We start from the raw sequence: 123,988 nt of genomic DNA, 5'->3' as shown, positions 1-123,988 counted from the left end.
ATACGTAGCAAACCTGCCATACTACAGCAGCACAAGCTCCCAAGACTCCAGAAGCAACAATGCTACCTGTTCTGCCTTCACAGTATATTTAAATTATATACATACTCACACATATATATTTTTTCCTTGTTTTGCTGCCACCCTGTGTCATCTTATCGATATTGCACAGCTTGGGTTCTGTACATCAGGATGAGCGAACATTTTGAGCTGCAGCCCCCCCTGCCATTCAAGCCATTGATTGCCCTCCCCATTCCCCACAGACACACACATACATGAAGGGTATTCATCAGGCAGCCATACTACCAACCAGTGACTCAAAGCCCCCATTTGGTTTATCTTCAAGTTACTGAATGGAGTAAACTCACACAGACACACACAGGGACACAGAGAGGCAGACACTCTATTCCCAGACACACAGAAAAACAGATCCCTCACCCTCCAGACTCTCAGCGAAACAGACACCCACACACAGACACAGTTATCCAACACCAAGACACACACAGACAGGCACAGAGACACAGACATACCATAGAAAAACAGACAGACCACATCCCACACAGACACACACCACACCCCCTTAACCACTGATCAGAATTCAAAACGGCAAAAAATCACAAAACACAAAATAAAAGTTCATGATACAGACAGTGGAGGGCTGGCAGTCCCTGATCTGTGTTTATGTTAATTCTCAGCACAACTAGGGATAAAAGAGTGGTTTAATTATGTTGGTGCTCCTAGTTGGATTTCCTTAGAATGATCACAATCTGATGGTACAGAATTAATTCCTTTACTTATTATGCCTCTAACATTACTCACTTATGCCAGAATAGGGAGAAACAGTCCAATTATGTCACACACCTTAAAAATTTGGCATACTGTGAATAAGTTACTGGGATTTTCCTCCATGTCATCTCTGAAAGGTAATCCTTCCTGATCCGAGGCTACTCTATCAATATATATGGAGGATTGGTTTCTTAAGGGTTTAAGATTGTTGGATCAAATCTGGCAAGGAAGCCAATTCAAAACTTTTGAGGCAATTTAAATCACAATTTGGCACATCTGTTCACACTCAGTATGCTTACCTACAATTAGGCAAAGATGTTCTTCGATCTGGCGGGAACATCGTGGCCTTCAGATCACGCACAGGGTTGGAATCTCTATTGACTCAGACAAAATATAAATCTAAAAGCCTTCCCCACTTCCTGAACATTCAGAGCATAGCGTATGTGAGACTGAGGTGAGGTATTTCTGCTAGCTTATAGATTCTGTGCAGGATCCGTAGCAGTCCAGCTTTTCCTGGTTACCCACTAGAAAGTGTTTTGGTGTTTTAGGGCCATGTGGAATATTTGCAGTGTTGAATTGTCATACGTTACCCCCCTCTTCAGGTGACTCCTGGAAAGCAGGGGCACACAACATGCCCAAGGCCACTGTCTCTCCTCTCTCTCTCTGACACAGTCCACAGTAGGTTCTTCTGGCAGGGAGGACAAGCCTCCAGAGCCCAAGGCTTATGGGGGTGGGAGCCCTGGAGCCGTCTCTCACACTTCACAATCACTTTCTCAGAGGTACTCGCTCCTTGCAGTTGTTGTGTTTGGGGCATTGTGGACCCTTGGTCGCTGTGGAGATGACTCCTCCCATGGGGAGGGGCCCCGTGGGGAACCACAGCGATAGGCTGATCTCAGAGAGCAGATACTGGAGATGGAAAGTTTTATTGTACTGCTGTAGATAGATGGTATGATGCAGAAAGGTAAGGCACTGATCCGCAAGGTGCCTATACGTTCAACAGTCTCTGATGATGTAGTCGCACCCAGATGTCCTAGATAGCTAGCAACCTGCGGTGTGGCCAATGCCAAGCCTAGGGAGTTGGAGCACTGGATCATAGAGGTACTCACGGGAGCGTAGTGCGGCATCTTCCTGGTAATGAAGATGGTGGGACCAAAGGTCCGAGGTGCAGGATAACAGACCTGTAGGCCCTCGAGGAGCGAGTCCCTGATAGTCCAGTCCTGAAAGTAGAAAAAAAGAGAAAGACCCCCGAGGAGCGGTTGTCTTAGTTAGAGGAAACCCCGAAGGGTAGTTAGAAGCGATAGACCCCCGAGGAGCGGGTGCCTAGAGCTTTGTGAGGAGCAAGATCCCTGGCGGGTAGCGAGGCATCTAAGTGAGCAGCTTAGAGCAGTCAGAGAAGCTTGAACCGAAGTCCTTACTAACTCAAAGGTGGTAGTGTAGTGGAGGCTATAAATACCTGGAGGTATTGACGTCATGCGGTGGGGATGCCCCCGAAATTCCCGCCGTGACATGTATTTGAGCGTAGGCACCATGTGCGCGCTCACGCCCTAAGAGGCCACGGGAAGGAGCACGGCGGACGGGAACACCCATGCTGAGTTGGAGACGCCGAGGGTTTTGGCACTCAGCACTGGAGGCAGCCATCTTGCCCAAGGAGGAGGAAAAGGGTAGAAAAGAGATAAGGCAGAGCGGTCACAGCCATCTGCGACCAACGGACACAACAGCAGTCGCCGCTGGCACGTCCTTGAACTTGGAAATAGCAGATAGGACACTTGAACTGGTGTTTAACTCAAACTTTATGAAAAAATACTTAGATGCCAGCCAAAATTTTTTTAGAAACTAAGAAAAACTCCATCCCACCCTGCTCAATTTTTTTTTTTTTGCTATTTTATTTTTACTAATTTTTCTTAATGTTCTGTTTCTCTTAGTTTGCTTATATTTATTTTCTTATGTTTTCATTTTAACTTATTTTTGTATTTTTTTTTTTTCCCTTTTTACTTTTGACGTTATCTTTCAAAACGATGCTTGGGCGCACATTTGCGTGCATGCATCAGCTTATGCTCAGGGATGTGGTTATAACTTGTGCACGTATATGCATGCATAAAACAGCCTGGCTGCGCACACGTGCACCAAACTTGGGCATGCGTTTTTACCGCATAAGTCAGAGGATTTTAAAAGGAGCGCTCACCCATGCCATTCCCAGTTTATTAGTTTGACCACCAGCTCACGCAGGTCCTTTGATAGTCTATACTCCCTCTCTTTAAACCCCTCAGAAATGGCTTGATTCTTTTATTTTATGACTTACATGTCAATCATAGCAGAAGTAAAGTTATGGGGCAGGGCACCTCGGCACGCTGATCTCTTGGCCAGGCCTCGAAATTCCTCTCCCCCTTTTGGAAACTTTTGAGATGCGCACACCATGGCATTTATGTGCGTATGTGGGCACTTTTTAAAAGGCGGTCAAGCGCATGCGAACCAGACTTCTTCGCACATCCCCTAATTTCGGCATGCAATGACCACCTTTTAAAATTAACCTTTTTATTCTCCATTCCCCACTCTTCTTTATTCTCTCTGAGCCCCTTTGCCCAGTCGCCTCCCCTTAACCTCACCACCACCTCTTTTCCCCCCAGCAGGCAACAGCTGAGATCTCTCGACCTAAGAACAGATCCAGCAGCAGCAAGAACTCCTCCTGTGCCGAGGCCTGCTGGTGGCAGCTATTTTGCAGGCTATGGAGCACCACAGTGGCTGTTCCCATGTTCAGTTCTGCCGCAGAGTAAGATGCCTGCCACAGCAAACGCAGCTCCTCTCCCTGGCCCATTGAAAGATTCATGGCTAAGCTGTAGCATACTTACAATGATGTCATTATGTTCTGGCAGCTTCTTCCATACTGAGCTTGAGGTGCCTCCATGGCACTGAGATTTGATTGTGTAGCCCTTATTTCTTTCCTGATTGGGCAGGCAATGTGCACCCCTTCAGGACTGTTCAAAGCCCTTGATTATCTTTTGAAGGTTTCTAAGTTCTGTATTGGATCTTTCCTGTTTTCCTCATCTCTCTATGCCTTTCTCTTCTTCCTATCGGTCCCTCGCCAGTAGGAATGCCTGAGACAGTTTATGTCCTGTAATTTCCTTCAGTTGGAATTGGGCTCTCTGCAGACTAGCAACTCCTCCTGAACCCTGCCTCAAGCTCTACATAAGTATTGCTTTTCACTATTCATATTCTACAGCTTCCTTCTCAGTTCCAGTTGTTTCCTTCAGACCCCTGAGTTTCCAGACAGATCTCACAGAGATGATAGTCTCTCCTGTCTGTACAGCTACTCTTGATGCCTTCTTAGGCTGTGAGCATTCTACTATTCATCATTCTAATACATTTTATATGGTATTCAATGATATTCAAAGACTGAGTTTTCCCTGGTATTTAAAGTTGGGAATAAGGTTTAACTGACTATCTAAGTGCTCAAGCTAAAAAGATTGAGAGCTGAAGGCAGTACTACCTATGATTAGGCAGCACTGCCACTATTACACTGGGCTCTAAAACACCAATACACCTCCTGTTGGGCAAACACAATGAATAAGACTGCTAAAGATCCCTACACAGAAATACCCCACCTTAATCACACATGCAATATGACCCTCAATATCAAAAAATATATGATAAATTAAAAACAGAAGTATGCTGACAAATTAGAATGGCAACCACAAGAAGCAAGACTCTGCATGCAATGCAACACTGGAGCACTAAAAACAGATATGCATTTCTTCCTAGACTAAGCCTGACCCCAATTGTTATTGTTGTGGGAAGTAAGGGATACCACCAGTAACAACTGCTAGACTTACTACAACTAGAGAAAGAGCAGCTTCAATAGCCGGACCTCGACTGTGGAACTCACTACCTGAAAACCTAAGACTACAAAACGACCTGAAAATATTCAGAAAACATCTCAAAACATTCCTATTTAAACAAACCTACAAAGACAGCATCAGCTAACAAAATCCCAACCAAATACTTACATCAAGAAAAAAAACCCCTATCACTGAAAAACCCAGACATTTAAACGTTACATTACAAGTCCACCAATAACCACCATTTACCAAAGCCGCCTGTAAAGTAAAATGTACCTAATATCTACCCTTCTACTATCAAAGTTAAATGTAACCAATTCGACCTGTAAAGTAAAATATACCCAAGCTCCACCCTTCTACTAGCAAAGCTAAATGCAACCAAACTACCTACTGCACATCGGAATTTCTCCAAGTTATTTATAGCAAAATTAAATCTTATAATAACTCTTCAGAGTAAAGTTAAGTTTTACATTAAGCTACTTATAGTAAAGTTATTTCTCAATTTATATTCCGATTAACGAGAAGTTTAATTTATATATATATTTGTTTTATATATATTTCTGTTTTATATATGCTTTAACATTCACTGTTTTTATGTTATGAATATATTAGTATATGTTTCATATGTTATGAAATTCGCTGTAACAAGTTGTTGTCCTGTAAACCAGAGTGAAGGCATGTACCAAACTTCGGTATATAAAAACACACAAATAAGTAAATAAATAAAATGTAAAACACCACCCCTTACAAGAAAAACCACAAAGGCTTGGTGGCTCCCACATAATATGGTATTATGTTTGGGCCATTGAGCCTTTACCATTCTTCTTGTGGGAGGTGGGGAGGGGTGAGGGCAGGAGGGAGAGCAAGAAGAGAGGGTAGGGGTAGGAAGAAGATAGGCCGAAAGGAGAGGAGAGGTTATAAGAGAATGCAATGAGAGCAGGAGGGAGTGGCGATGGTGGAGGGATATGGGGTGCTGAAAAGGGAGTTTGCAGAGATATGATGGGTGCTGAAGAGTGGAGAAGAGAAAGATGGGGAGAGAGCAAGGAGTGGGGGATAAGGGTAGAAGTGGGATGAAGATACAAGTGGCATGCTGAGGAGAAAGAGGAGGCGGCTCAAGGGGAGACAGGAGAGAAAGAGGATAGGTCTGAAGCCAGGAAAAGAGGTGGTCTTCCCCCTAGAAAAAAAAAGACGAAGGCTCTGCAGCCACAACATGATACTATTTTGGGGCTGCTGAGCCTTGGTTATTTTTCTTATGGGAATAGAGGTATGGGTGAGGGTAGGGATAAGGGTGATGACAGGAGGGAGAAAAAAAAAAAAGCAAGCTCCTCACTCATCTTCTTCATTCCCACCCCTGAAATCCCTTCACTCTTTCATTCTGACCTCCCCAACTCAACTCCTTCACTCCCAACCCTGCAGAGTACCCTCACTCTTTCACTTCCAAAATCCCCTCTCACTTCCTACTTCTCACAATCTTGATAATTCACTCCCACACCCTGTGATCTCCTCACTCCTTCCCTCACCCCACTCACTCCCAGAATCCTCATTGGTGATAGGTGGGACGGTGTTTTATTTATTTCCTTTCCGTGCCCTCCCCCTACCAAATTATAGCGATTCCCTCATTCACCCTCCGTGTTCTAAAAGAGGAGGCTTGCGGCCTTGCAGCACCTTGGGCCGCTTCCTTCTCCTTGGCTACTAATACCTGCACGACATCCTTCATGAACCAGTAGCCAAGGAGGAGGACGTGGCAAGGACGTGATTCTCCCTTTTTCAGAGGATGGAGAGTGACTGAGGGGGATCAGAGCAGAGGCAGCAGCGGCAAACACCAGACGGAGAGGTATGAGTAGGAAATAATCTGCTCTCCCACCTGCTGCCAATGAGGCTTCCCTTCTCAGCAGGAAAGGGGTGGGAGAGCAGCGAGATTTGCAGCCTGAGCCCGATGAAGGCTTTTTGGCTTGCTGCTGCCATTGAAGACTTTGGTGGGTCCATGGCTCCTGCACTCCCTTCCCCCCATTCCAATGTCTTATGTATCTTATTCCACATTATTATAGCATTTTTCAATATTAATTTCACTCTCCTATGGCACTCTTTATTGATCTTTTCATTCAATAATTTTTGCACCTTCCTCTGCTCTTAAATATTTATACAAAAGCTGAAAATCCAAAAGTGGCTGGGAACTTAAATATCAAAGTGTAATAAATCCAGCTCGAGAGAAAGAGGGTAAATGTTTTTTAAACTCTGGGATATCCTCATATAGTGCCGCTAGGGGCTACAAGCTTGTGAATGAAGCTCTAGAAGGCGCTAGGGCTTTTTAAATCATTGGTTACCCAGAGTAGATGATTCTTCATAAGAAGCCATCGTGTTTAGGTAAAAGGTCCACCTTGAAGTTGAAAAGATAATAAATCTGTGTTACCAGTCTGTAGATCACAATAAGGTCGTGCCGGGCTTCATTCATAGAATATCTTATGCTGTCCGACACTGCAATGTTTTGGAAGACACTCCTTCTTCAGGGAAACAGGGGATGCTTGATACCGGCAAATTGTGACTGGTGGGTAACTTGTAACCTAAAACAATGTGCAACAGAAAACCCTTTAAATGATGTGTAACATCTAACTTTGGAGGCAAAACAAGATTTGTTCAGACACCTACTTGGTCTATATAGGACGGTCAATGTATCATTGAGACCGAGACTTCATAAATGCTGAAACAAACAAGCCAACTAATCAAAGTTTACATTTCTTGCATAGTTCTATATATGTGGAGGACTTCAGTGAAAAACTTACGTGCGTGGTGAAAACCTGCTGCATCCAATGAGTCTGTCATTGACAGTCACCCGCTGTAGAAAGCTGGCATTTAAATGAAAAAATCCTGCCAATTTGGAAGATTGACAGGTGGATGTGACGTGAGTGTATCCAAAAAAAGTCATATACGTCATATGGCAGCCATTTTGGAAAAACTGAAGAAGCCTAGTTTTTCTTAAATGGGTATGTACGTCATCAGGAAGCCATATTGGAAAACAGAGGAAGAAAAAGATGGACTTTATAATGTTGTTAAATCAGAGAATACCATTCAACGTTTTCATTCAGGCCCGACGGTTCAATGCACTGTAGACCAAAAATCCATTGAACTGTCAGGCCTGAATGAAAAAGTTGAATGGTATTCTCTGATTTAACAACATTATAAAGTCCATCTTTTTCTTCCTCTGTTTTCCAATATGGCTTCCTGATGACGTACATACCCATTTAAGAAAAACTAGGCTTCCCCAGTTTTTCCAAAATGGCTGCCATATGACGTATATATCCTTTTTTGGATACACTCACGTCACACATCTGCCTGTCAATCTTCCAAATCGGTGGGATTTTTTCCCTTAAATGTCAGCGTTCTACAGCGGGAGCCTGTCAATGTCAGACTCATTGAATGCAGCAGGTTTTCACCACGCACGTAAGTTTTTACACTGAAGTCCTCCACATATATAGAAGTATGCAAGAAGTGTAAACTTTGATCGGTTGGCTTGTTTCTTTCAGCATTTATGAAGTCTTGGTCTCAACGATACATTGACCATCCTATATAGACCAAGTAGGTGTCTTAACAAATCTTGTTTCGCCTCCAAAGTTAGATGTTACACATCATTTAAAGGGTTTTCTGTTGCACATTGTTTTAGGTTACAAGTTACCCACCAGTCACAATTTGCTGGTATCAAGCATCCCCTGTTTCCCTGAAGAAGGAGCATCTTCCGAAATATTGCAGTGTCGGATAGCACACGGACAGTATAAGATATTCTATGAATGAAGCCCGGCACGACCTTATTGTGATCTACAACTGGTAACACAAAGATTTATTATCTTTTCAAATTCAAGGTGGATCTTTTACCTAAACACACGATAGCTTCTTATGAAGAATCATCTACTCTGGGTAACCAATGATTAAAAAAGCCCTAGCGCCTTCTAGAGCTTCATTCACAAGCTTGTAGCCCCTAGTGGCACTATATGAGGCTTTCCTAAATATTTATATACATCTTCCTGCTTCAGTCGTCATTTAGGGAGAGGTTTTCAGTTTTACTTAATTTTCCTGTAAGGATAGCCACCTTTCAATCCTGTGTTGCTTCTCTAGTGGCTCCTGAGTTTTATCTTCTCATGATGAGTTTTCCACATTCAGTATATGCAAATGGTTTCACTGGAGGCAGGTAATGTCTCCAAAGTTTGCACATATCTTGATAGGAGTGAATAACACTGGTAAGGTAAAGTATGTAGAGTGTGAACTCACGATCTCAAATTCACTTCTAATTACCTTTTTTTTAATAATACGTGTATTATGCCAGAGAGAGTTTCTTTTTGGCATTTATAAGATGTTAAATGCACAGGAAACATAACTAGATGTATCTGGAAGTTCTTTTAAATCAGGGTAGTGACATCCAATAAAACTGGGACTTTTTCTCCATCTTTCTGCCACATTTTCATGGTTTCTAATTGCAGCATTTGATAACTGAGGATCTTCTCTCACCATATGAAACACAGAATAGTTGCCTGGTACTGACATTTCTATCAGCAATGCCATTTTCTCTATCACAATATCCAGTTTTCTTGCATTGTTATTTATTTGTTGGGATGGTGATCACAACTTCATTATCTACAAATCTCTCAAGGTTTTGTTCCAGATGCTTTTCTGGTACAATTATGGTACAATGTTTACACAATTTCCAGTGGATTAGGCATGCCACATTATGCCTTCCTGTTTACAAGCCTAACATCAACACTTGACTCCAGCAATGAAATGAGTAACTGTTTCTAGTTCTGTTTTACAGAATCTGCATTTATCTGTTGTCAGTTTTTTCTATGCTGGTTGTAAACCATTTTGTCTGTAATCTGCTATTCTGTACTGTAATTTATCAGTCTCCCATCTTCAGGTGTAAGATCATCATGAATCTGATCTTGATCCATATAGGATTTCTGAAGCAACTCTATTTCCTACTATAATGTACCTCACTAATGTAATGTGCCTTACGCTAATCTACCTCTCTGAATTGTAATGTGCCTCACTCTAATCTATCTCCTTCCCAAAATGTGTTGGTAAATTCTCTCTCATTCCTTCCCTTTGCTGAAAGGGTCATCCATGTTTAAGGATGTAGGCAGATTCTGGCCAGTTATTTTTGTACTTCAGCCCTTTTGACTGGGATATGTTGATGATGGTAGATATGTTTGAAGGGCTATAGGGGCAGTCCTATATGTATAATCTATTTCTATAAGACCCATGTTGCCTTCAACTCTTGTAATGTACAATCTCAGCATATGCTGAATTTTACAGGATTACATTGTTTGTATAAAGACATTTTATTGTTCTTACAACCAACTCTTTAAGAACTTTTATCAGGCCAATCTATTCCAAAACTATTGAAGAGCACAAGAATTGCAAGTTGATTGATAGCTTTTATCTTATTTTGTGTTGTTACAGCACTTTTCAATATCAAATGCAAATCTCCTATAGCAGGAGTAGACAACTCTAGCCCTCAAAAGTAAAAAAATAGGCCTGGTTTTCAGTATACCCATAACGAATATGCATGAAAGATTTTCATTCACTGCCTGTTGTAAGCAAATGTATTGCATGCATATTCATTATAGATATCATGAAATCCAGCCCTATTTGTGGTTCTTAGGAACTTGGGAAGGCTACTTCAGTCCTATAAAACTGTTTCCTGATCTTTTCTCTCAGTAACGTCTGCAAAACTTTGTGCACCTTCATCTACCCCAAGATATTTGTATACACCATTTATGCTACAGTCAGAAATTTTTTTCAGTTTTGCCTAATATTCCTTTATGGAAAGTCAACTTTCATTCCTATGGAGAGAATCTGTGGAGATTCTTGCTTTTTCTATTCTCAATTAAGTTTTTACTCCAGTGTGGTTTCTCTGATGGAATGCGAGAGATGACCTTTCACTGAACTTTTTACCGGATTCAGCAACATGAATGGTTTCACTCCAGTATGGATTCTATGGTGGATTTTTAGCGATTTTTTATGACTAAAGCTTTTGCCACACTCAGTACATGTAAATCTTTCAATTCCAGTGTGAATCCTCTGGTGAATTTTGAGAGACCCTGTGTGTCTGAAGCTTTTACCACACTCAGTACATGTAAATGGTTTCACTTTACTGTGGACTCTCTGATGATCTGTGAGGGTTGCCTTCCGACTGAAGCTTTTTCCACACTCAGGACATGTGAATGGTTTCAATCCCGTGTGGATTCTCTGGTGGACTGTGAGGTTTGTCTTCCAATTGAAGCTCTTTCCACATTCAGTACATGAAAATGGTTTTACTCCAGCATGGATTTTCTGATGCCTTATGAATTCTGTCTTTCGGAAAAATCTTTCACCACACCTAGTACACATAAATAGTTTCACTCTAGTGTGGATTCTCTGATGGACTGTGAGGTTTCCTTTCTGACTAAAGCTTTTACCACACTCAGGACACGTAAATGGTTTTACTCCAGTATGAATTCTCTGATGGATTATGAAGTAGGTCTTCAGACTAAAGCTTTTACCACACTCAGCACATACAAATGGTTTTACTCTAGTGTGTATTTTCTGGTGACGTGTGACATATGTCTTCTGACTAAAGCTTTTCCCACACTCAGTACATTTAAATGGTTTTGCTTCAGTGTGGATTCTTTGGTGGGTTGTAAAAGATCGCATGTGACTGAAGCATTTACCACACTCAGTACATGTAAATGGCTTTAATCCAGTATGGATTTTCTGGTGGCTTCTAAGAGATGCCTTCTGAGTAAATATTTTACCACATTCATTACATGTTAAAAGTTGCACTCCACTATGGATTCTCTGGTGGATTTTCAGAGATTTTGTGTGACTAAAGCTTTTTCCACACTCAGTACATGTATATCGTTCCATTCCGGTGTGAATTCTCTGGTGAATTTTGAGCGACCCTCTGTGTCTGAAGCTTTTACCACATTTAGGACATATAAATGGTTTCACTTTACTGTGGATTCTCTGGTGGACTGTGAGGTTTTCCTTTCGACTGAAGCTTTTTCCACACTCAGTACATGTAAATGGTTTCGTTTCAGTGTGAATTTTCAAGTGATTTGTGAGATATCTCTTCTGATTGAAGCCTTTACCACACTCAGTACATGAAAATGGTTTCCTTCCATTGTGGATTCTCTGGTGATTTGCGAGATATCTCTTCTGACTGAAGCCTTTACCACACTCAGTACATACAAATCGTTTCAATCCAGTTTTTATTCTCTGGTGATTTGAGAATTTTGTCTTCTGACTGAAGCTTTTACTACAATCAGTAGATATAATTTTTTTCTCTCCTTTGTGGATTGTCTGTTTTGGGACATCTTCCTTCCTATTGAAGCATTTTTTAGACTTTATACAGGAGAATGGTTTCTCATCAGTATGGGACTTTTTTCCTTTTGGAAAGACTTTCCTCTGATAGACGCTTTTATTGCATTCATTACGTGAATTTTTTCTCTCTCCTTGGTAGAATTTTGAATGTTTTGTAATGTTTTCTTTCTGATTGAAGATTTTGTCACCATCAGTAGAAGAAACTGTTCCTTGTCCTGTGCAGCTTTTCTTGTATTTTGTAAGACTTGTTTTATTAAAGCTTTTTGAATCCTCTGCTCTAGTACAAGGTCTCTCTCCTTTGTTGATTTTCTGATGTTGCATTAGTTCTCTCTTCTTACTGAAACCTCTTCCACACTCAGAACATGTAAAAGGTGTCTTTCCTGTGCATATTTTCTGTTGTACCTGTAGTTCTTCCTTCTGAGTGAAGGTTTTCCCATAGTCTGCAGATGTAGATGGCCTCTCTTCAGTGTGAGATCTCTGCTGTGATTTCAAAGTCACAGAATCCCTGAGGAGTATCCCACATACATCACATACACATCTTTCTTCTGTGGTCTTCTGCTCTTCTGATGTATATGTGATATGCCTGGCACTTTGCTCACTCAAAGCAAATTTTGCTGTTGAATTTCTTTGCTTTTCTTTGATAGATTGATTCCTGCACTTTTTTCCCCACTCAGAACAGGAAGAATTATCCTCTGCATCTCTTTCTGATAACATCTTGTTCTCTTCTGGATTCTCACTGAGCTCCCAGGGATATGTGTCTGTATTATATCTGGGATCATCATTTTCTAGATAAAAAAAAAAGTAAACATTTGGCATTAAGGTAGGAGAAGAACAGTTTAATGAGTTCAATACTACAATAACATTTGCTTTTTCTTGTTATTCTCCTGAAGAGGACAGTGTGAATGTTTTATAAGCTTTGTGTCCTAACATTGGTTTCTAATGTTGCATCTTGTCTTCTTGCATGTGAAAGAAAGGGATAGGATGCAGAAATATTTTCTGTCTCCGTGTTCATGGGGGACGATTTTCAAAGCCATTTACCCAGTTAAGACACAAATTAGACAAACTGGTTTTCTGTAAATTGCCCTCCCTCCGTGTGTCTAAATATATGTGCGGATATCTAACCACACTGAGCGGAAGCATTGCTAGAGGTGAGTTTAGATTGGGGAAAGGCATTTTAAAATCTTTGTACACTCTTTTCCATGTCAAAAGTGCCCGCAGCCGCGGACTTTGTTCCCAGTGTGAACAGAGTGAAATTTCCCCATGTTCTGCAGTGAGAAAGTTGAGATGAAGGATTGAGTCTGGGACACACAAGAGGTAACACAAAAATTGGAGTGGTACATAACCAGTATTAAAAAGGATAAATTCAATGTATAAGGAGGATTCCAAGAGCTAATGAACAACATAATCAAACAATAAAAATGGAGTATAAATTTAAAAAAGATAATAAAATAATAAAAACTAACAAATTAAACTAATACACAAAACATTCCTAGGCACCTAATATGGCTATGTTTTGACATACAAGTCTGCACCAGGGGTGAAAATATATATTTTTTTAAAAACCCTTCTCTAATGCCTATAATCATACAAATAAAACCTTTATTAAATTATATATCATACAGGTTGCTCAACATATGAAAATAAATAAAACAAATAGAAAAAAGTGTTCTGTTCTGTGAAGCTTTTTCATCATAAGTTAATGGCACACTATGTTGGTTTCATAATGATTTTATGAATTTTACTTGTTTTTGATCATTGTTTATTATGTTTATTTTGTTGTACTTCATCTAGCATGGATTGTGTCATTATAGGTGAAACAATTTAAATAAAAAAAATAAATATGAAAGGATAAAAGATTACATAATTGAACAAATTAACTATGAAGCAGAGACTAGAAGTGAAGACCATCCATTAAGATATTATCAGTGTTAAAACCATAGGAACAAATTGCTAAAAAATAAAAATGTTATCAAGATTGAAAGATAAAAGTGATGGTGCAACTTACAATTTCTCTGGGGCTAGCCTCTTATACCCTTTCCTCGGGGACTGTCCTCAGATGAATTTTCTGCTTTTGCCTTCTATAGTTTTTATATATTCTCTCTAGACCAGGTCCTTATAAATAAGAATCTTACCACATCCTGGGGACTTCATCCAGCTCCACCTGGATCACAAATTCCTTAAGTCCCCCATGAGGAATATCTACCAAGTTACAACTTTCAAGCTTTGTAAAAGTGCATGCCCATTCATGCTCCCATTCCTCATCCTCTAGACAGTGGCAGTCTTTGATGACATGCTCTTTTCATTCACAGTGAGAACACATCTCCAGGTCCTGCTCTGTTTTAATCTCAGCACTCACCACCAAGGTTTTATCAGTCCTTTCTCCCCTATAAGTGCAAAGCTCCTCTTCATGTCCATTCTCTAAACAAAAAAAACAAAAGGAGAAAGTATTTGTACCCTTGCTACTGAGTTGTTCTGGTATCTTAGAGATTCCCTTTCTCCTTTGACTTGAGGGTCATCCCTGTTTTGGAGGTTTTCCTCTATCAGAGTAGACTTTAATCTCTAGCATTGGCTGTGTCACCAAGTTAATGTCCATAACTTCACCTCCTTTATATTGACAGTCTATGGTCAAAAGATCTCTCTTTCCACAGTTGAAACAAGCTGGCGAGGCTGGGGTCTGAGATCTAGGTATGACACTAGCGTTGTCCATCTCAAAGGACTACAGCTGGGGTCCTACAATCTCAGTGCTGCACCAGGGAGCCTGTGCAGGATGCATTTCCAGACTCCATACCAGGTTGAGCCTAGTGGAAGGCATCTGCCACTTCCGACGCTTTCTCCAAAGTGAGCTCTGGGTGTCGACGCACCCAATTCCGCCCAGGCCGGTCCAGCCCATCCAAGAACTGTTCCAGAAGAACTCGACAGGCCACTTTAAGGCAGGTCTTAGCCTTTGCAGCTACATCCACCCGGTATCCTTTAGTCAATGGAAAAGGCTTAGAGGACTTTCCCTAGGCTGTAGGGTTCCATGCCAGAATTGTCGTCTGTATGTTTCTGTAGCATAACCTGCCCTTTCCAGGATGGTGCTCTTGATTTCCAAATAGGTGGTTCTTCCAACCACATTTGCAGCTTGTAAAAATATAAGAACATAAGATATGCCATACTGGGTCAGACCAAGGATCCATCAAGCCCAGAATCCTGTTTTCAACAGTGGCCAATCCAGGCCATAAGAACCTGGCAAGTAACAAAACACTAAAAAGATCCCGTGCTACTAATGCCGGCAACAAGCAGTAGCTATTCCCTATTGATTAATAGTAGTTTATGGACTTGTCCTCCAGGAATTTATCCACATCTTTTTTTAAACCTAGCTATACTAACTACCTTAACCACATCCTTTGGCAATGAATTCCACAGCTTAATTGTGTGTTGAGTGTGTTGTATTATCCAAAAGAGTAAATAACCAATTCACATTTACCCGTTCAAGTCCTTTTATGATTTTGTAGACCTCTATCATATTCCCCCTTCAGCTGTCTCTTCTCAAAGCTGAATAGCCCCAATCTCTCCAGCCTTTCCATGCTTTTTGTCATTTTGGTCGCACTTCTCTGTACTTTCTCCAGGGCAACTATATCTTTTTTGAGATACGGCGACTAGAATTACACACAGTATTCAAGGTGTGGTCTCATTATGGAGTGATACAGAGGCATTAGGACATCCTCAGTTTTATTTGCCATTACCTTCCTAATAATTGCTAACTTTCTGTTTGCTTTTTTTGACCGCCATAGCACACTGAGCTGACAATTTCAATGTAATAACTGTGAAGCCCAGATCTTTTTCCTGGGTCATAATTCCTACTATGGAACCCAACATCGTGCAACAACCGTATGGGTTCTTTTTCCCCTATATGCATCACCTTGCACTTGTCCACATTAAATTTCATCCGCTATTTGGATGCCCAATCTTCCAGTCTCACAAGGTCCTCCTGCAATTTATCACAATCTGCTCGCGATTTAACTACTCTGAACAATTTTGTGTAATCTGCAAATTTGATCACCTCACTCATCGTACCACTTTACAGATCATTTATAAATAAATTAAAAAGCACCGGTCCAAGTATAAATCCCTGAGGCATTCCACTATGAATTCCTGTCTGCTACCTGCCCCCTCGAAAGTGTAAATAATTCAACCTTACCGCTTCCTGCAAAAATTGTAAATACTACAACCCTGTTTGAATTATATTTAATGCTGTTACCTATCTTAATCTTCCTGCCCTTATGTTAATGCCGCTGGTTCTATGTATCTCTTCTATTTGTTAAACCGTTCCGTGTAAACCGATATGATGTGAAAACGAATACCGGTATATATAAAAAAAAATAAATTGAAATAAATGAATACAGACCATTTAATCCTGTCTTTTAACCAGTTTGCAATCCATAAAAGGACATTGCCTCCTATCCCGTGGCATTTTAGTTTTCTTAGAAGCCTCTCATGAGAGCCTTTGTCAAACGCCTTCTGAAAATCTAAATACACCACATTTACTGGTTCACTTTTATCCACATGCTTACTCACCCTTTCAAAAAAAATGTAGATTTGTGAGGCAGGACTTCCCATAGATAAATCCAAGTGTCCCATTAAATCATGTCTATCTATATGTTCTGTGATTTTATTTTTTATAATAGTTTCCACAATTTTTCCCAGCACTGAAATTAGGCCACTGATCTACAGTTTCCTGGATTACCTCTGGAGCCCTTTTTAAATATCGGGGTTACATTGACCACCTTCCAGTTTCAGGTACAATGGATGATTTTAATGATAAGTTACAAATTACTTTTAATAGGTCTGAAATGTCATACTTGAGTTCTTTCAGAACCCTGGGGTGTATACTATCCGGTCCAGGTGATTTACTTCTCTTTAGTTTGTCAATCTGGCCAACTACATCTTCCAGGTTCACTGTGATTTGGGTCAGTTCATCTACATAGTCACCTTTAAAAACAGTCTCTGGAATGGGTTTCTTTCAGACATCTTCATCAATCACAGGCTTCCTGCTTTGAATATAGTTGAAAATTTTATGATGATGTTTTGCCTCTATGGACATCTTCTTTTCAAATTCTCTCTTAGCCTGTTTTATATTTAACTTGCCAATACTTATGCTTTTTCCTATTTTCTTCAGATGGGTCCTTCTTCCAATTTTTGAAGGATGAACTTTTGGCTAAAATAGCCTCTTTCACCTCACCTTTTAACCACACCAGCAATCATTTGGCCCTCCTTCCACATTTCTTAATGCGTGGAATACATCTGGACTGTGCTTCTAAGATAGAACTTTTTAACAATGTCCATGCCTGTTGTATACTCTTAATCTTTGTATCTGCACCCTTCAGTTTTTTCTAACTATTTTTCTCATTTATCAAAGTTTCCCTTTTGAAAGTTTAGTGATAAAGCCATGGATTTATTTATTGTCCCCCTTCCAATTATTAGTTCAAATTTGAAAGGCTTCTTGGTTTATGCCTGTGAGCAAATTTATCAGGTATGTGTTCCAGTTGGCTTCCGGCCAGCTAATCATGTGAGCAATCCTTTCAAATACTTTTAGGGAAAAACCTCCAGGTCCTTCCCTGGCTTCATTTTAAACAAGATGGGAGGTAGTGGGCTTGTCCGGGTCATGGCAGCTTGCATGCCTGAGCTATCTGCACCAGAATCCCCTGTTGCTGGGTGATGGGTCATATACGGTTTGCATGGCCTTCTAGAAGGACTTGTATCACTCACTCCATGTCAGTTTATTGGGTCTGGTATCACAGTGAGTTCATGAAAAGCCCTGTGCTGCTTCGGAGCTTCTCCACAAGAGAACTTCTCTTTTCTCTTTATAGGGAAAGAGAAAAAAAAAAGCCTGCCTGTTCAGTTCTAACTTATTGTTAAGTCCTTCTCTCCAGGTGGAGCTACTCTCTTTAATCTGTTATAGTCACTGTCCTGGGCCACTACTATCTCTAGGCCCCAGGAACATTTTTTTTTAATTCACCCTCTTTTCTCTCCTCTGGTTGGTGTAGGTTTTTAGCTGTGCAATGCTTAGTGCAGAGATCTCACTTCTTATACCATATGTGGTACCGCGCATGGTAGGAATAACCAGAGAATAGAATAAGGAGAGACTATGGTGGAGTTTTCATAAATTTTTATTATTACACAACAGAAAAATAGCCCGCTCACCTTCGCAGTTCTTAAACAATGAAACAATACTGCAACTTACAAGTTCTCGATCTGGGCCTTTCTTAGGTTCTTTCTCTCCCCGGGCCTCCTCCTCCATCTCTGGGCCTAGCCTCTTATCTCCCTTCATGAGGGCACGCCCTGATAGCAACTTCTTTCCTGTCTTAGCCTTAAGGTGGACCAGTCTAAATGCCTGGTCCTGGGCTTTTAAGGAGGATCTATCACACTCTGCTTCACACACTCCACCACCTCTCTCAATATAACAAAATATAAATCATGCACAGATCATATAATAACTTAACACTAAAAATTCCATTTGAATTATGAGCTTCTTGGCAGAATCTGAAACCTTTAATTGAATCAGCACACAAATTATCTAAAAATATTGTGCATAATCTTTTAAAACTACAGAGGTCTCTTCTTTAGATGTCACTTCAGAGACATTATTCACATCTGAATAATGAGATTTGGTAACATAGTAATGACAGCAGAAAAAGACCAAATGGCCCATCTAGTTCAATAAACTCTTAGAGTCAGCAACTGTGGAGAAAAATCCTTTTTTATTAAATGCTATGAATAATATAAGGTATACCTAATGGAGAGAGAGAGAGTGACAGTGTGCTACACAAGGCACCAGTATGGAGTTCTCTCTCAGATGATTTTACTGATAATGGGGCATTATAAACATTACTGATAATGGGGCATTATTCACATCTCCAACCCATAAACCAATAACTGGGTTACACAACTGTCAAAATATTTCTGTGACTGGCTATTTAATATAAACAATTAATCCAAGTGGCTATATGTAAATGTGCTCTTGTTGAGTATACAAATGCTATCTATGGGTTTGCAGCTAAGCTGAAGTGACAGCGTGGTCTTGGTGTTTTCTAATCATAACTAACACTGTGGCCTGGAATCCTTTTAGCTTAACCAGTATTTTTATGTAACATCTTCTCTTCTGTGGCGTCTTGTCTGTCTAGCAAAAGAAAGGCACAAAACTTGAGCATAAATGCTATAGAATACTTATGAGTTATTATAAAGCTACTTATGATACAAAACAAAACAAAAAAAACCCCAACTTAGAACAAGAATAACGACTCCTTGTATAACGTGCCAAAAAGTGTTTCATTGCCTTTTCACTGCTTTCCATCACACGCTATGACTGCAATAGGGCCCTTAGCACCTACATCAATAGCTCATGTATTTTTGGATAATAATTACATTGATCTAATAAAAACCAGCACAGCATACAGAAAGCCCAGTTTATTCCAGAAGCCACACAGCTACATTATTATTCCAAAGATTAAATAGAAAATAAAACGCTTTTCTCTACCTTTGTTTTCTGGGTGGGTTTTCTTTTGAATTTTCTTGATCTTTTTCCTGATTTTCTCTTCTTCTCCTAACTCCATTCCAACCTCTCCTTTCCATTTTACTTTTTTTTTCTTTCATCACTGTCTCTCCTTTCCTGATATCTGTCACTCCCTTTCTTCTAAATGTTCATTTCTCTCTTCTCTGCTTCTAAATCTCTCCCTTTCATCACAATCACTTATGAACTGGTCGATCAAGAGCGACCCTCAGGCTGAAGGCCAGCAATGAATGCAGATTGCCATCCGAATGGTAGAATCAAATATTTCTGAGTAGGTATGTCAAATTCCATGCAGCAAGCGTAATAGGACACCACCCAAAGCCTGCTTTCCTGATTCAAGAAACCAAAATGATATGAGATTCACAGAGAAGATGATTCAGTCAGTGGACACCAGCCAAGTGCTTGTTGAAGATATAAAACCTAATGGCAACCATGTTTCACATAAGCCCAGAGGCATGACTCCACCTGGACTTTTAAGATTTCAATTACTTTTGGCTAATTAAGACCTTCAGGATAATATCCAGGTCATGAATCTGACCTTTTCTGTACTTGGCCATTTTGAAATGCCTTTCCTCAGCTCCATAAAATCTCGAATTATAAATTTCTTCAGAAAAAGTTAAAAGCTCACTTATTTCACCTGGCATTTTCTCAGTTTTGCTCAGCCTCCTACTGCTTTTAATATGTACGAATGTTTATTTCTTTTGGTATGTTTTAGTGCTTTCTTATTGTTTATTCATTTCTATGTTTATGATGTAAGCCACTTAGCATGGGTTTGTCCAATATAAGTGAAATATAAAAGCATGTAAATAAACAAAATGACATCACTCTCTCTCCTCATTCTTAGATCTCATCCTTCCCTCTGCCTCACTCCTCTTCTATCCTTCACCATCTCTCCCTATCCAAACACTTCACTTCCACAACTCTCCCCTCTATTGCTCCTCTCATCCTCTTCTTTGTTCAGATGCTCACTCCAACCTCCCTCAGTCTCCCCACAGGAACTGCTTCTGAGTAACCTTTCAAATGCAAGGCCGCAAGACAAAAAAGTGATCTACCTGATCCGGGAAGATTGGCTCTTGATGCAATAACCCCTGCAGATGACCTAACCTTAGGGGTCCATCCATTGCAAGATTTACAAGATTTGCAAACCACGGCCGATGTGGCCACTCTAATCACTCTTCATGGGTGCAACACTCTGCTTATGAGAGATCACAGAGGGGAAAAACGTATAATAGGATTTCTGTCAGCCAAGAAAGGACTAGAGCATTGAGTCCTTCAGATCTGACCTCTCGCCTGCGAATAAAGAACCGGCTTGCCTTGGCATGACGTGTGAAGCCATCAGGTCCAGCTGGGGACACCCCCACCTGGCCTTAGTGAGATCCATGGCTTCCGAGGACAGCTCCCAATCTCCCAGATCTATCTCCTGCTGGCTGAGATAGTGCACCTGCACACTGTCCATTCCAGCTGTATGAGACGCCCCCAGCCCTGCCAGCTGCTGCTCCACCCAGAAACAGCTCCTGGGCATCCTGAGCCACTGTGCCTCCCTTTGTCCCGCCTTGGCAATTGATATACAACACTGTTGTTACATTGTCTGAGAAAACTTGCACTGTCCGATCTTGTACTTGTGGGAGAAAAAGAGAGCAATGCCATGAGAACCGCCCTAGTTTCTAACTGATTGATCGGCAATGGAAGTGTCAGTCTACCACCAACCTTGGGATGTCTACCCTTGACAAATAGAGCCACGACCCTTGAGGCTGGCATCTGTGGTCACAAACACCCAGTTCAGAATATCTAATCCTATTCCTCTCTCCAAACTGGGACGAGAAAGCCACCACAAGAGACTGGACTTGGAGCCCTAAAGTGGTAACGAAAGCTGAAAGTCCTCTGACATCGGACTCCACCAAGACAAAAGCACTATCTGGAGGGGCTGCACGTGAGCAAATACCCATGGAACTAATTCCAGCGTAGATGCCACAAAACCCAGGACCTGCAAATAATCCCAGGCCCCGAGTACCAAAAGCCATACCAGTCGATGAACCTGAGCCTGCAACTTAGTCACCCTGTCTGAAGTAAGGAACACCTTTCCCGTATGGGTCTTGAACCGCTCCCCCAGGTACTCCAGCGATTGGGATGGAACTAGATTTCTCTTTGATTGGTTCACCACCCAGCCCATAGATTGCAACATCCACATGACCCACTGAACTGACTGATGACACTCCAATTCCGACTTTGCTAGAGTGAGCCATTCGTCCAAGTAAGGGTGAACTAGCACTCCTTCCTTTCTCAGTGCTGTGGCTACCACCATCGTCACCTTGATGGTAGTCACCAATCTGAATGGAAGAGCCCGAAATTGCAAATGATCTAGCAGCATGTAAGGACTGGCAGAACAAAATTCTCTTGACTGGAGCACTAAACTCAGACTCCAGCCTTTTCTTCTTACAATTTTACTTTATTATTAACTTCACACAGCAAATAAACTTCACAATACGGCCATCCCTTCACAGTCTTCCATACACACAGGAGCTCCTACTCCTCGAGCATCAGGGCCCCCCATACCAGCTAGGCTTACACTCTTATTTCCCTCTAGCTGCTCACACCCTCTGATCTCCTCCTGCCCCGCAGGGTCCCGCTCATACAACACACTCCCTTTTGGGGATTTAAGGTGGACCAAGCTTCTAGCCTGGTCCTGCACAGGTTTATAGAGGAAAACTAGGGGCACTCCCTCACATAGTACCATAAACTGCAGAAACCTTTTATGTTCTGGCGAGATGGGAATGTGTAGATAGGCTTCTGTTAAATCCAATGACGACAGGACCTCCCCTGTTATGTACCGCAGCTATCATGGCCCGCAACCTTTCCATTAGAAAATGCGACCTGAAGTGCCACATTGACCTTCTTCAGATTCCAAATAGTATGGAAAGTGCCTTCCTTTTTTGGGAGTACAAAAGGCACAAGATGATAGTGGAAAGGGGCTTAAGGATATGATGCAAGCATTTGATTTGATTTGGAGGATATTTGGAGAGAGAGAAACCCAAGTGGTAGAGATTACACATATTTCTCTCCGAGGTTTCAAACATAGTTGAATCAATTTTTTCTTTTTTTGTGTAGTAGGGGAATAGTGACGATGGATTTTAAACCTGACATTTTGGGGTGTACTATAACTGCTCATCATGCAATCTCCCTGTCCTTTCCGTTCCATGGGGTTAGAAGTCATAGACTGTGGGGACTTAATATATCTTTGTTAGGTAAACAAGACTTCAGAGATAAAATCAAGAAGGTTATGGAGGACTTTTTGGTGCACAACCCTCCAGACAACTTTAACCCTACTCTTAGATGGGAATCCTTAAAGGCAGTGATCTGTGGGCATATGATATCCTTCGCTAGTTATCATAATAAACAGAGAAAAGTTAAACAGGAGTAGTTGGAAACTCAAATTAAGTTGCCGGAAAGCAAGCACAAATTAGATTGAGCCAGAAAGTCATATAAAAAGTTATGTATGTTATGGGCTAAATTTAAAGACTTGCAGGTTGATGACATTGAAAAATCAATGAGGTTTTCACAACAAAAGGTATTATGAGAATGTTTGTAAAGCTGGTTCTCTTCTAACTAGAGCAATACTGTCTCTTATCGAGGAACTCCTTAATTTATGGCATTGGAGGTGGCCAAGGGAATATCAAACAAATGCCAAAAGATGTTAAAAACTTTTAAAATGGGAGGTGAACAAAGCATCATCAGGCACGGCCTGAACCGGAGGAGTAGGATGATCTTTTTTTGGCTCTTTTGGGTTTGCCTCAGGTGGAAGTGGAGGATGTAGAAAAGTCACCGGGGTGCTGAAAGCGTTGGCAGGAAGGAAAGTCCCAGTCCTGATGAATACCTGTTAGAATTTTACAAAATCTTTTAAGGGAAGTTGATTCCTATTTTGGGCAAACTATTTAACTATCTTCATTCCCCAGGTGCCAGGGTGGGTTCTCTTACAGAGGTCTTAATAGTGTCGATCTACAAAGCTACTAGGAATCCACTGGAATGCTCATCTTACCTGCCGATTTCTCTTATAAATGCTGATATAAAGATATTAGCCACAATCTGCCAGACCCACCTAGAAGAGGTTACTACCTACTTTGTTCCATTTGGATCAAACAAGATTTATCAAGGGGAGAATCTCGACAAATAATACAAGGAGATTTAATATAATTCACTGGGCCAAACAAAAGAAGATGACGGGGACAGTGATATCTATGGATGCGAACAAGGCATTCAACAGGGTCTCCAGGTCTTGTGTGTTTGTGGTGCTGAAACATTATGGGATACCCAGGGAATTTCTTTCTTGGATACATGCTTTGTATATGAATCCCACAGCGAGGGAGGTAGCTAATGGTTCGGTGTCAGCTCCTTTCACTATTGAGAGAGGAACATAAGTTTGCCCCCATCCCCATTATTATTCGACCTGGTAGTAGAGAAATTGGCTCAAGCATTCAGGAAGTTCGAGCAGATAGAGGGGGGTTGTGTGTAATAATGAGTCTCACAAAATTTTGCTATATGCGGATGACGCATTGTTGTATGCATCTAATCTACCCCACTCTTTGCCTGCATTGATGGTGCTTATTGAGAAATTTGGGGAAATCTCAGGTTATCTGATTAATTTCAATAAATCTAAATTGCAGTATAAGTTATTAAATACCTCTACTAACATTACAGGACCCTGCACTGTCTTACAAACACTAATATTTTCAAACTTAGACTACTGCAACTCCCTATCACTAGGCCTACCTTTCAAGCTTTCTAAAACCACTACAATTACTCCAAAATGCCTCTGCTAGACTATTACTAGGGTCAAGGAAGTTTGACCACATCACCCCCTCGCTGATGATACTGCACTGGCTTCCTGTGCAAGCCAGAATTCATTATAAAGTATTAACCCTAATCTTCAGTATCATCAACAATACTGACCCATGCTTATTAGGAGTGACACTTCAACACTACTCACCACAGAGAACCCTAAGATCACAAAACAAAGGACTTGTAACTGTGCTTTCTACCTGAAACATACATCTAACGCAAATAATGGACCGAATGTTTTCCATAACAGGCCACAAGTTGTGGAACTCCCTCCCAGATTCACTACGCCAGTTAAAAGATTGAAAGAATTTCAAACGTGAACTGAAAACATGGCTCTTTAGAAAAGCCTACGATTTAACATAAAATACCAAATATACCGATAACCTCAACATCAGTACATGGCATGGAAGTGGACAATAAGTAATGAATAATGTAAAGCATATAGGTAGCAGAATTAGAATCTGCATTTGCTGTAATGCTGACTTTTAAAGTGAACAAATATGAAGTCTATAAATCTGCTGTCATGTTGACCAAGAATATGTACAAGAACATAAAACTGCTATGATGTAGAACCCAAATTATGAATGCTGGCACAGAATGTGATTGTTATCCAAGAATATGAACGCTGATTTTGTAAACCGTTGTGATCTTATTCTGGAACAACAGTATACAAAACACACAAATAAATAGACTGTACCATACTCCTGGTTTGTTTGGTTTTTTTTATTTGCAAAGTTTAGTAGTGCCAGCTCAAACTGTTGGGAGAGAATGTGGGCAGTCTGGAAGATAACTTTTACATTTAGTGGGAGTGTCAGGACATCCAAGTGTTCTGGGCTAAAGTGTCCCATTGTATTTATGATATTTACGGGCAATGATTGGTGGCCAGTCCTACTCTCTTTGTATTGGGGAATTGGTCTACCAGATGAGAATGAGAGGTTATAGGAAATTAGTGGGTCACATGTTACATGCTGCGCATTCGACAGTGGCTCATCAGAGGAAACGATCTTCTACTATTTCATATTGGGAATCTAAAGTGTCGGACATTGCTTTAATGGAAAAATTAACATTTGCCTTAAAATACCAGGTAGACAAATATTACGCAATTTGAAGGCCATATTGGACCTGGTGGGAATAGGGTTTTGTTTTATTTCCTGTAATGTGAACATTGTGGTATATTGGATATGCCTTTGTTAAGCTACTGTGTCATCCAGGTATTGTTGTATGTTTTTGGAAGATACAAATAGAGTATTCAAAAAAAAAAAAATTGCCACCCTAAGCAGGGCCAGTGCAAAGGTATTAGGTGCCCTAGGCGAACCTTCTGCCTTGCATCCCCTCTCAGCCCAAACACACAAGTAAAAATTGTACATTTATAACAGATTTTATATGAAAAAGGACGTTCAAAGTAGACTAGACTCTTGATGTAGTGCAAACGGAAAACAAACACACTGGAGAAATTACTTACCTGATAATTTCGTTTTCTTCCTTAGTGTAGACAGATGGACTCAGGGCCAATGGGTATAGTGTGCTCCTGATAGCAGTTGGAGACAGAGTCAGATTTCAATCTGACGTCAGCACTACATATACCCATGCACGAGGCTCTGATCCTCAGTTTTCTCCTTGAAAAGCAATTATGGATATATGTGTGTTTGGATAATTTTGATTAACTTGATACTTGATTACTCGGATTGGTTGACGTGGTTTCTAGCTGGAGACCACCAGGGCACTCAACCGAGAAGCGCTGAAACTTGGTAATATGGGTGTCTGAACTAAAGATAAGGGTTGGCTTACCCGTGCTTGTGTTGCTCTCGGGGGGAGGTTCCCCCAAGGATTCTTGATTACAAGGCAGCCATGGGCGGGGTGCTGAGTCCATCTGTCTACACTAAGGAAAATGAAATTATCAGGCAAGTAATTTCTCCATTTCCTAGCGTGTAGCAGATGGACTCAAGACCAATGGGATGTACAAAAGCTACTCCTGAACCGGGTGGGAGGCTGCCCGTGGCCCATTTAGTACTGCCCTTGCGAATGCTGTGTCCTCCTGGGCCTGAACATCCAGACGGTAGAATCTCGAGAAAGTGTGGATGGAGGACCACGTTGCTGCCCGACAGATCTCTGCGGGTGACAGCATCTTGGTTTCTGCCCAGGACACTGCCTGGTCCCTTGTGGAATGGGCCTTGACTATTAGAGGTGGAGGCTTGCCTGCCTCTACGAAGGCCGCCTTGATTACTTCTTTGATCCAGCAGGCTATGGTTGCCCGCGAGGCGGCTTCCCCTTGCTTCTTCCCACTGTGAAGAACGAATAGATGGTCAGTCTTTCGTACAGGTTCCGATCTTTTCAGGTATCGGACTAGGAGTCTGCCGACATTCAGGTGGCGAAGAAGGCGTGAGTCTTCAGAGTCCTTGTGCTCGTCTGGGGATGGCAGCGAGATAGTTTGGTTAGATGGAAGGGAGAAGCCACCTTTGGCAGGAAGGAGGGTACAGTGCACAGCTGTATGAATCCCGGCATGAATCTGAGGAACGGCTCCCAGCATGATAGTGCTTGAAGTTCGGAGATTCAACCGGCTGAGCAGATTGCCATGAGGAACGCCATCTTCAAGGTCAGGAACCTTAGGGACAGGCCGCAAGTTGGTCTGAACGAAGCTCCCGCTAGGAAGTCTGACACTAGATTGAGATTCCATAGGGGTATCGGCCATTTTAGAGGTGGCCGAATGTGCTTGACCCCTTTTAAGATGCGGGAGACATCTGGGTGGGCCACTAGGCTGGTGCCGTCCACCCCGGGTCTGAAGCTGCCCAGGGCGGCCAGTTGCACCTTGATGGAGTTGAGGGACAACCCTTTGTTCACACTGTCCTGCAGAAATTCCAGGATCATGGGGATTTTGACTGTCCGTGGAAGGATGTTGCGGTCCTCACACCAGGCTTCGAATATTCTCCATACTCGTATTTTCTGTTAAGAAAGTGGAGAACGTGCATGCTTGGAGCAGTATGTCAATCACTGGTCCTGAGTATCCCCTCTTTTTCAGGCAAGACCTCTCAATGGCCAGACCTTAAGTGAGAATCTCGTTGGGTCTTCGCGGAGGATCGGTCCTTGTTGGAGTAGATCCCTGTGTGGAGGTAGGCGTAGAGGGTTTCCTGCCAGAAGTCTTTGCATGTCTGTGTACCACGGTCTTCTTGGCCAGTCCGGGGCCACTAGAATTGCCAGCCCTCTGTGGTGTTCTATCTTGCGGATGATTCTGCCCAGTAGTGGCCATGGAGGGAAGGCGTACAGTTGGTCCTCCTGTGGCCAGGCCTGGACGAGGGCGTCAATTCCCTGGGTCAGCAGTTCTAGTCTTTGGCTGAAGAACTTGGGGACCAGGGTGTTGGACCCGTTTGCCAGAAGATCCATGGCTGGGGTTCCCCAGTGGTTTACTATCCGCTGGAATGCTGCTGTAGACAGTGTCCATTCCCCTGGATCCAGACTCTCTGTGCTGAGGTAGTCCGCAGTGACGTTGTCTTTTCCCACGATGTGGGCGGCTGATATCCCTTGTAGGTTTGATTCTGCCAACGTCATTAGGGGCTCTATTTCTAGAGACACATGCTGGCTTCTGATTCCCCCCTGGCAGTTGATGTAGACCACTGTTGTGGCGTTGTCCAAAATGACTCTGACTGATTTGCCCCAGAGACTGTAACTGAACCTTAGGCAGGCTAGTCTGACTGCTCGGGCTTCCAGTCGGTTTATGTTCCATGCCGACTCTTCTTTGTCCCATGGCCCTTGAGCTGTTAGCTCCTGACAGTGGGCTCCCCTTCCTCGCAGGCTCGCATCCGTGATGAGCAAGGTCCATTCCGGTGGGGATAGGCTTGTTCCCTCGCTCAGATGGTCCTTCTGATATCTCAGATCGAATGTCGGTATATTAAAAAAAAATAAAAAAATAAATCTTGTAGCCACCATTGTAGCTGGTTCCGAACTGTCGCCGGTAGCCAGAGGGGGGGGGGGGGGGGGGCGGAGTAGTTTTGAGACATCGGGTTCCACCGTGACAGTAGGGAATGTTGTAGGGGCCGCTTGTGGGCCCTTGCCCACGGGACTTCTATGGTTGATGCCATGAGTCCGAGGACTTGGAGATAGTCCCATGCTGTGGGGAGAGTGGAGTTCAACAATGCTCGTAGTTGTTCCATCAGTCTCCTTCTCCTTGTGGGGGGGGGGGGGGGGGGGGGGGGGGAAGGGTGACCTTGTTCCATTTGGTGTCGAACTGGGCTACCAGGTACTCTAGGGATTGGGAGGGCTGCAGGGGGCTCTTGGGTGTGTTGACGACCCACCCGAGGCTCTGCAGTAGTTCCTTGACTCTGGTGGTTGCTTGATGTCTTTCCTCCGGTGATTTCGCTCTGATCAGTCAATCGTCCACGTATGGGTGCACGAGGATTCCTTCTTTCCTCAGTGTCGCCGCTACTACCACCATGATCTTGGTGAACGTTCGGGGAGCCGTAGCTAGCCCGAACGGTAGAGCCTGGAACTGGTAGTGGTGGCCCAATATCGTGAAGCGTAGGAAATGCTGATAGATGCGATGGATTGATATGTGGAGATAGGCTTCTGACAGATCCAGGGAGTCAGAAATTCTCCCAGTTGTACCGCCTTTATGACCGAACGCAGGGTTTCCATGCAGAAGCGGGGTACTTTCAGGTAACGAGGTCCAGTATAGGCCGGAATGTTCCCTCTTTCTTGGGCATGATGAAGTAGATGGAATAGTGCCCAGAATTTTGTTGGTGTGTGCCTTTAGGGCGAGGAGTTTTGATAGTGTGGTTTCCACTGCCTTCCTTTTGGAGGGGTCGTGGCACAGAGAAATCATAAACTTGTCCGGGGGGGTGCTGTGGAAGTCCAGGTAGTATCTCTCTCTCAGATGATGGATAGGACCCAATTGTCAGACGCTACTTTGACGCTACTTCGACCCATCTTGCCCCCTATGGTCTCTTCCTGTAGATGGGTCTGCTAATTCTCATTGCATGTTGCGACTGGGGCCTGGTCCCGAGCCTGCTCCTCTTTTGTTTTGTCTGTTCCGAAAGGACTGCCCCCTGCCGGAGGGGCGAGGGGCTTGGTAAGTGTTTTTGTATGCTCTAAAACGCTGGGATCCTCTGTCCTTGGGTGCCCGGAGAGAGGGGCGTTGGTTCCTCTTGTTTCTGTCCTCCGGTAGACGGGGTACTCGCCCCATTTGTCTGCTAATTTCTCCAGTTTGCTTCTATACAAGGTGCGTACCAGGTCTGAGGATGCAACCTCAGACCTGGTATGCACCTCATCCAGGACGCAACCTCAGACCTGGTATGCACCTCATCCAGGACGAGAGGCTCCTGGATGAGGTGCGTACCAGGTCTGAGGTTACATCCATGAGGAATGATACTGCTGGGTCCTAATGCCTCGATTGGCTTAGATGCATCCCTGGCCATAGCCAGGCAGGCGAGTGATACCACAGCGCAGCAGGCAGCGATCTGTAAGGTCATAGCTGATACATCATAAGACTGCTTGAGGATGGATTCCTGCCATCTGTCATTGGCATCCTTGCGTGAAGCTCCTCCCTCGACTGGTATGGTAGTGCGCTTTGTGGTGGCACAGACCAGGGCATTGACTTTGGGAAACCTCAGGAGTTCCTTTGTTGTGGGGTCCAAGGGGTAGAGAGCTTCTAGGGGTAGAGAGCTTCTAGGTCGATCAGTTGTTGTACGGCCTGTAGTGTAGGAAAATGGTGTGAGGCCTGGCGGAGTCCAGCCAGGAAGGGGCTCGCCTTGGACTCTGCTGTGTTGCATATGTACTCCCTGGAGGAAAGGAGGAGCAGGGGTGATATGATTCAGACTTTCAGATACTTGAAAAACTTTAATGATCCAAAGACAATGACAAACCTTTTCCGTCAGAAAAAAATCAGCAGAACCAGAGGTCACGAGTTGAGGCTCCAGGGAGGAAGACTAAGAACCAATGTCAGGAAGTATTTCTTCACGGAAAGAGTGGTGGATGCCTGGAATGCCCTTCCGGAGGAAGTGGTGAAGTCTAAAACTGTGAACGACTTCAAAGAGGCGTGGGATAAACAGTGTGGATCCATCAAGTCTAGAGGGCGTGAATAAAGAGGAGGCAGCAAAACACTGCACGGAGCGGCAGTAGCTACAGAGGCATTCATGGAGCGGGATATGCCAGTGGCCAGTAGTTGGTGTTCCACCTTCACGGAGCGGAAGGATGGAGGGCTGCTATCTCCAAAAACAAAAAAAAAACAAAAAAACAAACAAAAAAATAAAAACAGGGGTGGGTAAGAGTATGGGGTAAGGGTGTGGCCTGCTTGTTACAGCGATTGCTACCCCTAATTGAGCTGGACGTTCACTTGGATGCAGATACGGCGCTGCTCTCTAAATTGGTGGTGGGCTGGAGGGGAACTAGGGCTGGAGGGTACTGGAAGCCAATAGTAACAGGTGGGAGAGAATAAAAGGGGAAAAAAATGGATAAAGTGCGTAGCTTGCTGGGCAGACTGGATGGGCCGTTTGGTCTTCTTCTGCCGTCATTTCTATGTTTCTATGTGTCCGGGATAGCCAATGCCTTCAGACTCGTGGCTACGAGATCTGATAATTCGTCTTTTGGAAAGAAGCGCATCATGGTTTGATACGGTTCCGTTCCTGGAGGGATTTCCTCCTCTTCCAGGGGTTCTGATTCCTCCTCAGAGTCATCTGTGTCCCCTAAGGGGAGGTATTTGTCCGAGGGAGGCTCTTCTGATGGAGGCTGGGAGGGGCCTGGGAGGTTCTGGATCACTGGCAGGGGTTGTGGTTGTGCCGCTGGTGGCCCTGTCTGTGCGTGGATGTAAGATTGCAGCTCAGTGAAGAATCCCGCCCAGGTGAAGTTGCCTGGGACCGCATTGGGTCCGACGGCGCTCCCCGAGGGCCCGAGTCGGGAATAGAGAGGTCCGGGGTAGTCTCGCTGGTAGATCCAGAGTCCTCCACAGGCTGAGGGGGACCTTGTCTCTGTTCCCTCCAAGCTTCTTCGCATAGCAGGCACAGGGCAGAGGACAACTCGGGTTGCGCCGCTCTCAGATGGCATGCCGGACACAGGGCTTGACTCTTAGCTGTCTTAGACGGCGATGCCATGATTTGCGCGTGTATCCTGTACAGGTGCACATGCCGGGAGGCCTGGTTATGCGCTCCGGTGCGCCTATGTTGTGTGCGTAGGAGCAGAAGATGCACGCGTAGCTGAGCACATGGACCTAGTTGTGCGCCCGGCACCCTTGAGCATGCCGCTGTGTGCATGGCGCAGATGCGCGCGCAGCTATGCACACAAGCACTTTGTGTGCCCGGCTGGCTGCTGAGCGCATGGCTCAGTTATGCGGACAATGCGGCAACCAAGGGGGGGAAGGCGCCAGCGACCCACGCGATAAGATGGCGGCCCCCTCAGGGGGTCTCCACGTGGGAGGACCCTCTTGCCGGATTGGGGTCTAGCCCGGACGGGGCTGCTCAACCCAATTGTACAGACGCCAGAGGGACGAACTGTGCAGCTGTCCAAGCCTCGGAGACTTAAAGAAAGTTTTCTATCTTACCTTGTCTTGGCGCTTCCCGGTCCTCTGCCGGGTGGTCTCCGGCTGCGGGGGGGAGGGGGGAGAGGGAATTACCTTCACCGCCGCGCTCGGTTTTGCACCTGCTGCGTCTCAGCCGCTCCCTTTTCAGGGGGCTAAGTCCAAGCTGGGTCGGCTACCGGACCAAGGCTGCCTCTCAGCCGCTCCTTTTCCCGGGGACTAAGTCCACACCGGGACCGAGGCTTACCTCTGAGGGATCTCAGAAATCACCTCAGGAAATCTCAACTGGGGGAGGGACCCTTAGGTATCACCGCAGGAGAACGGGGCTCGTTTTGAGGTAAGAACATAAGAACATGCCATACTGGATCAGACAAAGGGTCCATCAAGCCCAGCATCCTGTTTCCAACAGTGGCCAATCCAGGCCATAAGAACCTGGCAAGTACCCAAACACTAAGTCTATTCCATGTTACCATTGCTAGTAATAGCAGCGGCTGTCAACTTAATAGCAGGTAATGGACTTCTCCTCCAAGAACTTATCCTTTGTTTCTCCTTTAAATTTGGAGTTTGGTTTTCTAACGCTGTGCAAGTGTGTATGAAGTCCCGAACTGAAGAGCAGAGCCTCGTGCACGGGTATATGTAGTGCTGATATCAGATTGAAATCTGACTCCGTCTCCAACTGCTATCAGGAGCACACTATACCCATTGGTCCTGAGTCCATCTGCTACACTCTAGGAAATACCATTCTTCATAAAATATATAATAAAACCATACAGGTAAAAAGAATATTTCAAAATAGTAGACAAATAGAATGACATCCAATAATTAAAAACTCATAAAAATAAATTGTTCCAACTCCAAAACAAAAATTGAAAACAGTGCATATGATGATTAAAACTAACAAGAATATAAATTGAATCACTCACCATGCCTGGGAACTTTTGATTTCCAGATACCTGAGATTATCATGGATTAACAAATGGGGTGGGGAGTGGGGTTTGTTGTGCACAAACATTCTCCTTTCTCTCTCATATACACACACAATTATACATGTTCGTTCTCTCCTTACACACTAACATACACAGGCTCTCCCACACATGCATACTCTACCAGACACACATGCTTTCTCACTCTCACATCTTCATTCACTCAGTCAGGCCCTCTCTCACACAAACACCTAGGTTCCTTGTCTCATTCACATATGCACCCTCACACAGGCATTCCCCTTTCTCTCACCAACACCAATGCTCTCTGGTACACATATAATCCCTCTCACTCAGAGCCTCATACAAGCTCCTTCTTTCTCACTCACATAGGCATTCCCCTCAGAGGCTCTGTCTCACACACACACACCTTCCCTCTGACTCTCTCTTACAAACCCCCCTCATACACACTCTTCTCTTGCACATACACACCCTTCACACAGGCTCCCTCTCTGGCACACACACCCTCACACAGACTCCCTTTGTTTCACACATACACACATGTACACTCACTCCCTCACACAGGCTCCCCTCTATCTCACACACAGAGAAACAGAGGCACCCTCACATACACACATATCCTTCCAAGCTCACTCTGGCTCACAGGTTCTCTTGGTCTCTCCTCCTTCCTTCTGCAGGCATATGTGCTCTGCCTCCAGTTCTCCCTGGCCTATCTCTTCTGTCTTCAGCCATTTCTAGGCTCCTCTCTCTTCTGCCGCAGATGGGATGGGCTCTGCCCATGGTGATAATGGGCAGGGAATCCCTATCTTCCCCGAAACCTCTTGCTGCTTGCCACATGGAGGCAAAATGGCTGCTGCTCTGGTGCCGCTACAAGCAGTTTCCTTGCAGAGCCTCATCGGTTATCACGCCTGCTCTACATTGCCTCCGTGTAGCTTCCTTCTACCCTGGAGGCACACACAGCACATAGCGCTGCTGCACTGAGCTGCAACTGTTTCTCCTCACAAGCCCAACAGCTTTCCCCGTGCTCCATATTCCAGTCTCCCACTGCATTCACTGTCAAACTGCTGCAAATTTCCACCCCGTTTAGCTGCCTCAGACCCCCAGGCTGCAACTGTGCCTTCCCCACTCCTCTTGTCCTTCCCATGGCTCTAAACATGCCGCACTGACTCCCAAACTTCTATTTATTTTTTTTAAGAGGCAAATCCCCTGCTCTACCAAAAACAAATAAAAGAATGCTTTCCTGCATTCAGTCAGAGTTCAGCAGTAGGGAACGGAAGACAGGATCTCAGAGGGACAAAAGGAGTCAGAACCTCTGGCTTTCAATCCCCCTGGATGCTTCGGGCTGAGCCAGACCAGGGACACCAACACCCTGCTCCACCCAAAGAATGGCCCACTAATGAACCTAATATCTCAGGGAGCAAATCTTCCTTCTTCTGACTTCTATCTTTATTTTCTCTCCTTTTTTCCCCCCAAAGCTCCAGACTGCAGGATTTACACTTCTACTATCTGCTGGAGACAGAGAAATATCGAGAGGAACTACAGGTGGCACTCTTGTTTCGTAGCAGTGACTGAAAAGTTTTTATTCTCTGCCTCCATCTGTTGGTAAGGATGCAAAACCCACTCATCTGGACTAATCTGGGGTATGAATAGGAACAGAGCTTGCAGACCAGGCTACTCTGGAAGAGTTAGCAAGGCCTCCAGAGGGGTTGTTACCTCTATTCTGGGAGCATTTCCAGGCTCCGGTGCCTGGTGATGTTCCTGGGGCCAGCAAATAAAGGCGATACAAACACCTGTTGAACCCATCTCTCCAGCGAAGCCATGACTGAATGTCCCTCCTGTCCACCTGCCCTGAAACCAGTCAACATAAATATTCAGTAGTCAGAACCACAGTCATTGGCACCGGCTATGAATTCCTTCCTAACCTCAAAAACTAAGGGGCAAAGGAGAGTCATGGATTAGTAACCACCTTCTTGGATGATCAGTAAGCTGGGGGACATGGTCAGGGGAGTGAAGTGGTAGAATTAATAGAAAAAGGATAGGAGAGGAAATATTGGAGGCCAGGCATAGGGTTAAAGACTAGGACCCTGGCTACTGAATATTTCATGTGCTGGCCAATTGGGGGAAGGGGGACATGGCCACCAGAAGCCTTCAAGAACCTGGGGGGGGGGGGGGGTACAACAGCAGCTTGAGGGCATGGCTGTGATTGAGTGTTGTGCATTTTCTTTGTGAGCCACAGCAATGCAGGATTTAAAACACATAGAACTCAGATTCTGTAGTTTAGTAAAATCCACAGGAATGGGCTGTTTTATTTACCACAGCTTAAAATGGCCCCAGAGTAATCACTGCAGCACTCACCCACTTCTTTTTTTTTTTTTTTTTTAACAAATATCACCAGGAAAACCTCACATTCAGAACTGTCTTTTTTGGATGTCCCAAGGCTGCTAATACACATTTATTTGGATTTATTTCCCACCTATTTGAATAAAAAATTCACCCAAAGCAGGGTACAATATGTTAGAATGGCAACACACAGTCAGAGATTAAATTTGAAAATAAACATCTCAGCAAAAGAATAGGTTGTAGCAGCAAGCTCGAAGCACTCATATGTAAAATTGTTCCTTACTCAGTGAGCTGAGCATTTGATAATTCTCCTTCATCACCTCCTTGTAAAGCTCTTTCTGCCATTCTTCTAAATCCTCCCACTCTTCCTGAGAAAAATAGACAGCGATGTCCTGAAAGGTTATTGGGACCTGAAACACAAACCAGAAACACACTCAGCAAATTCATCATGCCCATCAGGAGAATCCCAGTGAAGGGGCTCAACAAAGTATTGGGAGAGTTTTCTGGGTGTAAATAATTCACGGTCACACAACACTGTCTCACAGCAGGGTTACAGCAACAGGAAACCAATTACATACAGAGCCCGAGACACAAAAATCTCACATTGTTTGACTCCTAATCTCTCTCCTTACATCCAGGAGGGTCCCAAAGTGGTTTTTTTTTCAGCACCCTAGGTCTGCTCGGGCTCCTATTAAAATTAGGGCTGAACCTGCAGTGTTCAAGGTTAGAAAACTGCAGCAGGACTTGTGCAGAGACGACAGGAAGTTGGGGAAAATCTCCTACCTGAACAGAAGCTCCTGCAGGCATTTTCCTCTTTGCTCTTGCTGCGTTCAGGATTGGAAATTAATTGGGGGCGCTTTCTCAGATTGGGGAAGAGCTGAATGATTGCCTCTTGCAGTGCAGCTCGGAGACTGTTACAAGGGGAAGAGAATGGTTTCTATTTTCCAGCTGTTAATCTGCAAATGAAATGATTTCAGAAGAAAATATTATTGATGCCTCTCCCTGTCTCCAGCACAGAGAGGAAAGTTCCTCTTCCTGCTGTGCGCAGCCTGATGACATCATACTGGAGGGGGCGGAGCTTTACACGGATCACCATTACCGCAGGGTGGAGCCTTTTCTGGTTCTTTATGAATATTCATCGGCTCGTGCTTTTATCTGCGCCTTTAGATAACGTTCCCAAATTACAATATGCCCTCTCCCTTAGTATTGACCCTTTCCTTACCGGCAAGAATCATCATCATCGTCAAATTTTTGCCTCAAGCGTTTCCAGCAGAAGAGCTCAAAGCATGTTACAGCCTAGTATGAGGTCTACAATGGGCACTGTCTATATCAATCATACCACACTGAGGAGCCGATACAGTACAGTGCGCTCCGTTAGCCCGGGTTTGGACGTGCGTTTTCGACACGCTAGCTTTACCCCTTATTCAGTAAGGGGTAATAGTGCGTCGAAAACGCGCGGCCAACCCCCCCGAACCTAATAGCGCCCGCAACATTCAAATGCATGTTGATGGTCCTATTAGTTATTCCCGCGCGATACAGAAAGTAAAATTTGCAGCCAAGCCGCACATTTTACTTTCAGAAATTAACGCCTGCCAAGGCTGGCGTTAATTTCGGCCGGCATCGGGAAAGTGTACAGAAAAGCAGTAAAAACTGCTTTTCTGTACACCCTCCGACTTAATATCATGGCGATATTAAGTCAGAGGCCGCAAAAGTAAAAAAAATAAATCTGCCCGCGGGTCGGAAGACGGACGCTCAATTTTGCCGGCGTCCGTTTTCCGAACCCGTGGCTGTCAGCGGGCTTGAGAACCGACGCCGGAAAAATTGAGTGTCAGCTGTCAAACCTGCTGACAGCCGCAGCTCCTGTCAAAAAGGAGGTGCTAGGGACGCGCTAGTGTCCCTAGCGCTTCTTTTTACCGCGGGCCCTCATTTGCATCTTCTTCCCTCCTGAATCGCGTGCACAGGAGAGTGGGCGCTCGCCCGCTTTCCCGCAACTTTTACTGAATCATAGAAACATAGAAATGACAGCAGAAGAAGACCAAATGGCCCATCCAGTCTCCCCAGCAAGCTTCACACATTTTTTCTCTCATACTTATCTGTTTCTCTTAGCTCTTTCTTCTATTTCCCTTCCACCCCCACCTTTAATTTAGAGAGCAGTGATGGAGCTGCATCCAAGTGAAATATCTAGTTTGATTAGTTAGGGGTAGTAGCCGCCGCAATAAGCAAGCTACACCCATGCTTATTTGTTTTACCCAGACTATGTTATACAGCCCTTATCGGTTGTTTTTCTTCTCCCCTGCCGTTGAAGCAGGGAGCTATGCTGGATATGCGTGAAGTATCAGTCTTCTCCCATGCTGATGAAGCAGAGAGCCATGCTGGATATGCATCGAAAGTGAAGTATCAGGCACATTTGGTTTGGGGTAGTAACCGCCGTAACAAGCCAGCTACTCCCCGCTTGTGAGTGCGAACCCTCTTTTCTTCTCCCCTGCCGTTGAAGCAGAGAACTATGCTGTATATGCATTGAAAGTGAAGTATCAGGCTTATTTGATTTGGGGTAGTAACCGCCGTAACAAGCCAGCTACTCCCCTCTTTGTGAGTGTGAATCCTTTTTTACCACATTTCCTCTTGCTGTTGAAGCTTAGAGCGATGTTGGAGTCACAGTAAGCATGTGTATGTTTATTTAATAAGGGTATTGTCTCCAGGCAGTAGGCATCATTCTGGCGAGTCACCCACTCTTCATTGGTGGCCTCTTGACTTTATGGATCCACAGTGTTTATCCCATGCCCCTTTGAAGTCCTTCACAGTTCTGGTCTTCACCACATCCTCCGGAAGGGCATTCCAGGCATCCACCACCCTTTCCGTGAAGAAATACTTCCTGACATTGGTTCTGAATCTTCCTCCCTGGAGCTTCAAATCGTGACCCCTGGTTCTGCTGATTTTTTTCCTACGGAAAAGGTTTGTTGTTGTCTTTGGATCATTAACACCTTTCAAGTATCTGAAAGTCTGTATCATATCACCTCTGCTCCTCCTTTCCTCCAGGGTGTACATATTTAGATTCTTCAATCTCTCCTCGTACGTCATCCGATGAAGATCCTCCACCTTCCTGGTAGCCCTTCTCTGTACCGCCTCCATCTTGTCTTTGTCCTTTTGAAGATACGGTCTCCAGAACTGAACACAGTACTCCAGGTGAGGCCTCACCAAGGACCTGTACAAGGGAATAATCACTTCCCTTTTCTTACTCGATATTCCTCTCTCTATGCAGCCCTATGCAGCCCTATGCAGCTCTATGCAGCATTCTTCTGGCTTTTGCTATCGCCTTGTCGCATTGTTTCGCAGACTTCATATCATTAGACACTATCACCCCAAGGTCCCTCTCCTGCTCCGTGCACATCAGCTTTTCCCCCCCCCATCGAATACAGTTCATTCGGATTTCCACTCCCCATATGCATGACTTTGCACTTCTTGGCATTGAATCTCAGCTGCCATATCTTCGACCACTCTTCCAGTTTCCTTAGATCCCGTCTCATTCTCTCCACTCCTTCCGGCGTGTCCACTCTGTTGCTGATCTTCGTGTCATCCGCAAAAAGACAAACCTTACCTTCTATCCCGTCCGCAATGTCGCTCACAAAGATATTGAACAGGACCGGTCCCAACACCGATCCTTGCGGTACACCACTTAAAACCGCTCTCTCTTCAGAGAAGGTTCCGTTTACCATCACACATTGTCTTCTGTCTGTCAGACAATTTGCAATCCAGGTCACCACCTCGGCCCTCACTCCTAAGCTTCTCGTTTTATTCACCAGTCTCCTGTGCGGAACCGTATCAAAAGCTTTGCTGAAATCCAAGTATATGATATCAAGCGCTCTTCCTCGATCCAATTCCTTGGTTACCCAGTCAAAAAAGTGAATCAGATTTGTCTGACAGGATCTTCCCCTGGTGAATCCATGTTGCCTCTGGTCCATCAATTCTCCGGACTGTAGATAGTTCACTATTCTCTCTTTCAGCAGTGACTCAGTGACTCAGACTCAGTGTCAGTGACTCAGTGAATCAGTGTAAATAGGAAGGGTGTTACATATGTAGTTTCTAACCTGGTCAGCTCTTTGGCACGTGGGCCCCAGCCCTCTAAGGATTCCTGCATGGGGCCTGAGAATGTCTTTTAAAAACATCCTTATGATTTTCTCTTTATGGGTCTTTTCACATAAATAAATCACTCTTCCTTCCAAAGCTGAAGTTCAAAATAAAATCTTTACTGAAACTGCTGGCAAGAAACAAAGTCCAACATACGTTCATTAGAGAATAGTTCACTATAGGAAGCAAAACTAGAAGTACTGCTCTATCTTTTCCACACATTCTTTCCCTCAAAGGTGGCTCTTCAGGACAGGGACCCTTACACCCAGGGCCTTTGCATACTTTTTGGGTCTGTAGATCCTATCAGTTCCTTTCTTTCTTGTCTTAGATGAGTTTCTGGCAGATTTACTCAATCAGCCAAACACGATTCTCCCTTCGGATTCCCTGGTACACTCATAGATGACTACATGTAATGCCCCCATGACCACATACCATGTAGGGCATTCCTAGGTTCAGGACCGACCTGGAGGGAGCTCCCCTTGGGCAGACTCCTTGGCATCTGGTGCTTCCACTTGGAGAACGTTTTAGTGGGTGGGATTTTTCTCCCTTCACCCCAAGAAAACAAATGGAATAGTAAACACGTCTTTACATATTATTGGTCCATTGTGGCAGAGATTGAGGTTGTGTTACCTCTACTGTTGATGCTGTCTCTGCTGAAAGTCTTGTCCTGATGGAGATATATGTTGACTGTTTTGCCTGGTGCAGAATATAATTTCCATATTTAATGGAATAATGGTGTCAGTCTTAAACATGTTCACCTTGCATTCAGGGCCGGTGCAAGGGGATTAGGCGCCCTAGGCGAGCCTTCTCCCTTGTGCCCCCCCCCCCCCCCCCCCCGGTCTCGGCCCAGACTCCTACATCGTTCTCGATCACGCCCACCGACTGTGTGGTTTTCTGGGTCGCGAGCAGGTTGGGCATTGCTCGCGGCCCGCCAAATCTCCACTCCTCTTTGCTGCCACTTGCGGCCCCATATGGTTCGCACCCAGTGGTGCACCAAGGGTCTCCGGTGGGTGCGCGCCCTTGAAGTGCACAAAGGAATGCAACAGAGGAGCTTGCCCCTTTGTGCGCCCCCTTCGTGTGCACCTGAAGTGCTAGCCTGCTGTTCATCCACCATAATAACCTTTCCTATTAACTAAAACCATTCTAATAATGGAGCACATAAACTTTATCAAACCTATACTTGGACAGGGCATCTACGGCGAACTAAGAAGGCAAAATCAAAAACAGAATCAAAAAAGTAAAACAAAACAAATCTTCCCCATGACCAATAACAACTCTCATATAGGGCTAATGCATTTGTGTGCCTCTCCAGCATCCCCCCTTAATCCTTCTTGTACTAATGCTTAAGGTCACAGAAAATCAGTGGCATCTCTAGACAGAAGAATTTTTTTTGGGGGGGGGGGGGGGGAGCCAAAATGACATTTCTTCATCACATCCACCTCTATAGCATGGATCCTGCTTTAAAATTGGTTACAAAAAAAAGTGTTAATAAAAAAGTCCAAAGGGTCTTCTGCGTAATTTAAAAAAGCTGGCCAGTTTCACACTATAAAATTATTTGATAGCCTCATTCAACTAATTCTATATGGCTATGAGAGTGAAGTCTGGAATATATAGGAAGGGACAGAATGTCAATACAAATCCTGCACCTCCAGTTCTCTAACTCTGTGCATCCACTGAAATTCCCCCCAAACAATGGAGCTTGAATGTTTCCCTTACAGCTCATCATACTAAAAGATATTTTCAAATTCTGGTGTCACTTCACAGTAACAGCAGCACAAACACCTTCCACTGCCAGGCATATTGTGAACTAACACAAAACCCAGCAAAAAAGACACTCAAAATCTATACTGCAGTCCCATCATAACATAACAGTAATAACACCAAGGACTCAAACAACAATAACCCTACCTGTGAAAAAGCAAGGGTAAATATTACACTGGGTCCTAGAATACCAATACACCACCTACTGAGGAAACAAAACAAACCCAATTGCTATAGATCCCTATACAGACACTACATGCTAGCAGAATCTCTCATCACGGTCACACACACAGAGCAGAGACAGACCCTCACCAAATACAGAATACAAAATAAAGGAGCACAAATTAGACAAAAACTGAAATGTAAACTCCAAGAAGCCAGACTCTGTGTATTAACAATGGAAAAACAGAACCACATTCCTCACAAAACAAATAAAATCAAGAAACATAAAGCATCAGTTATAATAGTAAAACCATAATAAAAGAATATTTTAAAACTACTGATAAATAGAATTTCTATTAATTCAAATCATATATATTTTTTACAATTTCTCAAACACCAATAAAATATTTCAAAACAGCACTTATATCAAATAACATCCAATAATTAAAACTAATAAGGATTTTAAAAAGCCCCTGCTGTCCCTGTCTGTGGGAGCTCTTGATTTCCAGTCACCCTGATATTGTCGAGGATTAGGAGGTTATCCTCTCTCTCTCACACATACTCACATGTTCATTCTCTCTCACACATACACTGTCACATACATACACATTCATGCTCTTATACCCAACATAACCTCTTGCTCTCAAAGACACTGACACACTCTCAGGCTCTAAGACACTCTCTCCCCCTCCACACACACCCCCACACAAACTCTTACTCCCCTGGATTTTCTCATACACACTCATGCTCTCACACTCACTGGCTCCCTCACATACACACACACACACACCCAGGCAAGCTCCCAGTCATTCTCACAAACACACACACACTGACCCCCAGGCAGGCACCCATGCATTCACCCACATACATCCCCAGGCAGATTCCCATTCATACACATGCACACACTAAAGGCAGACCCCCTCTCTTTCTTTTGCCAGCAACCTCGGAACCTCTCTCATTCCTCTGCTGCCACTGTCACTGCTGCCGCATGGCTATTGGGGAGTAGATTGCTGCTACTGGCACTGAAGCCCATTCTGCTGCCTCCTCTGTGCAGGCCTCCTGGGCTTCCATTTCCTCCATGCTGATCTCGAACATTGTGAGATTCACATAGACAAAGTGCTACTCTTGCACATTCCAAAGATTACATGTGCCAATCACTAAAAAGTAATTTTATTTTTTTTTACCTTTGCTGTCTGATTATAGTTTTCTTATCGGTTGGTCACAGGCTATTTTTTTTCCACCTTCCCTTCCTTATTTTTTTGCCAATTCCTTTTATATTGTCTTTTTTTCTATTTCTTTTCTCTCCATCTTCTTCCCTCAAACCCACAGTCAGGTTCTCATTCACACATTCTTTCTCTCTCTCACACACACACACAGGCTCTCACTGGCACATGCTGTCTCTCATACAATCATTCATACACACAGGCTCTCACTGGCACATGCTGTCTCTCATACAATCATTCATACACACAGGCTCTCACTGGCACATGCTGTCTGACTCTCACACACACAGGCTCTCTCTCACTCCCACATGCTGTCTTGCTCAAGCACAGGCTCTCACTGTCACATGCTCTCTCTCATACAATCATTCATACACACAGTCTCTCACTGGCACATGCTGTCTGAGTCTCACACACAGAGGCTCTCGCTCACTCCCACATGCTGTCTTGCTCAAGCACAGGCTCTCACTTTCACATGCTGTCTCTCTCACACACACAGAGGCTCTCACATGCTGTCTCTGCAAACATTCAGGTCCTCACTCCCACACACAGTCTCTCAACTCACTCTCACACACAATCTCTCAACTCATCTCATACACGCACACACAAACACACTCTACAGACCCTCAGCCTCTCTCTCACCTCTCTCACCTCAGCCTCTCTCACACCTTGTGTGTGTGAGTACATCCTCTTCGCGGGTTACTGCAGGATGTACTCTGCAGCGGCCCAGATCTTCTCGGGCCGCGGAGGCCCTGCTACCGGGCCTCTTCCTCTTCTTGGGTCACTGCGACTTGGGATTCGTGGCAGCCCGAAAGCGCTGCTCCTCTTCTGCATGCGCTGATGCTCCTCCTCCTTCCTGCCCGCGCGACTTCAGCAACGTTTTCTTCCAGGGTCGCGCAGGCAGGAAGGAGGAGGAGTACCCTGCATGTTTAAACGCGACCTTTTTCTTCGGGCCGTGGTGACGTGAGCTCCACCACGGCCCTGCCGATCTGCCTGCTATGTGTCGCTGCTCAGAAGCTGTTGCGTTCGTGCCTCTTCTCGATCCTCGTTCCACCCTCTCTACCTGGGATGCGACTCCCTTCGGCTGTGACGGACAGTGCAGCCGCAGCTTCTCTCCATCTCTTGCCACAATGAAAGAGGTTTCCCCACCGTGGGCCCTACATAACCTGGCACACGCTGCGCGTGTGCCAGGTTATGTAGGGCCTGGCCTGACGCTGGCCTGACGCTACAGATCCGCCATGTTCTCGATGACATAAGGGCGCATGCGCGCTCCTGACTTTGTACCAGCAAGGGTGAAAACCTCGGGGGTGTCCCCCCGTAGTGACATCATCCATTTGCACTTTAAAAGGTCTTTGTTTGCTAACCTCTAACGAGTTAGCAAAGAACTCCAACGGGACTTGCTTCGGCAGTCCACGATACTTGCAACAACGATCCTAGTCAGCCCGGGAACCCGCCCCACTGCTCGGCCTTTTCAAACTTACCAGGAGTACCCTCTCCAGGGGGGTTCCGCTTTCTCTTCTTGATTTCAGATTGCCAGAACACTCGGAAGACTCCTCATTTCCTGGAAGCGATCATGGATGTGAACACAGTGAGTTCTATTACATAGGAATCGGTACTCGTTTCATGAGGGCCTACATTCCTATTGCTCTGAAGACTCCCTTCTGTCCAAGACGTTATCGCAGATACAGAGATCAAGAGTTACATTGGCAAGATTACAGATAGGAACCGGTACTCGCTCCACGAGGGCCCATGTTCCTAGAATCCTTTACAGACTTTCTTCTACTCTAGAAGCCATTTCATATACAGCTATTGTGAGTTCTTATTACAGACTGTTTGTGGAAGCCAGTGCTCGCCTACGGCTCCTGTTCCTGAATATACTGAAGACTCTCTGTGGCATAGAGACCATTGCAGACATCTACTATTGTGAGTGTACCATCTTGTATCCAGTTTACCCTGTCTACTCACTACTTCTAGTCTCTCTCTATAGCTTAGCGACCCAGAGATTATATTCCAGTATCAGAAGGACTTCAGCCCTACCGGACACAACGACTCACTACTGCCACCACTGGTGGTTCAGCTTCCAGTCTAATAAAGAACTATTGAGTTTATTTCATATTCTAGCCTTGCCGGTGGCTCCTCTCAGGATCTCCTCCTGGGGGTGCTGTCATCTGCCATCGGCCCAGGGATTCACCATTTCCTCCAAGTGGTCATTCCTTTCACTATTGTCACCTTATGGCAGCCAACCACTACAGACCACTGACTCCGCTCGCAGAAGTATTGTATAGACAGCTACTCCTCTTTCTCTTGCCAGATTGCTACTCTGTAGCGGGGGCATGATCGATTGCTATCTCAGTAGCGAAATACTATATACCTATTGCCAACTCCTCTTCCTTGGAGAGTTGATCCATAACAGATTGCTACTCCTTAGCAGATTGGTAACAGCTTGCTACTTTCTTTCCTTACAGGAGCATCTAACAGCAGTTCGTTAACAGATCTACAAATAGCTAACTCCTCTCCTCTGGAGGAGCAGGTCATGTCATATCGCTACTCCTTCCCCTTTCAGGAGCATAGCAGAACAGCTTGCCAACTCCGCCCTCCTGGCGGAGTGAGCGACAGCAGATTGCTAACTCCTCCCCTCTGGAGGAGGCGAGCGTAACAGATTGCTAGCTCCTCCCCTCTGGAGAAGGAGAACGTAACAGCTGCCAGTGGGATGAGGTCCACCGGCGGCTGCATGAGCCTCCCTGCGCCCGGGAGCATTGGCTCCCCTCGGGATATCATTGCTCGTGGCACCCCCTAATACTTGGCACCCTAGGCCCAGGCCTAGTTCACCTAGTGCTTCCACCGGCCCTGCTTGCATTTGACCAGAGACCCTAAAGTAGATTCAGAAAGTAGTGCAGCTCTGAATTCGATTTTATTTTTACTAATCATTGAGCATACTCTTTCTATGTCAGTATTGCTATGTGGTAGCATTATATGATGCTTGACGACCTTCTATAACAGTGGGAAAAGATCAGACCCAGTGGATCACATAATATATTATCACCCATATTCTCTGCAACTGTAGGTCTTTCCTTTGCTCTTCAGAGAATGCATATGACTTGAGAGCTGGCAGCTGATCCAAAATTCTCCTGACCAGTGGCGCAAGGTGACTGCAGAGGTTGGTGGTGCACCAGAAAATTTGCTGCTGCCAGGTGCCCTAGAGCACAGTCCCACCCTCATACATTACCTTGTGAGCACTACTTTCTTTGATGCAAAAAGCCTATCAATTTTATGATCACAGCAATCCAGTCCATAGAGGGAAAATTAGCTAAATCCAACCCTTTAAAATAATTGCTTAATCTACTAACAGCTGTTATAATAAAATATGTGAATGAAAAAAATAGTTTCTGCAAGAAACCATTTTCTGCATGCAAATGAAATTAATAAAGAGCAAACTTCTTTTTAAAAAAGAAAACAAGGAAGAGAGTGTTGTGATTGACGTGAGTGTGAGCCCCTCTCATCGTGGTGCAATTGGTGCATCCTCGTGGGCTGGGTCCTAAGGTTTGCGCTGACGGCGGGTGAGCGAGTCTTGACACGGGCCAGGTTATGAAAGAGTCCAGAAAGCTATGCCTGAAACTGAAGTCAATTCTGAAGACTTGGCAGAAGACTGAAGCTAAAGCTGAAGGCTGGAGCAGGGCAAGGCTGAAGGTTGAAGACTGTAGCAGGACAGAAGACTTGGAAGCAAGACCGAAGCAGGATCAAAGCACAACTGGCTGGAGATCCTGCTGAGGCAACGCTGAGTTGCATGGCCGGGGTTTAAATACCTGGCTGTGTGACATCATCGGGAAGCGCCATGAAAGAGGTTTCCCCACCGTGGGCCCTACATAACCTGGCACACGCTGCGCGTGCACACCTAGAAGCAGGACAAGAGCAGCATTTTCCTGCCATGAGGAGTGGCAGCGTTAGATCGGCGGCATCTGGGTGAGTGAAACCACTCGTGGGACCTCCCTACGAGCAGCAAGCATAACAGAGAGGACCATAATGCTGTAAAATCCAGGGATGATAAGTAGCATAATTTTCACAGCAAGAGTTCAAGTTACACAAGAACTGGACCTTTAAAATACAGACAGAGCCTTACCAAATACAAAATAGAAACATGCCAACAAAAAGCATTCTGGAAACCAGAAGCCAGACTGTCTACATACATTGATAGTTTTTCTAACATTGACCTGTTTGCTGACACAATCGGTCTCCCAGGTGTTTTTTTTAGCATCTTTGTGCACTTTTGGTAAGGTGTATATAGTGGGAATACTTGGATGTTGAATGTTCAAAAATTTGTGTTCCTTCTTAGTTAAAAAACCAGATTCCAGGGCTTCATCTGTTACCTTCTTAATCTCTTTTTGAATCAATTTCATAGGATCAGACTTCAAAACTTTATATGTGGTTGTATCTTGTAACTGATGCAATAAATGTGCCAGTCTTGGATAATAATCAATCTGCCTTTAATATGAGATATCACACCAGTTTTACATTCAGGTACTGTAGGTATTTCCCTATCCCCAGAGGGCTTACAATCTAAGTTTTTGTACCTGAGGCAATGGAGGGTAAAGTGACTTGCCCAAGGTCACAAGGAGTGACAGCAGGACTTGAACTTTGGTCTTCTGGTTTATAGCCCACTGCTCTAACCACTAGGCTATTCCTCATCAGATTTTTAATTAATTTTAGATTAAATGCCTTGTTGAGAATGATGTTTCTCATATTCTTCCACATCTTTAAGAACCATTTTTTTTTTTATACGTTTCTAATACCAGATCCAACAGTCCAGAGGGACACCATGAAGATTTATCCATCACTCTCGATGTTTGTACTGTCTCACAAGGTTGTTTAGAAAAGAATATCTTGTTACGAGCGCGCGCGGGCGCGGTCGTCTCGAGCTGGTGGTGAGCCCTTGGGCCACGGCGAAAGCTAGGGAGGAGCCCCAGCCACACCGTGGGAGGTGAGCTGGGCAGGCATGGTGAGCCAGGCGGGTACAGAAGCAGGCACAGAGTCTGACCCTCAGCCGGACCTGCACGCCCATGGTAGCCAACACTGGGAAGTTGACTGATGAACGGTCCTCCGACTGTTCCCGGCCCTTTCGGACCTGCCGCTGGGAACGGCAATGGGCAGCAGGCCGGACAGAGGCGAGGGCAGACAGAGTCCTTTACACAGAAGACGTCAGACGGGGGCTGAAGCAGACATCCAAGACAGGCTGAAGCAAGACGTTGAAGAGGAGGGCTGGAAGGAGACATGGCACTGTCCAACAGGGCGCCCTACTCAGCCCATCCACGGGACTGAGTCGCGGACCACCCCGTCCCATACGCGCCCTACACAGCCCAGGAAGGCTGGTCACGGACCATGCTGGGAACAGGAGAGCACAGGAAAGGTCCAGTCGAGAAGGAACTCCGATGCCGGGACCAATGACATCCGAAGCCCCATCGGCTGGCAGGAACAGAAGCTCAAGAGCCCGGGGGACGAATCCCTCCTGTTGGCCACTCCAGGGCCCAACAGGACAGAAGGCTCAGGAACCAGACGAGGACATAGGGCAGAACAACCGGAACTGGAACTGAAACGGAATCAGGCAGCTTCAGGAACAGACATCAAAGCAAGGTCAGGAACAGACATCAAGGCAAGGTCAGGAACGGAGAGCCATCAACGCAAGGCAGACCACGGTAGACCTGGATCGGCAAGGTTACAGGCAACTGTAGAGCCCGATCTGGAGGCCAGTTGCAAATGACAAGGAAGTCCTTATATACTGGAGGTAGAAGGCAACTCCCTAGGAGGAGCTTGCCAGGACCGCCCACCGCTGGCCCTATAAGTGGTGTAGAGAGCTGCGGGCCGGCCCCTAGGAGAAGGGCGCCGCCAAACAGGAAGTCCAAACACAGAGGCATGCAAGCCACAGGCAGGCCACAGGAACAGCTAGGCCTCTCAGGCCCTGGAGCAAGTCCCGGATGGTGCACAGGAGAGGCCCTGGCTTCGAAGCGGCCTCCGGGAGGAAGGTAAGAGACCACCTGTAGCGCAGCAACAGGGGGGATCGCAACATATCTTAAGGGCTAGAGATTGAATGCATTTCTCTAAATCAACCCTAAATTGAAACATATCATGTCTACACTGCGGAACAAAAGAAAGACCCTTGTTTAAAACTGCATCTTGAACAGTTGTGAGTGTATGATTGGACAAATTAATTACGGCTGATTCCATGTGTACTGGCGGGTTGTTGATCTCGTAGCTATCCTTTGGTCCTAATGGACATTGTAATCTCCCCGTTGATATCTCCAGTTCGATCGGCCTCTGCCTCTCCTTTTCTGTTTGTACCCGTGGTCTAAAAAACGAGCATTCTCATTTGAAGATCTGTTCTCAACTTCTTCACCATCTGACGAGGAGTCAGAAGAGGACATATTGAAAGTGACATGTTTATTATCTTTCACTTGACCTTTTGTCCAGGGGTATATGCTTCCATTGGTGTAATCTTTTTCATCCCGGTTCAGTTTGTTTAATTTATACTTCCTTAGATCATTTTTAAAATGTTCAACTGACTTTTCCAATTCCTCATTATTGGAATCAAATAATTCTATATTGGTGTTCCGCTTTAATTCGTTAAGTTGTGTGTCAACTTCTATTTTTAATTCTTGAACCAATTTTTTTAGATGATTCTATGATCAGGAGCATTAAATCCAGGGAACAGTTGTTGAGGATAGAGTTCCATTTCAAAATGAAATCGCTATCCTCAACAAATAATTTTGGAGCTTTTAACACCCTCAGACCTCTGGGAATCCTCTCATTCTTACAATATTCTCCCAAGGTACTACTGTGTAATTCAGCCCGGATTAATCTTTTGTGTAGAGATAATATATCCAACCATTGTTGAGAAGTATTTTTATAGGTATCTCCATGTAGCAATGAGACATCTTGTAGTATAGAATTGACAGATTCAGGGCTATAGCTAAAGGCACTGTGCCAAGCATTAGACATACCTTCATAGATCAGAATAATCCACAACACAAGGTATAAAGTGAAGTAATGAAAAATTCCAATTATCAAAGAACTTCACTTGATTAATTTGATAACAAACTTTAAGTGTTCTACCACCCAGAAGTATAGAAAAGGATGAATAAAGAACTCAGAAACCTCATGTTTGTTCTATGTAGAACATTCAACATGTAAGAGGTAAATGTAATTGCCGGTCTTTAAAAAATCTCCAACCACCCAAACTTAATTTTATTTTAAATCTTAAAAAAAGTTTTGTATTTTTTGTTATATTTTTGTTTCCATAAAATTGGTAAATTGTATTTCAATTATACTCCAATTGCAATATGTAATCTTCATCAAACATATTGCTCAAAATAAGAAATGACTCTTTCACCAATCAATTCCACATATCTTCTGAATATGGTAATGATTTAACTTATCTGTATGATGTATGAAACCATGCTATCAGAGTCCATTCAGAGTCCATTCAGAGTCCTTTAAGCCAAGCTGTCATCAGCCGATGTTTTGCCCTAAGGCTGTTTAAAGGCGATTAGTGTATGGATCCAAAAATAAAATGAGCCCTGATATAAGGAAGTCCCTGCTTAGATTTTCTTGCCTTGGCGCAAGTGGTGCAGTGCCTACGGTGAAAAGACCTTGATCTGAAGGTCATGGGTTCAAGTCCCACTCTTGGCATTTCCTAGAATTGATTCCTTGCTTGTGGATCCCAGCCCATGAATCCAAGAACACTTGTTTCCAAGCTTGTGGGTTCAAGCTCCCACTTCAAGAATTCCAAGAATATCCATGGTGATTGGAACCAGAACATCTACCTAGACTGGTACAGGAACATGTCTGCCTTGTTCAGCTGCTCACCCCAGACTTTGCTGCTGTGAATTTGTTCTGTCAGGTCTTCTGTGTTCCTGCTGATGGCTGAAGACGTGGCCCAGCAAGATGGAGCACTGCTTTGGGTTAGTGTCTTGCTAGATTGTCACTGTGCCTGAACCTTATTCCAAGTCTTGTTCCTGCATCCTAGTTCTCCTGTTATGTCTACCCAGGTGGTACCCTCAGCCTGTTCCTAGACTCTGCTGCCTGCTTTCTGACCTCTACTTTACTGACCCCTGGATTCTGACCTCTGCCTGCTTGACCATGTCTCAAGATTCTGGCTCTGTTCCTAGCCTTGTCATCACCTACACTGTTCTGGTCCTCCTTGCTCCACCTGACCTCCCATCTCAAACCTGACTGCACTCCCCTCCTGTCTGTGGGCACGCCTGACTTTCATCTCTCTGGGAGGCCCACCTAAGTCCAAGAGGCCAGGGTCCCTAGGGGCTCCTCCAGGGGGACCTCAGGCTTACAGTGGTGAAGCTCATCCTAGCCTCTGTCTCCTCCAGTGCTCTGCCCCCTGGGGGCAGGTGCTTCCTGGTCAGGGGTGGATTGACCTATAGGGGGATTGGGCTTCCCCCGGTGGGCCGGTCACTCCTGTCTCGTGATTTTTTTTTGTATTATAAAATTTCCAACCAAAGTATTAGGGGGCACCGCGAGCAGTGGTATCCCGAGGGGAGCCAATGCCCCCGGGCGCAAGGAGGCTCATGCGGCCGCTGAGCAGCGACAGACAGATGGGCAGGGCCGTGGTGAAGCTCACGTCACCACGGCCCGAAGAAAAAGATCGCGCTGATGCTCCTCCTCCTTCCTGCCTGTGCGGCCCCGGAAGTAAACGTTGCCGGAGCCGCATGGGCAGGAAGGAGGAGAAGCATCAGCGCGTGCAGAAGCGGCCGCTGCGATGATTGCGGCCCGAGAAGAGGAAGAGGCCCGGTAGCAGGGCCGCCGCGTCCCAAGAAGATCAGGGCTGCTGCGGCCAGAGAAGAGGAAGAGGCCCGGTAGCAGGGCCACTGCAGAGCCCATCCTGCGGCGACCCGCGAAGAGGAGGCCCAGAGGTAAGAGAGAGGCTGAGGGTCTGTAGAGTGTGTGTATGAGTTGAGAGATTGTGTGCGTGTATGAGATGAGAGATTGTGTGCGTGTATGAGATGAGTTGAGAGATTGTGTGTGAGAGTGAGGACCTGAATGTTTGCAGAGACAGCATGTGAGAGCCTCTGTGTGTGTGAGAGAGACAGCACGTGCCAGTGAGAGCCTGTGTGTATGACTGATTGTATGAGAGAGAGCATGTGCCAGTGAGAGCCTGTGCTTGAGTAAGACAGCATGTGGGAGTGAGAGAGAACCTGTGTGTGTGAGAGTCAGACAGCATGTGCCAGTGAGAGACTGTGTGTATGAATGATTGTATGAGAGAGAGCATGTGACAGTGAGAGCCTATGTGTATGAATGATTGTATGAGACACAGCATGTGACAGTGAGAGCCTGTGTGTATGAATGATTGTATGAGACACAGCATGTGACAGTGAGAGACTGAGTGTATGAATGATTGTATGAGAGAGCATGTGACAGTGAGAGCATGTGTGTATGAATGATTGTATGAGAGAGAGCATGTGACTGAGAGCATGTGTGTATGAATGATTGTATGAGACACAGCATGTGACAGTGAAAGGCTGTGTGTGTGTGTGTGTGTGTGTGTGAGAAGAGAGAGAAAGCATGTGAGAATGAGAACCTGACTGTGTGTTTGAGGGAAGAAGACAGATGGAGAGAAAAGAAATAGAAAAAAAGACAATATAAAAGGAACTGGAAAAAAAATAAGAAAGGGAAGGTGGAAAAAAAAAGCCTGTGACCAACCGATTAGAAAACTAAGATCAGCCAGCAAAGGTAAAAAAAAAAATAAATTACTTTTTAGTGATTGGCACATGTAATCTTTGGGAATGTGCAAGAGTAGCACTTTCTCTATGCGGATCTCACAATGTACGAGATCAGCATGGAGAAAGTGGAAGCCCACGGGGCCTACACAGAGGAGGCAGCAGAATGGGCTTCAGTGCCAGTAGCAGCAATCGGCACCTCCCAATAGCCACGCGGCAGCAGTGACAGTGGCAGCAGAGGAATGAGAGAGGTTCCAAGGTTGCTGGCAAAAGAAAGAGAGGGGGTCTGCCTTTAGTGTGTGCATGTGTATGAATGGGAGTCTGCCTGGGGGTGTATGTGTGTGAATGAATGGAAGCCTGCCTGGGGGTCAGTGTGTGTGTGTGTGTGTGTGAGTGTGAGAGCATGAGTGTGTATGAGAAAATCTAAGGGAGTAAGAGTGTGTGTGGAGGTGTGGAGGGGGAGAGAGTGTCTTAGAGCCTGAGAGTGTGTCAGTGTCAGTGAGAGCGAGAGGTTGTGGTGGGTATAAGAGCATGAATGTGTATGTGTGTGACAGTTGTGATAATATAATATATCAGGGCCATCTGTTTAGTGGAAATGCACCAAAAGGAGTCCAGGGGGCACTGCTGGCTTGTAAATTAAGGCATCCTGTTGAGCTGTCTCTCTCTAGATAAGTAAAAGAAATGATGTATCTTTTGAAGTCACAGGCTCCCAGGAAGGGAGTTAAAGAATGTAGATCTCTTCAAGGTTAGTTAGTTTCCCAGGGCTCTGTGGAATGTTAGAAATGGTTCCTGTCACCTTGTGACTTTAAATCAAAGGAGAGTTGTTTTAATTACTATCCAAAACTGTATTTAAGAATGGCTGGTTCAATCACAAATTAAGTCAGGCTCTTAGGTTTATGAGCTGACTTCCTTATGCGCATAAGAAACAAGAAATACAGGCTATTATTCATAAGAAATACACTGTCTCTATTTTCCTGTTGTCCTTTGCTAAACATTTTTCATTGCACAGTGTATGAGTGAGAGAGAAAGGACATGTGAGTATGTGTGAGAGAGAGAGGATAACCTCCTAATCCTCTACAATATCAGGGTGACTGGAAATAAAGAGCCTCGGAGACCAGAGACTTTTAGGAAGTTTTCTACCTTACCTTGTCTCGGCGTTTCTTGGTCTCGTTCCAGGCGGTCTCCGGCTGAGGGGGAAGAGGGAAAAGTACCTTCACCACCGTGCTCGAAGTTGCACCCACTGCTTCTCAGCCGCGCCCAATGTCGGGGGCTAAGTCCACGTGGAAATCACCTCAGGAATTCTCAACTGGGGGAGGGACCTGTAGGTATCATCGCAGGAGAGCGGGGCTCGTCTATAGAGGTAAGATTTCTTCTTGTTTTGGATTTCTTTGGTTTGAATACTCTAACGATGAGCAAGCGTGTATAGAGTCCCTAACTGCTATGGAGACAGAAAATACTGAGGAGCTGCACTTCCTGCAGGGGTATATGTACTAGGGCTGACGTCAGATTGAAATCTGATCCGTCTCCAACTGCTATCAGGAGTACACTATACCCTGAGTCCATCTGCTACATGCTAGGAAAATGGGGATTATCTTTCAGAACAGCCAGCAGTGTTTACAAAGCACCCGCCACGTCTTTACTGTGTGTGCTGCAATCGGGTTAGATCTCATCACCTGCCTATCCCTCAGTTGTAGAAACAGTAAAAGAGGAAAGCCTATTCCCTCTGCCGCCCCCACCTCCAGCAATAACCATGGCCGCATATACTTTCTGTTCAGCCATGCCGGCAAGCAGGCCAGGCTTGAGGCCAAGTAATACCCTAGCAAGTTAGGGAGTGCAAATCCTCCTCCGTTCTTAGTATGCCATAAAGTGCTAAGTTTTAACCTCAGGATCTTGCCCTGCCATATATAGCGTGACATTGGGCCGTTCATATTTGCAAATAATTTCATAGGAAGTGTAATAGGCAAGTCTTGAAATAAGTACATGTGTTTAGGAAGGATATTTCATTTTTAGAACTCCAATTCTGCCCACCCATGGTACATACAGCACAGACCACTTCTGCATATCTTCTGAAATGTTTTTGCATATGGGAGCATGACAAAGACATATATACATCCTTAAAAGGAGCACATACTGCTGTTTAGATGGATCATCTTATTTTTTTTTCCTCCATCTTCTCTCAGTCTTTCTTAGAATGTCTCTGATTAACTAAAAATTGCAAGAACCAAGCAGGCACATCTACAATCACATCTGACCTGTATCTCATTCAATGGTGCTAATTTCTCAAAAGTATTCGCTAACATGCAATACCATTTAGTTACTAATTCTTCAGTATTAATATCATAGCTATCACTCTGATCCCCTCTCTTCTCACAATCCTTCTCTTGGTTTACCGCACCGGCGTGTTGCCACTGCCATACCGCTATCCAGCCCTCTCCTTCCACTCTGCTGTGACCTTGTTTTTTTTCTGTAGAGAAGTCCTGGCCTCGAAGCAGCAACTCCTTGCAGATTATTAAGAGTGGGACCTGGGAGCTCTCAAGTGCTGACAGGACCCAGTGGCAACTTGGCCTCTCACATGGATTTCCATGGTAATAGGAAACCCATGTGAGAGAAAGAAGCGAGGCTGCTGCAGATCCTGTCAGCATGTAAGGACGCTCACGCCCCACACTGAATTTGCTGCAAGGAGTTGCGGCTACAGAGGGCTGGGGATAACTCTGATGCGAGGGGAGGACCTGGGCAGAGAGGTCCCATCTCTCAGACCCCTTCATGATGACACCTAGAAAGGTGGAGAGATTGGACTCCCTGCCCCACGTTACCCCTCTGGTTTATTGGCATCCCATTTATAAATCTAACCCTGATTGCATGGAGGGGAGGGGGGGGGGGTGAGGATAAGGTGAGGAATTCAATGTTTGAGGGAAGAGTTTGATTTGGAAACAATATAAACAATCCGAAATATGTGCATGAAACCATAAATATTCACAAGAAAAGAGAAACGACTCCACCCTGCAGTTCAAAACTCCATTCTCTTCTCAGTGTAAATATCTACCCCACCCCTTTGTGATGTCATCAGTGTGCGTCCAGCAGGAAGAGGAGTTGCCGAGTGCAGAAGAGACACAAAATCATTCCTACCTTTAATTTATAGATTAACAATAGAAACCAGAAACTTTTAGGCTCAAATCTCAGCTCCTGCCCCTGTAACAGCCTCTGAGCTGCACAACAAGAGACAAACGTTCGACTCTTCCCCAGCACGAGAAAGAGACCGCAATTAATTTTTAATCCTGAAAAACAGAGAGGAAAATGCCTGCAAGAGCTTCTGCTCAGGTAGGAGATTGCCTCCAACTTTTTGCCCTTTTATACAAACATAGCCGCAGCTTTCTAACCTGGGACAGTGCAGAGACAGCCCTATCTTTAATAGGGCCCCTAGCGCTTTGGGACCCTCATGAGTGTATTGAGAGAGATCAAAAATCCCATAAAGTGAGATTTGTGTCCCAGGTTCTGTGTGTCACTGGTTTCCGGTTGTTTTAGTCATGCTCTGGAACTGGGTATTATGTGACTGTGAATTATATACGCCCAGAAATCTCATCCCCTGCCCTGCTGCTTCCCAGCACTGGGAGGTCTGTTGATGGATGTGATGCAGAAAGAGCTGAGTGTTTTCATGTTTATGTTTTAGGTCTCAGTAACCTTTGAGGACATCGCTGTCTATTTCTCCCAGGAGGAGTGGGAGGATTTAGAAGAACAGCAGAAAGAGCTTTACAAGGATGTGATGAAGGAGAATTATCAAATCCTCTGCTCACTGGGTAAGGTGCAAATTTATATTTTTCTTAGCAGCTTAAGGGCATTAGGTAAAGGCAGTTCTGAGTGCGAGATTTCATTAAAAAAAAATGAGAAAGTGATTGAATGCTTCAGTGAACACTTTGGTGCCAGTTTAAACCATAGTATAATGGCACATTATTGCAGAATTTACTAAACTGCCGAAACCGATTACTGCAGTTTTGTAAATCATGCATTGCTGTGGCTGGAAAAGAATGTGTGATCGCTGCCCAGAGCAGCACATGATCATGAGCTGCAGTCTTAAAGGGCCCATAAGCTGCTGTTGAACCCCTTCCCAGCTCCAATATTAGAATTTTTTTCCGCTATCTCCCTGCAGGTCTCCAGTAAAAGAGAGGTCCATCCAAGAGTCAGTAAACTATCAACCCTGCCTGATTACCTTCAGAAAAAAACTCAAGACTTGGCTTTTCATCCAAGCCTTCCCTTAAGCCGAACATTGTAACAGTTCTTTCATTTAGCCCAATAGACTAAATGACCGACCCAGCCACGGTATATCCATATGTTCTCATTCTCCAGTTGATTCTGTCCTTTATTTCATGGCTACTCTAGCCCCCAAGTTCTATCTCCCTGTTATTTGTATCTGCGCTTCGGCCTTCCTGTTATATGGTTATGTTTCAGTTAACCCCTAGTTTTATGTAAACCAGCCTGATATGAAGCTTGTCATGAAGTTCGGTATAGAAAAATGTTAAATAAATAAATAAATAGAAGCAAAAATCATATCATCATGAAGGGATCCATACAATGTTTTTACAAATGTTTATTACACAATTACATGAATGTAATCATTTTAATATACAAATTCATATTAAAACTTACCACATTGTATGTCAACTTTGATTTTTAGATTGTAAACCTTAAGGCACACAAGCATTAGAAAACAATGTTTTAATGAACCTGTTATTTGGCTTAATTAAAATACAACTAATACATCATACACAACATCTTCATATGTTTCATACCACACACTCACCATACATACATACATACGTACGTACTCTCTATCATTCACATCCAAAAAAATATTATGTTAACAAAATCCTTATTTACGATTTGTCAAGTGCGATTAAATGACAAGAATTTAACAGGCTAACTTTAAAACGAGCACGTGCGTCCATATCAGCATGCGAGCAGAGAGACCCCATGCATGATTTAAAATAAGCTTATCGCTCCTAAGTATGCTCCTAATTTTAAGAGGTTACTTGAGAAAACCTACTGTAGGACTTTGCTGGCTGTAATGCACGCATGTCAGTGGAATTTAAAACATGCTCGCGCCAGGGACATTTCCAGTTTTTCCAACTAATCCACTGGTCTTCAGGGCCCCTCTGGTTCTTCATTCTGCATGCCCTCAGTTGACCCAGACCCCTCCTCCTGACCTGTAAGCCCTAAAATGCGAGATCTACAGAGCAGCAGTGAAATTGCGCAGTGAACGAGCTGATGCGCGCTGTGTCCTCTGGTTTTAAAGTATGGAGTCGCGCGTGGAAGTGTTGGCCCCGCCCCTTTATTTGTGGTGCGCGCACAGGTGTAAATGACAACGTTTTAAAATCCACATTGCTCGTGTGCGCCCCACAAATACACACACCTGGGCATCTTTGCGCAAGCAACACTTTTAAATTGACCTCAATAGCAGATCTAAAGTTAGCTGGTTACTTAACCAGATAAGTTTGAATATCACTACTTATCTGGTTAAGTTAGCTGGATAAGTAGCTCCTCCCAGTTATGCCTCCAGAATGCTTCTTTTTTTTTTATCTGTCTTGATTTTATGCGGCTAAAATCTAGCCAGATAAGTGGCTGAATATACCAAAACTTGCCATTTAGACAGATTATTTTAAATTTTCCATCTAAATGGATTTTGATTATCTGCCTCTGGATGCCTAACCTGATTCTGATGAAATTGGCATGGATAAACCTTTATAAAAAAAAAAAAGTCTCCGAATAACAGACATCTACAACAGTAATAATATCAATTTTTAATTAAGTAAACAATGTCTACAAAATTCCCTAAATGCCTCAGACGAGTTGAACCTGCTAAATATCCCCTCACTGTATACTTCTTTACTAAGATTTAGCTTGCCTTCAGCATCAGCTTTTTTAAATGCACCAGCATTCTAAATCCGATGCCATCGTATGGTCAGGAAACACTGTGCATGCGCAGTGTACAAAACACCTCAATATATAGAGTTAAAGATGCATGGTGAGTACTCAGACCACTTTTCGGCAGTTACATTATACCGGCTTTAGTGCATGAGGTGTACAGGGCAGTGCCAGGGAGACACCCTCCCTTCTCCCGCACGCTAGCCACCACCATCTGGAGTGAGATATGGAATATGACAACGAGTGGCTGCCTTTAGGGGACGAATCTCTGGAGGAGGCCCCGGTAGTAGTTCCAGAAGATACTGAATTGGAAAAAGATCCCCTGGATGAAGAGGAGATCACTGCTTTGGAAGGGGGTGACCCGAAGGTTGTTTGATTATTTAGGAGAGGGCAATTAGCCTCTGCGATTACCCAGGCTTGCTCTGAGTTGAGGATTTAAGGACAAACCAGCAGAGCTGGAGGATGTTGAGGAAATCCCATTTTGGAGGGTCTTAGGCGTCAGACCAACATGGAAGCCAAGGCATTGTTCTCAGCAGAATGGGATGCGTCGAAGGCAGGACTGAAGGTCGACAGGGCCATGATGAAGTTATAGCCCCTCCATGAGGAGATCTTGGCTGTATTTAAATTGCTTAAGATGGATACCCGCTTGTCAGCAGTTACTAAAAAGATGACTATTCCTATCGAAGGAAGTGCGGAGCTCAGGGATACTTGGAATAGAAAGATTAAGATGCACCTTAAGAGGTCTTTTGAGGTTGTGACTTCAGCCCTCGGGGCCCTGTCTGTTTTAGTTTGCACTTGGTACTGAGGAAGGTATCTCTGATTGAGAGGCCGAGCCAACTGGAAGCTGGACTGTCTTTTATATTGGATGCTTTATATGATTTAATGTATCCTTTGGCCAAAGGCATGGTCACATCACTGGCAGCTAGGAGACTATTGTAGCTCCATAATTGGTCAGCTGATGTTTGATCTAAGCCTCAGCTGAGGAATTTGCTCTTTAAAGGAAAGCTATTTTTTGGAGAGGTTGCCAGAGGACAAGCCTAGTTGATGTAAGCCATTTTCCATGAGGCATAAACTCTGTGAATCAAGGCCTTACCTCCCAGGAAAGAGGCCATCAATGCAGAGATCCTATTCTAGCAAGTCCCTGTCCTTTTGTGGAAGAAGAAAGTCTGGAAAGGACAGTGCTTCTGCTGGCATGGCAGGACTCAAAAATTCACAATGAGGAGCAAGGGCCTACTCTTCAGTAGTGAAGACTAGGGGTTATCTAGCCCTTTTTTTATGAAGAGTTAGGCCCAAATCGCCAGAGATCAATGGATCCTTTCTATGGGAAGAGATCCTTTCTATGGGAAGAGCCAGTTACGCTTTAGAATTTGCTCGTGCAATGTGCAATGCCTTCATGATATATCCTTGTTCCTTCTGTCTGAAATGGGGAGGCAGTGAAGGAGACTCTGAATCACCTTCTCTGATTGGAGGCAGCAGATCTGATGCCAGAAGAAGAGCGGGTTCCGGGTCGCTGTTCCATCTGCTTTGTAACATAGAAACATAGAAACATAGAAATGACGGCAGAAGAAGACCGAATGGCCCATCCAGTCTGCCCAGCAAGCCTCACACATTTTTTCTCTCATTCTTATCTGTTACTCTTAGCTCCTTGTTCTATTCCCCTTCCACCCCCACCATTAATGTAGAGAGCAGTGATGGAGCTGCATGCAAGTGAAATATCTAGCTTGATTAGTTAGGGGTAGTAGGGGCAGTAACCGCCGCGATAAGCAAGCTACACCCATGCTTATTTGTTTTACCTAGACTATGTTGTACAGCTCTTGTTGGTTTTTTTTTTTTTTTTTTTTTCTTCTCCCCTGCTGTAGAAGCAGAGAGCCATGCTGGATATGCATTGAAAGTGAAGTATCAGGCACATTTGGTTGGGGTAGTAACCGCCGTAACAAGCCAGCTACTCCTCGCTTTGTGATTGCGAATCCTTTTTTTTCTTCACCCCAGTCGTTGAAGCTATGCAGGATATGCGTGAAGCATCAGGTTTGTTTTTTTTTTTTTTTTTTTCCCCCTGCCCTTGAAGCAGAGAGCTATGCTGGAAATGCGTGATGTATCAGTCTTTCTCCCATGCCGATGCAGGAGAGAACCATGCTGGATATGCATGGAAAGTGAAGTATCAGGCACATTTGGTTTGGGGTAGTAACTGCCGTAACAAGCCAGCTACTCCCCGCGTTTTGAGTGCGAACCCTTTTTCTTCTCCTTTGCCGTTGTAGCAGAGAGCTCTGCTGGATGTGTGAAGTATCAGTTATTCTTCTCCCCTGTCATTGAAGCAGAGAGCTATGCTGTATATGCATTGAAAGTGAAGTATCAGGCATATTTGGTTTGGGGTAGTAACCGCCGTAACAAGCCAGCTACTCCCCTCTTTATGAGTGCAAATCCTTTTTTCCATTACCTCTTGCTGTTGAAGCTTAGAGCGATGTAGGAGTCACAGTAAGCATGTGTATGTTTATTTAGTAAGGGTATTGTGTCAATAGCCATCATTCTGGCGAGTCACCCACTCTTCATTGGTGGCCTCTTGACTTTATGGATCCGCAGTGTTTATCCCACGCCCCTTTGAAGTCTTTCACAGTTCTGGTCTTCACCACTTCCTCCGGAAGGGCATTCCAGGCATCCACCACCCTCTCCGTGAAGAAATACTTCCTGACATTGGTTCTGAATCTTCCTCCCTGGAGCCTCAAATCGTGACCCCTGGTTCTGCTGATTATTTTCCTACGGAAGAGGTTTGTCGTTGTTTTGGATCATTAAAACCTTTCAAGTATCTGAAAGTCTGTATCATATCACCTCTGCTCCTCCTCTCCTCCAGGGTGTACATATTTAGATTCTTCAATCTCTCCTCGTACGTCATCCTATGAAGATCCTCCACCTTCCTGGTCGCCCTTCTCTGTACCGCTTCCATCTTGTCTTTGTCTTTTGTAGATACGGTCTCCAGAACTGAACACAGTACTCCAGGTGAGGCCTCACCAAGGACCTGTACAAGGGAATAATCACTTCCCTTTTCTTACTTGATATTCCTCTCTCTATGCAGCCCAGCATTCTTCTGGCTTTTGCTATCGCCTTGTCGCATTGTTTCGCTGTCTTCACATCATTAGACACTATCACCCCAAGGTCCCTCTCCTGCTCCGTGCTCATCAGCCTTTCCCCCCCCATCGAGTACAGTTCATTCGGATTTCCACTCCCCATATGCATGACTTTGCACTTCTTGGCATTGAATCTCAGCTGCCATATCTTCGACCACTCTTCCAGTTTCCTTAGATCCCGTCTCATTCTCTCCACTCCTTCCGGCGTGTCCACTCTGTTGCAGATCTTAGTGTCATCCGCAAAAAGACAAACCTTACCTTCTATCCCGTCTGCAATGTCGCTCACAAAGATATTGAACAGGACCGGTCCCAACACCGATCCTTGCGGCACACCACTTAAAACCGCTCTCTCTTCAGAGAAGGCTCCATTTACCATCACACATTGTTTTCTGTCCGTCAACCAATTTGCAATCCAGGTCACCACATCGGCACTCACTCCCAAGCTTCTCGTTTTATTCACCAGTCTCCTGTGCGGAACCGTATCAAAAGCTTTGCTGAAATCCAAGTAGATGACATCTAGTGCTCTTCCTTGATCCAATTCCTTGGTTACCCAGTCAAAAAAGTCAATCAAATTTGTCTGACAGGATCTTCCCCTGGTGAATCCATGCTGCCTCTGGTCCATCAATTCTCCAGACTGTAGATAGTTGACTATTCTCTCTTTCAGCAGTGACTCCATTACTTTTCCCACCACCGAAGTGAGGCTAACCGGTCTGTAGTTGCCTGCCTCTTCCCTGTTCCCACTCTTGTGAAGCGGGACCACCACCGCTCTTCTCCAATCACTCGGCACCACTCCCGTTTCTAGGGATCTATTGAACAGGTCACACAGCGGACCCGCCAGAACATCTCTGAGCTCCCTCAATATCCTTGGATGAATCCCATCAGGCCCCATGGCTTTGTCCACTTTCAGGTTCTTTAGTTCTTCCCACACATTTTCTACTGTAAAAGGATTTTCATCTATTCCCCTTCTCTCCAGTTTCTTGTTGTTTAGAGATGGTCCTTCTCCAGGGTCTTCTTTAGTGAACACAGAGCTGAAGTATTCGTTTAATATTTCTGCCATTTCTTCGTCTCTCTCTACACATTGATCATTACCACCTTTCAATTTCACTATACCACTTTGGACCTTTCTCTTTTCGCTGATGTATCTGAAAAATGTTTTGTCACCATTTTTTATCTCCTTGGCAATCCTCTCTTCCGCTTGACTCTTTGCCAACTTGATTAATTTCTTTGTCTCCCTCAGTTGATACAAATATTCTTCTTTGTGCTCCTCCCTTTGGGATCCTTTATATTTCTTGAATGCTGTTCTTTTAGCTTTAATTTTGTCAGCCACCTCCATTGAGAACCAGATAGGTTTCAGTTTTCTTTTGCTTTTCTTTACATTTCTAACATATAGAGCAGTTGCCTTAGTGATTGCTCCTTTTAGATTGGTCCACTGCTGATCCACATCTCTCTCGTTCTCCCATCCTTTAAGTTCTTCCTCCAGGTAGTTCCCCATTTCCTCAAAGTCTGTGTTTTTGAACTGTAAAACTCGGGTCTTTGTGGTTCTTTTCCCTATTATTTTAGTGATATTAAACCATACCGTTTGATGATCACTGCTGCTGAAGTGGGCGCCCACCTGGACATCTGAGACATTATCTGCATTAGTGAGCACTAAGTCGAGTATAGCTCCTTCTCTCGTGGGTTCCAACACCATTTGTTTGAACAAAGATACTTGCATGGCATCCACTATCGCTCTACTATTTTTAGTTTCTGCAGATGGGATTTTCCAGTCTACATCTGGCATATTAAAGTCACCCACGATCACCACTTCTCCCTTCTTACCTATCTTATGGATGTCTTTAACCAGATCTCTGTCCAGCTCTTCCTTTTGGTTTGGAGGCCTGTAAACCACTCCAATATAAATGGATGCTCCGTCATCGTTTTTTAGGTCGACCCATAGAGCTTCTTCAATACCCCAACTTCCTTGTAGCTCAGTTGCTTGGATGTTGTTTCTGACATAAAGAGCCACACCTCCCCCTTTTCTATCCTCTCTGTCCTTCCTTAACAAGTTGTAGCCTGGTATTGTTGTATCCCATTCATGAGATTCTGTGAACCATGTTTCTGTGATAGCAACAATGTCCAATTCTGCCTCAGCCATTAGGGCCTGCAGATCTGGGATTTTATTTCTCAAACTATGAGCATTTGTGGTCATAGCCTTCCAGGTACTCTCTTTACGGTTATTGCATTTCCTGGACTCCTTGTGAGATATTTGTTGAGATGTGTTATTCACTTCACTATTTCTTTTTGCGGTAGTGCCACTGTTGACAGAGTTTTCCATCTCAATTAGATTTTTTTTTTGCTTATGGATCTTTAAATACTGCATGCATTGTGTTTTCTCTCTCTTTTCTGGTAATACTGCAATGCTTTTCTCAAGAACTTCTTCAGTTTTTATTTTAGAGAAGGCTTGTTGTTCTTTTTGCATTTGGTACATTGTGTGTCTCCTCATCACAGGTCTAATTCTACCAGAGCCAACTGTATTCCTGGTTTTTAAAGAATTTCCTGATGACCTGTTTGAGTGGGGCGGTATACCTGTTGGCTGCTCTTCTGTCAAGAATGGGTGACTGTGGGTCCTACCTGAGCCTAATGGATCTCCTTTTCTTGACTCCTGGTTTGTTTGTGGTATTGGGGAATTATTTTCTGAGTAATGCAATGTGGGTGTAATTCTTTTAATTGAAGCTAATTGATCTTTAATCACAGTCAGCTCCATTTTCAAGGATGAGAGTTGTGCACAAATTGGGCAAGCTCTAAGTTTCCAGATGCTTTCCCTCAGAATAAAGGCTCCACAGCAGTTACAAAAGGAGACTCTCCGTTTGGTAATTGTTGTTGTGTTATGGAAAGGGGAATTTCTGGCCTCCCTGGACCTGTCAGAGGCATATATATACACATTCCGGTCCCCTTATTAAGGAGAGTCAAGCCTATTGTTGGGTTTCTCACTAACAAGTTTTTTAGTCTCTCCCCTGCTTGTAAGGTTGTTTGTTTGTTTTTTTGTTAGAGAATTATCGAGAGTCTGCAGATGGCACACTTTAAGTACTAGTCAAGCAGTAAAGTCTTTCTTCTCTGTTTTCCATATGCTGGCAAGGGAGAAAAAAACCATCTGTCTGGACTGGTCTGGGAGGACTCGGGGAAAGAAAATTAGTGGGTAAGAACCAATTTTTGCCTTAGATTGTGAGCCCTTTTGGAAAGGGACCTACCTACAGTATCTGAATAGAATCTAATGAGGTTCTTATATTATTAGCTTTATTTCAATATACATTACATTATTCATAGAGGGAGCCATATTGAAAAGATGGGCGTAGAGGTTTTATGTGGTATTTCATTCTGAGACCTGCAAGATCCTTAAACTTTCCCTCTGCCACTGAAGGTTTGAAGTTTTTATTTTCTATAGCTGCTGAGTATCTTTATACTGTAAAGTTTGCCAAGTCCTGAATCTGAGGCAATCACACTCAGAATAATTATGAGAAGTCTAATGCAGTGTTCTTATCCCAGGATCAGGCTCTCCGACTGTCACCCCTGATATCATCTCCCACATTGAACGAGGGGAAGAGCCGTACATCAGGGATGAGCTGGGATCAGAGGAAAGAGAAACTGGAAGAAGCAGCTGCTCAGGTGAGTGCAGGGATAAGAGGGACCGGGGTAAAACTGCTGAGAGGAAGAGTGGAAGGAGCAGCTGGGAACTGCAGAGACCCCTTCACAAGCTCCTCTGGAGAGCTCTCTAATCACTCGCAGGGTTTCTGTTACAGGCATCAGTCACATAGGATAGTGCTGCTCAACCTGTGTGCCACAGAAAACTACTCAAAGCAGCACTTTATGCCCCATCTGCTTTAGTTTCATTCTTACATTTAAACTTGTGGGCCCAACCACGACAAGGCATTCAGACATGACAGTGAAGCTAACAGAGGAGGAGTCAGACACATGAAATGCTGCTCTTCTCCTGCCGAATAGAGTGGGCAGACTAGATGAGCCATGTGGTCTTTTTCTGCTGTTATTACTATGTATGTTACTATGTTCCTGACCCCAACCATCACAACTCTGCCCAGTTCCCACACGGAGGCAGGTGTTTCATTAAGTATGCGCCCGGAATTGAAATTACCAGTTCACCCTCACTTCCATCAGTTTATTGCCTGCTTTATCTACAAATGCTAGGTGGGGGTACAATAAAACACCCATAAAAAGCAAATGCAGAGAACCCCCACCATCAACCTTTAACCTGCTGCAGTAACTGGCTAAAAACCTGTAATCATTCAGATGTACTTTATTCAGCAGTTTGAACAAACACTAATGTTTTTAACGGCTTCCTGACGGATCTCAAGCAAGTCTCAACCCTCAGCTCGTCTGGCAGCTGTTGGACCTGCAACTGAATATACTCTTTCCCTCGGACCAGCACCCACGCGTGCTGGTCCGAAGGAAAGGGACGTCCAGTAACTTTTTCATCTGAGATCTTAACAGCCCCTAAGGTGTATACATCCTTAGCCTTGAGCATAGACAGACAGGAAGCTTTGCATTGAATGAGTTACAAACTAAAGTTAAATCTTGAATCTAAGATGCCTTAAAACTGGCAATCAGTGCAAAGTGCTAAGTATTGGAGTAATGGGATCTCTACTGTGTGCTCCTACAAGAATGCATGCAGCTGCACTCCCTGCAACAGTTTCAAAATTGAGGCTGGCAGTAATCTATGCTAGTGGTCCCCCAACCCTGTCCTGGAGGCCCACCAGTCAGTCGGGTTTTCAAGATATCCACAATGAATATGCATGAGAGAAAATGTGCATGCACTGCCTCCATAACATGCAAATTTTCTCTCATGCATATTCATTGTGGATATCCTGAAAACCCGACTGGCTGGTGGGCCCCCAGGACAGGGTTGGGTACCACTGATCTATGCTATTGAGCACTAAAGCCTGTATTCTAAAGTCAACCGGATTAAGAAAAAGTATACCTTAGTTTGCAAAGATGGAGGGTCATCGAACAAGGAAATCTTGACAGAACTATCAATTCCGTCTTCCCGACATTTAGCATCAGCTTAATCATGAGTAACCATTGCTCGATGGCTAGAAAACACTCTGCAACCTTTTTCATTGCAATGGGGACTGAAAATTGAATATCATCTGCATATAAGCAGTACGACAAATTCAAATCGGCCAACAGTCTTCTGATCTCAGATAGGTAGATGTCAAACAAAACAATGGACAAAGCAGAAGCCTAAGGCACTCCAGTACCTAAAAAGAACCATTTTGAAGATGCATGTCCAACCCTGACCTGCTAATATGATTTCATAAGATAGGATTTGAACCACTTTAGCACCACATCGTAGATCGCTGTATCTGCCAATCACGCTAAACATGTCTCATAGTTAAGGGTATCAAATGCAGATGATATGTCCAGAAATGCTAAGACAAACCTCCAACGAATGTCAAAGCATTTCCAACAAATATCCAGGCATGGCAAAATAGCGTTTCTGTACTGTGGTTGAGAAAAAAACCCAATTTGTTAATGGTCCAAAACTTCATGCTTATCCAAGAATTCCTGGATCTGCTTCAAAGCCTTACTCTTAATCAATTTTGCAAAAAGCAGCAATGATGACACTGTAGATAATACTGTTTGCTCCATAGTCGCCATCTCAATGAGTGCTATGAATTCTTTAGCACCCCCAATATTGACTCCAAGCTGCAGGGCCCATAGTGAAGGCAGGCAGGGAGTGATTCTGTCTCCCTTTTACTGCTCCTGCCTCCCCATGCAGCCTATTGGCTGGCTGTGGAATACCTGACCAATGGGCTTCAGGTAGACCAGAGAGCAGCAGCAGCAATATAGGACAGAGAGGCTTCCTGTCTTTAGTATGTCTAAGGTGCAATAGACATAGTGAGTGCTGAGGATAGAGGGGCCAGCAAATTGAAAGAGGGACAGAGGAACTAAGAGAGGTCTGCGAGAGGAACTGAAACGAGGAGTTCTGGCTGGGAGAAGAGAAAAGGAACTGTGAGGGGATGATGGTGAACCTGAGGGAGAGGAGCCAGACACAGGCTGTGAGGGTCAGATACGCTGGAAAGACTAAAATATGGAATCCTGGTTGGGAAATGAGGCAAGGCACCGCGAGAAGGAGAGAGGCTGACAGTGGAGCTGTGGGAGAGGAATAGGCACAGGCTGTGAGGGCGAGAGGATCTGAGAGCACTGAGAGAGGGGGATGCACACTGGGAAAAGGAGAAACAAGCTAGAAGAGAAGACATAGACTGTGATAAGAGTAGCTGGGTTTAGGCAAAGGAATGTAAAAGGGTGGGAGAGGTGAAAAGCACTGGGATGGCGAGAAGGGGGCCTGCTAGGGGAAGTAAACCAAGAGAATGGTTGTAAGAAATAGAGGGTGATCATGGTGGTCGAAAGAGGCATGAAAGTGGCAGGAGGGGGTGAAGGGAGATAATGAGCTGTGGAGAGAAAGCTGGTGGATAGAAAGAGAGTTGCACAGAGGTTAAATAACAGAAATGCTAAAGAACTGAGAGGAAGACCAAAAAATAACTTTTAAAAGGAAAAGTATGAGGAAGCAGAGAGGAAGCTAGAGAAAGCCAAGTTAAGGCAGAGACAGAGGATAAATTCAAACTATAGATGCAAAGGATGGAAAATTATTTTAAGTCTATGCTAACTGGGATGGGTAAAGGCAGTGGTATTTGTCCTTCCCTTCCAGCTCTGAAAGCACCTGGGTAAATAAGGCATTTTACTAAAAGGATGGAGAAAGGGGGGAGGATGTTGTAGTAGCAGGCAAAGTCACAAGCTGAAAATCTCTCCATTAAAAATTGCTTCCCCTTGGCAGTTCTGATATCGAGAGCGGCTGCAATCAGGGCTTGAATTGAGGGGAATGGGTGGAAACACTGAGTCCCGTTTTTAACAAAAATGATTCCCCCCTTTATATCCTGCAGGACATAGCGGCTATCCCTGGGTTTCCAAGCTGAGCGCAGGAAGAAGCACGTGCAGCTGGGTAGATGCTGACTGCTGAGTTGGCGTGAGATCCAAGCATGCAGGTGGTGGAAATGTCTTATGTGGATTCTACAGGCATAGGACTGGCTCTGGCCTAGATTCAGCGAATGCCGGGGGGGGGGGGGGGGGAAGTACTGCTCAGGATGGGGAGACAGGAGCAGTTCCAGAAAAAAGGAAAGTACCTGGGCTTAGGGAGGGCATATACAAGCCTGCGGAGAAGCAGGGATCGCAAACTGAGAGGTGAGCTAAGCTTGCCTGTGAAGGGAAGCCCATCATGCTGAAGGGAGGGGTGAGGTGTAGGAAGCAGTGAAAGGATGAATGAACCAGGGCTGCAGAGGAAGGGAGGTGGCTAAGGAGGGGTAAGGAGAAACCTGTGGGGGAGTGGAGGGGAGGGGAAGAGGAACGGACAGCGGAACAGAGGAGGGCAGTTCAAGGGGAAACAGGGAGCTGAACAAGCTAAGAGGATGTTGGGGAATTGAGCAAGCTGAAGATATTAAACCCTGCTGCCCCAATTATAAAAGTGAAAGTGTGCCTATGCAGGAGGGGGAGAATTTAAAGTCTAGGAAGAATAAGGAGGGGTGGAAGAGGATAAGAACACAGGATTTGCCATACTGGGTCAGAACAAAAGTCCAGCAAGCTCAGTATCCTGTTTCCAACAGTGGGCAGTTCAGGTCACAAGTACCTGACAGGATCCCAAAAGGTCAATAGATTTCATACTGTTCATCCCAGGGATAAGCAGTAGATTTCCCCAAGTCCACCTTAAAAATAGTTTATGGACTTTTCTACCAGGAACGTATTCTTTTTGAAACCCAGCTACACTAACTCTAATTCTGGTCGCCGCATCTCAAAAAAGATATAGCTGCACTGGAGAAGGTACAGAGAAGGGCAACCAAAATGATAAAGGGGATGGAACAGCTCCCCTATGAGGAAAGGCTGAAGAGGTTAGGGCTGTTCAGCTTGGAGAAGAGACGGCTGAGGGGGGATATGATAGAGGTCTTTAAGATCATGAGAGGTCTTGAACGGGTAGATGTGAATCGGCTATTTATACTTTCAGATAATAGAAGGACTAGGGGGCATTCCATGAAGTTAGCAAGTAGCACATTTAAGACTAATCGGAGAAAATTCTTTTTCACTCAATGCACAATTAAGCTCTGGAATTTGTTGCCAGAGGATGTGGTTAGTGCAGTTAGTGTAGCTGGGTTCAAAAAAGGTTTGGATAAGTTCTTGGAGGAGAAGTCCATTAACTGCTATTAATCAAGTTTACTTAGGGAATAGCCACTGCTATTAATTGCATCAGTGGTAATTACACTGAAACGTTAATTATTGACTTAGAATATGAACCAGAATTGATGGGAATTGGAACATGTAAGAATCGATGCATTTATAAACGATCGATTTGTGACAGTTCATCAGCGAGTTATTTTCCAAATTTAATCAGAGAGTCATTTTTCAAATTTAGTAATACGTTTGTAAGCAGCAAAAAAATATGTTCACTGACGAATGATTGATGGACTTTAAGCATTTTAGTTAAATTTCACACGATTCACCACAAAGACTTTGAATAGTTAAAAAAGATTCTTATTTGATTAATTCATAGTAAACAAATAAAACATAGGGAGGAGGAAGGTTGGTTTATGATTACAATTAATAAGCATACTGCATATAAGGCTGATGACAGCAGGTTGCAGTTATCGTATGAAACTTTCCTTTCCCTACTTTCAATATTTTTATTTTTGGATGAAAATATACAAATTAAAAAATTAAAAACATAAAAATAACATAAAAAATATATATTTGAAGTGTGGGGAATAGATATTTGTGATTAATTGCATCAGTAGCATGGGATCTTCTTGGTGTTTGGATACTTGCCAGGTTCTTGTGGCCTGGTTTGGCCTCTGTTGGAAACAGGATGCTGGGCTTGATGGACCCTTGGTCTGACCCAGCATGGCAATTTCTTATGTTCTTAACAGCTTTTACCACATCCTCTGGCAATGAATTCCAGAGTTAATTATGCATTGAGTAAAAAAAAAAAATGTTCTCCTACTTGTCTTGAATGCATCACCTAGCAACTTCATTGCGTGTCCCCTAGTCTTTGTACTTTTTGGAAGCGTAAATAGCCGATTAACATTTACCCATTTCGTTCCACTCGTTATTTTGTAGACCTCTATAATAACTCTCTCTTCTCCAAGCTGAAGAACCCTAACCTCTTTAGTCGTTTATTATAGGGAATTGTTCCATCCCCTTTTATCATTTGTCACCCTTCCCTGTACCTTTTCTAATTTCACTATCTCTTTTTTTTGAGATGCGGTGACCAGAACTGCACACAGTACTCAAGGTGTGGTTGCGATACCAAGGCATTATGATATTCTCTGGTTTATTCTCCAGTCCTTTCCTAATAATCCCTAGCATTCTACTTTGCTTTCTTGGCCACTGCTGCGCACTGAGAAGAGGATTTCACATCTTAACCGCAATGACACTTAGATCTTTTTCCCTTGGTCGTGATGCCCAAATGTGGAACCTTGCATTGTGGAGCTATAATTTGGGTTGATCTTCCCTATGTGCTTCATTTTACATTGGTCTGCATTAAATGTCATCTGCCATTTGGATGCCCAGTCTTCCATTCTTCTAAGGTCCTCTTGCAATTTCTTACAATTCCCTTGTGATTTAACAACTTTGAATAATTTTGTGTCATCTGTAAACTTGATCACCTCACTCGTTTTTCCCATCTCTAGCCGAATAGTCCCTGGGCCATATTTGGCTTTCTCCATTGAGAAAATTGACCATTTAGTCCTATTCTCTGTTTTTATCTTTTAACCAATTCTCATTCTACAATAGAACAGTTCCTCCCATCCCATGATTTTTTAAATTTCCTCAAGAGGTACTTTATTTCCATTTCCATGAGGTACCTTATTTACATTTATTTATTTAATATAATTGCATCCCTCAAATTCCAATTACATATTGATCAATACAGATAACAGTACAAACTTTCATAAATATAATCCATCAGAGAACCCTAAAATAGGGAAACACCATTAATGTTTTAAATGATTTGAAAGATGATTAATGTTGCAAGTTTTATTACACAATGGCAAAGAATATCAAAACTATTCAAAAAATATTTCAAGAAATAAAATTGGCACAATAACACACACATAAATTTATCAATTGCCCTAATCAATCACTCCTCATTCACACTGCTTCTAAACTCTCCGTATTGTTATGCATATATAACTTGTATAGATATCAACATAAAACATTGTCAAAATATATACGTACAAAGTGCTTGTAATGAAACAATGACACACTTGCAATAGAACTGGACTTCAAGAAAGATACTTTGTGAATTGCAAATGAGTCACATGGAAGATACCTTCATTAAAAAGGGAATACAATTGAATTTCATGCCACAAGAAAATATACTTTGGAATTGTTTCACAGGACTGTTGTTCCAATGATGTTTCTATAGTCTCTGTTCTACTTCTGCTATATCCTGTATTCCCTCTGTCCCTAAAAAGGCCTCTGTTTTGCCATCCAAGCTTCCTCAGGGGAAAATATTGTTCATAACTATTCTTACGTTGATACCATGGATTGTATTATTATTGATTCTTTGTCGCTTTGTCAATTTAGTGTCTCAAGACGTCATCTGTTAATTAACAGCTTGCTAAATGAAGCATAATCCTCTGTGAATTTCCACTGTCTTCTTAGCGTATTGGAAACCCTTTCAAGTCACTTTGCTGGAACTGTATTTGGAGCAGACTTCAAAGCCTCTTTGCAGTACAGATATTCTCTTTTTAATGAAGATATCTTCCATGTGACTTCCTGTTTCCAACATTGGCCATTCCAGGCTATAAGTACCTGGCAAGTACCAACATACTAAGCAGATCCCATGCTACTGATGCCAGTAATAGTGGCTGTTCCTAAGTCAAAATGATTAATAGCAGTTAATGGACTTCTCCAAGAACTTATCCAAACCTTTTTTAAACCCAGCTAACTAACTGCATTAATCACATCCTCTCGCAACAAATTCCAGAGCCTAATTGTGCGTTGAGTGAAAAACAATTTTCTTCTGTTAGTTTTAAATGTGCCACATGCTAACTTCATGGAGTGCTTCCTAGTCCTTCTATTATCTGAAAGAGCAAATATCCGATTCACATCTACCCATTCTAGACCTCTCATGATCTTAAAGACCTCTATCATATCCCCCCTTAGCCGTCTCTTCTCCAAGCTGAACAGCTCTAATCCGATTAGCCTTTCCTCATAGGGGAGCTGTTCCATCCCCTTTATCATTTTGGTCACCACCTCTGTACCTTCACCATAGCAACTATATCTTTTTTGAGATGTGGTGACCAGAATTGTACACAGAATTCAAGGTGTGGTCTCACCATGGAGTGATACAGAGGCATTATGACATTTTATGTTTTATTCACCATTCCCTTCCTATTAATTCCTAACATTCTGTTTGCTTTTTTGACTGCTGCAGCACACTGAGCTGACAATTTCAATGTATTATCCACTATGACACATAGATCTCTTTCTTGGGTGGTAGCACCTAATATGTAACCTAACATTGTGTAATTATAGCATGGGTTATTTTTCCTTATATGCATCACCTTGCACTTGTCCACATTAAATTTCATCTGCCATTTGGATGCCCAATCTTCCAGTCTCGCAAGATCCCTCCTGCAATTTATCACAGTCTGCTTGTGATTTAACTACTCTGAATAATTTTGTATGATCTGCAAATTTGATTACCTCACTCGTTGTATTCCTTTCCAGATCATTTATATATATATTGAAAAGCACCGGTCCAAGTACAGATCCCTGAGGCACTCCACTGTTTACCCTTTTCCACTGAGAAGATTGACCATTTAATCCTACTCTCTGTTTCCTGTCTTTTAACCAGTTTGTAATCCATAAAATGACATCGCCTCCTATCCCATGACTTTTTAGTTTCCTTAGAAGCCTCTCATGAAGAACTTTGTGAAACGCCTTCTGAAAATCCAAATACGTTAAAAGTTGAAGGAATTCTGTGTTAAACGTGGGTCAGACGTATCTCTAAAGCCAATAAAAAAGCAAGTAGAAAATAGTGCACTCACACATAGGCCAACTGTTAAAGATAATTAAAGGTGTTGGGCTACTTAATTTAATCTTGGTGCACCAAGAAACACCTAAAACAGGCCTAAAGAAATTATTCCAAATGCAAGGTCTTGTAGTATATAGAGAAAAATATGAGAGAATATAAATATTTAAAATTCCATTATTCAACCAGGCTTTCAAACAAAAGTGCAAAAATACAAAAAGCGTATCCCATAGATCAATGTGTTATATCAACCAATGCTATTAAATGTTTTCAACTTAGCTTTTTAAGGCAGACAATGTATTTGTCTCTTCTTTTGAAGTAATCTAAGACATCCATGTTATCTGTTCTTCTAACTGATGTCAGACATTCACGAGGCCCTGCAAACAGGCAACGTTGCATTATCTCCTTTTCCTAATAGTACCCCTCCTACCTGGCCGTGTTTGGCCTAGAGCGTCTTCCTCAGGGAGGTCCAAAGCGACGACTGAAAATCGCTTCCGCCAACAGTGCCTGCTTCTCAAAAAGGAGGAAAAGTATACACAGTCCGTATCCTAAAACAGAGCATGCAACAAGCAACTTAATAGCGTTCTCTACAATTACGTTATACAAATTTGTACACTAATGCAATTTTCCGAACCTCAGCAAGGCATCTTCATTCATTCCAAGTAACAAGTACTGCCCAACACCCAACGGAATAAATCTAAGGTTTTTTTTACCTGATTACTAGGTGATTTTTATTAGTTTGTCAATGGCCAGCAAAAGACTAAAATGAGTCAATAAAGTCAGGATTAATTGTATGCTGTTCAGAGCTGCTGACTCCCATTTTGAAGATTATGCTCCCAACTGGGGGAGGGGGAGGGGAAGGGTATCCGTTTAACAGAAGAAGAATCTGGGATGGGTGGGGGAATCAAACCAGTGGCTAGTTGCCCAGGAACCAGTCTTTTTTTCTAAACTAACACAATTGTTAACCCTTGCAAACCAATACTAGCTTTAAATCTAACGCTCAATAAACACAGACAGTAATAGTTCAACCCTTTAATAATCTTTTTTTTTTTTAAAGTTTTTAAGCATTTTTTCCCAGCAAGTCCCCAATTTACCTCCAGCCGATGAAGGGTCTGCGGTCGGCATTCCTTCCTGATGAGGATGGAAGAAAGAAGAGATTACGATGTTGCTTGGGAAAAAAAAGAAAGGGATGTTTTAGAGAGAATGGTGGGGATAGGTGAGGGTGGAGGGGAGAGACTGTGGGGCGGGTGGGCTATGGGGAGATGGAGATGAGCTGAAGGACTGATAGGGAAGCACTCAAAATCCTAACTTTTTTTTGTTTTGGCCGCATGAGTCTTCCCCATGTCCTCATTACCCGGTCCTCTCTGGACATTTGAATACAGGCCGGTCAGTCACACTCAGGACCAGGTGTGGTTTGGTTTGCTGGGGGGGGGGGGGGGGGTTTGGGGGAGGGGCAAAGGTAATTTGTGTTGATTTGAGCCACCTCAGTCACTTTCAAAAGTTGGCGCCTAAGTTTATAAGCAGAAACCGGGAGCTGTGAGCACAAATCACTGGGGCAGTTTTGCTTTTCTCTTCCTCCCCCTTTAAACAGTATTAAAACGCCTCGATGGGGTTGGGGTCTCCTTCCCTTGTACATCGGAAGTAAAGTTTAAAAAAAAAATTGGCTGCAATATTAAGTTAACTTTGAAGTTAATTTCACTTCCATTTTAACTTCAAAAATTCAGCCCAAATGCATGCAAAAAAAAAGCAGTGGGGCAGAGTGAGGCACAATCCCCCACCCTCCCATCCCCCTACCCAAGTTAAAAAAAAATATATAGCCAGGCTGAGTGGGCTTTCCCCTGCCCTCCCACCAAGTCAAAAAAAAAAAAAAAGTAGTGGTGGAGCCCCACATCCCAAACTTAAAATTTGGAGCTCTGAATGGGGATTGGTTCTTTCACTGACCAATCAGTGATTCCTAAGTGAATACATTAAGGCCCTATTTAGAAAGCATTTTTCCTGTAGATACAAAATGAGAGAAAATCTCCCCATGGTGCTTTGCAGGTTTGCATGTGCTTTAAACCTGCAGACCTGGGAGTCCCCTTGCACAGGGAAACTCCCAGTAGACTTTGCTTTTGAGCATCCGGTGGTGGGGAATGCTTTGGCGATTCTCTAACCTGCACACTCTGCACGTGCAAAGAACTCCAGGTAAAGTGTGCAGGAGGATTTCCAAATGAAATCCCTCCTGTGTACTTAAGAGGTCCCAGCCTGGCACCACCCGTTTTCCCTGCATCAGGGAGGAAGGCAGTATTCAGAGGAGTTTTTCCACCAGTAAACACTCGTTTACCCCCACAAATCCCTGTGAAATTTTTTTTCATTATGTTTTTTGAAGTGAGAAGTTCCCTGAAGCCAGCATCTAGCTAAATCATGGCCATGTTGAATTGATTTTAAAGTATCTTTTAAAATGTTTTATGTTTAGAATATATTTATGTAGGATATCTAGGGAGACCAAGATGGCCGCCGTGTAGTGTGCATGCGTCCACAGCAGCTCCGGGTTTCTGCAATTTCTACTCTGGCTGATTTACTTTTTTTTTTAATTCTTTGTTGGAAAATGCCTCATACAAAGAGGAAAGCCAGGGTGGGGGGTATTACTTCAACTCTGGTTCCTGATTTAAGACAACCGCGGATAGAGGCTATGTTCGCGAGAACCCCGCTTGATCAGCCGGGAGGAGGGTCGCTGGGGAAGCCGGCGAGGAGCAGTCTCAGAGCCCCTTGGCCCACAAAAATCCCTCAGCCCCCGGTGCTCCGATGACTCCCGAAACATCATCCGGAGTGCTGGAGACGGATTTCTTACTTGAATCGCGGGGAAAAATATCGGCCTTGATGAATTTTGGCGACCAGAGAAGAGCTGAGGAAACATCCAGCTCTTTGGTGAACCCAGACGTTCTGGGTTCCAGGGGCCAAAACGAAGAGGCTCAGCGCCAAGATGTTCGTGGAGAGGGCCCGGTGGAGGTAGGAATGGAGGATCATAAAATAAGAGAAATTTGCAACTCCCCACTGATAAGGCCTCAGAAAATAACATTGGAAGAAATATGGAATATGTTAGCAGTAATGGACAAATCTATCAATATGTTAACTACGATGGTGCAAGAAGGTATTAACAAAACCCAGAAATTGGACAGTAGAGTTGAAAACATGGAAACATCTATGAAAGAAATGGAGGGAAAAATAGAAGGTGTGGAGGTGGTTCAAAATAATCTTATAAAATCAGAAAGATTTCAAATGGATAAAAATAGAAACTTTCGAGAACCAGATGAGAAGGGCAAATTTGAGGATTTTAAATTTTCCAAAGACGAAAATGATTTCCGCTAATGATTTATTTAAGAGTTATCTTTTGAATATTTTGAAATTCCCTGACCAGGCAGTACCTGCAATATCCAAAATGTATTATTTGCCCCAGACTTCTGAAGAAATTATTTCACGGCAAGAAAAATCGCTGGATCCCATTGTGGATTTATCAGAGTTTCTGGAGAAATCTTATGAGATGTCCATTGAAACAAGAGCTTCTCTGCTGGTCCAGTTTACCTTTGTGACTGAGAGAGACTCTGTTTTGAGAATGTTTTTTTCGGTATCAAAAACAAAATTCCTATGGATAGCAGATCCGAATATTTCCGGACATAGCTAGAAATACTCAAATCAGAAGGAAAAAGTTCATTGGAATGAGAGGGGAGGTTATTGCTAGAGGGGCAAAATTTGTATTACGATTTCCCTGTAGATGTTTAATTGTATACCAAGATTCTAAATATGTTTTCAGTGATCCTGATCAATTACGATCTTATTTAGATTCTCTTTCCTAAGTATCCCCTATTGTGGGGTGGTATAGTTAAGAAGGCGGGGTTAACTAGACTGCTTAGTATGGGGCAGATTTTTAATCTTACGCGCGCACAAATGTACACCCGGTTTTATAACATGCGCGTGCTGCCGCGCACATGTTATGAAATCCGGGGTCGGCACGTGCAATGGGGTGCACACTTGTGCACCTTGCGTGCGCCGAGCCCTGGGGAGGCCTGACGGCTTTCCCCGTTCCCTCTGAGGCCGAAATCGGAGCGGCCTCGGAGGGAATGTTCCTTTCGCTCCCCCTACCTTTGTTGCAGGAGTTACGCCTGCCGGCCAGCTGCCAGCACACCAACCCCTGGCACAACCACTGTGCCGGAGGACTCGGGACCATCGCCCTGCCCCGGCCCCACCCCCGGACCATCCCTTTTTCAAAGCCCCGGTACATATGCGTATCCCGGGGCTTGCGCGTGCCACCGAGTCTATGCAAAATAGGCTTGGCGCGCACAGAGGTAGGTTTTAAAGGGTTACGCACATATATTATGCACGTAATCCTTTGAAAATCTACCCCTATGTATTTGGATAATGTTCCTTTTTCTTTGTATGACTGCTTCATTTACATCTTGGTCTTCTAATATTGCCTATAATGTATGGTCAATATCTACAGAATGTTTAATTTTCTTAATGTTTACAATTTCTTTGTGATTGTTTTGAAATTCTGAGAATATTGTATATCTTATATATGGTGAAAATTCAATAAAAAAAAAATGTCACAAGAGCAAATGGCTGCCTGAGCTTCTGACCTTGATAAATTGAATCCCTCCGATAGCATTGCAATCTGGATCATTTGCAAGGCTAAAGGCAGCTTACCTTTCTCCACAGTCACTTGAGATGTCTGTGCGCAAAACATCCGTGGATCTGATGCACTTTTCTTTTGATCCAAGCGTGGCAAGAAACCTGATGTCCCGGTGGAGGAGGAAGACAGAGAAAATTGCCACGGGAAGGTAGGCTGCGACTCTGACACCGTTACTTTCAACGCTGTGCCAAAGCAGTCTGCTGTGCCGCTTTCCAGAGAGGATTTCCAAAATTGGTTCAGCGAGCTGCTGGAGGATATGGGCTTGCTGAAAAAAGAGCTTGAGTCCATCATGTGGGAGCTGTGAAGTGAATGCGCTGAATTAGGTGATCGGGTGGATGCTGCAGAACACAGATCAGGAGATCGCGTGGGAGCAAAATCTGCAGGAAATGAAACGATTGCAGGAAGACAATTTAATGCTTAAAGACTGGGTGGAAGAAACTAATCCGGAGACCTGGTCAAACATCTGTCTCCAAATTAGCAAAGCTTCGATCTCTTCCAATATAGTTGAGAATGGATACAAGATTTTTTATCGATGGTATTACACACCTGATTATGTAAAATGTCAACAGGCAGTAATGGTTATTGCTGGAGGGGTTGTAGGGAGTTAGGGACCTTTATGCACATGTGGTGGTCGGGGGATTGTATTGTGCCATTTTGGACACGATTGAAAGAACTGGCCTCAGTTATACTAGATACAAAAATTGAGCTTTCTATGGACTTTGCACTACTACACAACATGGAGGGCCATGACACAATGTCCACACACCCGTTTTGCCTTCAGGCTTGTATAGCCACACGGATGGAGATTGCAAGTTCTTGGAAACAACCTCAGGGTCCACAGTTCTCGGCAGTCCTGCGACGCTTGGATAATGGTTGCACGATGTACAAAATCACAGCGGAGAAACAGCACAATCTCCAGTCTTTCCACCAAACCTGGGATGCCTACTTGCGATGGCGTGCCTCCGGAGATGATTAAGGCAGTTTGGACTTGGAAGAGCGTGGTATCTGCCCCTTTATTCTGCAGTAAATGGGATACCTCTATATGGAGCGGGTTGTGAGAGGCGCATTGGTACACGAGACTGTATGATAAAATGCGTTGTATTGAGACTTTAGAGTATTTATGGGTTCATACCAGATGATCCCTTATGATTGGCTGGAGAGGGAGGGTCGGTGGGATCAGTCCATGAAATAAACATGTATTCAATGGTAATGTTTTCTATTCAATCTGATTTTTATGTACTGTTCGTGTTATTCACCAATAAAAATGTTTAAAAAAATAAATAAATAAAGACTGGGTGGAAGATCTGGAGAACAGATCCAGGAAAGGGAACCTTCGTTTTCAGGGGGACCCTGAAGAAGCTGCGTATTCTGACTGTGCGCAGGTCTTGACTAGTATCTGTATCGCGATCCTGGGAGGTGCAGAGGAGCTGGAGGAGACACCCAGAATAGACATGGACAGAGCTCACCAAGCACGTGCTCGCCCAAGGGGCAGTGTACCCGGGGATATAGTTGTATGTTTCCATGAATATGCAGTGGAAGAGAGAGTGATGAATCAGGTAAGGAAACTAAAAGATTTTCAGTGGTTAGGGAACAAGGTGGAAATATTCCAAGATCTCTCTTCGATAACAATTAAGAAAAGAAGAGATTTCAGAGAAGTGCTCCAAGTACTGAAGAAAGGAAGCCACCACTATAAATGGCTTTTCCTGTTTGGATTACAATTTACTGTGAATGAGGTGATTTCCCGAGTTAAAACAGTGGAGGAGTCTGAAGAGATCTTAAAAACTGCAGGGCTAATGAAGAAAACAGACCGCAGTGCGGGATCATCTTCTCCTTCATTCAGCAGAGAGTGCAGGCAGGAGGGAAGTGCCTGAGAAGACAATTGAGAGGATCTTTGTCTTCAAGAAATGCTGCAACTTGAGAGAAGAACTGGAGACGTGGTCATAGCAAGATAAAAGAGAACTGGATTTTTCCAGTTGGTTTGAACTTTTTTTTTTTAATAACTGGTTCAGATAAGTTAAATGTTGTTTCCAGATTGCAGCTGCTTTAAGTTGCTGTTGAGTGATATTCTATGGAGGAGTGGGTAAGGTAATTTTAATTGCAGGCAGCAATGGTGGGGTGAGTGTCGTCATTCCTCGAGGAAGTGGATGGAGAAATCTGGGAGGGGAATGCTGGCAGAAGGACAGTTGGAGTTGGGGGATGGTTACCAGCTAGATATGGGGGGATGGAAAGTGAGAAGCTGGATGAGAACATGGTGGAAGGACTCGGGATTTGGTTTCTTTAAGGTTTGTCAAGAGAGTTGGCAAGCATTAGATGGTTATAACAAATGGGGGCTCTGAAGATTATGTCCTGGAACGTTAAGGGGCTAAACACATTCACTAAGAGGAAAAAGTTGTGGAAAAATGTGATTAACATGAGTGTGGATGTCCATTTGTGCCAGGAGATTCACCTAAGGAAGAAATATAGTAACATAGTAATGACGGAAGAAAAAGACCAAAATGGTCCATCTAGTCTGCCCAGCAAGCCTCCCAAGGTAGTAACTGTCGTTCCGTGCAGGTTACCCCCCACTTTTCTCTTAAGGGTAGTAACTGCCGCTCCCTGCAGGTTACCCCCATGTTTCTCTTAGATTTAGCTTTTTTATTTATTCTCATCCTCTAGTCTTTTAGGGATCCACAGTGTTTATTCCATCCCATCACAGTTTTAGTCTTCACCACTTTCTCTGGAAGGGCAGTCCAGGCATCCACCACCCTCTCAGTGAAGAAATATTTCCTGACATTGGTTCTAAGTCTTCCTCCCTGGAGTTTCAAATCGTGACCCCTAGTTCTACTAAATTGTTTCCAATGGAAAAGGTTTGTTGACGAGGTTTGTATGAGAGGCTGATGGTTTCACATCATTTCCCTCAGCAGTTTTTTGCTGCAGCGACTGCCAATAATATAGTGGGGTGGGAATTCTTTTTTCAAAGAATGTGGTGGTAGATGTGTTATCTACAATGAAGGATCTGGAGGGAAGATAACTTATAGTAAAATTTAAGTTGTGTAATGGTATTTATAAATTAGTGAATCTTTATGGTCCTAATACCTGGCAGAGGAGGTTTCTGGAAGGGTTTTCTAAAACTTTACAGCAATGGGCGGTGGGTCACATTATTATAGGTAGAGACTTTAATCTCACTAGGTATCCTTTTTTAGACAACAGTGGAGGAAGTGAAGGGTCTTCAAAGTCTATTCGGAAGGGATTAAATATGTTTATGATAGAGTGGGGGTTGGTAGACGTTTGGCATTTCTTTTACCCTTCAGAGCAGAACTGTACCTTCTTCTCCAAGTCCATAAGGTCTGTTCTAGGATAGATTATTTTTGGTTGACAAAGCTTTAGTAAATAAGATGAGGAAGGGGATAGAATCAGTAACATGGTCGGACCATGCTGCAGTTTGGCTGTCTCTGTCAGGGTTAGAGGGACAAATGGGAGGAAAATTCTGGAGACTTAACGAGCGCCTGTTAGATGATCTGGAATTCCGTGAACATGTGAGACAGGATATGCGGGATTATATTGAGGAAAATGATAATGGGGTGGTTTCAGCGGGTATAGTTTGGGATTCCTTCAAAGCAGTTGCCAGGAGTAAAATAACCGCAAGAGCATCCTTTAGTAATGACCCATGTTTACTTTTTTTTTTTTTTTCAATCTAGAAAATGATGATCCCAGAAACAATAATACAGAGATACATCAGTGGGAGCTCAGTAAGAATCCAGAAGGGAACAAGATGTTATCAGAAGGAGATGCAGAAGATTCTTTTTCCTGTTCTGACTGGGGGCAAAAGTGTAGGAATCAAACTATGTCAGAAAAGAAGCAAAGAAATTCAACAAGAGACTCAGCTCTGTATAACCAAAGTGCCAGAAATAACACAAACATAGGGGAGAAGCAGAGAAAGCAAATAGAAGAAAGCTTAAATAAGAAGAAAAAACTGACAAAGCATGAGCAAGAACACACAGCAATCAAACCATTTACAGCTAGTAAATGTAGTAAAATCTTCAGTCAGAAAGCATCAGCATCACATCAGAAATTCCACACTGGAGTGAAACAATTTGCTGACTATGCTAAAAGCTCCAGTCAGAAAATATACCTCACTAAAAATGGAGGATTCCACACCAGCTTGAGACCATTTCCTTTTACTAAGTGTGGTAAAAACATTAATCAGAAGAGATCTCTTAGGTTGCATCAAAGATTCCATACTCAAATGAAACAATTTGCATGTAATAAGTGTGGTAAATGCTTCAGATGGAAGAGGATCCTGGCAAACCATAAAGTCTTCCACATGGGAGTGAAAACATATAGATGTTCTGAGTGCGGTAAAAGCTTTAGGCAAAAGTCATCTCTCATGTCGCATCAGAGAATCCACACTGGAGTGAAACCATTTACATGTACTGAATGTAGTAAAAGCTTTAGGCAAAAGTCCTCTCTCAAATTGCATCAGAATATCCATATGAGAGAAAAACCATTTGTATGTACAGAGTGTGGTAAAAGCTTCAGCCAAAAGGCATCTCTTACATCACATCAGAGAATCCATAGTGGAGAAAAACCATTTGCATGTACTGAGTGCGATAAAAGCTTCAGCCAAAAGGCATCTCTTACATCACATCAGAGAATCCATAGTGGAGAGAAACCATTTGCATGTACTGATTGTGGTAAAAGCTTCAGTCAGACGGCATCACTTACATCACATCAAAGAACCCATAGTGGACTGAAACCATTTATATGTATTGTGTGTGAGAGAAGTTTTAGTCATAAGGCATCACTAACATTACATCAGAGAATCCATACTGGAGTGAAACCATTTACATGTGCTGATTGTGGCAAAAACTTCAGTCAAAGGGCATCACTTACATTACATCAGAGAATCCATAGTGGAGTGAAACCATTTACCTGTGCTGTGTGTGGTAAAAGCTTCAGTCAGAAGGCATCACTTACATCACATCAGAGAATTCATACTGGAATAAAACCATTTACCTGTACTGAATGTGGGAAATGCTTTCATCGGAAGACACTCCTTACAAACCATATCATTTTTCACACAGGAGTGAAACCATTTGCATGTCCAGTGTGTGGTAATAGCTTTAGGCAGAAGTCATCTTTGACATTGCATCAGAGAATCCACACTGGAGTGAAACCTTTTACATGTACTGAATGTGGTAAAAGCTTTAGTCGGAAGTCCTATCTTGCATTGCATCAGAGAATTCACACTGGAGTGAAACCATTTATATGTACTGTTTGTGGTAGATCCTTCAGTCAGAAGGCATCACTTACATCACATCAGATAATCCATACTGGTGTGAAACCTTTTACCTGTTCCGAATGTGGAAAAAGCTTCTATCGGAAGACGTATCTTACAAATCATGAAGGATTCCATACTGGAGTCAAACTATTTGAGTGTTCTGAGTGTGGTAAAAGCTTCAGATGGAAGACATCTTTCATCTTGCATAAAAGAGTCCACACTGGAGTGAAACCATTTACTTGTACTGAGTGTGGTAAACACTTTAGTCAGAAGTCATCTCTTACATTGCATCAGAGAATCCACACTGGAGTGAAACCATATTTATGTTCTGTATGTGGTAAAAGCTTCAATCAGAAAGCATCTCTTACAGCACACCAGAGAACCCATGCTGGAGTAAAACCATTTGCATGTTCTGTTTGTGGTAAAAGCTTTCAGAAGACATATCTCACAAACTATGAAGGATTGCATACTGAACTGAAACCATTGATGTGTATTGAATGTAGTTAAAACTTCTGATATATGACATCTTTCATAATACATAAAAGTATCCATACTGGAGTGAAACAGGGTCTGGTTGGGAGACGAATCATGTTAAGTGTCTCTCACCAATCTTGCTGAGTACCTTCATGTGATGGCCCTGCTGCATAATATCTAACTAACTTACTATCCAGGCGACTATTACTATTGAAGTATGATAGGAAGCAAAAAGAAAAATTCCTACTGTCTGCACATCACCCAGGATAGAAAGGTGCCCACCCATAGTTGAAGCACTAGGGCTGATGATGGTGATAGCAATACTGCTGAATCTTCAGATGAAGATAAAATCCGTGGTGCAGCTATAAGCCATGATGATGCTGTTAATATACCTTCTCTTGAAGCTAATGAAAAAAATGAGAGAACTATCCATTGTTAGGTGGACCCCTGAAGACAAAAAGGAGATAATATATTGATATTTTTATGCCAGAAACCCTATATTTAAACCTTTTGGGGTACACAAAGAGAGCTCACCAAAAAAAAGGAAGAGCAATTATATTGAAGGAAAAGTTGCAAAAGGCAATGGATACAAATTTTAGATCTTTTTTTGGACAGATCATAGAACATAAATATTTAAGTGATGACATCTTAAAATTATTGAAAGATGAAGCTGAAAGAGAAGGAACTGGAGACAGAAACTCCAGGGGAGAGTTGTCAGAATGATTAAAGAACACCACAGTAAAGGTACTAGAGACCAGTACTAAACAGGCTGGGAAAAAGAGGGGAGAGGGAAAGAAGTGGCATTTAAACAAACAAGGGCCACCAGAGCAGAGATGCCCAAGCAGCCCAAGGGGCTGAGGTATCTTGGGGAGTGGGGTTGAGATGTCAGGGTGATTAAAGAACAGCACAGTAAAGGTTCCAGAGACCAGTGCAAAACAGGCCAGGAAGAAGAGGGACAAGGAGAAGAACAAGGCACCCAAACAAATAAGGACCAAAGGAGTTTAGGGGTGCCTGAGCGGTTGGAGGAGGTGGGGGAAGCAACTAGTGGGGTGTCCCTGGGGGATGAGGGTGCAGTGCAGAGGGAGATGGATGGCGTGGGATAGGCCAGGAGGCAGGGTAAAGAAAGGAATCGGGAGACTGAAGAATTGGCGGTTGAACTCCTCATATGTGGGGCAGGAATAGGTACACTGGGGTCTTGGGGAGGGAAAGACTATCAAAAGTAAATTTAATACCCAAAGTTAGAAGCATGGTAAGTGACATGAATAGGGCCATGATCCGTGTTAAGGAGTCATCTGTCAATATAAAAGATATACATTAGGTACAATATTGTACAGTGAAAACTATTATTGAGAAAATCTTGCCACCAAGGACTCAAGGCCAGAAGAACAGGAGAGAAAGAGAACTCCTTCTTGTAGAAGAGAAAATGAAATCATTGCATGCAGAGGTGTCACGAGTAGCTGCATACCTCGAAGGATCGAGGGCATTGAAAGTAATGAGAAAAATCTGAAACATAAAGCTAAGATATGCTGCATTAACAGAAGAGGATCTTCAATGTATTTCATTCAATAATAAATTGAAAATAACAGTGAAAGTGCAGAAACCGCAAAAGGTATAAAGAAAATAGGAATGGGAGGTACCCAAATAAACCATTTGAAGAGAACCTGAAGCAGCTCCAGATGGAATTGGGGAGGAACATTTAGTGCAGCAAAAGAAGAGACAGAAGAATTTTGGAGAAATGTGATCGCGTATCCTGTTGAACATAACAGAAAAAGCAGAATGGTTGCCAGCGTACAGGGGAGCATAGAACAAGCAAGCATCAACATTATGGAATGGCCTGAAGTTAAAACGATTGAGCTGGAAGCCAGGTTAAAATCAGCCCCAAATTGGAAGTGCCCTGTCCCCCGGTGGAGTGGACTTCTCTCAATTACGCTCTGGCTAATTGCAAAAATCAGTTGATCAGAAAGTCAGAATTATCTCCACAAGGTCTAATAACAGGAAGAACACTTTTGTCAACAAGAGGGCCAAATAATGTCTCCAAAAACTATTGACCAATAATCTTCTTGCATACATCTATAAGCTGTTCACCATAGTTAATGTAGATAGAATATATGAACATCAATTCTAATAAAATCTTTGCAATAGAACAGAAGGGTAACAAAAGAGAAGCAAATGGACCCAAAGACCAGCTGATACTGAATAAAGCCATTATGACCAGCTGTATACATAGTCGAAACCATAGTATGGATTGACCATAAGAAAACCTTTGATAGCATCCCACACCCTTGGATAATAAATTGCCTTGAAATATACAAAGTCAACCCTGTACTGATTGAGTACATCCAGTTCACTAGGAAAATGTGGCAGACTATACTCCACCTGAATTATGAGGATGGACAATGTCATCTCCAATATTAAGATCCAGTCAGGGAGATTTCAGGGTGATTCCCTGTTACTGCTTTTGTGTTATCTGCCATTAAACCTGATGAGTACTTTCATTAATTCCTTGGTTTTTGGAATTAGCCTTAATCCTAGAGTGATCAATACTCTCCCAAAGATATCTCACTTACTGTTTGTCAATTGTTTGAAACTCTACAGTTCTTTTGATACTCATTTAGCAGAACTGTTTTGTGTAATGAAAAGTTTCTCAGATGACATCAGGATGACATTTGGCTTGCAAAAATGTGCCAAGGCCAGGCCCAGATTTAGGCATAGGTAATTGCATAGGATGCCAAATTGTGAGGGCACAAAATATCCAGGTCAAATTGGAGTATGTTTCTAATTGCTTTTAGAGCCATGTGCCAGCAGAGCCACAAAAGGGTGCTGCTATGGTACTCTGCCTATGGGTGCCAAAATGTGAAATCCAGCCCTGGCTAAGGCAACTTTTTCCATAAAGGAAAATTAAGTAAAATTGAAAGCTTCTTCTTGACTGAATATAGCAGTATAAATGAACTGGAGCAAGAAGGTGTATATAATATCTAGGAGTTAGAGGCAGGAGGAAAATGTCAGCATAAAAGTACTGAGAGTAAAGATCAGTATAGAATGCTATAAGAAGGAGAAGCTGATACTGAAAAGTGCTTTAACAGCATGGAAGGAGCACTGAGTCTGTAAAATAAGGGTCAGTGATAGTACAATACTATCAAGAAATCATTTACATGTACTGAGTATGGTAAAAGCTTTAGTCAGAAGTGCCCTCTCACATTGCATCAGAGAATCCACAGTGGACTAAAACCATTTACATGAACTGAGTGTGGTAAAAGCTTCAGTTGGATGGCACACCTCAGAAAACATAAAGGATGTTACTATATACATGTGTAACCATTTAAATACACTTAGGACCTTATTTTCCAAGGCTATCGCAGGCTTGCGCTAACAGCACAAGCCTGCGCTAGCTTGCAAAGGTAGCGCACGCCTGCGCTACCTAAATCGGGGCAGAGTCAGCCCCGGAAGAGGAGGAGTCGGGGCGTCACCGGGGCCGACGCTGCAGACAGCGAAAAGGTAAGGACCTTTTCGCGTCCTACTTCGCGCCCAATAACTACACCTTCTATGATGGCGCTATTGGATGCGAAACCGGCAGCGATCGCAGGCCTGCGATACTTTAGAAATTGAGGCCCTTAGTGTGGTAAAAGTTTCCATCAGAAGATAAACCTTACAAGCTACAAAACAGTTCACACAGGAATTCCCAACTGAGTGGGAAAGAATAATTGAATTGAGTGTATTTCTTTCACCAAGTCTTGCTGAATATCTTTTGTGAAAATTTAATTGTAACAAATAAAAATAATAATAGAATCCAGATCCCAGGTTCACTTTCCAGTGGCAGTAAGTACAGTTGAATAAGGCAGGTATTTGTACAGAAAGGCAAGTATTCATATAACAATATTTTTTATAACATTTAAGCTTGTTTTAAATCTGTATATTACAGAGAACTGTGTAGCTTTATGTCCGGGAGGGTATAGAGTCCAACAGGATAAAGATCATACAAGAGACTATATGCTCAGTAGAATCTATATGGATAGAAATCCCATGTGTTTTGGGGAACAGTATAGTGATAGTACTGAATGAAGATTAATTTAACGGTGGTTAAAGAGGATTGGTAAGTATAGCTGTAAGAAATTTTTAGGCTTATAAAAGTTTGGTGAAAGGTGAAATTAAGGGATATATTCTTTAGAGTTTGTGTGTGTCTGAGATAATAAGCAAGTCAGAGATAGTTAATTCTAGTGTCTGTCTTTCCCACCCACTCAACCCTTGATTTTTAGGCACCAGACACTTTCTCATTAAAAATCAATCAGGGTCTTATCTAAATCATACTATTGTACCAGCCCTTATTGAAAGTTTAATCATCCCCTTGTAGGACACTAGCTGATTAATTAGTAAATTCACCTGTAAATTTAAAGTACTCTCATTCCAACTCCCTTAGTATCCAACTTAACTAGGAACTCAATAAAACTAAGATGAAGGCAGCAGTCCAGCAGCAAGAGGGGGGTTTTCCAGTCTTTTGCATTGAGTGTCACATGTATGATTTTTTACCCGCCGGTGAAAGATTGTATGTGTGCACTCGGTGCAAAGAGCTCCTGGCTCTCAGGGAACGAGTTCGATCTCTGGAGGCTAGAGTAGCAGACTTGGAGGAGCTGAAGCAGACAGAGAGATACATTGATGAGACCTTCAGGGACATAGTAGCCAAGTCCCAAATCCAGTCTGGCAGCTACAGTGCTGCCTTGGATCAGAAAGGTCTCCCAGTAGGAGAACATCACCCTGGTGTAGCAGGAAGTGATCCTGTAGCAAGGACCTGCTCTCCAGGTGATGTATTGTCCTCTCGCACTGAGGACAAATCTCCCAGGGCTACTGCCCAGGAGGTAAGGGTTAGGCCGGCCATCATAGTTGGTGATTCGATTATTAGAAATGTAGATAGCAGGGTGGCTGGTGGACATGAGGACTGCCTGGTAACTTGCCTGCCTGATGCGAAGGTGGCAGACCTCACGCGTCACTAGATAGGATTATAGACAGTGCTGGGGAGGAGCCGGCTGTCGTGGTACATGTGAGCACCAATGACATAGGAAAATGTGGGAGAGAGGTTCTGGAAGCCAAATTTAGGATTTTAGGTAGGAAGCTGAAATCCAGAACCTCCAGGGTGGCATTCTCTGAAATGCTTCCTGTTCCATGTGCAGGTCCCCAGAGACAGGCAGAGCTCCAGAGTTTCAATGCGTGGATGAGACAATGGTGCAGGGAAGAGGGATTCAGCTTTGTAAGGAACTGGGAAACTTTTGGGGAAAGGGGAGACTTTTCCAAAAGGATGGGCTCCACCTTAACCAGAGTGGAACCAAGCTGCTGGCACTAACTTTCAAAAAGGAGATAGAGCAGCTTTTAAACTAGAACAAGGGGGAAAGCCGACAGTCACTCAGCAGTGCATGGTTCAGAGAAATGTATCCTTGAAGGATACTAATGAAACAGGAGAGTTAGGGCATCCCAACAGAGAGGTTCCAATAAAAGCAAACATAGTCCATGTGCCTATAGTAAAAAATCACCGAAGCTAATGATTTCCGAATTATCCCTAACAACTGAAAAGCAGGTTGTTAATACAAACAAAAAACACATTTTGAAATGTCTGTATGCCAATGCCAGAAGTCTAAGAAGTAAGATGGAAGAGTTAGAGTGTATAGCAGCAAATGATGAGATTGACATAATTGGCATCACAGAGACTTGGTGGGAGGAGGATAACCAATGGGACAGTGCTATATCAGGGAACAAATTATATCGCAATGATAGGATCAACTTGGTGGGGGTGTGGCACTTTAAGTCCGGGAGGGTATAGAGTCCAACAGAATAAAGATCATACAAGAGACTAAATGCTCAGTAGAATCTGTATGGGTAGAAATCCCATATGTGTTGGGTAAGAGTATAGTGATAAGAGTATACTACCTTTCACCTGGACAAAATGGTCAGACAGATGATGAAATGCTAAGAGAAATCAGGGAAGATAACCAATTTGGCAATGCAATAATAATGGGAAATTTCAATTACCCCAATATTGACTGGGTAAATGTAACATCAGGAGTTGCAAAAGACATAAAATTCCTGGATGTAATAAATGACTGCTTCATGGAGCAATTGGTTCAAGAACCAACAAGAGAGGGAGCTATTTTAGATTTAATTCTTAATGGAACACAGGATATGGTGAGAGAGGTAATGGTTGTGGGGCCACTTGGCAACAGTGATCATAACATGATCAAATTTAAACTAATAACTGGAAGGGGGACAATAAGTAAATCTGCAGCACTAACACTAAACTTTCAAAAGGGAAACTTTGATAAAATGAGGAAAATAGAAAAAAAACTGAAAGGTGCAGCTGCAAAGGTTAAAAGTGTTCAAAGGGCTTGGACATTGTTTAAAAATACAATCCTAGAGGCACAGTCCATATGTATTCCACACATTAAGAAAGGTGGAAGGAAGGCAAAACGATTACCATCATGGTTAAAAGGTGAGGTGAAAGTGGCTATTTTAGCCAAAAAAAAAATCTTTCAAAAATTGGAAGAAGGATCCATCTGAAGAAAATAGGATAAAACATAAGCATTGTCAGGTTAAGTGTAAAACATTGATAAGACAGAAGAAGAGAGAATTTGAAATGAAGTTGGCCATAGAGGCAAAAACTCATAAAAACTTTAAAAAATATATCCGAAGCAAGAAACCTGTGAGGGAGTCGGTTGGACCATTAGATGACCAAGGGGTTAAAGGGGCTCTTAGGGAAGATAAGGCCATTGCAGAAAGACTAAATGAATTATTTGCTTCCGGGTTTACTAATGAGGATGAGGGGAGATACCAGTTCCGGAGATGGTTTTCAGGGGTGATGAGTAAGAACATAAGAAAATGCCATACTGGATCAGACTAAGGGTCCATCAAGCCCAGATCCTGCTTCCAACAGTGGCCAATCCAGGCCACAAGAACCTGGCAAGTACCCAAAAACTAAGTCTATTCCATGTTACCATTGCTAATGGCAGTGGCTATTCTCTAGGTGAACTTAATAGCAGGTAATGGACTTCTCCTCCAAGAACGTATCCAATCCTTTTTTAAACACAGCTATACTAACTGCACTAATCACATCCTCTGGCAACAAATTCCAGAGTTTAATTGTGCGTTGAGTAAAAACTGAACGAACTGAACAAAATCACCGTGAACCTGGAAGATATAGTAGGCCAGATTGACAAACTAAAGAATAGCAAATCACCTGGACCAGATGGTATGCATCCTAGGGTACTGAAGGAACTAAAAAATGAAATTTCTGATCTATTAGTTAAAATTTGTAACCTATCATTAAAATCATCCATTGTACCTGAAGACTGGAGGGTGGCCAATGTAACCCCAATATTTAAAAAAGGCTCCAGGGGCGATCTGGGTAACTATCGACCAGTGAGCCTGACTTCAGTGCCAGGAAAAATAGTGGAAACTATTCTCAAGATCAAAATCATAGAGCATATAGAAAGACATGGTTTAATGGAACACAGTCAACATGGATTTACCCAAGGGAAGTCTTGCCTAACAAATTTGCTTCATTTTTTTGAAGGGGTTAATAAACATGTGGATAAAGGTGAACCGGTAGATGTAGTGTATTTGGATTTTCAGAAGGCGTTTGACAAAGTCCCACATGAAAGGCTTCTAAGAAAACTAGAAAGTCATGGGATAGGAGGTGATGTCCTTTCGTGGATTACAAATTGGTTAAAAGACAGGAAACAGGTAGGATTAAATGGTCAATTTTCTCAGTGGAAATGGTAAGCAGTGAAGTGCCTCAGGGATCTGTACTTGGACCGGTGCTTTTCAATATATATATATATATATAAATGATCTAGAAAGGAATACGATGAATGAGGTTATCAAATTTGCGGATGATACAAAATTATTCAGAGTAGTTAAATCACAAATGGATTGTGATACATTACAGGAGGACCATGCAAGACTGGAAGACTGGGCATCCAAATGGCAGATGAAATTTAATGTGGACAAGTGCAAGGTGTTGCATATAGGGAAAAATAACCCTTGCTGTAGTTACACGATGTTAGGTTCCATATTAGGAGCTACCACCCAGGAAAAAGATCTAGGCATCATAGTGGATAATACTTTAAAATCGTTGGCTCAGTGTGCTGCAGCAGTCAAAAAAGCAAACAGAATGTTAGGAATTATTAGGAAGGGAATGGTTAATAAAATGGAAAATGTCATAATGCCTCTATAAAGTTCCATGGTGAGACCGCACCTTGAATACTGTGTACAATTCTGGTCGCCGCGTCTCAAAAAAGATATAGTTGCAATGGAGAAGGTACAGAGAAGGGCAACCAAAATGATAAAGGGGATGGAACATTTCCCCTATGAGGAAAGGCTGAAGAGGTTAGGGCTGTTCAGCTTGGAGAAGAGACGGCTGAGGGGGAATATGATAGAGGTCTTTAAGATCATGAGAGGTCTTGAACGAGTAGATGTGAATCGGTTATTTACACTTTCGAATAATAGAAGGACTAGGGGACATTCCATGAAGTTAGGAAGTAGCACATTTAAGACTAATTGGAGAAAATTATTTTTCACTCAACGCACAATAAAGCTCTGGAATTTGTTGCCAGAGGATGTGGTTAGTGCAGTCAGTATAGCTGGTTTCAAAAAAAGGTTTGGATAAGTTCTTGGAGGAGAAGTCCATTAACGGCTATTAATCAAGTTTACTTAGGGAATAGCGCCACTGCTATTAATTGCATCAGTAGCATGGGATCTTCTTAGTGTTTGGGTAATTGCCAGGTTCTTGTGGCCTGGTTTGGCCTCTGTTGGAAACAGGATGCTGGGCTTGATGGACCCTTGTTCTGACCCAGCATGGCAATTTCTTATGTTCTTATGTTTATTCTATGCCATTCCTAACTATGAACAATTAAGTCTCTTCTATATCAACAAATCATCATGAGACAAAGGTCAGAGATCACTTCTCTGTTCATCCAACAGCTGATCTCATGAAGACAAACTATAAATTAATAGCAAACTGTCTTTTTTCCCCCCAATGCTTAAAAATCAAGAGTCAGCCAGCATAACCTGGGCTTGCAGGTGTAAAGGCTGACAATAAATACTCCTCCATCCTGTTTCAACATCCTTGCTTTCTGGAAGAAAACATACCTGGGGGTGGGGGGGGGGGTGGGGAGGACAGCGTGAGGGTGAAAGAAACCCCATCCCCTGCCCTGTATAGCAGAAATATCTGATCCCAATTCACCAGTAAGATCACTAATATTTGACTTCCCCTGTTGGCAAACTCTAGTGAGCGCTGCATACGCCTGTCCGTGGGAGAAATCGACACTTCACGTAGTAGAGCAAAAAATGGTAGGAAAATAATGTTCCTGCTTCCTCAAACCAACACCAGCGCTGTCCCCCATCTCTACACATCTCCTTTCCTCCCCCCCCCCCCCCTCCTTCTGCATCTGTCCTCTTCCTTGTTGCCCCTTTGTCCCATGGCTCATGGGAGCCAGAACAGTGGAGCCACAGGGGCCATAGCCCCCCCAAAAATTGGGCTGCTGCCAGCAAAGACTCCTTCCCACACACACACCCCACCCCACCTTCTCCTACCTGAGCAAGTGCTTCAGCCTGCTCACGGTGGAAGTTATATCGTAAAAGGCATAACTTCTGCTGTAAGCAAGTTTAAAAAGGGCCTGGAACACATGTTAGGCCCGTTTTGCTCACTTACCCTTTGTGGTCCTGTATGTGCGCGCCCCCACCCCCTCCCCTCTGGAAGTGAAACCTCTATCCCGATCCCCCCGTCCGTCCTCCATGCTGTGACAGGAGAATGGCGTCACCACAGCACAGCTCCACCCTCAGTTGCCACGCCGGAACAATAAGTGATGCAGTGCGGTGCAGATTATACAGTTAGGTAGCAGGTGGATAAAAATGTGCAGTGCGCTAGGATCGGTGCTGCAGACAGTGGGGATTTGGGGAATTGGCTTGGTTAAAAAGCCAGGCTTTGACCGAGCAGCGGAAAGTTAAAGGTGCATTTTTAAAGAACCACGCAGGCATCCACGCGCGTGCGGTTCCTGGCGCGCATGCACCTGGGCGTGCTGATTGTTATAATATGCACGCATCGACGCACGCATGCTATAGAATCGGCTACCCATGCGCACCCGAATTTATATCCGTGTGTGCGGGAGTGCCGACTCGCACGCACAAGGGGGGGGGGTGGAATTTTGTTAGAAGCGTGTGGTGATGCGATCGGGCCTTTCCCCAGTTCCCTCCCAGTCCGGACTGGGAGGGAACTTAATAAAACCTCTACCTACCCTGCCTTTTCCCCTCTCCTCCCCGACTCCTAAAACCCATCTAAATACCACTTTTTTTTTTGGTTTCTCAACTTACCTGCTCTACGGAGCAGCAGTAAGTTGCGCATGCCAGCTGGCTGCCGGTGCGCACTTCAGCGGGACAGCGCCTAATGGCGCTGTTCTGGTCCACCCACGCCCGCCCAGACCCCACTCCTGGCCCGCCCCTTTTTAAAAATAACTTTGATGTGCACATGGCCACAAGTATTTGAAAATGCGCGGCACTGTCACATGCATATCTCCTCATTTCAGCGTGCACGGGGCTGTAAAAATTAGCCCGTATGTATATTAATTGCAAGTGTAGCCTCTGTTGGGAGAGAATTCCAGAGCCGGAGGAGGCACAAGAAGAAGATGCATTTATGGATTCGGCTGAGCCTGGAGTCTTTGGGAGTAGGGAGTTTCAGATCTTATCCTGTGGGTAGGCTTGTAAGAGGACAGGCAACCTCTAAGACAGGTAGGGGAAAGGGGATAGTCTTTTTTTGTGATTTGAAGGCTACAGATGGGGCTTTTAATTAATCCCAGTAAGGCAAAGGAAGCCAATAGTGATCTGAAAGAGTTCCCTGTAATTTGACTCAGATAGCATCTCAGCAGAAGTATTCTGCACTAATTGTAGGTGAGAGAAAGATTTTGTGAGAGACCCACATAGTGTTGCAGTAGTCCAGTCAGGAAAGAATGAATGCATAAGTCAGGGTAGCCAGGTAGACTTTGATGAGTGGGCCTGAACGGAAAACCAACATGGAGAAGGAAATCCCCAGAATCCTCTGCTTTTCTTTGGCCTGCCTGGGTTGAATGAACTCTAAGTGACTTTCTGAGCATGACTTGCAGAATTTCCCTGGATATCTATAAAGGCAGGCAAGCTGGCACCAGATAGGTGAGGCCTATTCATTGGGTCACAAAGAAGAAACCAACAGCGGGAGCTTCAGGCACTATTCTCAGGAGTTTTTATCAACACAGCCACGGAGGATGTGTTAACTATCTTGACCAGTAAGATTTTAACAGAACAAAGGACTATCTCGAGAGTGAGGGCAAATGGGCCATGCCTGGGAAAACTAATCGGGGCAGTTCAGAGATAGTCACATCATGCTGTTGACATGACAACCTATGCAAATGATTCTTTGGGCAGTCACGCAAGTCTAGAAGCTTCCTCAATTTTGTATGTTATCTATAAAAGGAGGATCACTTCCTGTATACGATGAGAATACTTATATTGTTCAATAAAAGATTATGTTTTTCACTGAAAATCTAAGTGTTCTTGTCTCCCTGGCCATAAGCGTCATAAAAAATAGCATGGCGCTTAACAATTTTCTTTAGGTATGGTCTTATCTGCTTGAGTTGCCTGAGGTGGTAAGATGTGCTCTTGGCAGTTGCAGATATTTGTGAGTCCAAGTGTAGACTGGAATCTAGGATGACATCCAGAATCTGGACTATGGGTTTGGATTGTGAGGGGTGCTGAGCATCAATTTGAGGTTGTTAAGTGGAGCAGGGCTTATGTCATGGTCCTAGTACCTCTGTTTTACTGGAATTTAGTTCAGGTTATAAGAACCTCGCTGGGCAGACTGGATGGACCATCAGGTCTTTTTCTGCCGTCATTTCTATGTTACTATAAATGTTAGTTGGGAAAACATAGTAACATAGAAATGACGGCAGAGAAAGACCTGATGGTCCATCTAGTCTGCTCAGCAAGGTTCTTTTGGTAGTAACTGCCGCTCCATGCAGGTTACCCCATGCCTTCTGTTAAGGATAGTAACAACCGCTCTGTGCAGGTTACTACCATGTTTCTGTTGATGGTAGTAACTGCCACTCTGTGCAGGTTTCCCCCATGCCTTCTATTAAGGATAGTAACAGCCACTCCGTGCAGGTTACTCCCATGCCTTCTGTTAAGGATAGTAACAGCCACTCTGTGCAGATTACTCCCATGTTTCTGATGAGAGTTGTAACTGCCGCTTCATAAGGATTCCCCCCATGCATTCTGTTCAAGGTAGTAACTGCCGCTTCGAGCAGGTTATCCCCAAGCCTTATGTTAAGGGTAGCAATATTTACAAAATAAACCAAGCAACTGTGAAACCCATAACAAAATTATTTTTACAGGGTGAGCTGCCTTCATGATAATTCAGACAGTGCAGAACATGCTCTGCTTTTTGGCCTTGTTTGTAGGAGTCTTGTGCTTTATCCCTAATGTCTGTATATCGGTATCTCGGACTGTAAAGTTCAGGGCCTAATGTTGGCTGTCATCTGAATCTAATTCTCTTTTTTTCCCCTCACCGTTGAAGCAGAGAGCGATGTTGCAGTTGTGTCATAACTTCCAATAATACTTATATTTGCTGTGACCGTTTCTAATGTGTGACTGGCTATATTTTAATATTTCAGTAAATATATGCAACGCTAAATATAATGTCAAGTGATGAAAGTTAAAATGATGTCCCTCTGATGCAGACATCTGAAATACGGTCCTGTGTCAGGGAGTGGATTCTTTCACAGGACAATAAGATAAGTTGTTTTTAATTGCTAAGGAAAAAAAATGGATACTGGCCGATTGATTGTAAGGTAATCTGATTCCAGGAGTGCCTAATATGAGGCCACAATAAATGGTTACTATCGATGTTAGAAGGAATTTGGTAATTGTGTCGCAAACATAAGGCTAATTGGTTAAGGGTAGTAATCCCGTGCTTTCTGTTAAAGAAAGTAACTGCCGCTCAATGAACATTACCCCATGCACCTTTTTCCTTGTTGCCAACCTCTAGCCTTTATATTATTATTAAAAACTTTATATACCGCCTGTAAATCGCGTCAACCGAGTGGGGGTACAATAAAACATAAATGGAGCTAACATCAAAATATAATAAAACAAAACGAAATAGAGTATAATTAATTAAAAAAGAAAATCATAACAATAAACAATCCAAAAATGCAATTACAAACTTAAAATTTTAATTAAAAATGAAATAATCACAAATGATATACATAAACTAAAAAATAATTGTGGCCACCTAGTTGTTACAAGATATTATCAAATGCCTGATTAAAAACCAAAGTCTTTCTAAACTTGATATAGTTTGCTTCTGAACGAATATCAAATGGCAGTGCATTCCACAACAGAGGAGTCTGGTAGCTAAAGGTTGAATCCCTAGTTGACTAAAGACAAATCACAGAAGACGGAGGAAGAGATAATAGATCCTTCTGAGAAGAATGTAGGGAATGTAATGGAGTATAAGGAATTAAGTCTAGCAAGCTATGGATAACCAGTGTGTAATGCTTGAAAAGTGAGACATAAAATGTGAAATCTAATGTGATAGATAATCAGAAGCCAATGCAATTGTAAGAAAATTGGAATAATGTGAACAAATTTCTTAAGGCCATAAATTAATCTAGCAGATGTTGTCTGAAACAATTGTAATCTTTTGAATTAAAAATCTGGTAAACCTAACAAAAAAGAACTACAATTTTCAAATCATGAAGCCCCAAAAAAGTCTTAAAATGATGAATATATCAGATAAAAGAAGGCCTTCTGCACAACAGATGAAACTTGATGGACCATACTAAGTTGAGAATTGAGGATAACTCCCAAAGTTGTTACAGTATTTTTCAAAGGAATAATAGTTCCTGCCAAAACAGGAGTCAGTAAAGAAAGAGATGATCTAAGATTGAACCAAAGTGCCTTGGACTTTGTGGGATTGACTTGCAGATGATCCAAACAGGAATTCAAAATATTAAGGTCAAAATTTGAACGAGTTTTAACAAACATTGTGATCGAATATATTCTGCGATCCACAGTGTTTATCCCATACCATTTTGATTTTGTTTACTGTTTTCCACCTCTTCAAGAAGGGCATTCTGTGAAGAAGTATTTGCTGATGCTGGTTCTGAATCATGCACCCTGGAGTTTCATTTCATAACCCCTAGTTCTACTCTTTTCTTTCTAACAGAAGAAGTTTCAAGATCGTGCAACATTAAAACCTTTCAGGTATCTGAAAGTCAGTATCATATCTCCCCTGCACCTCCTTTCTTCCAGGGTGTACATATTTAGGTCCTTCAGCCTCTCCTCATAAGTCTTCCAAAACAGACTGCACATATTTTGGTTGCCCTTCTCTGGACTGCCTCATCCTGTCTCTTATCTTTTTTGAGATATGGGCTCCAGAACTGAACAGAAGCCTGACAAAGGACCTGTACAAGGGGATTATCACCTCCTTTTTCCTGCTAGTTATTCCTCTCTTTATGCAACCCAGCAATCTTCTGGCTTTAGCTATTGCCTTGTCGCATTGCTTTGCCCCCTTCCAATTGCCAGAAATGATTACAACAAGGACCCTTTCCCAGTCCGTGCACATTTGCAGTTCATCTCATCACATACACTTCTTTTGGATTACCTCACCCCAGATGCATGACTCTGCACTTCTTGACACTGAATCCCAGCTGCCAAGTCTTTGAGCACTCTTCAATCTTTCTTAAATCACTTTTCATTCTTTTTTTCCCCATTTTTATTTACCATTTTCCAGAACACGTCAACAATTCAACAAATTAAGTAAGTTCAAGTGAAAAGCACTTATGCAATTTCCATTTTTGAGACATGGAGATACCAACCGATCTTTTGTTCATAGCTATATATAATCTCATCAAAAGCGCATGAACATCTCCATGGAACAGAAACCAGCCAACCCCACCCACCCCTCTCCCGCCCCCCCCCCCCTTCCCCCAACCCACATGTGAGGTAAAACATCCCATATTTGGACAATATACTAGAAAAGTAATTAGCACAGTGATCTGGTAAGTCCCTCAATCTGAGTTTTGCCCACCATCTGGTTGAGCCTCAGTCTCTCTGTCACCTCTGTTGACCCTGAACAACCAACCCATGAAACTTTTTCAGGCAGTATGTATGTCCAGTTCTCTGCTATCCCATGAAATCTGTCTTCCAATGTCCAGCCATAAAGACCCAGATGGAGATGCTTCATTACTTGAGCCGGAATATAGTCCCACCATATGTCCATGAATTTTGCATATTGTTTGGAGGAAGTTCTATGCGCCGTCAAGTATTCGAAGACCATCATTCTGTGTAGTTGTATTCTCCAGTACGTAATTGATGGAGCCTTAGGATTCAGCCAATGCGCCAGGAGGGACATTTGGATGATATATCAGATTCCCAACGACTATTATTGAAAAAGGTATGGTGCATCCCAGTAATCGTTCAAGGTAATGCATCAACTTCTCCCAAAAGGCTGCCACCGTTGTACATTCCTAAAAACAATGAAATAGAGTGCCCAAGGCTAACTTACATTTAAGACACCTTTCAGAGTCAACCAAGCCCATCTTATAGGCCCTGGCTTGGGGAATATGCATGCGCCATAGAAATCTGAACTGCATTTCCCCAAGTTGTGCATTTTCTGTTGTCATCTTAAGATCCCCGAAACATTTTTTCAGCAATACCACTGTCACCTGACCTCCCAAGCCTTGAGTCCATCGCGTAGTCAGGACTTGCAGATTGTCCCGTGTCCCGTCCCTTCCCCCCCCCCCCCCCCCCCCAATCTCCCTCAAGGCCCTGGTGAACATAGAGCCTGTCACCATTTTCCCCTGCCGTGCCTGGAAAAACCTCACCAATTTCACATAGTACCAAAATTTGGGGTGCTTCTGTAAATCAGTCATAATAAATTGCAAAAAAGATAGATAATAGATATGCAAAAATGTCAGAGCGCAGGAGCTGAAATTTAGCTTGTAGATCTTGAAAGCTACAGATTAGCTTAGTGTCGGCCTGCAGGAACTGATACACATGGGTTAACCCCTTCCGAGCCCATTGGTGGTTATAGACCCCCCCACAGTCATGCCTGGGTGTCCGTGGATTAGGAGGACAGGCATACCCGCCCAAGGTATTTGTAATTTGGAACTGAGAATTTGCCAGGCCCTCCTACATGCCTCTATCATCGGATGGTCAGAAATTTCTTTGGGGAGATACTGAGCCTGCAAAACATTCCCCAGCTGTAACGGCAAGCTCCCAGTTTGTTAAAAGGAGCTGAGAGAGAAATGCTCGGTACCCCACACCCAGTCCCATGAGTGTTGTAATAAGTATGTGATATTGTACATATGTAAATTTGGACAATTGAGGCCCCCGGTTTGATATGGCAATTGTAATATGGAAAGGGCGATATCTGAGGTGAGGGGAGGATCTGGCCAGAAGATGTCTAGATCCCCAAAACCTCTGATGACTTCTCTAGCAGTGGTCTCCCTGCTTCCTCTCTTGCTTATGGGCACCCTCTTTATAAATCCGTCCCTGATTGCATGGAGTGGGGAGTGGTGGTGGTGGTGGTGGGGTGCAGAGTTTGAAGAGGTGAAAAAAGGGTTTGATTTGGTAATGATATAAAAAATCCGTAATGTGTGCACGAGGTAATAAACATTCCCAAGGAAACAGAAAAGACTCCACCACCCTACAGTGACAGAGCTCAGCTCAGCGTGAAGCTCCATTCGTGTCCCTATTGCATTCTCTGTGTAAACGTCTACCCGCCCCTCTGTGATGTCATCAGTCTGCGCCGAGCAGGAAGAGGAGCTGCTGAGTGCCGGAGACAGCAAGAGAGACACAATATTTTTCCTTTCGTTTGCAGATTCACAGCTGGAAACCAGAAACCTTCAGCCTCCTATCTCAGCTTTTGCCTTCTACCCCTCCTCTTGCCCCTGTAACAGCCTCTAAGCTGCACCGCAAGAGGCAAACACTCAGCTCTTCCCCAGCCCGAGAAAGAACCCGCAATTCATTTCTAATCCAGAAAGCAGCACAAAACTGAGAAGAAAATGCCTGCAGGAGCTTCTGCTCAGGTAGGAGATTGTTCCCAACTTCCTGCCCTCTCTATTCAAACACTGCTGCAGCTTTCTAACATGGGACACTGCAGAGTCAGCCCTGACTTTAATAGGACCCCAACCAGTCCTGGGGTGCAGAAAAGGCACTTTGGGACACCCCTGAATGTAAGGAGAGAGATCAGGAGTTCCATAAAGTCCCAGATTCTGTGTGTAACTGGTTTCCTGATGCTGTAATCCTGCTCTAGGATTGTGTGTTATATTATGCACATGAATTATTTACATCCAGAAAACTTTCTCCCTGCCCTGCTGAGCCCCAGCACTGGGAGCTCTCCAGCTGAATGTGATGCAGAAGGTGTTGAGTGTATTTCTGGTTTGTTTCAGGTCCCAGTGACCTTTGAGGACATCGCTGTCTATTTCTCCCAGAAGGAGTGGGAGTATTTAGAAGAACAGCAGAAGGAGCTTTACAAAAATGTGATGAAGGAGAATTATCAGACCCTCTGCTCACTAGGTAAGGGACAGTTTTATATTTCTCTTAGTAGTCTGAGGACATCATGATAAAGGCATTTCTGAGTGTAAGGTTTTCCTGGTGAGATTTTGTCAAAAATAGAAAGTGAGTGAATGCTGAAGTAAACACTTTTTGAAGCCAATTTAAGCCATGGTAAAATGGCATTCTGAGGCACACCACTAGTAGCACCCCCCTCCTCAGAGTAAAACTCCATTTACCACTATCCATTGTCACCTCCCACTCAGCCAATTTCTAACCCAATCTGTCACTCTAGATTTCATATCAAGGGTGCTCAATTTATTTATAAGTCACCTGTGCAGAACAGAATTAAAAACCTTAATGAAATCCAAGTATACTATATCTAAAGAGGGCCCCATTGCTGGTGCTTATTGAAGCCAAGGGCCAGAGTTCCCCTTAAAACCTTGTGAGGGGGAGAGGCAGGTAGTTACACTGGCAATTTTACCCCACAGTCAGAGGACCAAAGCAGCAACCATAACAATAAAAAGATTAATTCAACTTAATTAGCAAATAGAATAACATCAAATAGTTAAAAACTCATATAAAAATGTTCCAAACACCCAAGAAATATTTCAAAACAGACATATCAAATAATACCCCATAATTGAAATTAGTAAGGATTTTAAAAAGTTCCCTGCTCTTCATACCTGGGAACTTTTGATTTATAGACGCCCTGAGATTGTCATGGATTAGCAGGCAGAGGGGGAGGGAGGACAGATTGTTGCAAATCCATATGCTCTCTTTCTCTCACCCTCACCCATGCTCACAATGCTCTCTCACTCACCTATATATATATATTCTCTCTCACCCATAAACACAATGGGGTGGATTTTCAGAGCCCTGCTCGCCTAAATCCGCCCAAAACCGGGCGGATTTAGGCGAGCAGGGCCTTGCGCGCCGGTGAGCCTATTTTACATAGGCCTACCGGCGCGCGCAGAGCCCCGGGACTCGCGTAAGTCCCGGGGGTTCTCCGAGGGGGGCGGGCCCGGTCGTCACGGCGTTTAGGGGGCGTGTCAGCGTTTTGGGGGCGGGTACGGGGGCGTGGCTACAGCCCGGGGCGGTCCGGGGGCGTGGCCGCGCCCTCCGTACCCGCCCCCAGGTCGCGTCCCGGCGCGCAACAGGCCCGCTGGCGCGCGGGGATTTACTTCTCCCTCCGGGAGGCGTAAATCCCCGGAGAAAGGTAAGGGGGGGGTGTAGACAGGGCCGGGCGGGTGGGTTAGGTAGAGGAAGGGAGGGGAAGGTGAGGGGAGGGCGTTAGAGGATTCCCTCCAAGGCCGCTCCGATTTCGGAGCGGCCTTGGAGGGAATGGGGGTAGGCTGCGCGGCTCGGCGTGCGCCGGCTACACAGAATTCATAGCCTTGCGCGCGCCGATCCAGGATTTTAGTGGATACGCGCGGCTCCGCGCGTATCTACTAAAATCCAGCGTACTTTTGCTTGCGCTTGATGCGCCAGCAAAAGTACGCCTATTCGCGTTGTTTGAAAATCTACCCCAATGTGCTCTCATTCACCCACATACATTGCTCTCCCACCTACCCACATGCATTCACTCTCTCTCTCTCTGGCTTCCTCATACACACACCTCAGGCAAGCTCCCATTCATTCCCATACACACCACTAGGCAAGCTCCCATTAATTCTCACACACACACAGCCCCCCCCCCCCCCCCGAGATAGGCACCCATTCATTCTTACACACACACACATCCCCCACCCCCAAGCAGGCACCCATTCATACTTATACACAGACAGACACCCTAGGCAGGCATTCACTGGTCCTGAGTCCATCTGTCTACACTAAGGAAAACAAAATTATCAGGTAAGTAGTAATTTCTCCTTTTGAATCACAAGAAGATTGTGAGAAATGGCAAGGGGACCTTGCAAAACTGGGAGACTGGGCATACAAATGGCACATGAAATTTAATGTGGACAAGTGTAAATTGATGTACTTACTGAAGAGTAACCCAAATGATAGCTAAACAATGTGAGGTTCCACATTAGGAGTTTCCATTCAACAAAAGGATATAGGTGTCATCTTTTGATAATATGTTCAAATCTTCTGCTTAATGTGCAGCAAAAGCTGAGAGAGCAAATAGAATGGTAGGAATTATTGGGGAAAATAATGGAGACTAAAAGAGAATATACAATGAAAAATGCTGCTGCTTAGGTGACCCAGAAAACACCATGTGCTGGCAGCCCCATATTTCAGGGCCACCATATTTTAAAGAGCCTGAGCAGGCCATGCACCAGTCAGGTAGAGTGAAAACTCCTGAGGGTCTATTGAAACTCTGATGCCCTTCCTCCACCTCCACATGACAATGCCAAAGTAGAGTAAGAAATATAAAATAAGTAGCAAGATCCCTAGACCCACCCACTATTTTCAAACCCTGTCCCCTTTGGGAAAATAAGAACTTCCAACGTTCCCCCTCAGTACCTATGGAGCCCTGAACACTACACAAGGTAAATATGTTGCAAGTTGGCCACATATACATTTGTCCCTCGTCACGTGTCTCTTGAGGTGGAGCCAACTTTTGGTCAAATAACAAGGCTTGTGAATTTTGAGGCAAGCTGCATTATTTGATTTGCATAGAATCAACTCATAATGAGCTCATATGAATATAAATTGCATGCAATGAAATAGCTGCCTTGTGTTGTATTTTTGGGGGAGGGGAAGTGAGATAACAAGCATTGTTTGAAATTCCACACATTATTACTGCGTTAAGGCATTTACCATGCGGAATAGTCCAAACACAGCTTGGTAAATGACTCTCTTAGATTGTGAGCCCTATTGGAAAGAGACCTATCTACAGTATCTAAATAAAGGATAATGAGACTTGCGCATATTGAAATGAGGTTGATAATGTATTGCACTTTTCATAGAGGGAGCCAGACTGAAAAGATGGGCAGAGAAAGTTTTATGTAATGTTTCTGAGACATGCAGGGTCCTGAAACTGTTTCTCTATAACAGGATTTGAAGATTTTTGTTCTCTGTAGATTCTGAATATCTTTATGCTGGAAAATTTCTAAGTCCTAAATTTGGGTGAATCGCACACAGAATAATTATGGGAACCCTAATGCGATGTTTCTTACCTCAGAAATAGGCTCTCTGACTGTCACCCCTGATATTATATCCCATCTTGAACGAGGGGAAGAGCCATACATCAGGGACGAGCTGGGATCAGAGGAAGGAGAAACTGGGAGAAGCAGCTGCTCAGGTGAGTGCAGGAATAAGAGGGACCGGGGTAAAACTGCTGAGAGGAGGAGTGGAAGGAGCAGCTGGGAAATGCAGAGACCCCTTCACAAGCTCCTCTGGAGAGCTCTGTAATCACTCACAGGCTTTCCAGTACAGGCAGCAGTCACATAAGACAGCTGCTGAATCAGTGTGCCCCAGGAAAGTCCTCAGTGTGCCACAATATCGGCAGACCAGCAATTATTCTGTACCAAGACAGTATTGGGAGTAAGAGTTGTTCTGCCCATGAGAACTGGGAGGAGTTTTGAATGTTGTTGTCAGGTTTCTGGCTTATTATTATTTATTTAACAGAGGTTCTTTACTAGATCAGAAGAGAGCAATTCTGCATAATTATGTGTTACAAGAAAGTACTTCCTAATTTCCCATTATGCAGCACTCTGCTCTTGGATTTAAAATTGCATTTCTGGATCATCTGCCAGACCCGTCCAGATGGATGGGTTTTTCTCTCCTACCACCAAATGGAGATAGAGAACATTACTGTACCTTTGGCGCTAAAGTTGCTGTGTCGCCTGCCATCTCTCAGTATTCTCTGTCTCCAGGCTGTCAGGCGGATTTGGGAAGACCAGAAAACAGCATCCAGTTTGGCTGCTTCTTCTGCGATACAGAGAAATCCCAAAGAGAATTCTGCAGAGCCCCCTCTCCTTATCTCTGGGGGTAGCTCTGGGGCTTTCCAGACAAAGTCAGGGGGCGCTTCAGAGAGGCACAGTGTTAATATTGATGAGGAGGAACATTTTTCCCATACATTTGTATTTTTAATGCACAAGGCATTTATGATTTAAAAAAAAAAAAAAAAAAAAAGGTCAGCCACCAATGGATCACTCCCGAAAGGGGCTTCCTCGGGGAGTGGGGGTGCCATCTGGTCCCATCGTGTTCCAGAAAGAGGAGCATAGACCCCGATTCTGATTTAGGGATGGAATTGGGGGAGAGGCGGTTCGGAGCTCCCTGCAGATCTTCCTGTGGATGACGACACTGATTGCACTCCTCTGGAGGAGAGCAAGATACAGGTAGTGGAATGAGATGATCCAAAGCGTGATTAAGGCTATTCAAAAACAATGAATTGTCTGCCATGATGGATTGATTGATTTATTAGAAATCTTTCTATTCCACCTATAATAACTTTGTTAAGCTAAGCAGATTACAAAATCTGCTTAGCTTACAATACAATAAAAGATAGAATATTAAAATTAGTCAGAAAACACTTCAGTAAATAAGACTGCTTTAACATTCTTTCAGAATATTTTGAAGTCTGATAAATCCCGTAATTCATCAGACAAATGATTGCAAAGGGTAACACCACTAATTGACAGCGCCTGAAGTCTAATATCTTGATAATGAATTTCCCTCACAGGAGGCAACTCTAACAATTTCCTAGAAGCTGAATGTAACTGTCTAGGTGGAACAGACAGAAGAGTGAAGTATCTTGAAGCCATTGGATTACAGGCCCTTAGGCAACAGCATTTCACAAGGAGAAAATCTCTCCAAATACACTTGATTGAATTCTTTCATGAGGTGACCAGAGTAGGAAATCACTGAGAGAAGAATATAGTAAATGTGGCTTATTTGGATTTCAGGAAGAGCTTTGACACTGCTCCACCCAAAAGACTAATGAGTAAGTTAGCCAGTCAGGGAGTTGGAAGAAAACTTACAAACTGGGTGAGCTAAGCAACAGGATTCGGAGCGTATGTAACATTTTGGCTGGCTGCAGGATGTCCCGAGACCGACCACACTCACCCTCACGCCGCCCTTCTGGAGATGCCACCAGGCTCCCTGCTCCTCCTGGGCCTTGCTCAGGCATGCAAGCACGGCACACAATGGTTCTTAAAGGGCCCTTGGTGGGAGGTTCCCTGTGATGACATCCCTTGATAAGCACTGCAGGCACAGCGATTCCCTGCCTCAGCAACAGGTCCTCCTGCTCTTGCAGTGCGTGTTGCTTGCTGTCTCCATGCTTTATCTTGTCTTATTGCCTTGTTACCTTGCCTTGTTGTTGCCTTGCCCTGTGTCTGCCTGCCATGTCTACATCCTTTGTGCCCTGCCCTTGTCTTATCTGTCCATCCCTGCCTGACATCTGGTTTTCACCCTGGCCTTGGACTCTGACTTTGCTTCTGGTCTGCCATCTGCCCTGACCTTTGCCTGGACCTCAACACTGCCTGGATCTCGTCATTGCTTGCTCGCTGCCTGCCCTGATCTCGGCCTGCTACTTGACTTTGTTCGACCATTCCTTATAGGACTCTCGCCTGGGCCTTGCTGGCCCCTGGAGCCCAAGGGCTCGACCTGCGGGGAATGGGGCCAGCCTTAGGTGAAGCCTTAGTCCTAAACCTTGTAAGAGAGAGTCTGCCTGCTGTCGATGTGGGCCTGGTGAGTTAACTACACCACAGCCCAAGGGCTCACATCTGTGACAGAAGAGATTAATGGGGTCCACAGTTATAGAAGGAAAATAACCAGTGGAGGAGTCTCCTATATCAATTCTAGGCCTAGTCCTCTTCAGTGTATTTATAAATGGCATTGTGGAAGGATTAGAAGCAAAAGTGTGCTTGTTTGCAGAGGCTATGACAGTTGCCAGCAGAGGCCAGGGGTTGTAGATAAAATGAGTTATGATTTTAAATAATAATTGGAAAAATGTTTTGAGTTTGTGAATACATCTTTCTTTTTAGTTTCAAATAGGCTTTATTGTAATAATAAAATTCAATATAATAAAGGGTGGAAGAGGAGTGAAAACACCATCCAAAATACATCATAAAGCAAGGAAAGGGAGAATATTCAAAATACAATTCACATTACAAGAGGGAAAATAAACTCTCAAATTCATCACGGCCTAGAAAAAGGAACAAAGAGTAAATACTACATTGCAGATCCCACTTCTTTACCAGCAAATTTCAGAACTAGATCCCAAATTCTAAGCACACTGTAGTAGTTGTTACGTACAAACTCTTACTAATTCCATAGAAAAAAACCAGACCAACGTGTCTGAAATCCAAGTGCCAAGAACCACGTGGGAGTGGAAGAAGAGTCACTGTAGGGAGCCAGTCAGTGTGCCGACTTGTTGGGAAGGCTAGTAACAGTGTTTCCCAAACTTGACCCCACAGCCAGGCGGATTTCCAGGACATCTACAATGACTATGCATGAGAGAGATCTGCATATTCACATGTATTGCATGCATATTTATTGCGGGTATTCTGGAAGCCCAGCTGGCTGGGGGGGAGTGTCATGAGGACAGGTCGGGTACTGCTGCTGATAGTGTAGTGCAGAGCGTAAAGAGAGGAAGACGTATCCTCCCAGTGCAGGTCTCTGGTGAGCCCCCATCTCCCCAGCACGTGGAGCCGCCCATGAAAGAGAATTCAAAAGTGGCCAACAACAACTGGGGCACAGCCTTCACGATGATCTTTCTACGGAGAACATAAGGAGCTAAAGATGTAATCTTTAGAAGAAAGGAGAAAGAGAGGCTCCAGCAATGAACCATGCGACAGCATCTTCCATAGCTTGAGAGGTTCCAGGACGAGGGCATTGTTTATATGACCAAGCAGCGCACACTGGTAACAGCTTATCCAGTCATCATCAGCAGGAGAGCTCAGAGCAGGTTACAGCGGATCAAAATATACATTGAGCAAAGTTATAAGGTCATAACAGGGACCACCGGTATGATAGGCGTGACAGTACAACCATACACACCTCGGCGAACACTAAGACCTCAAAACAAAGGGCTAGTGACTGTTCCTGCAATATGGAGCACACATCTGACATAAGTAAGAGATCGTGTGTTTTCCATAGCAGGCCCAAAGCTTTGGAACTCTCTACCTGAGAATGTTACGTTTGATACCAGAAAGAAAGAGATTTAAATGAGAGATAAAAACATGGCTATTCAAAAATGCATATAAGCGACCTTAAAAACATCAGAAAGTAGAGAACTACTATAACAAGAAGGTGAAGAGATTCCAATCGAAGCATGATGAACAAATTTAACAGGAGAATGTAAGAATCTCAATACAATGAACTGACTAATATGTGAAAATTGCTGTATTATTTTATTTTAGCTTATGTCCTGGATGTTACTTTTGTAAACCGTTGTGATCTTTACATGGAATGATGGTATATAAAATATCTAAATAATAAATAAACATATTCGCTAAATAAATCCTGTTAAATATTTTGAGCCTATTTCTCAGGCCTTAGCGGAAGTAGCGATCAAGGAGAGCAAAGCGAAGCTAGAAGAGGGGAGGGGGGGGGGGGAGATCCCATTTTGGAAGGGCTTAGGGGGTCTCACTAGGGTAGAGCTTCCCAAACCTGTTCTGGGGACCGCAGAGCCAGTCGGATTTTCAGGATACTCCCAATGACTGTACATGAGATGAATTTTGCGTATCATGGAGACTCCCTATATATGTACATTTATCTCACGCATATTCTTTGTGGGTATCCTGATAAACCTACTGGTTGTGGGGTCCCCTGGACAGGTTTGGGAAGCCCTGCATTGGGGCATTCCCTTTTCATTGGAAGGTAAAGACCTTGGTTTTTTAAGGAATGGGGGATGCTTTGGAGGCTGGCTTGGAAGTTCAGCAGAGCTATGACAGGGTTAAACCCCCTTCCTGAGGCTGCCTGTGAATTATTGAAGCTGCCATTGGTGGGTACCCGTTGAGGGTTCTGGGGCTCTGAAGGATTCTCGAGGAAGAGATATTTGATTGAGGCTCTCAAGATTCCTGAGCAAACCCTTCCTCTTGCTTCAAAGGTTTATGATATTCCACCTTTTAAAAAAAGGTATTGAAGATCAACATACTGTTGATGCCCAGTTGGATATTACCAATATTTTGGAAACTACTCAAGAAGAATCTGGTTACCTCTGCTGCACTTAATGTTTCTTTCCTTTTGGAGTCTGATAGAGAATGGATCTTCAAGATGGTTTTCCGTCACCGTTTAGAGAATTTCCTGGACTTAAAAGTTCGTGATTTCCCTGACTTGGCCAGACAGACTCAAAGAAAGAGGAAGCAGTTTTTGTTATTAAAGCCTATGGTGCTTCTTTTTTTCTTAAGTTCCTCTATAAATGTTTTGTAAAGTATCAGAGTGCTTCATATATATATATTTTTTTTTACCTTCACAACTCTCCTCTTTTTTTGTGTGATGCGTTGCCACCTGTTTTAAGCTCTTCTCCTATAGCTTAATTGGAAAGCAGGACTCCGTTCATATAATTCATAGACCTCGTTTTTGCTAGTTTATTTTTCCTCTGTTAATAATTGGTTTCCTGAGGTTGTGGGATTGGATCCTTGTATCGAGGACTAAGATAGAAGAGATCATTTTCTTTTTATTTCTTTAGATATTTCTGTTTAGGTCATTTGTCTCTTAATGGGGGTTATTTTCTAAAGCTAGCGCGCACGTGCGATAGCTAGCTCGGGGCAGAGTCAGCCCCGGAAGAGGAGGAGTCGGGGCGGCACCGGGGCTGACGCCGCGAAGACTGCGCCGACAGCGAAAGGTAAGCACCTTTCTTGCTGTCAGTTTCGTGCTGAATAACTACACCTTTTATGGTGTAGTTATTTGGCACGACGCCGGCAGCGATCGCACCGCAGAGGTGCGATCGCTGCCGGCTAGCGCAGGACCACCCCCCGCTTCACCACCCCCCCGCCCCGTTACCGCGGGATTCACTATGCCTTGCGGCATTAGTGAATCCAGCCCAGTGTTTGCTATTCAAGCAATTTCTTGAAATGTATTTGAAATGCATATAAATAAAAAATTTAAAAAAAAAAATTCAGCCCACATTCACTCAAAAAAAAAAAAAAAGCAGTGGGGCAGAGTGGCAATCCCCCACCCAAATTAAAAAAAAAATAAAAAAATAAAAATAATGTAAATAGTGGCAGAGCCCTTAATCTCCCCACATCGCAAACTTAAAATTTGTGGGGCACCTAAATCCCCCAATTCCCCTCCACCCCAAACTCCTAAATGTTGCAGGGAACCCCAGCAGAAGGAAGAGAGGACCTTACCTCCTCCCATGGGACCGCTGTCAGTGCCAGTACTCTTTTCTGATTGGTCCCTTCGCTGATAGCTGTCAGAGACAGGACCAATCCCCATTCAGTAGTGAGTTCTGAATGGGGATTGGTCCTTCCGCTGGCAATACTGAGAGCTGTCATTAACCAGTAAGTGATGAATGAAGTGAATAAATGAATCGTGAATGCCAGTACGGCAGTCCTCCTCCTTCTCCCACTGGTGTCCCCTGCAATTTTGGGAGTTGGGAGGGGGGAGGTTGGGAATTAGGTGCACTAAACTCCTGGCTACATCCGGAGTAAAAATAACATGCGCGCAGCCGGGTGCAACTTATTACATTGGGGTCTTAGGCAAGTCACGTCTCCTTCCAATGCCTCAGGTACAGACTTGGAGGATAACTTTCAAACAGCTCTGCATGACCCCATATACGTGCATGTATATAGGCACAGAGATCTACAACAGAATTTTATAACCTGGACATATCTGGCCTTCCCAGATTATAAAATACACATATGGCCCATTGAGTGTGTGTATTTTTTTCTATCTATTTTATAAGCAGACGTGCATGTATTGAACACTCAAAAACACTTGAACTTGTTCACATAAAACTCTGATTTATATGTGAAAGCAGGTATATTATAAAAAAAAAAAATGCACACATGATTGCTGAGACCTCCACCAGTTCACCCAGTCTGTCTCCAGTTCATTAAGACTCTCCGAGTTCTTCACCCTGAACCCCCCCCTGGTTCATCCAGACCTCTCACCCAAAAATAGCAAGACAACAGACGAGGCTGATATCAATTGTGCCAGATAATTAGCAGGTCAAAACTTGTGCAAATAAGATGCCTAATAAATTCACATAAATCTCTCATAAAATAGCATCTTCTGTGCGTTCCTCTTGGCCTCGCGCCAGAACGCCTCTTGATCACCCCTGTTTGCGCAGGTAAGTGTGTGCGTGAAACCCAAATTATGTGTGTACTTTTGATGGTTATAAAATAGCATGCACGCATGTACAAACTACTTTACCTGCATATATGCTCATTTTACACCCGTAGCTCCTTTTAAAATCAACTTGTTAAGATTGTCAGCCTATTGAGGACAGGGAAATACCTGCAGTATTTGAACGTAACTTGCCTTGAGCCACCAATGACCAGGCGTGAGCTTTATTTATTTATTTAGATTGATTTCATATTCTGCTTTTTCAGGCACTGTGGGTATGTAAATAAGTACACATAGAATTGTTCTTCTATTTTGTAAACATGTTGAGGGCAATTTTAATACTCCCCCTGGTGCTTGCAGGTTTGCATATACTTTATGCCTGCAGACCTGCGAGTCAGGTTGCAAAGGGAAAGCATCTGGTGGTGGGGAATGCTTCGGTGATTCTATAACTCGTGTGCATTGCAGGTGCAAAGACCTCTGGGTAAAGTATGCAGGAGGATTTCCAAATGATATCTTCGCGTGTAGGTAAGAGGTTCCAGCCTGGCCCTGCCCCTTTTCCCTGCATCAGGGCGGAGGGCAATATTGAGAGGGGTTTTTCCACCAGTAAACTCTCATTTACCCCCAAACATCTCTGTGAAATTGTCTCCATTATGTTTTTTGAATTAAGCAATCCCCAGAAGCCAGCATCTAGCTGAATAATGGCCATGTTGGACTGATTTTTAAAGTATGTTTTAAATGTTTTATGTTTTTAATATGTATAGTATTTATGTAGTAATTATACAGTTAATGTCATCAGTTTCATGCTTTTACATTTTATTTTTTTTATTTTTTTTTAGAATCCCCCCTGTATTTATTGGTTCCAGCCCATGTCATTCTCTTCTTTGCTCCCACTCTTTAGCTGTAATATTCCCTCCTGTGCTGGGTTACCTCTTCTGCGTCCCAGGCTCACTCCTCCATCTTGACTTTCTCACGGCAGAACACAGGGAAATTTCACACTGTCCACACTGGGGCAAAATCTGCAGCTGTTTTTACCCTTGGACCTTGCACCAAGTGTGGGCATGTTTGAAATGGAAAATAATGTACAACGATTTTAAAATGCCTTTCCTTGATCTAAGCTCCAGGAATGCTTCCACTCAAGTGATTAAATCTACGCACATATTTTTATACACATTGAAGGAGGGCAACTGATAGAAAGCCAATTAGCATTCCTAAATTACTTCTTACCTGAGTTTATAGACTTTGAAAGTTGTCCTCCATGATTACCAGATGGAAAATATTTCTGCATCATGACCTTTTCTTTGACATGCAGGAGGACATGACAACATTAAAGGCCAATGTATGGCACAATGCTTATAAAACTTTCAGACTATGTCCTCTTCAGGCAAACAGCACTAACACAAGAAAAAACAAATGTTTTTCTATTACTGTACACATTAAACTGTTCTACAATAATGCCCAATGTTTATTTTTTTATTTATCTAGAAAATGATGAGCCGAAAAACAATAATACAGAGCAACATCACTGGGAGCTCAATGAGACTCCAGAAAGGATCATCACTGGTGTGAAACCATTTAGATGTGCTGAATGTGATAAAAGCTTTACACAGAAGTGGTCTCTCCAGTCGCATCAGAAAATACATGTTGGAGTGAAGCCATTTATATGTCCAGAGTGTGGTAAAAGCTTTAGGAGGAAGTCACACCTAAAATCACATCTGGGAATCCACAGTGGAGTGAAACCATTTACATGTACTGAGTGTGGTAAAAGCTTTACACATAAAGCATCTTTCATATTGCATCAGAGAATCCATACTGGCGTGAAACCATTTACATGTAGTGAATGTGATAAAAGCTTCAGTCAGAAGGCATCACTTATATCACATGAGAGAACACACACTGGTGTGAAACCATTTATGTGTACTGTATGTGGGAAAAGCTTCAGTCGGAAGACATTTCTCACAAAGCACATTTGCCACACTGTTGTGAAACCATTTACATGCAATGAGTGTGGTAAATGCTTTAGTCGGAAGATGCACCTAACAAACCACAAAGTCTTCCATACTGGAGTGAAAGCATTTACATGTATTGAGTGTGATAAAAGCTTTAGGCAAAAATCATCTCTCACATTGCATCAGAGAATGCACACTGGAGTAAAACCATTTACATGTACTGAATGTGAGAAAAACTTTAGGCAAAAGGCATCTCTTATAATGCATCAGAAAGTCCATGCTGGCCTGAGAGAATTTACATGTACTGAGTGTAGTAAAAGCTTTAGTCATAAGATATCCTTCACATTACATCAGAGAATGCACGCTGGAGTGAAACCATTTACATGTAGTGAGTGTGGTAAAAACTTTAGACAAAAGTCATCTCTCACATTGCATCAGAGAATCCACACTGGAGTAAAACCATTTACGTGTACTGAGTGTGGGAAAACGTTTAGTCGGAAGTGCTCTCTCACATCACATCTGATAGTCCACACTGGATTGAAACCATTTGCATGTACTGAGTGTGGTAAAAGCTTTAGTCGGAAAGCACGCCTCACAAAACACAAAGGATGCTACCATTCACATATGAAAATATTTACATGTACTTAGTGTGGTAAACGTTTATGAGAAGTCAACTCACACAAAACAAAAAAAATTTTCCATTTACATGTACTTAGTGTAGTAAAAGCTTCTGTGAGACAACAAACCTCACAAGCCACCAGACAGTCCACACAGTAATTCCCAACTGAAGGGGAGAGATTAATTGTATGGAGTATATTTCTTTCAACAACTTTTGCTGAGTATCTTCATGTGGTGATCTCATTATATAATTATAATAATAAATAAAAACAATAATAATGGGGCCAGTATAAAAAGTTGCACTCGGCACAGTACACAGTGTAACCTCAGTTGTGTGCACATTTTTTTATGCACAAAGTCTACTGCCAATGCTGCAAGGACTTTTGTGTACAAAAAATGTGCGCATTACATTGTGCATTTGAAAGCGCTCTCACATGGAAATTCTATGGTAATGAGGGCATTAGTGATTAAACCCCCCTCCCCTCCAATGCAGAGAGGTGGACTAGATCATCTCCTGTTTTCTTAATGCTGGAAATGTAACTCCTATTTCAAGATGGAGTAAAGATTCCAGAGCTGATGCTGGTTTTTGGCAGAAGTTGGAGTTCTGGTTCCAGGACCTCTCGTTTGAATTTCATGCATAGAAAACATGCTTTCTGCACAAAATGTATGATTTCCTTATATAAAATATGATTTCTGTGCACAAAAAATTCTTTCTGTGTAGATAGTGTTTGTGCATATATATCTTAGTTTAAGTATGAAAAATTTGATTTGTACACCTAACCATGTTTTCTGTGCATTAAATTGTTTTTCTGTATGCTAAGCCTTTTCTTTGTGCACATTTTCTGATTTGTATGCAGAAAAAAGTAGCATTAGGAAAGTGTGCACTGAACTTCAGCACACCGTTTTAATACTCAGTTTCTTGCATCTGCCCCAATAGTAGTAGTAATCCAGGGCCTGATACATGTTCCAGCGGCAATGAGTACAGTAGAATAAGACATACATAAAAGCAAATATTCAAATAATGAGAATATTTTATATAAGATATGTTTGTTACAGATCTGTACATTACAGAGACCTGTGCACCTAAGAGAGAGAAGCTTTATGTGTGTGTGTGAATAAACACATTGTCCCTGTGTACCTGCGTATCTGTCTACCTATCTAACTGTCTCTCTCCTAATTCTTGATGTACCCATTGTTTATATCCTTAAGGTTTATGGCTCTTCAGTTGCATCTACCTCTTCTTCATGGCTTGTCCTGTAAAGTAGCCTTTGAAGTGCTTATCTTTTGTTCTCAGGTGTGTGACTTTCAGGATGGAAAGAGACAACTTCTCTCTTTAAAGTTCAAAGAAGTAATAGAAGCCACTGAGTATGTGAAGTTAGGGTTAGTGATAGTACAATGTTATCCAGATGATCTTTGAGCCTAGTCATGTCAAACAATTCTGCTGAATTTCATTGTGGGAATGCTGCAATACCAGAAATAATATCTTGACCACATCTCAACATGTTGAGCACTATTAAAGTATGACAGGAAAGAGAAAGAAAAAATTCACACTGGCCCCATTCCACACAGGATTTAAAGGTACCTAGTCTCAGCAATAAGACTTCACCATCCCTGGTACAGCTATAGGCCATGGTGACCCTGTTCTCTGTCAAGGAGCAGAGCCGAATTAGCCAGTACACATGGGTGATGTTATCTGACAGTGCTGAACACACCCATTTCACTAGCTCAGTAATGTTTTCACTACTGAGCATGTGCGGGAGTTACTGCGCACGCATTGCCTCCTGTGCCCCATAGTCTCTTTTTATCCACGCTACTATTCGGACATGTATCTTCTCTCTGGTTTTTTTCAAATCATGTTTCTGCCTCATTTATTTTTTTCTCTTTGCCTTGCTGCCTTGGCAGCCTCTGAACTTACTTAAAATTAAAAAAAAAACTAATGTGTGAAAGTCAAGTTTGATTGTCAGGTTGCAAGAAGGCCAATCCTAGTGAATTTAAGTCTTGTGTCTGTGGCTGAAAGATATCCCTTACTGACAGCCATGTCATTTGCTAGACTTGCCTGTGTCACAATCATGACTCTGTGAACATGTAACACTTGGTTGACTGTGACAGCCATGCCCCGGCCGACCCTCACTCACCCTGCATGTTTCTACCAATCCCAGCTCCAACATGCCCCATTTCCTGGGCCCTCCTTAGGCACACACAACTATCTTTCAGGCCAATACAGTACAGTGCACTCCAGCAGGCAAGGTGGAAGGTCCAGCATAATCCATGGTTTCAAGAAAGAGATGTAGAAGCATCCACGATATCACAGATGTGTCCCTTGCCTTGCTGTTATTATCTTTATTTCATCACCGCCACCAGACTGGTCTGGCTTTTTAGAAAAACCTTCTCAAAGCACCCTTACATTTCCCTCTTTGTCATATTTATCACGACAGTATGTGTCCCAAGCTCCCATACCACTGGCCTCCATCCAGTGTCTTAGGTTGGTTGCATGCAGGCCCAGCCCATGGAGCAGTGAGTTAGGCTAGAACTGTTACTCATTGTAGGAGTAGAGGCTTTGGGTTAGTCTCATGTTAGCCGAGGTGGATCTGTAACATTTGGAATTGTCATTTCTCGAGGTATATGCTCTAGTAATTGCGGTGTTGGACCACTGCAATGCCATTATACTGGGGTTTTCCTGGTGTTATAGTAAGGAAGCTCCAGGTTGTCCTGAATCTGGCAGCAAGAATTTTTATGGGATGGTGGAGGCAGGAATCAGCTGCTCCTCTGCTTTTGAATTTACACTGGTTACCCGTGAGGTAACAATGGATGTTTAAACTTCTCATGCTTGCTTTCAAAAGATCTTGGGTGGCATCTGTCCCTCACATATGTCAAAAATATTATATTGGAAATCATAAACTAGAAATGTATGTTCAGTTCAAAATACTGTCGTCAACTACAACTTCCATCAGTAAAAACTTTCCAGCATGTTAAGCTACAAAATAAATCATTCTCTATGATAAATAAAACCCAAATAATGGAATGATCTTCCTTTATCAATCAGGGAGGAGAAAGATCTAATGTGGTTTTGCTGTAAATTGAAGACCTGGCTGATGATATTTAAGTTATGAGGTATGATTATTTTTGAGCTGGTGCCAACAGTAGAAATTTGTGCTGTCTTACCCTTGGAAAAAATTGCTATATTGGTTTTTTATGTATTGTTATTTTATTGTTATTGCTTATTTTATATCTTGTGTTAATTGCTGTTGTACTTTACTTTGAAAGATTTTATTGTAAAATCTGGAAAGCGATTTATACATTTTATAAATAAAAATACAAAGGTTGAAAAGCAACAGGAAATGGGGTTAATAGGATCATAAACTGGTGGTAGACTTATAGTAGAGACTTCTTACATATTAACAGCCAAAGCACAAGACAATAAAAAAAATTAATCTGCAGTAATAATTATGTACATCAATTTTTTTTCCCCTAAACCAGTTTGGGTATCTCTTGTGATTCAAAAAACAGCAGCTGAGGAAAAAAATTATTTTTTTTCATTAAAGTCTATAATATCATAAGGTACCTTAATGGAGAGAGAGTGACAGAATGCCACTGTACAATGCCAATGTACCGAGCTCTCTCTCAAGAGATCAGTTACTGACATCAGGCATTTCAAAGGGTATACACTTCTCTTCACATCTAGGGTTACACAATTGTCAAAATATTTCTATGACTGGCTATTTAATTTAAATAATCCAAGTGGCTATATGTAAATTCATTCTTGTTCAGTATGCAAATGCTATGTACGAACTTGCAGCTAGGCTGAAATATCAGTACTGGCCTTGATATCCTCTAAACACGCACTGTGGCCTATTAACTTTTCTAGCTTATACAGCATTTCATCTCAATATTCTCTTCTGTGGAGTCTGACTAGCAAAAGCAAATCACAAAAATTAAGCATAAATGGCAATAGTGATCATAATATGATCAAATTTGAATTAATGACTGGAAGGGGGACAGTAAGCAAATCCACAGCTCTCGTGCTAAATGTTCAAAAGGGAAACTTTGATAAAATGAGAAAAATTGTAAGGAAAAAACTGAAAGGAGCAGCTACAAAGGTAAAAAGTGTGCAAGAGGCGTGGTCATTGTTAAAAAATACCATCCTAGAAGCACAGTCCAGATGTATTCCACACATTAAGAAAGGTGGAAAGAAGGCAAAACGATTACCGGCATGGTTAAAAGGGAGGTGAAAGAAGCTATTTTAGCCAAAAGATCTTCATTCAAAAATTGGAAGAAGGATCCAACAGAAGAAAATAGGATAATGTATAAGCGCTGGCAAGTTAAATGTAAGACATTGATAAGACAGGCTAAGAGAGAATTTGAAAAGAAGTTGGCCATAGAGGCAAAAACAATAAAACCTTTTTAAAATATATTCGAAGCAGAAAGTCTGTGAGGGAGTCAGTTGGACCGAGAGATGATCATAAGAACATAAGAAATTGCCATGCTGGGACAGACCAAGGGTCCATCAAGCCCAGCATCCTGTTTCTAACAGAGGCCAAAAACCAGGCCACAAGAACCTGGCAATTACCCAAACACTAAGAAGCACCCATGCTACTGATGCAATTAATAGCAGTGGCTATTCCCTAAGTATAATTGATTAATAGCCATTAACAATGAGTTAATGGCTATCGAGGGGTTAAAGGGGCACTTAGAGAAGATAAGGCCATCGTGGAAAGATTAAATGATTTCTTTGCTTCAGTATTTACCAAAGAATATGTTGGAGAGATACCTGTTCCGGAGAAGGTTTTCATGGGTAATGATTCAGATGGACTGAACCAAATCACAGTGAACCTAGAAGATGTGGTAGGCCTGATTGATAAACTGAAGAGTAGTAAATCACCTGGACTGGAACTCAAAAATGAAATTTCAGACCTATTAGTAAAAATGTGTAACCTATCATTAAAATCATCCATTTTACCTGAAGACTGGAGGATAGCTAATGTAACCCCAATATTTAAAAAGGGCTCCAGGGGTGATCCGGGAAACCACAGACCGGTTAGCCTGACTTCAGTGCCAGGAAAAATAGTGGAAAGTGTTCTAAGCATCAAAATCACAGAACATATAGAAAGACATGGTTTAATGGAACAAAGTCAGCATGGCTTTACCCAAGGCAAGTCTTGCCTCACAAATCTGCTTCACTTTTTTGAAAGAGTTAATAAACATGTGGATAAAGGTGAACCGGTAGATGTAGTGTACTTGGATTTTCGGAAGGCGTTTGATAAAGTAGCACACAATATGGAACCTAACATTGTGTAACTATAGCATGGGTTATTTTTCCCTATATGCATCACCTTGCACCTATCCACATTAAATTTCATCTGCCATTTTGATGCCCAATTTTCCAGTCTCACAAGGTCTTCCTGCAATTTATCACAATCTGCTCGTGATTTAACCACTCTGAACAATTTTGTGTCATCTGCAAATTTGATTATCTCACTCATCGTATTTCTTTCCAGATCATTTATAAATATATTGAAAAGTAAGGGTCCCAATACAGATCCGTGAGGCACTCCACTGCCCACTCCCTTCCACTGAGAAAATTGTCCATGTAATCCTATTCTCTGTTTCCTGTCTTTTAGCCAGTTTGTAATCCACGAAAGGACCTCACCACCTATACCATGACTTTTTACTTTTCCTAGAAGCCTCTCATGAGGATCTTTGTCTTATCAATTTATTGCTTTCGGGGACCCCCCGATATCTGACGGATTAGAAAATATTGTACAATACTTTCATCCCTCAGAAAAACGATGCACATCCCTAATGGTGGAGCTCTAAGCCGACGTATAAGACAATAAGCTGAGGACCACCACTCTTGGTATCAATTATTAGTCTATTTCTCAGCCTTGTCTATACTGTCATTTACTTTACTTCCTAGTCCAAATATGTCTGCTTTTTGCCTAATGCAGGATTGCAAGCTTTAATGTACAATGCGTGAATCCAAGCTTTCTTGCCTTTAAATTTCACAGCTGCTAGTTTGGTGAGCAGGACATAGCAGAGTCCCTCTCAGCATGGTTTAAAGGTATTGATCTGGTGAGAGCTTTTCAGGGTAGTACTGTGTCATCTGACCATATTCCATATGCAATCATCAACTCAAGGTCTCGCCAGAGTAGTATTAATCTGTTGGGATGTCTTAAAACTAGCTCCAGTTAACACTTTGTAATATGGAATCATGGAATTTAGTGTATCTGGATTTCCAGAAAGCATTTAACAAAGTCATTCATGAGAGATTTCTTAGGAAATTAAAATGTCATTGGATAGGGGGCAGTGTCATATTGGGGACTGCCAACTGGTTAAAAGATAGAGAAAAGAGAGTAGGACTCAATGGTAAATTTTCCCAAGGAGAAAGATGAATAGTGGATTGTCCCATGGATATGTTCTAGGACTACTGCTTTATAATATATTTATAAATGACCTGGAAATGGGAACAAGTGAGGTGATCAAATTTGCCAATGTCACAAAATTATTCAAAATTGTTAAATCACAAGAGGATTGTGAGAAATTGCAAGAGGACCTTGCAAAACTGGGAGACAAGGCATGCAAATGGCAAATTAAGTTTAATGTGGACAAGTTCAAAGTGATGCACTTAGGGAAGAGTAACCCAAATTATAGCTACATGATGCAAGATTCCACATTAGGAGTCACCATTCAGAAAAAGGATCTCAGAATCTTCATTGATAGTACATTGAAATCTTCTGCTCAGTGGGCAGCAGCAGCCAAGAAAGCAAATAGAGTGCTATGGATTATTCGGAAAGGAATGGAGAATAAAACAGAGACTATCATAATGCCTCTGTATTGCTCCATGGTGCAACCTCATCTTGAGTACTGTGGGCAGTTTTGGTCACCACATCTGAAAAAAGATATAGTAGAATTAGAAAAGGATTGGAGAAGGGCAACTAAAATGATAAAGGGGTTGGAACAATTCCCTTATCAGGAAAGGCTAAAGAGGTTAGGACTCTTCAGCTTGGAGAAGAGACAGCAGTGGGAAGGTATAAAGGTCTATAAAATAATAAGTGGAATGACAGTGGATTTCTGCAACTCTACTTTAATAATGGTTTGTGGGCTTTTCCTCCAGGAACTTGTTCAAACCTTTTTTTAAATGCAGCTACATTAATAGGTTTTACCACATCCTCTGGCAAGGAATTCCAGAGCTTAATTATGCGTTGAGTAAAAAAAATATTTTCTCTTATTAGTTTTAAAAGTATTACCTAGTAACTTCATTGTGTCTCTCTTAGTGTAGCTGCATTTAAAAAAGGTTTGAACAAGTTCCTGGAGGAAAAGCCCACAAACCATTATTAAAGTAGAGTTGCAGAAATCCACTGCTTGTTCTTGGGATAAGCAGCTTGGAATCTATCTGCCCCTTGGGATCCTGCCAAATACTTGTTATCTGGATTGACCATTGTTGGAAATAAGATGCTGAGCTTGATGGACCTTTCGTCTGACCCATTATGGCAAGTCTTATGCTCTTATATTCTCTTTGAAGGATCCTCACCTGCAGAAGAGTATCTACTGGCAGATGCTCTTTCATGTTCTTCCAAAATCAAAGAACTCTCGGAATCATCTCCGGAACTCATGTCAAACCTCCCATACCCCCTCCCCCCCGGATAGTAAAAGTGTTCCATCGTGGTCATACCCGGGAACTCTCCAAATTTGGCCCGGAGACTCTAGAATTCTGAACAAATTGCTGGCTCTCCCAGCCAATACCCGAAAATTCTGGGCGCCCTGCTGCATAAGGGCTGGAGGAAAAAAATGGCTGGAGCAGCACAGGCCCGAAGGAGGAGGAGCGTCAGCACCAGCGCTGCAGGAGGAAGAGCAGAAGTGCGGGCCACACAGGAAGAGCGAGACGAGTAGGAGCATAGTACTCCCCCTACACCCCACCCCTCCACCGCAAGGAAAAATAAACTGCAGGCGCAGGAAGAGCAGCATCATCGGGCAGTGCACAGGGAAATGAAACAAAGGCAGCACGGTCCTGATGCTGCAGAAGAGGAGGAAATGGCACTTTTGTTTCATGAGCCTGAGGAAAGAGGTGGCTCCTGTGGCTGAATGGGGATCAAGGTGAGAAGAGAGAATGAGTATGCATTAGGTGTATGAGAGTGCATGTGTGTGTGTGGAAAAGGGAGAGAAGTGAATGAGTGTGTGTGGAATAGGGAGAAGAGTGAGGGTGCAAATGTGGAAGAATGCATGTATGTGTGTAGAAGAGGGAGAGAAGTGAATGAATGAATGAATGAGTGTGTGTGTGTGTGTGTGTGTGTGTAAAAGGAAGAAGCGTGAATGTGCATTTATTAGTGTGAAAGAGGGAGGGAGGTGAATGAGTGTGTTTGGAAAAGGGAGAGGAGAGTATGTGCATGTGTGGAAGAGTTCATGTATGTGTGTAGAAGAGGGAGAGAAGTGAATGAGTGTGAGTGTGTGTGGAAAAGGAAGAAGCATGAATGTGCATTTATTAGTGTGAAAGAGGGAGGGAGTGAATGAGTGTGTTTGGAAAAGGGAGAGGAGTGTGTATCCACATGTGGAAATGTGCATGTATGTTTGTAGAAGAGGGAGAGAAGTGAATGAGAGAGTGTGTGTGTGTGTGTGGAAAAGGAAGAAGGGTAAATGTGCATTTATTAGTGTGAAAGAGGGAGGGAGGTGAATGAGTGTGTTTGGAAAAGGGAGAGGAGTGTGTATCCACGTGTGGAAGAGTGCATGTATGTTTGTAGAAGAGGGAGAGAAGTGAAAGAGAGAGTGTGTGTGTGTGTGGAAAAGGAATAAGCGTGAATGTGCATTTATTAGTGTGAAAGAGGGAGGGAGGTGAATGAGTGTGTTTGGAAAAGGGAGAGGAGAGTATGTGCATGTGTGGAAGAGTTCATGTTGTGTGTAGAAGAGGGAGAGAAGTGAATGCGTGTGAGTGTGTGTGGAAAAGGAAGAAGCGTGAATGTGCATTTATTAGTGTGAAAGAGGGAGGGAGGGAGGTGAATGAGTGTGTTTGGAAAAGGGAGAGGAGTGTGTGCGTTTTTGCGTGAGAGTGCATGAATGTGTATGAAGAGGGAGAGAAATGAATGAGTGTGTGTGTGTGTGTGTGTGTGTGTGTGAAGAAAAGGATGCGTGTGTATTTATTTTAAACTTTTGTATACCTACATTCATTTGCAGTCAAAAAAATTAACTTTGGAAAAGGAAAGAGAAGTACATGGAACAGGGTGTTAAAGGAACTTAGTTGTAAAAGGGAGACAGTAAAGCGAGGTCTGGAAGACAGTAGCAAAGTGTTAACAGTTAAACTTAAGGCGTAAATAAACTAGGTGGTTAGGAGAAATAAAGGGCAGGGGGAAGGGCTAAGGGGTGGTAGGAGTGAGAAGGGTTTTAAGGGGAGGAAAATAGTAATGTGGCAAGTACAATTGGGTGGAAGGAGGGGGTATGTACAATGGCAAGTGCAGTGTGGGTGGAGGGATGTAATTACGAAAAGGCTTGTTTGAACAGCCAATTTTTTAGTTTTTTCTTAAAAGTCTGGGTGCACTGTTCTTGGCGTACGTCAGGGGGCACAGAGTTCCATAATGAAGGTCCCGCTAAGGACAATGCATGTTCTTTCGTGGAAATGTGATGGGTAAGTTTGGGAGAGGGTATGTAAAGGGATCCTTTGTAAGCGGATCTGGTGGGTTTATTCGATGTGTAGTAGTGCAAGGAGTCATTTAGCCAATGGACATTCTGGTTGTGAAGTGTCTTGTGAATGATAGTGAGACTCTGATGGAGTATTCTGAAGGGGATTGGGAGCCAGCGGAGGTCTTTAAGGATAGGCGTAATATGATATTTTCTGCGGGTGTTAGTGAGGATTCTGGCCGCAGCATTTTGGAGCATTTGGAGAGGTTTGATGGTAGTTGTGGGGAGGCCTAGGAGTAGGGTGTTGCAATAGTCGATTTTAGAGAACAGTATGGCTTGGAGGACTGTACGAAAGTCGTTGAAGTGGAGGAGGGGTATTAATTTTTTTTCATACTTGGAGTTTGTAGTAGCAGTTTTTCATAGTGGTGTTGATGAATTTTTTTAGGTTCAGTTGG

General features: G+C 43.4%; 3 protein-coding genes across 8 annotated transcripts; 2 read left to right on the top strand and 1 right to left on the bottom strand.

Moving 5' to 3' along the window:
* Positions 1 to 9,924: 9,924 nt before the first annotated feature.
* LOC115083849 (oocyte zinc finger protein XlCOF6-like) lies at positions 9,925 to 36,200 on the bottom strand. 2 transcript variants are annotated; one of them, XM_029587882.1, is made up of 4 exons: positions 35,908 to 36,200; positions 35,408 to 35,534; positions 34,498 to 34,632; positions 9,925 to 12,748 (listed from the first exon to the last, which is right to left on the bottom strand). In XM_029587882.1, exons 1-4 carry the CDS (start codon positions 35,929 to 35,931, stop codon positions 10,497 to 10,499), a joined length of 2,538 nt encoding a protein of 845 aa, XP_029443742.1. In that variant the 5' UTR covers positions 35,932 to 36,200; the 3' UTR covers positions 9,925 to 10,496. The 2 variants fall into 2 exon arrangements, with proteins under 2 accessions (XP_029443742.1, XP_029443743.1); XM_029587883.1 differs by lacking the exon at positions 34,498 to 34,632.
* An 18,920-nt stretch (positions 36,201 to 55,120) lies between these two features.
* On the top strand, positions 55,121 to 86,111 carry LOC115083848 (gastrula zinc finger protein XlCGF57.1-like). 4 transcript variants are annotated; one of them, XM_029587878.1, is made up of 5 exons: positions 55,413 to 55,426; positions 55,776 to 55,902; positions 56,253 to 56,422; positions 64,666 to 64,785; positions 81,560 to 86,111. In XM_029587878.1, exon 5 carries the CDS (start codon positions 81,634 to 81,636, stop codon positions 83,647 to 83,649), a length of 2,016 nt encoding a protein of 671 aa, XP_029443738.1. In that variant the 5' UTR covers positions 55,413 to 55,426; positions 55,776 to 55,902; positions 56,253 to 56,422; positions 64,666 to 64,785; positions 81,560 to 81,633; the 3' UTR covers positions 83,650 to 86,111. The 4 variants fall into 4 exon arrangements, with proteins under 4 accessions (XP_029443737.1, XP_029443738.1, XP_029443739.1 ...); XM_029587877.1 differs by lacking the exon at positions 56,253 to 56,422 and having other exon boundaries at positions 55,121 to 55,426; XM_029587879.1 differs by lacking the exons at positions 55,413 to 55,426; positions 55,776 to 55,902; positions 56,253 to 56,422 and adding an exon at positions 64,208 to 64,318.
* A 15,039-nt stretch (positions 86,112 to 101,150) lies between these two features.
* Positions 101,151 to 117,508, top strand: LOC115083846 (gastrula zinc finger protein XlCGF26.1-like). 2 transcript variants are annotated; one of them, XM_029587876.1, is made up of 4 exons: positions 101,191 to 101,205; positions 104,312 to 104,431; positions 111,832 to 111,891; positions 112,849 to 117,508. In XM_029587876.1, exons 3-4 carry the CDS (start codon positions 111,855 to 111,857, stop codon positions 113,958 to 113,960), a joined length of 1,149 nt encoding a protein of 382 aa, XP_029443736.1. In that variant the 5' UTR covers positions 101,191 to 101,205; positions 104,312 to 104,431; positions 111,832 to 111,854; the 3' UTR covers positions 113,961 to 117,508. The 2 variants fall into 2 exon arrangements, with proteins under 2 accessions (XP_029443735.1, XP_029443736.1); XM_029587875.1 differs by lacking the exon at positions 111,832 to 111,891 and having other exon boundaries at positions 101,151 to 101,205.
* Positions 117,509 to 123,988: the final 6,480 nt, after the last annotated feature.

Source organism: Rhinatrema bivittatum, chromosome 2, assembly GCF_901001135.1.
Source record: "Rhinatrema bivittatum chromosome 2, aRhiBiv1.1, whole genome shotgun sequence".
NCBI lineage: Eukaryota > Metazoa > Chordata > Amphibia > Gymnophiona > Rhinatrematidae > Rhinatrema > Rhinatrema bivittatum.
Note: the sequence above shows the minus strand (reverse complement) of the source record. Positions and strands in the feature narration are given on the sequence as shown.

Coding starts and splice junctions, on each gene's coding strand:
- LOC115083849 (XM_029587882.1), bottom strand. CDS start 35,931: ATGCCTGCAGGAGCTTCTGTTCAG. Junction 35,535..35,907: donor CTGCAGGAGCTTCTGTTCAG/GTAGGAGATTTT, acceptor TTTGTGTTTCAG/GTCCCAATAACCTTTCAGGA. Junction 12,749..34,497: donor GAAATGCTCCCAGAATAGAG/GTAACAACCCCT, acceptor TTTTTTATCTAG/AAAATGATGATCCCAGATAT.
- LOC115083848 (XM_029587877.1), top strand. CDS start 55,403: ATGCCTGCAAGAGCTTCTGCTCAG. Junction 55,427..55,775: donor CTGCAAGAGCTTCTGCTCAG/GTAGGAGATTGC, acceptor TTTATGTTTTAG/GTCTCAGTAACCTTTGAGGA. Junction 55,903..64,665: donor TCAAATCCTCTGCTCACTGG/GTAAGGTGCAAA, acceptor TTCTTATCCCAG/GATCAGGCTCTCCGACTGTC.
- LOC115083846 (XM_029587875.1), top strand. CDS start 101,172: ATGAAGGAGAATTATCAGACCCTCTGCTCACTAG. Junction 101,206..104,311: donor TCAGACCCTCTGCTCACTAG/GTAAGGGACAGT, acceptor TTCTTACCTCAG/AAATAGGCTCTCTGACTGTC. Junction 104,432..112,848: donor TGGGAGAAGCAGCTGCTCAG/GTGAGTGCAGGA, acceptor TTATTTATCTAG/AAAATGATGAGCCGAAAAAC.